General features: G+C 38.3%; 10 protein-coding genes across 12 annotated transcripts; 4 read left to right on the top strand and 6 right to left on the bottom strand.

The window, feature by feature from the left end:
- Positions 1-2,597: 2,597 nt before the first annotated feature.
- Positions 2,598-11,371, top strand: sult5a1 (sulfotransferase family 5A, member 1). The gene is made up of 6 exons (XM_044360820.1): positions 2,598-2,873; positions 3,641-3,852; positions 3,947-4,073; positions 4,197-4,294; positions 7,225-7,405; positions 10,817-11,371. The coding sequence occupies exons 1-6, from the start codon at positions 2,735-2,737 to the stop codon at positions 10,951-10,953; spliced, it is 894 nt and encodes a 297-aa protein (XP_044216755.1). The 5' UTR covers positions 2,598-2,734; the 3' UTR covers positions 10,954-11,371.
- Positions 11,372-27,133: 15,762 nt separating this feature from the next.
- Positions 27,134-30,710, bottom strand: LOC122988477 (haptoglobin-like). Its single transcript, XM_044360807.1, has 4 exons — positions 30,527-30,710; positions 30,042-30,103; positions 28,439-28,713; positions 27,134-27,961 (listed from the first exon to the last, which is right to left on the bottom strand). The coding sequence occupies exons 1-4, from the start codon at positions 30,547-30,549 to the stop codon at positions 27,410-27,412; spliced, it is 912 nt and encodes a 303-aa protein (XP_044216742.1). The 5' UTR covers positions 30,550-30,710; the 3' UTR covers positions 27,134-27,409.
- A 6,646-nt stretch (positions 30,711-37,356) lies between these two features.
- On the bottom strand, positions 37,357-41,400 carry LOC122982222 (haptoglobin-like). The gene is made up of 4 exons (XM_044351381.1): positions 41,300-41,400; positions 40,815-40,876; positions 38,794-39,068; positions 37,357-37,986 (listed from the first exon to the last, which is right to left on the bottom strand). Exons 1-4 carry the CDS (start codon positions 41,320-41,322, stop codon positions 37,498-37,500), a joined length of 849 nt encoding a protein of 282 aa, XP_044207316.1. The 5' UTR covers positions 41,323-41,400; the 3' UTR covers positions 37,357-37,497.
- An 18,441-nt stretch (positions 41,401-59,841) lies between these two features.
- Positions 59,842-62,974, top strand: LOC122988471 (trace amine-associated receptor 13c-like). Its single transcript, XM_044360794.1, has 2 exons — positions 59,842-60,131; positions 60,960-62,974. The coding sequence occupies exons 1-2, from the start codon at positions 59,849-59,851 to the stop codon at positions 61,853-61,855; spliced, it is 1,179 nt and encodes a 392-aa protein (XP_044216729.1). The 5' UTR covers positions 59,842-59,848; the 3' UTR covers positions 61,856-62,974.
- A 21,320-nt stretch (positions 62,975-84,294) lies between these two features.
- On the bottom strand, positions 84,295-98,056 carry dhodh (dihydroorotate dehydrogenase). Its single transcript, XM_044351368.1, has 9 exons — positions 97,950-98,056; positions 93,049-93,261; positions 92,746-92,945; positions 89,675-89,757; positions 88,702-88,889; positions 88,139-88,252; positions 86,734-86,887; positions 86,479-86,638; positions 84,295-86,317 (listed from the first exon to the last, which is right to left on the bottom strand). Exons 1-9 carry the CDS (start codon positions 97,965-97,967, stop codon positions 86,167-86,169), a joined length of 1,281 nt encoding a protein of 426 aa, XP_044207303.1. The 5' UTR covers positions 97,968-98,056; the 3' UTR covers positions 84,295-86,166.
- A 415-nt stretch (positions 98,057-98,471) lies between these two features.
- LOC122982210 (polycystic kidney disease protein 1-like 2) lies at positions 98,472-115,021 on the top strand. The gene is made up of 23 exons (XM_044351355.1): positions 98,472-99,467; positions 100,780-100,887; positions 101,042-101,067; positions 101,151-101,181; positions 101,282-101,343; positions 101,445-101,507; positions 101,609-101,767; positions 101,886-101,998; positions 102,132-102,255; positions 102,349-102,471; positions 103,460-103,676; positions 103,961-104,142; positions 104,232-104,462; positions 105,093-105,194; positions 105,957-106,135; positions 106,930-107,076; positions 107,195-107,397; positions 109,917-110,104; positions 110,388-110,520; positions 111,481-111,676; positions 111,795-112,014; positions 112,240-112,324; positions 113,714-115,021. Exons 1-23 carry the CDS (start codon positions 99,140-99,142, stop codon positions 113,758-113,760), a joined length of 3,267 nt encoding a protein of 1,088 aa, XP_044207290.1. The 5' UTR covers positions 98,472-99,139; the 3' UTR covers positions 113,761-115,021.
- Positions 115,022-117,931: 2,910 nt separating this feature from the next.
- Positions 117,932-124,471, bottom strand: ist1 (IST1 factor associated with ESCRT-III). 3 transcript variants are annotated; one of them, XM_044351323.1, is made up of 10 exons: positions 124,361-124,471; positions 123,669-123,768; positions 123,343-123,523; positions 122,887-122,974; positions 122,703-122,786; positions 122,511-122,621; positions 122,221-122,412; positions 121,294-121,395; positions 120,752-120,797; positions 117,932-119,947 (listed from the first exon to the last, which is right to left on the bottom strand). In XM_044351323.1, the coding sequence occupies exons 1-10, from the start codon at positions 124,460-124,462 to the stop codon at positions 119,781-119,783; spliced, it is 1,173 nt and encodes a 390-aa protein (XP_044207258.1). In that variant the 5' UTR covers positions 124,463-124,471; the 3' UTR covers positions 117,932-119,780. The 3 variants fall into 3 exon arrangements, with proteins under 3 accessions (XP_044207258.1, XP_044207268.1, XP_044207277.1); XM_044351333.1 differs by having other exon boundaries at positions 120,752-120,758; XM_044351342.1 differs by lacking the exon at positions 121,294-121,395 and having other exon boundaries at positions 120,752-120,758.
- Positions 124,472-126,193: 1,722 nt separating this feature from the next.
- mphosph10 (M-phase phosphoprotein 10 (U3 small nucleolar ribonucleoprotein)) lies at positions 126,194-131,927 on the bottom strand. Its single transcript, XM_044351283.1, has 11 exons — positions 131,780-131,927; positions 129,391-130,054; positions 129,102-129,283; positions 128,783-128,948; positions 128,260-128,401; positions 128,030-128,097; positions 127,784-127,921; positions 127,583-127,693; positions 127,015-127,122; positions 126,691-126,921; positions 126,194-126,486 (listed from the first exon to the last, which is right to left on the bottom strand). Exons 1-11 carry the CDS (start codon positions 131,866-131,868, stop codon positions 126,337-126,339), a joined length of 2,049 nt encoding a protein of 682 aa, XP_044207218.1. The 5' UTR covers positions 131,869-131,927; the 3' UTR covers positions 126,194-126,336.
- Positions 131,872-138,029, top strand: mcee (methylmalonyl CoA epimerase). Its single transcript, XM_044351309.1, has 3 exons — positions 131,872-131,993; positions 133,277-133,617; positions 135,636-138,029. Exons 1-3 carry the CDS (start codon positions 131,966-131,968, stop codon positions 135,786-135,788), a joined length of 522 nt encoding a protein of 173 aa, XP_044207244.1. The 5' UTR covers positions 131,872-131,965; the 3' UTR covers positions 135,789-138,029.
- fth1a (ferritin, heavy polypeptide 1a) lies at positions 137,862-142,347 on the bottom strand. Its single transcript, XM_044351295.1, has 5 exons — positions 142,028-142,347; positions 141,108-141,213; positions 139,869-140,015; positions 139,431-139,556; positions 137,862-138,275 (listed from the first exon to the last, which is right to left on the bottom strand). The coding sequence occupies exons 2-5, from the start codon at positions 141,207-141,209 to the stop codon at positions 138,117-138,119; spliced, it is 534 nt and encodes a 177-aa protein (XP_044207230.1). The 5' UTR covers positions 141,210-141,213; positions 142,028-142,347; the 3' UTR covers positions 137,862-138,116.
- Between the last annotated feature and the right edge of the window lie 1,832 nt (positions 142,348-144,179).

The raw sequence follows: 144,179 nt of genomic DNA, 5'->3' as shown, positions 1-144,179 counted from the left end.
TCCTAACATGCTGCACAGTCATCCCTACTAAGTGTCCCTTCTTTTCTATCTTAAGTTACTTCACATGTTCCTTTTCTTTGTCACCATGATGTTGATGTTCATGATTTCGATGAGCGAGGTTATTATTCATATTTTTCTCCTCAACCTCTCCCTCACCCATCACAACCCCATGTTTACGATAAACAACAAACCACTGGATTCTCTGGAATCCCTCATCTATCACATCTTTAGGGAAGACCTCCATATGACCTCAATTTTATCAATCAATTTTTAAGTGACAAAAAGTCATCTCAGGGCACTTTTCACATGGAGCAGGTCTAAACCATACTCTTTAATTTACAGAGACCCAACAATTCCCCCATGAGCAAGCACTTGGCAACAGCTGTAAAGAAAAACTCCCCTGTAATGGGTAGAAACCTCAAGCAGAACTCGGCTCTTGGTGGGCGGCCATCTGCCTTGACCGGTTGGGTTGAGAGAGAGAAAGAAAGAGGGGGGAGGGAGAGGGGAAGGCGGAAGGGGAGGGGGAGGAGGGAGTGGGACAGAATATCAACGATCATAACAATAACAATAACAGCAGCAATAGCAACAGCTGGTCAAGTCTGTTTGCACTATTAAAGGCTGCAAATCAATTAGTGTAATCTAGTCTTTCCTCATCTGAAGCATCTGATTCAGCTGCATTTTGCTGGAAGATGCCCTTTCTACTTGTACTTTATTGTACTTTTAAGATTTCTAGATTTCAAGATTTAGTGTAATGTATTTTCTTGTGTATTTGAATATACAGAAAACGAAATGCTGTTCCTCCCAGCCCACAGCAGTGCAACAACAGAAAGGATAAAGATATACTGTATAACTAAAAATTCCCTTTAAAAAAATGATAAAAACAGAAGAGAGAAAAGTACACGTCTCAGTTTGATGTTGACAGCTCTTGCATGTCAACCAGTGGCCAGTACTCATGGGGAAGTCATATAACACATTTTTCTGTCCAAAGAACATTAAGCAACATGATTGCTGAAACTGCTGGTTTGTGTGGGTTAGCCTAGCTTGCACTCCTTGCACGTCCTTGTTCTGTATTGTGCATGTTCTTAAACCATTACTGACATGAAGACTGAGGCAATGATTCAGCCGACTTCACCCAGAAAAGTAATGCTCACAATGACAAACAATGTAATTCTGAATGCAAGTTTCGTGAGAAATGTTGTAGACTATGGTTAAAGTTAGTTGAAGGTTGGGTTTTTTGGGACAAATATCCAGTCATACAGAACATATCTCAAATGGGCAAATTAAACACATTCCTAAACAGATAATTTCTTTAAAAGTTATCAGTAACCTACAAGTTACTAAATTCATTTCAAGTGCTGCCCAGTGTTGGGATGTTCTGTTGGGACAGATTGAAAGGTCGAAATTGTATATAATGTCATGTTTATTATGTGGCTAATTACTATAAACAAGTTCTTGTTCACCAGATTAAAGGCAGGCACATATGTCTTGATTCAGTCATGGTTATCATCTGTTCTTCACATTCAAATATTCTCTTCAGCATACTGAATTCCTACAATGAGCTCATCCAGAATATCTAATGATCTCGCACACCGCGATGCTGGATCCTGCACACTGCTGCAACGACCCTCTGGAGAGGCTTGTTCTGTCTCCACCTGCAGGAGACTGCATGGAGGTTGGAATTGGCTCATCAACAGCATTCATTATGAGTTGTGTTTCTGTCCTCTGAGGGAAATGTTTAGCTCTTCAGCAGATAAATGCTCCCCTGTGTCTAGTCTTCAGTTTATGTTGGCCAGGAGTTGTATATTCAAAACATTTCATATGAAAACATCTGCCTGCTGTGACTTGAAATAATGCTGATGAGAAAAGTGAGTCTGAACCCAAGTAGTTGTTTCAAACCCAAAACAATGAGCTGTAAACATGTTTATGGGAAGAAAATAATAGCAGCTACAACAGTTGCTCCACTTGGAGAAAATGATTATGATAATTATAATGATTACCGTAAATCTATCAGTTAATCTACTGTACACTCACACTGGGTGACTAAACTATGGAGACAGCTGATAAAGTGGCCCAAATTAGCTGGTTTTACCCTTACAGACAGGGTTAAGAACTCAGAACTGCTGACTCTCTTTCACCGAAGGAAACCAGCTAAGGCTTATGTCCAAGGAATCTTAGACACAAAACAGACAGACACTTGTATTATCAAGAAAAAGTCAGTCTTATCTATAGCAGTCAGAGTTTTAAAACTGTATAAACACTCAAGCATTTGAGGCAAAGTCAAAGTTCAAGAGCACACATTCAACAAAGATGCCTGTTCTAAGTGTGATGTTGTCTTTGTGTATTGTAACCAATCTATGTAACCATAATGTGAAACATTTTCAGTCAGTTCCTCCTATATATAATTTTGTCTGGGGCATTTCAAAATATATTGACACAATTTTAACAACTTTTCTTTTAGGTTGTCTCTCACTCTGGCTTTTTTGAAACGTGATCATCGACCAGTATTGCAAGAAACACCCACTGCCTGGTGCTCAGTTGAGGTATTTTGCATTTCCTTTTTTAGCTGATATGAAGCCTGTGTGGTCATCAGTCACAAAGAGACAGAGTAGGGAGGCAGTAAGGTACAGGCAGAGCAAAAGGAAGGTAAACACAGGAAACAAAAACGAGACAAGCAAAGCAGCTAAGAAATTTAGACAAAGACCAAGAAATACGGACATATATTTCAAGACCAGATATGGCCAGGTTGGATGTCATAGAGATGTTTCATGGTATTGATTTTCCTGGACACCTGCACACACAGGATTCTTTGCAGCTTGCTCTCAAGTTCCCTTTTCAAGACACGGATATCCTCATTGTCTCCTATCCAAAGTCGGGTAAGAAGATGAGACGATAAAATGGACACACTGCCATCATGTAAACTGCAGTGTCTTCAAGCAATTTACATGATGGCAGATAACTTTGAATGTCTAGGCTTTAAACTTTTTAAAGATCCCCTCCAGACATGTTTTAAGATGTATATAAAAAAAATTCTACTTTGAATAATAATATTTGTCTGACATGTTTTTTCCACACAAAATATGTTCAATTATCTTGTTAAAATCCTTAAAATAACATTTATTTTTTCTCCCTCATGAAAAATCCAGAATTGATGAATATGCAAATATTTTTAATTTAAGTTTAACTGCTGGACACAAGATGTCTCCTACTTCACTGTGAAGTCAATTCTCAGTTTATGTGCACTGGAGGTTTCAAGTTCCCATATAACACTTGTGTAAGTTGACGATTGATTGATACGCTGCTTTATCGTCTATTTTACTTTAAACAGGACTATAATTTACAAAATGAACATCATGCTATATTGAAGAAGACTTGAAACTAATGACTGAGACCATAAACTCATCAGGAAAATGTTTACTGAGGTAATAAATCAAGTCAGAAGTAGGGTAATTTTCCAGCTTGGTCATACTCAGATTTTTGCTGAGCACAGAACAGCTTTTTTGTGTCAAACTCTGCACAGTGAAGTTCAAACATTGAACTGAAGTAACAACAAGCAGAACACATTTTCAAGAGGAGGGGGACTTCCAGACTGTATAATTAATGAAAGTCAGGTCCCAGATGTTTCTCTCTTTTCTCTAAACAGGCACCACATGGATGCAGGAAGTAATAAGTCTAATATTGAGCAGAGGGGACCCACACTTGTCCCAAACTGTCCCAAACTGGGCTCGAGCTCCTTGGCTGGAGCAACATTATTGTGCTGCGGTACTGGGGGCCTCATCTACCACACCTCGGGTCATCACCACACACCTGCCTCATCACCTGCTGGGCCCCGCCCTCCAGGGCTCCAAAGCTAAGGTCAAATTTACATGTTTTACAACTATTTGTGCTGCAGCGTGGTTCTCAGTACAGTACAGACATTCTGACACTGTTGCTCCTCATCATCTCACAGGTCATTTACGTGAGCAGAAACCCCAAAGATGTGGCGGTGTCTTTTTACCACTTCCATAAAATGGCCAATTTCTTCCCGGACCCTGGCTCGTTTTCAGAGTTTTTAAATCAATTCCTAGAAGGCACATGTGAGTTGATGTCAGGACAATATATTTTATTATATTGTGAATTGTGTATAAATATGTTGACTTCAGCTCTGCAGCCAACAGTGTAATTTTATTAAATGTATTTGTTGCATCTATTTGTTGCAGTGAACTATGGCTCCTGGTTTGACCATGTTAAAGGCTGGACTGGTCAGTTAGCAACTATGAAAAATCTGCTTCATATACCTTACGAAGAGATGTCATTGGTAAAGGAGAATTCATCCATCATTCTTGTCACCCAGAGTGTCCATAAACTTACACAAACATACACTATAAGATGTAAGATATAAGAATATAAAGATATTCATTTATCTTGTTCCCCAATCACCAGGGCTGGGGCAGGTCTTTACAAGAAAGTGGAAATTTATGGTGTAAAAATGTTCTTTTTTTATAATTATCCTGCTTATTTTCCTGCTTTCCACCATGACATTTTGCTTACAATCTCTAACTAACCAACATATATACCTTGATGTATAAGATAGTATATGCTATCCTAAGACACGAGACACATGTACACAAGACACACACAAATACACACACTTCACATTAATTCTCTATCATACGTTCTCCACTGCAGTCCCCCCTTACCTTCCCAGCCATGTCACAAGTTCTTTTTTCAGTCTTATAGGGCATCATAAATTCATTTCCATACCTTATTGGATTGCTTTGTTTTATTATTATCTTCAGACAATGTCTTTTTTATGGTCAAATAATATCTCATCATTTTTTCAAATCTGTAAAGTAGGGGCCTCTGTTTTTTCCAATGTTTTAAAATGAGCTATTTATAATAACACATTTTAACTATTTATTTAACTATTTATTATTAACCAGGAATGCATCAGTGTATAACTGGGTGGATCAGGACAGGAAATGATTATTAGAAGAATGGCTTTTTCATATTTGAAATTATATTCAAAAAAACATTATGTTGCCTAAAATGGTAGTAGGTCGCAGGCTACTAGGCCATCTTCAAGGTTAAACAAGGACAAACCATTTATATAAATAAAATAGTCTTACAACACATCATAGTATGATTTGGATAATTTAACCTGGTTAAACGATATTAAACCTGAAGATTGCTATTCTCAAGACTCACAAAGCCATCTTCAAAATCTAACAACTACAACAAAGTACAAAAAGTTTGGATAAATGACATGGCCTCACAGCAACTATCTAATCCCACACACAGGTTCTAGTGGAAGCTATTAGCACCACTAACTGATATCATTGTAATGTTATACAGGAATGAATAATCATAACTTCAAAAGCAGATTATTTTAACCTACATTATCTCAAATCAATGACTATTTTAATGCACAACTCAGAAGGTGATTTCTGCTCCTCCACACTTAAAAGGGCCATTTTATTTGAGGACTAGACGTTACTTCCCCTTAGAGTAAACCTGCAGCTCTCGTTTACCCTGTATGAGAGAATGAGAGAATAATCACAATAATGAAAACAAAGCGCAGAGAAGCCGGATGAGAGATCAGTACACGGAGTGATGCATTATCATATTTACTAATAATTCTTTCCGATGTCTGTCTTACATTGAAACTAAAGGAAATTAGTTTGCGGAAGTCTAAACGAGTTACCCACACCGTTGGACATTTGACTGCTTGTCAGTTCAGACACTTTGACGCATTAAGAAGAAACTCCGCCCTGTCTGTCTGTCTGTCTCTCTCTCTCGCCACGGGTTGGACTGAACCAACTCAAAGGTGGTCCGAAAACGTTAGATTTGTGTATTACTTGTTTTTGTCGGTTGCTGAAAATAGAAAAATGATCATTGATATAGGTTGCTTAAATATAATCACCTGATTGCGGGAACTGTATCATGATAAGGTTATTTTTAAAAAGACAAAAAGTGGGGTAGCGTTTGCTCCACTTGCTCCATTGCGCAGGCGCTTAGCAATATGCTGTTTCCTTTCAATTTGTGCTGGCTTCTTTAAAATGGAGATCTTTATTCCATTTATCATACAACTTTTGCAGTGAGTAATATTTAGATTGTTCCTTCAGCTGCATGTTATATATTCTGCCAATTAACTGTTTTGTTTTTTTCTCTTTAAAAGAAACATCTTCAAAGGGTCTTGGCTCCAAATCAATTGAAATTTTCAATTATCCAGTTTTTTAGCTTTTAATATCTAATAATAATCTAATTCTTGATATGTCGATGTGAATTTATTCTGAAGTTCTGTAAATGATTAAACCCTATTATGCATAGTTATATCTGATAAATGTTTAATTCCCTTTGTACTCAAAGTGCCCCAGATGAACTCCACATTTTGGATTTTTATTGATGGATTATTCCAAATCTCTGTGTTTCTAGGGATACTAAATTTCACTCCTATTTTTTTTTCAGTTTCTTTCCATGATTTTAATGTGTTATTTATGACAAAGTTAGATACTTTTATATTGTTTTTTTGTAAACAGAGATGTAAATAGGTTGTGATCTTTATAAAATATCTGAGGAATAATTACAGTTCTAAATTTGGAAATTTAAGACCTCCCTCTGTTCTTACATTTTGAAGAAAAGTTCTACCCAGCCGATATGCTTTATTATTATGCCTCACAGATGTTTTATATAGATCACAACATATTTACATCTCTATTTATAAAACACAAAACAAAAATGTCTAACTTCGTTATAAATAGTACATTAAAATCATGGAACAAAATTGAAAAAAATATTAGGAGTGTAATTTAGTATCCTTAGGATCACACAGATTTGGAATAAACAATCAATAAAAATCCAACAAAATGTGGAGCCAAGTGGGGCACTTGGAGTACATGGGGAATTAAACATTTATCAGATATAACTATGCATGATAGGGTTCAATTGTCTGAAGAAAATTATAAAACAAAGTAATCCAATAAGGTCTGGAAGTACATTTATGACGCCCTGTGAGACTTAAAAAACTGCTTGTGGCATGGCTGGGAAAGGAAGGAGGGACTCTGGTAGAGAACATACGACAGAGAATTTATGTGAGGTGTGTGTGTATGTGTGTGTGTGCAGCCTAGGACGTAATTGTTACAATTACTGCAGACACTACAGTGTTACAATCCAAATTTGCATTTTATTTTCTTATTTCTTCATGTTTTTTTCAGTTATTTTATTATTATTGTCTTCTTCCTTCCCCAGGATCTTCATGGTGCCATAAAGAAGGTAAGTTCTTTCCTCCAGTGCTCCCTGGTGGAGGATGAGGTGAACAACTGTGTGAAACACTGCAGCTTCAGCAGCATGAAAGACAACAAGATGGTCAATTACACCCTCATTGAAGAAAAGATAATGGACCATAGCAAGGGCACCTTCATGAGGAAAGGTAGGGCTCTGTTTGGTCATATGCATATAAATTAATTTCCACTTTTGTTCCATTCAGTTCCCCACACACTATGTACCATACAGTGTCTTTTGACCAACATTGTAAACAATATGTACACAAATGTAGACAAAATATTAGCCAATAAGATTGGAACCTACTGTCACTCCAAAACATTTCTAACACATCTTTTTTATACGGTGGTTCCCAATATAAGGGTTGAGATGCTCCAGGGGGTGTCAAGATGAATCTGAGGGGTCACAAGAGGTTTGAAATGATGCAATAATTCTGTTACACATATTTTTCATGTTTAATACTGGATACAATTTTGGATACTTGGACACTTTCTTGTTAAATACAGGATCCGTCCAGATCTCTAAAAATCCTTCCAATAATATAAACCAAGAAAGAAATATGACTCTTTGATCGATCTGCTCACTGTTCGCGGCCACATTAAGGTCACAAGTGGGCACAATTACATTTTAAGGTGTTATGAAAGAAATATATTGGGAACCACTAATTTAATGTACAAAATCATGACTAAACGTTGAAACCACTAAATTAAGTTTTTAAAGCTTTCTGATGCCATCAGAAAGTATTGATAAATTAAAAGGTTTCTTCTCCTATAATGTCTGGAAACGCAGTCGTAAAACAGGCCTATACTTTGAATCATGATCAGTTTAGAAGCAAAATAATATTTATTTATATATAAAAATTTAAAAAAAAAAAATCCACCCCTCACACTACCACCCCCCCTCCCATGGGGGGAGGGGGGGTGGTAGTGTGTCTTCCTCAAGCTCGGGTCCTCTACCAGAGGCCTGGGAGTTTGAGGGTTCTGCGCAGTATCTTAGCTGTTCCTAGGACTGCGCTCTTCTGGACAGAGACCTCAGATGTTGTACTCGGAATCTGCTGGAGCCACTCTCCCAGTTTGTGGGTCGCAGCCCCCAGTGCTCCAATTACCACTGGCACCACTGCTGCCTTTACTCCCCACATCTTTTCTAGCTCCTCTTTCAGCCCTTGGTATTTTTCGATCTTCTCGTGTTCCTTCTTCTTGATGTTGCTGTCGCTTGAGATTGCTATGTCTATCACCACTGCCTTCTTCTGTTGTTTGTCGATCAACACGATGTCCGGTTGGTTAACCATCACCAGTTTGTCAGTCTGGATCTGGAAGTCCCACAGGATCTTAGCTCGGTCATTCTCAACCACCTTAGGAGGTGTCTTCCATCGTGACCTTGGGACCTCCAACCCATACTCAGTGCAGATGTTCCTTTACACTATGCCAGCCACTTGGTTATCACGTTCCATGTATGCTGTTCCTGCCTGCATCTTACACCCTGCTATTATGTGCTGAACTGTCTCAGGAGCATCTTTGCATAGCCTGCACCTGGGGTTCTGTCTGGTGTGGTAGATCCCCGCCTCTATTGATCTTGTATCGAGTGCCTGTTCTTGTGCTGTCATGATTAGTGCCTCTGTGCTGTCCTTCAGTCCAGCCTTTTCCAGCCACTGGTAGGATTTCTTGGTATCAGCCACTTCTTCTATCTGTCGGTGGTACATGCCGTGTAGGGGCTTGTCCCTCCATGACGGTTCCTCCTCCTCTTCATCATCGGGTTTCTGCTGCCTGAGCTCTTCACTTAGCAGTTCATCTTTGGGGGCCATCTTCCTGATGTATTCCTGGATGTTGGTTGTTTCGTCCTGGACAGTGGCTCTGACGCTCACCAGTCCTCGGCAGTCGTGTACAGTGTCAGGGTGCTGGACTTGGGATGGAACCCTCCATGCATTGTGAGGAGCTTTCTTGTCTTGATATTAGTGGCCTCTATCTCCTCCTTTGGCCAGCTTATTATACCAGCAGGGTATCTGATGACGGACAGGGCGTACGTGTTGATGGCCCGTATCTTGTTCTTCCCATTCAGCCGACTTTTCAGGACCTGCCTTACTCTGTGTAGGTATTTGGCTGTGGCTGACTTCCTTGCAGCCTCCTCAAGGTTCCCATTTGCCTGCTCATTGATCCACTAGCCTCTGAGCATTGGTGTTATGTGATGCCTCCCATATGCTCTTCCAGTATTGTTCAGTCTCAGCCCTGGATCTGTTCTCGTGTTATTACCTTGCCACTGAGAGTACACTTTGGATGGTTCGGTGGAGAACATCCTATTTATTCTCCTGGCTTCTGCTTCTCCTGTGTATCTCTTCAGGCGGGTAGCCACAGCTGTGAGCCTTTGCTTGGCAGTCTCCAGTGCCTCAGGTATAGACAGCTTGTTGTACTTCCTGGGTATCCCTTTCATCCCCACACCTTTCTGTAGCTCTGAGAGTTGACTAACTTCTCTCCGTGTTGCCTTGATCTTGGCCTCCAGCCTCCTTCTCCATGGAGGGTAATGTTCTTTGTGGCTCATGGTGTTCATCTTGTAGCCAAGCATCTCTAGGATCACTGTTGCTGTGGTGTATATCAGCTGATTGGTCTCAGTTACGGTCCTAGTAGGGATAGTATGTAGCGCTGCATTCACATCCTCTAGCAGACTTTCAGGGGGTACTTTGTCACTTAGCCTTGGTAATCGGCTACGGGGGTGCTGGGTGTCCAGCTTAGTTATGATATTCTTAGGTCAGTTGCCCTTGTGTTACGTGTACATTTACTTGCAGTAACCAAGGAAGCCACTGATAATTAAAACATGTAAGAGTAAAGTTACTATGAAAAAAGGACAGAGGCATTGCTGCAATTTCAAGCTTTTTGTTTTACTTGAAAACCATCACCAGGGTCAGGGAGAGGTGTCTGGAAATAACAGCTAACAAGTGAGTAAGCTGATTGCTCAGTTACATCAACTAGGCTGATGATGTCACAGGTCTATGCTGCTTGTAGACAACATCACCACATTTCAGCCAATGCCCTCAACATCATGTAAACAACTTAATGTCCTTCAAAGCTTTAAGGCCTCTGTTTATGGAAGTATTATATCTCAAAATAGCAAATGCTTCATTAAGAAGAAGGATGTCCCAGTATATTTACATGATGTTGAGATCACTGGGTGTTGTTAACAAGTGTTGATGTTGGGTTTGCTCCAAAACCTGTCCATCATAAATGATATATTACAAACTAATAAGCAGGCATCCATGTTTGTTTGGTTTTCAGGCACTTCAGTATTATTAAGTGGCAAGCTGGATATATCAGAGCTTTCAGAAAAATATGAGCTTCCCAGTCACAATTTACGTTGACACAATGGAAGTTGATGTGAATGTTAATTTAGTTGGAAACTCATCTATTATAACCTATTGTTTTTTGGCACCTCTACATGCTCCGGATGATGGTTTCAAATTAAAACCAAGAACTTGCAGCTGCAGCAATGCCTTTTTAAAAATGACTCATTTAGCCTTTATCTAATATCAACCTTTCTTTCCTTTACTCCCTATTCCCTTCCTCCAATACAGGTAAGGTTGGCGACTGGACAAATCATTTCACAGAGGAGCAGAATCAATATTTCGAAAGCGTCTTCAAGTCCAAGATGCAGGGCTGCACTTTAGAGTTTGTGTGGGAAGAGCGAGATAAAGAGAAGACACACGGCTAATGAACAAATCCCACTGAAGATTGGCCACAGAACTGTGAAAAGCTTTGTGTCGTCAGAAATAATTTTTCCCCCTGTGAGATGGATACCAAGTGGATGGTTTTCTCCAAGTCGTAGTTTAAAGGATATTATCTGCTTGAATCATACTAACATGCAATAAAAATTACATAAATCTGCAGAGTTACAAGGGATGACACTTTATGACAATGCATTGCTCAGTATACTTAAATTACTCTTTTTGCCGCCTTGCTTTCATTTAAACACACATATTAGGTGTTCCTAATATTTTGCCCCACTTCATATATGTTAATGGAGTGGACAAAATATTAGCAACACCATTCAGTATAATGCACCAGTACACCACCACCACCCATTTCGACCTCAATAATAAACATAAAATAGAATTATCACCTTTCTGACAATGTCAACAAAAACTGAAAATGTATAAGCTTCGTAAATGTAGAATTTATGGCAGAGCTGTTGTATTGGATTACATTAGATTGCACAGGTGTACCTAATGAAGTGGCTGGTGAGTGTGTGTCTGTGAATGTGTCCCTTGTGATGATGCATTCAATGTTTCAATGTGATAAATGTATGAATAGATCTCAGAAAAACTGAATCCTCTTATGGTTGACCATGAAGAGCCCAAATCATGTGTTTCCTTGGTACTGAACAAGTGGCACTTAAGATTGCTAATGTGCGGGACAAGCAAAGAAACTGTCAGTTATGTAACTGCCACAACAATGAGGAGAGGGGGGAAGGACAGGCCAAAGGTTTTGATATAAAGCTCTTCGTCCAAAGGGCTGTGTCATCCTTGCTCATCACTTCACAGACCCAAAGAAAGGTGTTGTTCTGCCTCCAGTTTCCATGCACTGTAGTGTTTTGATTGAATTCTGTCGAGTGTGTTCATATGTGTGTATGTGTGTGTAAGAGTGGCCATATGGTACAGAGTGTACAGAACACACTGTGCTCTGTGACTGCAAGGATGAACTGATAACTGGTGGAAAGGTGTCTGTCTAGTAAAGCTTGATATGAGCATTAATCCACAGAGACTCATAGCTGACAGTTGATTTCCCACTATGTATCCCACTATAAATATGATGTGTAGCATTGAAATGTCCCAGATTGTTCCAGATATTCAGCTATTTGTTGTCAACATTCCTATAATCTAAAATAATTTATATGTGGTTTTAGCTGGCTGAAGAAATAGATTACACTGGAAATTATCATCAAATACCATGCTTGTTTAATTTGTCTGTCAGTTGTTGTTGAAACACTTCCTAGCTTCAATCCCTTCTGAATTCCATCTGGACAACTGTTTTGTCGTAGTTAAAGGATAAGGCTGGTGATTTTCTATATTTTTCTTATTGTCAACGAATCTCATGTGCGGAGCCAAGCCAACAATGAATTGATCTACTTACAATATTTATATTTATATATATTATTGTATGTGTATCTAATGTCTGATATATGATATTCCTCTGTGCTGTAGACCTGTGTTGTTGTCCAAAAACTATTAAAAACACCTCAATGAGCCACACCGTTTAGTTTATCCTATTTCACAAATTCAGTGTTGTAAGATGTTATGTGTAACCTCCGAGATATACTTACTATATATTCTGTTCAAAGAGGCGTTAAGGAAAATGACAATGAATGATGCGTCAGTTATATTTAACAGTATCATGTGAAAGAGGAAAGAGGAATTAAAATAGAGGAAATGCCCCACCATAATATGTGACTTAATGGTTATATTCTGGAGGATGTGTTTTAGTTGACCTTTTGACAACAGTCAACTCAGTCATATCGCATCAAACAAAAAGAGCAACTACTAAACACTGACACTGTGTCAAGCAGACTAATATAAACAGCTTAACCAAAACCTTTTACATCAATACTACAGTAAAATGTTTCATTGAGGCCAAGCTGACAAATCAAGAGGTGGATTTAAGATTAGCAGTAAACATAGAACAACTACTGTACCTAAATAGCTACGAGCAGTTTTATCCTTGTGTTAAACGTTTCACCATAGTATGCCCGAGACACACTCCATCCAAACCTACCTCTGAATAATTCTCTGCAAAGACTCAATGAAAACTAACAATTAACTAATATATGATGGAAAACTTTGTTAGTTGAGCTGAATTGTAACTAAACTTTTGTGCAAATGCAAGTTAACACTCCTGCTTAGATCAGCAGGAAGCAAAGCAAAGCAAAGCCTGCAAAGTGATCTGTGGTTTCTGCACTTCACACTCTACATCCTTGACATCTACATCTTGAAAATGTTAAAAAATGTCTTATACTGTTAGAGTTCTTAGGATTGTGTTGTGCAATGCAAACAAAAATGATCCAATAGTTTGCTGATGTGATGGCGAAAGAGGTCTCGGGACTTTTTCTGCCTTTTTCGCTTGTTGCCTTTAGGCCCCTTTGCATTTTGGCTCTTGCCCTTTTTTGCCTTCTGGCCTTTTTTGACTCCTTTAAATCCTAGAGAGAGTTTTCTCCTTTTAAACTTTTGCACTCAAGTTTTGTATTTTGCTTTTTACAGTTTGTAATACTCATTTTGACTGTTGAATTGGCAAAAGATGTTAGGGTCAGGGCATTGAAGCAGCCCTTTAAAACCAGGAGAGTACCCTCAACTGACAGAGTGGGCCTCCTCCAGAGATGGCCTGTTAAAGGGTCATCTTGGAGTACTTTCAAACCTCTAGCACCTATTTGCACCCACATACTTTTGCTGTAATCTGGCTGTCAGGCATTCCTGTGTAATGTCTATGATGCACATGTGACTGTAAGCTAGTGAAGCTCACTTCAACTTTACCTGTTAGAGTGAGCGTTTAACTTTAAGGGTCAGACCACTCAAATTATCAAAGAGTTTTCTCGTTTACCCTTTGTGGTTTCCAGCCATGCAGAAACATTTGGTTTGATTTCTACAGGTTTAGATATTGTTGTCTCTGTTGTCCTCTCCACATGACTGACTTTACACTTCACACACCTGCCTTCATTTCCCTATTCAGACAATTGTTACACATAGGGTCTCCCTCTGGTGAGACGTTCCGCTGTGCGCAGCAGATCAGAGCCTCGTTACCCGCACCTCTTGGCTCGGGCCTCTGCTGTTGCCAGCAGTGGGTCTGTGCCCCTCAGGATGGCACTGATAAATTCTCGCTCCATTGTGAATAAGTCCTTTATACTGAACGATTTTTTCATCTCAAAAGGCTTGGATATTCTGTTTCTGACTGAGACTTGGCAGAGGAGCTTGGAATATACCTCCCCCCAATCGAACTGTGCCCGCCGGACTGTACTTTAATCAGCACTCCCAGGACCTCCGTCCAGGGTGGAGGACCTGCCGTGGTTTTCAGAAAACGCTTTCAAAGTCAGATGGTTAGCACTGGGGCTTTCTCCTTGTTTGAACTGCAGATGACCAAAGTTGGTTGTTTAAATCTGTTTTACTGTATTTTAATATACCGACCCCTCTGGGTTATAATATTTCTTTTATGTCTGAATTCAGTGATTTTTTGTCCTCTATCATTAGGTTGGACAGAGTTTTTATGGTTGGTGATTTTAAATTTCACGTAGATGACATTTATTGTAGCTTTGCTGCTGATTTTCTTAATGTCACTGAGTCTTTTGATTTTATTCAACATGTGTCTGATCCCACATGTATTAGGAGTCATACCCTGGACATGGTTTTTACGCTTGGTTTAAATATTGATTGTATTTGCTCTGAAGAGCTGCATGTTACTGACCATGAATGTGTTCTGTTCAACTTGTCTTTTAATTTAGATTCTCTGCCCAGTAAATGTGTAAAGTGCTTTTGTATCTTAAATCACCTCTCAGTTAAGAAGTTTTCTGCAGCTTTTGACCCAAGTGCAGTGTGTTGTCTTCTCACACTGATGTTACTCGTCTGGTGCACTCCTTTAACACACATTGCTCCACCATTTTGGATAAAGTGGATCCTAGCAAAATGAGACTTGTTCCCTCTGTCAATTCATCCCCCTGGTTAAATGAAAATATTTGTTGTTTCTGGTGTAAATATTGGAGTGTAGAGCGACTGTGGAGATCCACCAGGCTCCATGTGCACTGTCTCCATCACAAAGACCTTTTAAATGAGTTTAACAACATGGTTAAAAATGTGAGAGCTTCCTACTTTGCCAACATAATGCCTTCAATAAATGCAACCTTATAGTCCTGATTGATATAATCAACAACATCGTCACTCCTGCACCTCCTGATGTGCCTGCAGGATTGCAGAAACTTTTTCTCTTTCTTTGTGGAGAAGATTATAGATGTCAGGGCTAGCATCATCCCCTCCTCTGCCTGCTTTTATGCCAATCCAACTCTACTGTCAATTTTGGACTGCTTCTCTCCTATTTCCCTGCAAGACTTCACTTATCTGGTGGGCAGTACTTCCTCCAGCCCTGCTGATATTTTACCAACATCCATACTTAAAAATGTACTTGGGTCTATTAGTCCATGCCTGGTCTCTATTATAAATAGATCCCTGCAATCAGGCTGTGTTCCAGCCTATTTAAAACATACAGTTGTTCAGCCTCTTCTGAAAAATACTAACCTTGACCCATCCCTTCCCAAAAACTACAGGCCTATATCCAAGCTGCCTTTTATCTCAAAAGTTTTAGAAAAAGTTGTTGCCAAACAGCTGACAACTGTCTTGACTGCACACAATTCCAGGATAAATTCCAGGAAAATAGATCAATTCCAGGAGCCTTCCAGTGAAACAGCTCTTCTCAGAATTTCCAATGACATAATGATGTCTGCTGATGTGAGTGAGTGCTCTGTTTTGGAGCACCCTGGACTGGTTCTCCTCCTGTCTCTCTGATAGGAGTTTTTCTGTTGCTTGGTGCGTACATGGCTGAAGCTGCTGCTCTTTCCTGTGGTGTGCCGCAGGGTTCTGTCTTGGGTACTATACTATTTGCTCTGTATATGCTTCCCTTGAGTCATATTATTAGCAAATTTAAAGGCATCTCTTATCACTGTTACACTGATGATATTCAGATATTCGGTATGTCTCTTTTAAGCCTGATGAGACTGACAAACTATCCGTTTTGCACAATAGTCTGACTGCTATAAAGGACTGGATGGTTTCTTTGATTTAAGAATCATTGCCACACTCAGGTCTATTGTATCACAACCTGAGCTAGGAATGATTATTCACACTTTTATATCATCCTGGCTGGACCACTGCAATTCCCTTTTCACCTGCCTCAGCAAGTCGTCCCTGGACCGTCTACAAATGGTCCAGAATGCTGCTGTGAGGCTGTTGACCAGGCCCAGCAGGACGACTCACAGCTCACCCATCTTATCATCTTTACATTGGCTTCCCATCAAGTTTAGGATTCATTTTAAGGTTCCTGTTTTCACATATGGAGCCCTGCATGGTCAAGCACCTGCACTAGCTCTGACCCGCTCCATCCTTATATCACCAGTAGGTCACTCAGGTCTTCTGACCAGGGTTTACTGGTGGACCCTTGCGCTCAACAAAAACAAAAGGTGGTCGTGCCTTTGAAGTGGTGGCTCCAACATTGCTGACTCCAACACTCTATTGACGCCTTTAAAAAGCAGCTCAAGATTCATTTATTAAAACTGGCCTTCATCTCGCCTCATACCATCTAGTGTTTGTATTTTGTGTGTTTTTAAGGTATGTTGTTGCCTGTGTTTTATTGTTTATTTCTTACTATTTTATGGTTTTATTTCTTTAGCATTTTTACTCTTGTGAAGCACTTTGTGACCATGCTCTGTGAAAGGTGCTATATTAAATAAACTTTACTTACTCTCAGATTTCTGCTGTCACTCCATTAGAGTGGAGAACAATGTAAAACAATATGCAAAATGTGTGCTCTGTGGATTATCTGGAGTAAAAGGGACACTGTTTCTGGAAAGAGATGTTGCTATTGAATCATTTTAAATATCGGATTTTAATGCTGAAAGAACACAAACAACAAGCAACTGCTGTATTAAAGACTGAAATTAAATTAAATTAAAACAATACTCTCTGCACAGCTACACCAGACAGAAATGACTAAGAAAATGTGCTTTCTTGTTATTTGGGTGAACCAATTAATGACTTGTGTACTCCATTGGCTGAATGTGTTCAGTGGCTGCCTGTTGGGTAAGAAAAATACATTAACTAATCTAAAAAATCTGTTCTATTCTTTGAGAAATGGTCAACATGATGCATGAAGTACATCTGAACATCTTTTTTCAAGACAAGAAGAAATAGTGAAAAAAAAGTTGCATAACCCTTTATCTTGTGACACAGGGAGGATTCAACTATGAGCAAATTATTTGAACAGTCTAATTTAAGGAGCTCTAGTCTGTGTGTGTGTGTGTGTGTGTCTATGTGTCTACTTTTGTTTGCTTCTATTGCAGCAAAAATGTGCTACCGATGGCTTACATAAAGAGCCAGTAAGCTTATTTTGGATTTTACGATTGTATGTATTTGTGTTCTTCATGTTTGCATGCAGGAATCAGTGTGAGAGCTTGTGTATTTCCTCATGTGTTCCTGTACTGACTTGTGTTTGTACATTTGAATAGGAATGTCATTTGGGGTCCAGGTATCATTGGATAATTCATTTGTAATTCAAAAACCAAAAAACGGTAAATAGGTTATTTGTTTCAAAACAAAAAACAAAAAAATCGTTTTTGGTGTCAGAATCAAATAACGAAAGACCAATCAAACCCGGCCCGTATTTGATTTTTGCTGATTCGTTTTATCGTTATTCCTTTTTGGATTGAATATCAACATCAAGCCAATTCGTTTTTGCGTTTGATACGATAGCGGAAGCGACTTATGGGTAGGCTAATGTAGCCGCTTCTGCTACCGTACAAAACTGACAAAAATACTTGATTTCTAAACCAAAATTACATGGTCTTTTGAATTTGGTTTTCTGGATTTTCGTTGGGAAACAAAAAAGGAATAGATCACGTGCTTTTGTTTTTTGTTTTTTGTTTCAAATGAAAAAAGGAAAAAACCATGTGACTTCCGTTTTTGGTTTCAAACGCAAAAACGAATTGGCTTGATGTCCGCAGACCTGTGCAATATTCAATCCAAAAAGGAATAACGATAAAACGAATCGGCAAAAATCAAATACGGGCCGGGTTTGATTGGTTTTTCGTTATTTGATTCTGACACCAAAAACGTGTTTTTTGTTTTGAAACAAATAACAGATTTACCGTTTTTTGGTTTTTGAATTACAAATGAATTACGAATTATCCGATGATACCTGGACCATTTGGCCTAATGTGAGAGACATTCTAACTCATTCTCATGCAGCCTTAAATATTATTGTCTCTTCTCTTTTCAAAACATGTTGTGAGAGCCTGTTTCATAAATTAATCATTATTTCTGCCTGTAGATTTAGTTGGAGGCTGGCTGAAGGTGTACGTCTGAAAAGTGGATTCAGCTGCTCAAAAAGCTCCCTGGAGGACGAGGTGAATGACAGGCAGACCAAATCTCTCTGCCTTTGTCTGTGGAATGAATTAGGCTAATCTTAAAGAATGGTAAAATCATTTTAAGAAATAATTCTATTTTTAGTGATACACATTTCCCTTTTTATTTAGTAGTTTACCTCTTCATCTTCTTTCACCTTCTGTCACCAATCTGTTGATTTTCATTAAATGCATACAGAGTAATCAAGTTAACAAGGGCTCAAATGGGCCGTTGTATCAGGTGCCAGTAAAGTCCCTGCATGGTCACACACACGCTTGTAGCATTCAATCTCTTTGCGCTGCACACACACTCACACATCGCAGCCATGTGAGAAGCCACTTCACACCTCTCTATATATCAGGCTTCAGACTCTGCTGAGGGGAAAGAGGTTGAAGGGTAAAGCTGGTGTAAGTGTTAATTGCCTAGCATCACAAGGGTTCAAACAAAATCACAAAAAAAAAATATTTTGGTGTTGCTAGCCTGTTTTGGGAGGGGAAGAAACGTTCTACTTACAGATGAAATACATGTACTTAAACTGTTATGTAGCAAACTGTTGTGACTTTTTAAAATGTGTTCATATAGAACTATCCTCCATACTCATAAGAAAGTATGTAAGTAAGCTTTTATTTATATAGAACTTTTTAAAACACACAGTTACAAAGTGCTTTACAGACACATACACATGTAAATTTGAAATAGGTAGATTAATAAAATAGACAAACACGACACAGAGAGAAATCAACCAAAATGAAATAAAACAGGAAATGGGAACAAGAAGGGAGGTCTATAGAAAGGCTTGCTTTCTATTCTATGGTTTTATGTTTCATGAACATTTCCATTTCATTTCAATTTTATAACAGCAGGTGAGTAATCAGTCAGTCAGTAATAATCTTGCTTCATAGAGGAATCATAGCTACAGTTACAACACAAACCAAACAAGCAAACATTTACTCTTTTCATTTACATTTAATGTTAGTCAGGATAGAGGCACTTATCACTTACTGATCTCTATTATTCAATATTTACCAACCATGACCTTACAGGGATGTCAACATAGAGTCATAACTACAAAGTCATGTTAATGCACCAACCTTTATGTAGACTGAAATGGGACTGAAAGTGTACAAATAAAGGTTAGTTTACTCATCAAGAGCCTGTGAAAAGAGTTGTGTAATGGAAGCATTAAACAAAATGGAAACTCCACCTACTTTATTATGTCATAAAACTGAAGTTGGGAGGGGGTTGACTGAATAAGAACTGTTACATTGTTAACCAAGTTTTATTTAACAACATAAAAATCAAGACTGTGCTTGATAATTAGATTGTTGATTAAAAATGATTAAATAAGATTTTCCTGCCGAAGACCTGACATTTAATAAAGCATCATGTCCCAATTTAAAGTTTAATTAAAAGTTTATTTAAAGTTAAAGACTGATGAGGAATGGATGTTAAATTTGATCAATTTGCAGTAGTGGTTTCCAAGCAGATTTGCCAGAGTTGGAGTGCACCATTCTTTTCTGTTACCTATCAAGACAGGAAAAGAGAAAGTTACCTACACACTGCATGCCTGGACCCAGCAGACATCAGTAAGACATCAAAAATTGGGGATGTGGAGCTTGAAAAATGTGGGCAGTTACCGGGCAAGGAGGGTCTAACAAAAATACACTATTCGTTGCATGATTGGAAACCATACAGGATTCAGGCAGTTTTAAATCAGGATGTTTCAGCTTTTGCTACATTGATTTTGTCAATTTTTTAAACTGCCGCTTGAATTTCACACAGCTTTATACAAGTGAAATACTAAATCAATGGAGTACCACTTTAAGATGATTTCGAAATGCTGATTGAATGGGGAAGACCTATTGAGGAGAATTAGCCAGTGTCAGAGCAACAATGGTAAAGGCAAAATCGCCTTTAGATTTTGCTGAAACAAAATCTTTCATTGCATATTTGTGACTTCACATGACTAATCTAAAATGAAACTCCTGCACAACAGAGGGAATTCACTTGTCAGAAACTGATAACTGTCCCAAAGAAATCTTTGGTTTCATGTGTGAAAAAGCATCAGCTCTGTAGAACTGCATCAGCCCTTCTGCATTGTTGTTGGAGGAGGAGGGTTATTGTGTAGATCTACAGAGCTGATGCTGAAAGCATGCTGACCTTTTCTGTCTGGAGCAATATGGTAACATGACAACCCATATGAAGATGCTGTTAGAGAGGCTTGCGTGCATTGTAAACTACTCTTTATTACATCCATTCTTGACACCAGAACGGCGTTGACAGTGCAGAAATGATATATTGACTGCTCGCATGCTTCAAAGTTCCTCTTCGAAAAGCTTCCCTCAGGAAAAATACTGCAGAGTATCACACAGCAGAGGCAGTAGAACCCTTCTTAAACTGTATACATGAATAATTGATGCTTTTTATCTTGTCTGAATTGGTTTTATGTATTTACTAATTATCACTGAAATGATTGCTGGCACTCTCTAGGCATTTTATTTTTAATTAACTGTTTTTATTTTGTACTTTTAGTATACCTTTTAAGTATGTTGGTTGTTTTATTCCTCTTAGTTTTTAATGGCGGAGCAAAAACTAGAAAAAGAGTCAAGTCAACTCTGACCGACATTTGGAACTGTTCGTCCTCCCTGATAAGAGACTGGTAATGAGATCTGGAGAGATGAAGGGAATCGTGGCAGGCGGTTGCTGGACAAAAGAAGGTGTGACAAGCGTGGCATTTGCATGGCATTTAATCCCTGTCAGCTCCATCATCCTTCTACATTTTGTCAGAATAGGCACATAGCAGCTGCAGAGGAGGGAAAGCAGTTTGGTCCATCTCAACGAAACACAGACACAAAAAGATTACGATGTGTGAGTATCAAAGAGGAACATACTGCAACACATTTAGAGGGGAGAACAAAAAACATTCTGATGTAACTATAAGTCTTTGTGGTGATGTGTGAAGAGAAAATCTCAAGGCCTTCAATCATGTTGAAACAAATGTTCAAACAACCTGATCTTTAATTTCATCTCTTAGTGGCACCAAATTTTTCCCATTTTTTAGCACTCTTTTTTGTCTTTTTGTTGTTGTTTCAGAGGAACATATATGACCTTGAATCACTTGTATTTGTTCTGTATTTCTCAATTCTATTACAGTCTGTACCTCTGTTGTAAAACACAGGCAATTTCATGTTGCCATAGCAGCACAGCACTTCCAATTTGGAGCTGTCGAACAAGCTACATCCACACTGAGATCATTAACTTAGAGAAAGTTAAGGCTACCTCTCTTGGGTAATGCTGAGAAGGACATGCCCTTTAACAGTAGAATTCAACAGGACACAGGAAGTCGGGTAAAGTATAAGCTCGGCATTCAAGTCCAGACTTCTGAAATAATCAACACTGTATTCTGTGGATCAATTCAAAAAGCTTTGCATTCACATGGCTGTTTTGCTGCAAGTTTCATATTTGCTTCAGATAAACTAAGTGCATTATGAAGGGATCTTCTAATGGCCAGTATGAATAGGAGGAATGATTATGGCAAAAAAAAAAACCCTATTTCAATGTTCAATTGATCACCTGACTATTGTTTTAAGACAGACTTGAAAAATTGTGAATCTGTCCTTTAAGTTATTCTTTAACTGTACAGTGTAACTACTGTGTCAACTGAAGATGATGTCAAAGCAGCCAGATATAATCAGTCACTTTAAAGTTCAGTAAAGGCAAAATCAAATCACCCTCTTACAGGGAACAGTTAACATGAGGGCAACATCAGACTGAATAACTGAGTAGTAAGAAAACAATCTATTATCAGGCTAATTCAAATGGTTAAACTTTAAAGAAAATGGTTGCTAGGCAACTGACAAGGACGGACTCCTCTCTTGTTATCTTTTCAAAAACAGTTAGCGATTTTTATGTTTTATGCATTTGAACACCATGCTGAGGATCAAGAAAGAAATAGACAACAAAAATCTGCAGGCTCTTCTGTTTTATCAGCAAACTTCACAAATCAGCTATCAGAAAATTCCCATTTACAAAGTCATGTATGCAACAACATCGTACCTATCATCTAGATTCCTCTCATCAACCCAATAAACACGAACACATGTGAAGGCAGCTGCGAGAGCTGAGCTTGAACATGGTTTATAAAAAAGACAGATTAGATCAAAAAAAATGTGAATAAACACCAGGAGGATGGCGGGAACGGCACTATATTGGCACAAACAGATAAACAGATTGTTGTAGCCTATTTTTTTAAGCTCATGACTGTTTTGATGCTCAGTTCTTCTGGTTATTTCTGACTGATATCAATTTAATATATTTAATAGTCATTCATGACCAAGCAAGCATATCATTGATGAATAAAGCCTATCTATGATTAACAAAAGATCCTGAACAGAGCAAATTCTGTTTTGGCAAGCAGTGGAAAAAAGTTGATCAGGTGATACAAGTCACTGTATCTGTGGTATTATTGCCTTGTGATGTACAGTAAATATTAGGATTGGTGATGCAGCCCAGATGGCTTCAGTTTCCCAGCTACACATGGGGACTGAGTACAGAACCTGGCAGCTAAGTACACAACATGCTTCCAACAGCAGACCGGCTTATAAAATATCATTGATTTGTATTATTTCTACCTCAAAGCCCCATTCTTGTGTTTGATAATTGGATATACAGATGGTCAGAATCAGCATTGCGTCTGCCTTGATGCTGAGCTTTAATGTGATAGGAAATACACAATGACTGTAGTCTACATGTCGGGATGAATTAACTGAGAGTGCCACATTTAATTGATCTTAACAGAGTGGCTTTTTTAAAGAATATTTTTTACATAATAATGGCTAATACAAATTTAATTATTATATATATAGTCTGATTGTATAATTCAATTCAATTCAATTTTATTTATATAGTGCCAAATCACAACAAAAGTCATCTCAGGGCACTTTTCAAATAGAGCAGGTCTAGAACGTACTCTATCATCTACAGTATATCAAATATTATTTCAAATACATAATTACACAGTGCTTTACAGAACCAGGATTGAATCAGGGGTTGTATGGCACCTTTCTTCTACTTGGCCTCATCCACCATTAATCTCTCTTTGTCACTCACAGTTGTGTTTCCATCACTTCAGAGGACATTACATTGACTTGCCTTAATTTCCTGGAGACTTACCCTAACCTTAAACCAAGTCTTCACCTTAAAATTTCATGATTTACATTATGGGGACTTGCTTTTCGTCCCTAAAAGGGCAGCAAGTCCCCACAATGTGCTCTGTAAAAGTATTTTGTCCCCACAATGTGAGTAATACAAGTTCACACACACACACACACACACACACACACACACACACACACACACACACACATAACCTGGAGACTTACTCTAACATTAACCTTAAAACAAGTCTCAACCCTAAAACGAATTATGTTGTTGGGACTTGCATTTTGTCCCCATAAGGGAGGGGAGTCCCTGTTATGTGAATGTGTAAAAAGGCTGATGCCTCCACAACATGAGTAATACGCGTTCAAACAGACACAATTATAGTGTGTATTCAACAGTTTTTAAAAGTAATTCCCTGTTTGTTCTTTATCTGAACGAGACAGATGTGATCTGAAATAACCTCAAAAGCTAAAATGTTCAGTAACTGGGCAGTTTTACCACATAATTTAGATGATGAATACTCTAAACAAATTGCCAGATGGATAGTCTGCAGAGACTTTGCGTGTGTCTTGGGAATTGTGATATATATTTAAATTAAAGGGAGCTTAATTACATTTTCTTTTTTTCTCTAACTTAGTAGCTGAGCCTGAATGCAGCTTTTAAAACAAATACAGGTAACCTAGAACATACGTGTCTGTGTCCACATAAAACATGTTTACACAATATTCATCATCCGTGCTAACTCTGGTTTAAACCGCAGTAAGAGACTGTCACTGTTGACCTCAGTCAGTGCTCTGCAGGAGTGATGGAGTCAGAGAGAGTACACTCTGAGACGGGCAGAGAGTAATGGCCTCTGACAGGAATATTAATATTTTAGAAGCCATCGTGGAGAACCTCTTGCACTCTGCTGCAGAGCTGCTAAAAAGTTCTTCTTTTTCCCTTCAAAGGCTCCATTTTTGTTTAAGCTAAAAATGTCCAAAAAAGACATTTAATGATTGTACATACATTTTACAGTTTTCTTTTTTTTCCTTACAGATAAAGAGAGAGCTTGTTTTAAAATCTCTTTCATTACCACACTATCTGCGAATCGTTTAGCACTATCACAAGCAAAGCCTAGTCTGGCCTTTGCATGCTTTCTTCGCATAGTTGTGGGTTTCCTCCAACTGTCAAAAAACATATTATCAGCTGCAGTGAAGTATTTAGTTGCCCACTGGTGTAAATGTGAGTGGGTGCTTGTCTACCTGTTAATTCTGCACTAGATTATGCTGGTAATGTGTCCAGGTTTTCTCTTTCTTAAACTGAGCCTGCCAGTTAGTGCCTCCAGTCCCCAAAAAAACTCCTCATGTCACATAATTTAAGTTATATGTGATGTGGTTTAGGTCTGCCAACCATGTGTGAGGGTGCATATCAGTGGGCAAAAAGAGTAAAAAACTTCTATGAGTCAGGTTGGTTGGTGTTGCAAACTAAAGCCCTGCACATGTGAGGATATATACACTGTATGGTGATAAATTAAAGGAAAAACCAAAACAAACTGTCTCAGTAAGGTGTACCACAAACCAACAGAACAGCTTCAGTGTGATTAATACCATTCCCCGGAAAGAAATTCCCATAATTGGTGTCTTGATGATTGTCGTGGAGAGTAGGGGTGCAACTGACGACTATTTTCATTATTGATTAATCTGCTTATTGTCTCGATTTAGTCTATGAGATGTCTTCAATTATCTTGTTTTGTCTGACTAACAGTCTAAAATGTTAAGATATTCAATTTACTGTTATAAAAGGAGAAAAGGAGCAAATTGTTATATTTGAGAAGCTGGAACCATCAAATATTGGTATTTTTGCTTGAAAAATGACTGAAACAATTAATTGAGTGCCAAAATAGTTTAATTTTCTGACGATCGACTAATCGATTAATCGCCTAATTGTTGCAGCTCTAGTGGCGAGCGCTGTTGAACAAAAGTCTCTCCCAAGGTGTTTGGCTGAGTTGAGATCCGGTAACAGTGAAGGCATTTGATTCACGTAGTTTCCGTTATCATGAAACAGTTCATTTTTAATTATTTTGATTTTATTATTATTATTATGATTAATTGTATTATTAATTGTATATATTATTTTTGTGCTTTTGTCCTTTTTTTTTGTTTTTTGTCATTATGGGTGTCTGGATTTGGGAACTTATTTGAGTTATACTGTATATCGTCTGTTATTAATTGTGTGTTTTGATATGTTATCAATATACACTAATACCAGTATCACGGCATGTTATCTTGTAATGCTTAGATATAGGTGTGCCCTTGTTTTACCGCAAATACTATTGTTCTTTCTGGCAGTTTTTTTTTTTGTGCAAAATTATGGCAGTTTTACATCTGAATGACACACACATGTACAAGTTGCTGTGTATATGCTGGAAAAAGATTCTCTGCACTTTCTCACACACTCAGATTGTCACCAGAGGAGTTTTGAAGACAGATATTTGTTAAGTAATATCACAAAATTTACATCTTCATTACTTACTGTAGATGCCTTTACTGTGAAGTTAAGTGTCTCTCTCTATTTTTAAAAAAAATCTGTGGCACTTCATATAATCTATTTTATATATTCATCACATGTAACTCTATTTGGAAAGATCACGTAATTAACGATAATCACCATATGTGAGAGTCAGTATTCAGCACCATGTGAAGTCAGTAAACAGCAGCTGGCAGCAGAGGGGTGAAGGAAGAAATGCAAAAGGCTGTAATCTGATGTCCTGCAGGGAATCAAGATGTTACATTTGTGCAACAGTTAATGGGTTTAAATCAGCAGTGTTTTTCTTTAGGGAAGCTGTCTGCTGAACCTTCACAGCCATAATGAACACATTTAAGAAATCACTTATATCGACAGTGATGAAGAATATTTTCCCTTCTCTCTCATCTTTCACCTTCATGTTGTATCACCTGGACAGGCAGCTGTCATCATCCCACTTTTCTGGCGTGGAGAAAAGCATTTGTTGTTGAGACAGTTCATGATTTATGGCAGAGTGGACACATCTGCCAGACGAGAATATCTTTGAAGTCCTGCTTGTGTTGGTAGGGGGAAAAAAACAAACACCTGCGGGCAACCACAAATTCTGAATTGTGTCATTCACTTTTATTCTGTTCACAACTTTAGTTTTCACGCTGATGAATGCACATGATGAAATATCGTCTCAACCTCTGAAGCACTCAAGTTCTCTTTTCAAACTTAAAGTTGCCTTTCACTGAAAAATGTGTTTTCCTTGTTACTTCACTTGGATGTTTGAGCTTCACTGTGCAGAATGAAGTATGTGCAGACTTTGACACTAGAAGGCTGTTTTCACATTTATCCGCTGAAGGAGGAAAGAGTCTCTGTGCTCACTGAAAATCAGAGTTTAAAGGGCCGGCCTACAAGCATGATTTGTAATATCACAACTAGTTTGGACCCAATTGTGGTCCAGTATGCAACTTACACAAATAATGTGGAAACCTGAAGCCTCTAGCACACATACACTGAGAATGGACTTTTCAGTGAAGTAGGAGACATCTTGTGTCTTGAAAGCAACAATATTTGCATATTCATAGATTCTGGATTTTTTGATGAGAGAGAAGGAGGAGATGTAATTTTAAGGATTTTATAAAGCTAATTAAACTTTTTTTTGAGGGAAGACCACAGAAGCAGGGTATTCATATACATATTACAATACGTCTGGAGAGTATCTTTATGTGTTTAACAGTGAAACATTGTGTGGTTGGATTTATTTACCAGAATTTCCACATGTCATTCACAATATTTCAGTGACAAGACAACAGTGGTTACATTGCAAACATTCAAAAATAATCACTGACTTTATATATTGTTATGATTTCTCTATTGCCGTGGCTGCCATGTGAGCATCTTAGTCATAGCAGTAGCGCGCAGAGCAAATGATTCCTCTGTATCTCCCCTGATGATGCTGTGTAGCCAGGGCAAATATGAGGAAATCTTCATATAGACTCCGAAGTCGCCACTCGTGCAGGATTTATCATAAGACAGGATCCCTGCTGCGTATACATCCCCACTTTTAGGATCGCTCATAGCCAGAGCACTTCCTGAATCACCGAAACAAACATTTTCACCGTATCGAGTTGCTTTGGTGCAGAACATGTTGTCGTCCACATCTGGTTTGAGCGGGTCACCCTGATATGCTGAGTTACAGGAACTGACCACGGGGAGCACTAGGTGTTTGAGTGATGTAGCAAAGGTGAAGTAGTACCCCCAGCCCCAGCCAGCGATGGACCCCTCCTGGGCCAGTTGCTGATTTTCCTTTGGCAGGGGGATTGGGGTCACTTTGTCACTCATAACCACAGGCTCCTTCAGCTTCAGCAGAGCCAAGTCGTTGTCCCAGTCAGAATGGTTCTGGAAAGCTGGATGAAGAACAACCTGCAGGAGGGGAATTCACGAGAGAAAAGGAAGTCTGATTTAGGGTTTTGGTTTTTAATCTGGCTCTGCTTTTTAATTTAACTGTAATAGTACCACAGTAGTATCTTAAGATACTCTGTATCTTGTCGCTGTCCACTAAAAAAACATGTATCTCCAAGCTTTGTCTTTGAGTATTTTCATTTGCTACAATGCCGCAGCCATAAAACAAATCTATAAAAAGAAAATAGAAAAAAAACAAAGTGAAAAAAGAAAATCTACATGTCTGTGCATTACACTATACATATTTCCTGCTATCTATTACTGCTTATTAGACATCTGTAGAGACTGAAATCCGGCCTTCACGTAAAATTTTAATTTTTTGTATAGTTCATGAATGCATAAAATGCATTTGAATGACGACCGCTGGTACAGTAGCTCTAACATGGTTAAAGAGACAAAGTTTAATCTAACCTCCATTAAATGTTTTTCTTTGCTCACCTTCTCTACTGCAACCTCTGTGAGGGGACCAGCTTCTGGTTTTCCTAAGATCCCCAGGTACACCTTAGGAATGATGGGAGATTTTCCCTGGGTGTCCTGTCGGGTCTTCCTGACAAAAAGGTTCCTGCCAGCCGTCAAAACCCAGCGGTCAGAGATGAGAGCACCGCCTGCGTAGCCTCCGTCCAGGATGCTCTCACTCAGGTAGATCATGGCCTGCCAGGGGACACGAGGTGCCAGGGTCCCCCCAACCAGTCGCTTGGAACGGACGCTTGAGGCTGGGAAATAAACACGGACATATCTTGTTTACTTTCTTGTATTTGAAGAGATCTGCTGTTAAACGGAGCTTTGTCATCTGAATGCTATGCTTTCATGCTATGAGGGTTCCCTCCAGAAACAGCAGCTCCTGATTTACTTAACATTGAGTGAAGAGGAGGATCCATCTACTCTCTGCGCTTTGATCCGTGTGTCTTTTATGTGGCCGAGATAATCATGAAAACTGCTTCAAGTGATTTTCTCTTCGAAGTGATATCGACATCCTTACATGGATGGCTCTAATCTCTAATGTTCATGATCATTAATCTGTTGTAATTCTGCGTCCAAACAGCATTTATTTACCAGGAATGACTTTCAGTGTTGTGTTCAACAGACAATAGCTTACAAACACAATTAAATGAATGGATGACTAATTAGTCTGATGCATTACAGAAACTGTAGGAGTAGAAAATACAATCAGTTGTTGTGCTACATTGAATGTTTTCTTCATCTCATTATCTTCATCATCATCATCTTTTCACTGAAAATAACTGCCATTCCCTTATCAGCAAATTATTTTTCAACATTCGAGTCAGTTTAGTCGGATATTTCGGTGGACTCAGATCGCTCTCTTTATTGTTATTTTTTAAGGATAGATATAAAATAAGCAGGCAAATAGGCAATTTCCCTGTCAGATACTGTAGCTTTACAGCCAAATGAGGGATATCTAAAATGAACAGTAATAGCCCAACCCTCAGATCCCACAGGACAGCCCGTGTCATTTCATGCAGGAGTTATCTATCTGAACAGCAGCTGTCAAGGAGGTATTAGTGTAAAACAGAAACTTCAGAGAACTGGAGGTTGCACAGGTCGCTTGGATCCACTTGAACGTGCCCTGAAGTAAAGGACTGCTGTTTGGATCTCTAGATCAGTCATTGTGGCCTAATTTGGAGTCATATTTTGACTTTAAATATATCCTCAGAGTGTGTAGGGCATGTTTTGGTACTGCCACAATAAACTGTTATATCTCAGAGTAAGTCATGTAGACACTTATGAAGACTGATGGTTGACTGCTCACATTTTTAGCCAAGCAAGCTAGGGATGGCAATCTCTGTAATGTCGGCCACCACTTTGCTCCAGACAGAAATATCTTAACAAAGATTACATGGGTTGTCATGAAATTTTGTAAAGACATTCATGGTCCAACAGTACCAACAAATACCCTACTGTACTTATTTATCATATATTTGCAACGTTGATGTAAGAACTACTTGAAATCAAGGCACCATGTTCCTCAGCTGAGGCATGTTTGTGTTTGTGTTGGTGTGTCTCTCTGAGCATTTCATCCTACCTTCAGTGTGTGCCACGTCTGCCAGACAGGCCCATGCTGTAAAGAGTACAGCCAGAGAAAACCTTCGAAAAACAACAGAATCGCATAGTGAACAAACATTAAATGTCTCTGAACTTCTGGATCAATTGAGGTAAAAAAAGGGGGAAGGGGCAATTTCATAATTAAAAGTGTCCAATTAAACAAATTAGTTACTTCATTTCAGAATTAGCATATTTAAGCATTTGATTTACCAGCTCACAAAACATTACTGGATACTTACTGGAAAATTCAACCTAAGTAGGTTTTTAAAAGATAGAAGAAATAAGAATTTTAAAAATATGTTCAAATTCATAGATTGGAACATTTTCTGGTAGTACTACTGAGGCTCAGTTTGGGATTTTATTCTCCAAAGTACATTTTACAACTTCTGAAGAAGAAGATACTGTATATTCAGGTGAATTCAGAGAAATTCGACAACAAACCGACAAAAGAAGATTTTAAATTACCACATTTTGTTGTGAGTATTCATCTTCTGCAGTGATAGCTATGATCTCTCCTCTTGAGTGTGCTCTGTCAGTTGAGGCTGGGAGGCTTTATACCTGCTGGGAGCCGTTAACCTGGAAATTTCTGCTTGGCACAGAAATGTTGATTCATGTAATCTCAAAAGAAAAATTGCGAAATCTCGCTTTCATCAGTTGGGAGACTCTGCCACAGTCTGAATTCAGGAAAATGAACATTTATCAATGATTAAAATGTGAAGCAATACAATACAATATAGTTCTCTTGTATAGTGTGAAAAAGAGAATATAGTTCAGTTTGTCAAAATTAAGAGTAGTATTAGAGTAATGTCAAAACAAAATGCTGAATATTTAACAGACACCATAGCAACCAATCAACAAAGGACAGACTCACAATTGTTCAAGACTGTCTTAAAACAACAGGCAGGTGTCCATATGAACACAGAAAGAGGTTTTCCTCCCTGTAATCATTCTTCCTGTTCATACAGGCTATTAAAAGATCCTCATCAAATGTCCTTTTAGTGTAAATGATGGGGGCCATATTCCACAGTGTGTCCACACAGTCATTTTGTGCAAAAATACATTAAAAAGTTTATCTGAATCTTAAATGAGGCTTCAGAAGTCGGAGTTAGTCATATCAAGTGGATATCTGCCACATTTTTTTTAGCATGAAATTCTCTCTTTGTGTTTCCTCAGACAGTGTTTCCCTGTTGAGCTGCGGTGGAAGTATAGTAACAAAAAGAGGGACATTAGCACTAAAAAGACTGCAATGTTGAAAGATGTCTACTTGATTTGACTAATTTGGATGGCTGAAGCTTCATATTGGCTTCAGATAAATTATATTTTTGCACAGAAGGAGGTGTGTGGATTTTGGCCCCTGTCATTCACATTGAAAGTGTGTTATGAAAGGATCTTCAGGTCAGTATGAACAGATTATGGCAAGAAAAACCTATGTCAATGTTAAATTGGGCACCTGAATACACACTTGAAAAATTGTGAACCCGTCCTTTAAGAGTTTTTTTCTGTCTGTTATGTGGTGTAAAAAATGTTATTTTCATTCATATGAGTTGAGTATTTCTCTATTCAGCTATATCTTTTAACTTTATTTTAAGTTGTTGTTAACTATTGCAAAGTTAAACTATTTCACAAGTCAGTGTTTTTTAAAATTTTGCAAATCAAGGCACTCACTAACAGCTTGTACCGTTTGCATCATAGTTTACAAAAAGTAAACAAAATCTGACTGAGGTGAACACTTTTATCTCCTGTGGATGAAAAACTAATGATATTGCAACAGCTTGTACTGTTTAATTTGTTATCACAAAAAATAACACACATATCGCTACATTAGATTTTTCTGCAGGGGTACAACACCCTACAACATTTCATCAAATTCTTGATGAAACTTGATGTAACTAGTTAACAGTGACAGCAGTGAGGCAAATCTGTGCTTTGCTACTGCAGGGTGGAAAGTCCAGCATTACTACTGTGGATATTTACAAGCCTACAAAGATATATATTTATTTTAAGAGCTGCCATGATCTGAAGTCAAACACAGTGGTGCAATATCAACAGTTGCCTTACATAAGACATGCACAAGCTACAGTGTTGGGAATAAGGTACTAAAATCATAAAAACAATTTTTGGTGATTAAACTATTTCACTGAGTTAGTGTTCAAATCTTCAAACATATTTAGAAAGGTGGGTTTTATTTATTGTAGGCTTTCTCCACTCTCTCCATATGATGTTTATGTTATGTGTCGCAGTGGGTATGGAGTAAATGCAGCCTTTTATTTTCATGGCACCTATGGCTATATTATTAATACAGTATTTATTATATGTCTACAATATTATCTGGGAGACTGCAATGTGGACAGTTTTAGACACAGTGGAAAGAGCAGCAGGAGCCTTTTATGTTGTTTTCAAGACAATGGAATATAAAATAGAGCTGCCACTATTAGTCAATTAATTGATTATTAGATCGACAGAAAATAAATTGGCAACTATTTTGATAATCAATCAATTGTTTCAGTTTTCAAGCAAAAATGCCAAACATTTGACAGATCCAGCTTTTCAAATGTGACAATTTTCTGCTTTTCTTCATCATATGACTGTAAATTGAATATCTTAACATTTTAGACCGTTGGGCTCTGTGAAGTTATGAATGTCATTTTTTTTTTACTATTTTTAACATTTAATAGACTAAACAATTAATCAATTAATCGAGAAAATAAAACGCAGATTACATCATCATGAATAATCATTATTTGCAGCCCTAATATAGTCACTTTTTTCATCTAATGATCAAAGTGGAGATTGTATTTTAGCATTTGGCAAGAGCAGGTCAGATTAATCTGACCTTTCTCACTACAAGTTTCTAGCCACTACAGTCCAGGTAGAAAGTGAGCATGGTCAAAATTGTTCTTAGTGATCTAAATAGTCAACTCATGCCAAAATTAATAAATAAGCAAACGATCTAACAGGTGAAAATACAAAGACTACAGTCACATTAAAGGGAAGATTTATATCTTTCTAGTGAACAAATCAAACTAATTCTCATACACACACACGTAGTATACTCAGGAACACTGATGCAGAAAATGTACAAAAGCAAAAATCTTCATTTGCTGGACCATGCAGTCAGTATTTAACAAGCCTGACTAGATAGATTTCAGATTTCTCTGACTTAAAAGTTAGAGTAATTTTGCAAGAGGATTTAATGTGGGCTTTCAAGAGCCTGGAGAAATGATTTCCTGAGTTTAAGCATATAATTGGATATGAAAATCCTGAAAATCAAACACTGATTTCAAATGAAGTCATTTCATGGTGGCAGAGTTACTAAAGCTTTACAGCATTCACTGACCTGAGGCAAGTGCACTCTTAAATGGATCAAACATACTGTAGAAGGGAAGCAATTCTCTTCTCTGAAAGTCAGCACTTTAACCTCATAGTCATCGTTTCATTATTAATCCACTGTGCTGGAGTACAGAGCCAAAATAGTACTGTCCCTATTTACAGATTACACAGATTGTGTATACGTATTTTTAGAACATAGTAAGAAAATGGTTTGATATATTTCATTATTATGGCTGTAAGGGACCGAGCTGGTAGACAAAGGAGACTCAGGTGGTTTCAAAAAAGAGGGTTTTTATTTTACCCAAAAAATGCAAAAAAAAGGTACAAATGACAAAATATGTAAATAAAGTTCAGGGCCCATAAAAGAGGTCAAATAAACAGAGCTCAACTAAAGTGAACTTAACCCTGCTAACAGACCTTCCAAAATGAACACAAAGGGGAAAATATACACTGGCTGATCAGACCATAACACAAGAGGGGTAACTGACAAATGACAAACACTACCAACTAAGCAATAAACAACAGAATTCCCCCCAACACAGGTTAACTCAACTAAATCAACTAAACCAAAAATACCCAACTAAACATTCAATAAAGAGAAACAAACAATACGACTAAACTTGAAATAAACAGTTCCTCCCTATGAGGTGGCAGGACTTGGTATGACCCAATTGGCCACTTCCTGTATTTAACCATTCCATGTCCTGGTGCACATCCTTTGCCCAGACCTGGCCAGATGTCCTCCAGGAGCAGCACCCCAACACTGGTAACTCAAAAAAATGAAAATTAGAACAACTTAAACTAATGACTGTACAAGAGTTAACCAAATGTGCGCGCTACAAATAGAAACTAATGTACTGCCAAACTGTAAAATAAAATGAGTATGAAACAAAATCCAGTGTGTTGTTATTTATTTGTATGTAATGTGAAATGTAATTAAATTAGCTAACTGAGGAGAAAATGAACTACAAATGTAAAAGAGACCAAAGTGTGAGTGCCAGCTGGGATACAAACTTCAAAGCCACTGTGTGGCTGCAAGTGCGGCCGTCACAATGGCTCAATAACAGCTTTTTATAGCTCTGGAGGGAAATGTTGGTCAGTTGTGTGAGTCATCACTTTGGTCTAGACTGAACTGAACTCAGCCTCCCATGATCCTTCAGGTTTCACACTTATACCTGAACTCCACCCATAGACCCTCAGCCACAGTCACCATTTGTCATTGTGGCCTATGACTTATGACATCATATTATCAATAAAAACCATGGACACATTCAAATCGTCTCTCTGTGCTGCGCTCCTGCAAAGATGGTAGAGATACCACTGACCACAACAAAGAACAAAGGACCCTTTGTTTTTCTTACCTTACCATTTGGCCACAATTTAGTGTAAGATTGACTCAATTTGTTCAGTACTCAACTAATTACTAGCTTATAACTGCTTAATTTTATTGCAAGTCATGCAGGTGTTTTAAGAAACAAAGGCAACCAAGTCCCTCTCAACATATAACCTCTGATCTTCCTCCCCGCTACAAGCATGGACTCAGACGGAGACGGATCCCGACCAGCTGATGAGCTAAGGACAACAGGACCCCCAACTCCGTCACACCACTGGACTCACTTGACGCAGTTCAGTGAAAAGGGATGGATAAACACATATCTTATTGCTTACTAGAGCAATCCTCAAATAAGGCTGATGTCTGGGCAGAGTTAGCTATGAAATTGTGTATTATTAGATGCAAACACTTATGTTTTTGACTTATGCTTTGTAGGACTTTTACTGTGAACCATTTGTTTTCTTTTGATCCAACCTTTGAATGAGTTTTCTACTAACCATAGTGGTTTTCACTCAGATTGGACCCTGCGTGCTTCTAGGCACAAAAGGTTTCATTTTAGACTCAGGCCGATTTCAAATTTCTTCTGCCTAGCCGCCATTTCCTTTTGTCTCTTCACTTCCACACACACATGATCTCATCCCCGTCATTTGACGGTCTGGATGTAGGCCAGGTTCTTGTGATCCACCCAAACGATAAGTGGGTGTTTTGCTCTCTCCAGCCAGTGTCTACATTCCTCCAGAGCGAACTTGACTGCAAGCAGTTCCCTGTTTCAAACATCTTAGTTCTGCTCAGAGGGGGACAATCACTGGGAGAAGAAAGCACAGGGGTGGAGTTTCTGGTCAGAAGCTAAGTGCTGGGAAAGAACAGCGTCAACCCCTGTATCTGAAGCATCAACCTTCATGATGAACTGACATGAAGGGTCTGGCCGGACCAAGACAGGTGATGATGTAAAGCGTCACTTTAGCTCGATGAAGGCAGCATCTGCCTCAGGGGTCCAGGAAAGGGAGTAGCTGAAGAGGTGAGTTGGCTCAGAGGCACGGCCGCAGAGCTATAGTCTCTGATGATCCTTCTGTAAAAGTTAGCAAAGCCCAGTAACCACTGGAGTTGTTTCAGGGATGTGGGTATGGGCCAATCTGCCACTGCCTGAATCTTTCCAGGATCTGTCCTCATCTGCCCGCTGTCAATGATGTATCCCAGAAACTCAACAGACTTGACATGGAATTCACATTTTTCAGTTATGGCAAACAGTTTGCTCTCAACTAGTCTTTGGAGAACTTGCCTCACATGCTGGATGTGTTCTTCCATGTTCTGGAAGAAGATAAGGCAAGATGAAGACAGTTTTCCATTCATCTCCTTCCTTAATTCAGACCTGGTGGTAGGCGCTTCTGAGGTTGAGTTTGGAGAAGATGGTGGCTCCCTGGAGTGGTTCAAAAGCAGAATTAATCAGAGGAGAAGGATATTTGTTTTTAACTGTTATGTTATTTAGACCACAGTAGAAACTGCAGGGGCACAATGAATGGTCTTTCTTGTGGATAAAGGAAAACCCTGCACCAACAGGGGAACACAGATTTGGGTGGTCTACCCTAGTTTGCTAGTTAGTCGCTTAGTAAAGCTTTCTAATCAAATAGGGTCCATTTGACAGATTTGATAGTTTATTTCATGGCAGCAAAACATTTTAGTGCTTGAATAGAAAATAAAGTGTTATTTGAGCACAGAGCTGTCAATCAAGCCTGATCTGATTATGCCCCCACAATCCTGACAAATGGTTTGAGCAGCCAAATGACCTGTTTTTGAACTAAGTTTTCTAATAGATATGAATGTTTATTTTCACTCAGATTTTTATTGATGCTTAATGGGACACTTAACTTTGATATCATATATGCATTTTTACTATTTCAAGCCAAATTTCCAGAGGCTTTAAAACTTCAATCTCACAATCAAAAGCATTTGTTGTTGAGATAGTTCATGATTTATGGCAGAGTGGACACACCTGTCAGACGAAAATATCTTTGAAGTCCTGCTTGTGTTGGTGGGGGAAAACACCTGCATGCAACCACAAATATTGTTTTGTGTTTTCCTTGTTGTTACTTCACTTGGATGTTTAAGCTTCACTGTGCAGAATGAAGTATGTGCAGACTTTGACACTAGAAGGCTGTTTTCACATTCATCTGCTGAAGGAGGAAAGTTTCTCTATACTCACTGAAAATCAGAATTTAAAGGGCTTGCCTACGAGCATGATTTGTAATATCACAACTAGTTTGGACCCAATTGTGGTCCAGTATACAACTTACACAAATGATGTGGAAACCTGAAGCCTCCAGCACACATACACTGAGAATGGACTTTTCAGTGAAGTAGGAGACATCTTGTGTCTAGCAGTTCAACTTTTGAAAGCAACAATATTTGCATATTCATAGATTCTGGATTTTTTGATAAGAGAGAAGGACGAGATGTAATTTTAAGGATTTTATAAAGGTAATTAAACTTTTTTTTGAGGGAAGACCACAGAAGCATATACATACATACATACTACAATACTTCTGGAGATTATCTTTACGTGTTTAACAGTGAAACATTGTGTGGTTTACCTTGAAATTGGTATGTCCAAACAAACAAGATCCCAAACAAGATGTATTGCAAGTAATGGATTTATTTACCAGAATTTCCACATGTCATTCACAATATTTCAGTGACAAGACAGGAGTGGTTACATTGCAATATATTTATTTATTGTTATGATTTCTCTACTGCTGCCATGTGAACATCTTAGTCATCAGTCATCTCCCTTGATGACGCTCTGTATCCAGGGCAGATATGAGGAAATCTTCATATAGACTCCATACCTGTCCCTTGAGCAGGCCTTATCATAAGACAGGATCCCTGCTGCGTACTTATCCTGAGTGTCAGGATCGCTCATAGTCAGAGCACTGCCTGAATCACCAAAACATACATTTTCACTGTATTGACCTGGTCCAGTGCAGAACATGTTATCGTCCACATCTGGTTTGAGCGAGTCACCCTGATATTCTGATTTACAGGAACTGACCACGGGGAGCACTGCGTGTTTGAGTGATGTAGCTAAGGTGAGGTGGATCCCCCAGCCCCAGCCAGCGATGGACCCCACCTGGGCCAGTTGCTGATTTTCCTTTGGCAGGGAGATTGAGGACACTTTGTCACTCATAACCACAGGCTCCTTCAGCTTCAGCAGAGCCAAGTCGTTGTCCCAGTCAGAATGGTTCTGGAAAGCTGGATGAAGAACAACCTGCAGGAGGGGAATTCACGAGAGAAAAGTCTGATTTAGGGTTTTGGTTTTTAATCTGGCTCTGCTTTTTAATTTAACTGTAATAGTACCACAGTAAAATGTCCTCCACTAAAAAACATGTATCTCTAAGCTTTGTCTATGAGTAGACAAAGCCAAGGGTGCAACCTGGGGTCCGAGCCCCAGGTTGAGAACAACTACATTAAATGAATACTCTTTTTTTTTTTTGAGAAAATCCTCCTACCAATAAATGTCATTTATTTTTAAAATTATTTAAATCAAGACTACTTTACTCTGTTCCTAAAAGAAATTACATTTTGGTTTTCATTAGACAGTGTTGCTTCCATTTCTCATATCACACTTTTATTTAGCGAAATATTCAAAAAAGCCATGGTTTCATGTCTGTGCTGTTACATCAAACAGACAATTTGTAATAAGTGGAAAATGGAAATGAGTGTGACAAGACACATACTGTATATATGTGTATATATACTATATATTTTTTCATTTGTTATAATGCTGCAGCCATAAAAAAAATCTATAAAATGAAAATAGAAAAAAAAAACAAAGTGAAAAAAGAAAATCTACATGTCTGTGCATTACACTATACATATTTCCTGCTATCTATTACTGCTTATTAGACATCTGTAGAGACTGAAATTCTGCCTTCATGTAAAATTTTAATTTTTTTATATAGTTCATGAATGCATAAGATGCATTTGAATGACGACTGCTGGTACAGTAGCTCTAACATGGTTAAAGAGACAAAGTTTAATCTTTAACCTCCATTAAATGTTTTTCTTTGCTCACCTTCTCTACTGCAACCTCTGTGAGGGGACCAGCTTCTGATTTTTCTAAGATCCCCAGGTACACCTTAGGAATGATGGGAGATGTTCCATGGGTGTCCTGTCGGGTCTTCCTGACAAAAAGGTTCCTGCCAGCCGTCAAAACCCAGCGGTCAGAGATGAGAGCACCGCCTGCGTAGCCTCCGTCCATGAAGCTGTCACTCAGGTAGACCATGGCCTGCCAGGGGACACGAGGTGCCAGGGACCCCCCAACCAGTCGCTTGGAACGGATGCTTGAGGCTGGGAAATAAACACGGACATATCTTATTTACTTTCTTGTATTTGAAGGATTTTCTGATATTACAAGTTTTACATTACATGAATACTGTTCTCGTATAACCTAGAATGTAGGTTATAAGGATTTTAATGCCATATTTTGTTCAACAAGCTGCTTTCCTGGAGGATTGATGTCTAAAGTTCCCAAATGATTGATAAAACCATTAATTCGTTCTCAAATTCACTCTTAATCTCAATGGGACTTCCTGAATGAATAAAACTTTTTCTATTTTCCAAGATTCCTGTTTAGAGACTATATATTAAGAACACTTCACCAGTTTGAGCTGTTTATCTCTGAGTATAAAACATTGTTGACAGCAATTTTGCTCTTGTCATTTTCCCTCTGGAGGAGCTTAAACATATTTAATAAAATATGATCTCATTGACAACAGGATTATCACATTGTAGAATGTGCACTGCAGACATTAAAGCATACTGTTATCACTCACAGAGATCTACTGTTAAACGGAGCTTTGTCATCTGAATGCTATGCTTTCATGCTGTGAGGGTTCCCTCCAGAAACAGCAGCTCCTGATTTACTTAACATTGAGTGAAGAGGAGGATCCATCTACTCTCTGCGCTTTGATCCGTGTGTCTTTTATGTGGCCGAGATAATCATGAAAACCGACATCCTTACATGGATGGCTCTAATCTCTAATGTTCATGATCATTAATCTATTGTAATTCTGCATCCAAACAGCATTTATTTACCAGGAATGACTTTCAGTGTTGTGTTCAACAGACAATAGCTTACAAACACAATTAAATGAATGGATGACTAATTAGTCTGATGCATTACAGAAACTGTAGGAGTAGAAAATACAATAGGTTGTTGTGCTACATTGAATGTTTTCTTCATCTCATTATCTTCATCATCATCATCTTTTTATCGAAAATAACTGCCATTCCCTTATCAGCAAATTATTTTTCAACATTCGAGTCAGTTTAGTCGGATATTTCGGTGGACTCAGATCGCTCTCTTTATTGTTATTTTTTAAGGATAGATATAAAATAAGCAGGCAAACAGGCAATTTCCCTGTCAGATACTGTAGCTTTACAGCCAAATGAGGGATATCTAAAATGAACAGTAATAGCCCAACCCTCAGATCCCGCAGGACAGCCCGTGTCATTTCATGCAGGAGTTATCTATCTGAACAGCAGCTGTCAAGGAGGTATTAGTGTAAAACAGAAGCTTCAGAGAACTGGAGGTTGCACAGGTCGCTTGGATCCACTTGAACGTGCCCTGAAGTAAAGGACTGCTGTTTGGATCTCTAGATCAGTCATTGTGGCCCAATTTGGAGTTATATTTTGACTTTAAATATATCCTCAGAGTGTGTGTAGGGCATGTTTTGGTACTGCCACAATAAACTGTTATATCTCAGAGTAAGTCATGTAGACACTTATGAAGACTGATGGTTGACTGCTCACATTTTTAGCCAAGCTAGCTAGGGATGGCAATCTCTGTAATGTCGGCCACCACTTTGCTCCAGACAGAAATATCTTAACAAAGATTACATGGGTTGTCATGAAATTTTGTAAAGACATTCATGGTCCAATAGTACCAACAAATATCCTACTGTATTTATTTATCATATATTTGCAATGTTGATGTAAGAACTACACATTAATTTTGAAATCAAGGCACCATGTTCCTCAGCTGAGGCATGTTTGTGTTTGTGTTGGTGTGTCTCTCTGAGCGTTTCATCCTACCTTCAGTGTGTGCCACGTCTGCCAGACAGGCCCATGCTGTAAAGAGTACAGCCAGAGAAAACCTTCGAAGAACAACAGAATCGCATAGTGAACAAACATTAAATGTCTCTGTTCTTCTGGATCAATTGAGGTAAAAAAAGGGGGAAGGGGCAATTTAATAATTAAAAGTGTCAAATTAAACAAATTAGTTACTTCATTTCAGAATTAGCATATTTAAGCATTTGATTTACCAGCTCACAAAACATTACTGGATACTTACTGGAAAATTCAACCTAAGTAGGTTTTTAAAAGATAGAAGAAATAAGAATTTTAAAAATATGTTCAAATTCATAGATTGGAACCTTTTCTGGTAGTACTACTGAGGCTCAGTTTGGGATTTTATTCTCCAAAGTACATTTTACAACTTCTGAAGAAGAAGATACTGTATATTCAGGTGAATTCAGAGAAATTCGACAACAAACCGACAAAAGAAGATTTTAACTTACCACATTTTGTTGTGAGTATTCATCTTTTGCAGTGATAGCTATGAGCTCTCCTCTTGAGTGTGCTCTGTCAGTTGAGGCTGGGAGGCTTTATACCTGCTGGGAGCCGTTAACCTGGAAATTTCTGCTTGGCACAGAAATGTTGATTCATGTAATCTCAAAAGAAAAATTGCGAAATCTCGCTTTCATCAGTTGGGAGACTCTGCCACAGTCTGAATTCAGGAAAATTAACATTTATCAATGATTAAAATGTGAAGCACCTACAATATAGTTCTCTTGTACAGTGTGATAAAGAGAATATAGTTCAGTTTGTCAAAATTATAGAGTAATGTCAAAACAAAATGCTGAATATTTAACAGACACCATAGCAACCAACCAACAAAAGACAGACTCACAATTGTTCAAGACTGTCTTAAAACAACAGGCAGGTGTCCATATGAACACAGAAAGAGGTTTTCCTCCCTGTAATCATTCTTCCTGTTCATACAGGCTATTAAAAGATCCTCATCAAATGTCCTTTTAGTGTAAATGATGGGGGCCATATTCCACAGTGTGTCCACACAGTCATTTTGTGCAAAAATGCATTAAAAAGTTTATCTGAATCTTAAATGAGGCTTCAGAAGTCGGAGTTAGTCATATCAAGTGGATATCTGCCACATTTCTTTTTAGCATGAAATTCTCTCTTTGTGTTTCCTCAGACAGTGTTTCTCTGTTGAGCTGCGGTGGAAGTATAGTAACAAAAAGAGGGACATTAGCACTAAAAAGACTGCAATGTTGAAAGATGCCTACTTGATTTGACTAATTTGGATGGCTGAAGCTTCATATTGGCTTCAGATAAATTAGTTTTTGTACAGAAGGAGGTGTGTGGATTTTGGCCCCTGTCACTCACATTGAAAGTGTGTTATGAAAGGATCTTCAGGTCAGTATGAACAGATTATGGCAAGAAAAACCTATGTCAATGTTAAATTGGGCACCTGAATACACACTTGAAAAATTGTGAACCCGTCCTTTAAGAGTTTTTTTCTGTCTGTTATGTGGTGTAAAAAATGTTATTTTCATTCATATGAGTTGAGTATTTCTCTATTCAGCTATATCTTTTAATTTTATTTTAAGTTGTTGTTAACTATTGCAAAGTTAAACTATTTCACAACTCAGTGTTTTTTAAAATTTTGCAAATCAAGGCACTCACTAACAGCTTGTACCGTTTGCATCATAGTTTACAAAAAGTAAACAAAATCTGACTGAGGTGAACACTTTTATCTCCTGTGGATGAAAAACTAATGATATTGCAACAGCTTGTACTGTTTAATTTGTTATCACAAAAAATAACACACATATCGCTACATTAGATTTTTCTGCAGGGGTACAACACCCTACAACATTTCATCAAATTCTTGATGAAACTTGATGTAACTAGTTAACAGTGACAGCAGTGAGGCAAATCTGTGCTTTGCTACTGCAGGGTGGAAAGTCCAGCATTACTACTGTGGGTATTTACAAGCCCATGAAGAGATATTTAATTTAAGAGTTGCCATGATCTGAAGTCAAACACAGTGGTGCAATATCAACAGTTGCCTTACATAAGACATGCACAAGCTACAGTGTTGGGAATAAGGTACTAAAATCATAAGAACAATTTTTGGTGTTTAAACTATTTCACTGAGTTAGTGTTCAAATCTTCAAACATATTTAGAAAGGTGGTTTTTATTTATTGTAGGCTTTCTCCACTCTCTCCATATGATGTTTATGTTATGTGTCGCAGTGGGTATGGAGTAAATGCAGCCTTTTATTTTCATGGCACCTATGGCTATATTATTAATACAGCATTTATTATATGTCTACAATATTATCTGAGAGACTGCAATGTGGACAGTTTTAGACACAGTGGAAAGAGCAGCAGGAGCCTTTTATGTTGTTTTCAAGACATTGGAATATAGAATAGAGCTGCCACTATTAGTCAATTAATTGATTATTAGATTATAGATTATTTAAGCATATAATTGGATATGAAAATCCTGAAAATCCATCACTGATTTCAAATGAAGTCATTTCATGGTGGCAGAGTTACTAAAGCTTTACAGCATTCACTGACCTGAGGCAAGTGCACTCTTAAATGGATCAAACATACTGTAGAAGGGAAGCAATTCTCTTCTCTGAAAGTCAGCACTTTAACCTCATAGTCATCGTTTCATTATTAATCCACTGTGCTGGAGTACAGAGCCAAAATAATACTGTCCCTATTTACAGATTACACAGATTATGCGTATACGTATTTTTAGAACATAGAAAGAAAATGGTTTGATATATTTCATTATTATGGCTCAATAACAGCTTTTAATTGCTCTGGAGGGAAATGTTGGTCAGTTGTGTGAGTCATCACTTTGGTCTAGACTGAACTGAACTCAGCCTCCCATGATCCTTCAGGTTTCACACTTATACCTAAACTCCACCCATAGACCCTCAGCCACAGTCACCATTTGTCATTGTGGCCTATGACTTATGACATCATCTTATCAATAAAAACCATGGACACATTCAAATTGTCTCTCTGTGTTACGCTCCTGCAAAGATGGTAGAGATACCGCTGGCCACAACAAAGAACAAAGGACCCTTTGTTTTTCTTACCTTACCATTTGGCCACAATTTAGTGTAAGATTGACTCAATTTGTTCAGTACTCAACTAATTACTAGCTTATAACTGCTTAATTTTATTGCAAGTCATGCAATTGTTTTAAGAAACAAAGGCAACCAAGTCCCTCTCAACATATAACCTCTGATCTTCCTCCCCGCTGCAAGCATGGACTCAGACGGAGACGGATCCTAACCAGCTGATGAGCTAAGGACAACAGGACCCCCAACTCCGTCACACCACTGGACTCACTTGACGCAGTTCAGTGAAAAGGGATGGATAAACACATATCTTATTGCTTACTAGAGCAATCCTCAAATAAGGCTGATGTCTGGGCAGAGTTAGCTATGAAATTGTGTAGGAGGAAAGTTTCTCTATACTCACTGAAAATCTGAGTTTAAAGGGCCGGCCTACGAGCATGATTTGTAATATCACAACTAGTTTGGACCCAATTGTGGTCCAGTATGCAACTTACACAAATGATGTGGAAACCTGAAGCCTCCAGCACACATACACTGAGAATGGACTTTTCAGTGAAGTAGGAGACATCTTGTGTCTAGCAGTTCAACTTTTGAAAGCAACAATATTTGCATATTCATAGATTCTGGATTTTTTGATAAGAGAGAAGGAGGAGATGTAATTTTAAGGATTTTATAAAGGTAATTAAACTTTTTTTTCCAAGATTCCTGTTTAGAGACTATATATTAAGAACGCTTCACCAGTTTCAGCTGTTTATCTCTGAGTATAAAACATTGTTGACAGCAATTTTGCTCTTCTCATTTTCCCTCTGGAGGAGCTTAAACATATTTAATAAAATATGATCTCATTGACAAAGGGGTTGTCACATTGTAGAATGTGCACTGCAGACATTAAAGCATACTGTTATCACTCACAGAGATCTACTGTTAAACGGAGCTTTGTCATCTGAATGCTATGCTTTCATGCTGTTAGGGTTCCCTCCAGAAACAGCAGCTCCTGATTTACTTAACATTGAGTGAAGAGGAGGATCCATCTACTCTCTGTGCTTTGATCCGTGTATCTTTTTATGTGGCTGAGATAATCATGAAAACTGCTTCAAGTGATTTTCTCTTCGAAGTGATATCGACATCCTTACATGGATGGCTCTAATCTCTAATGTTCATGATCATTAATCTGTTGTAATTCTGCGTCCAAACAGCATTTATTTACCAGGAATGACTTTCAGTGTTGCGTTCAACAGACAATAGCTTACAAGCACAATTAAATGAATGGATGACTAATTAGTCTGATGCATTACAGAAACTGTAGGAGTAGAAAATACAATCAGTTGTTGTGCTACATTAAATGTTTTCTTCATCTCATTATCTTCATCATCATCATCTTTTTACTGAAAATAACTGCCATTCCCTTATCAGCAAATTATTTTTCAACATTCGAGTCAGTTTAGTCAGATATTTCGGTGGACTCAGATCGCTCTCTTTATTGTTATTTTTTAAGGATGGATATAAAATAAGCAGGCAATTTCCCTGTCAGATACTGTAGCTTTACAGCCAAATGAGGGATATCTAAAATGAACAGTAATAACCCAACCCTCAGATCCCGCAGGACAGCCCGTGTCATTTCATGCAGGAGTTATCTATCTGAACAGCAGGTGTCAAGGAGGTATTAGTGTAAAACAGAAGCTTCAGAGAACTGGAGGTTGCACAGGTCGCTTGGATCCACTTGAACGTGCCCTGAAGTAAAGGACTGCTGTTTGGATCTCTAGATCAGTCATTGTGGCCTAATTTGGAGTCATATTTTGACTTTAAATATATCCTCAGAGTGTGTGTAGGGCATGTTTTGGTACTGCCACAATAAACTGTTATATCTCAGAGTAAGTCATGTAGACACTTATGAAGACTGATGGTTGACTGCTCACATTTTTAGCCAAGCTAGCTAGGGATGGCAATCTCTGTAATGTCGGCCACCACTTTGCTCCAGACAGAAATATCTTAACAAAGATTACATGGGTTGTCATGAAATTTTGTAAAGACATTCATGGTCCAATAGTACCAACAAATATCCTACTGTATTTATTTATCATATATTTGCAATGTTGATGTAAGAACTACACATTAATTTTGAAATCAAGGCACCATGTTCCTCAGCTGAGGCATGTTTGTGTTTGTGTTGGTGTGTCTCTCTGAGCGTTTCATCCTACCTTCAGTGTGTGCCACGTCTGCCAGACAGGCCCATGCTGTAAAGAGTACAGCCAGAGAAAACCTTCGAAGAACAACAGAATCGCATAGTGAACAAACATTAAATGTCTCTGTTCTTCTGGATCAATTGAGGTAAAAAAAGGGGGAAGGGGCAATTTAATAATTAAAAGTGTCAAATTAAACAAATTAGCAATGTAATTCTTGAGAAAATCTCTCTCTCTCCCCTTGTTAGCAGTTGCAGTTAGGACATTAATTACATAATAAATTTCTGCCCGATCATATTTAGGAGAAAGATGATTCATGTGGCGATCTGGCCAAGCTGACTTCACAATACTTCCTATCATGGGAAAACTGTGCACTGCACTTTTCTTTGCTTTTAGCTAGATTGAGAATTCAAATTAGCCTGACATGGTTTGAAATCTACCGTGTTAAGCTAGCTAGCAGACTGGAGTACACCACCCAGATCTGTATTAATCACGGAGCTGACAAGTAGCTAAAAAGTTTATCATGGCAAAGCTGTTTCGATGTAAGTAAATGGAAGATGCTAAAACACTTAGCTTCTTAGGGAGGTATAGTTCAATAAAAACACAGATATGTGTGGTCGACCCTAGTCTGCTAGTTAGCCGATATGTCGAGATAACTAGCAGAGTACTGGGGTAGTTGATAAAAAAGCTAATGTTAATTGTTTCATGTAAGTGAATGGAAAATGCTAAAATGATTAATGCCATACTCTGTGAGGTATAATCAAATAAAAACACAGATTTGGGTGGTCTACCCTAGTTTGCTAGTTAGTCGCTTAGTAAAGCTTTCTAATCAAGTAGGGTCCATTTGACAGATTTGATAGTTTATTTCATGGCAGCAAAACATTTTAGTGATTGAATGGAAAATTAGGTGGTACTTCAGCTGAAAGGGAGCTGTCAATCGAGCCTGATCTGACCATGCCCCCACAATCCTGACAAATGGTTTGAGCAGCCAAATGAGCTATTTTTGAACTAGGTTTTCTAATAGTTATGAACGTTTATTTTCACTCAGATTTTTGTTGATGCTTAATGAGACACTCAACTTTGATATTATATATGCATTTTTACTATTTCAAGCCAAATGTCCAGAGGCTTTAAAACTTAAATCTCCTCTCCTTCATAGTGGCAAACCCGCCAACCACTTTGTCTTTGTCAATGTTTGTGATGTGGGGGCGAAGAGAGAGCTTGCTGCCTACTGAAAGCTTCTCCTAGGACATTTTTCAAGCAAGATGAATGACAAAGAGCTCCAGTTCTGAACTTTATTGGTGGACCAATTGATACGGGGTTTATGGAGTTTTAACCACGTTTGACTGAGGACCAAGGGGGTATGAGGGTAAGAGATGATATGGAATTGGATGGACCACAATGATTGCCAGATAGGATGAGGTGCAGGGGTTCAGTAACGTAAGTAAGTACTTGAGTGAGGAGCCTTCCATTGAGGGTGTGGGCATCAAGGGGAACATCAAGTGGCAAGGCAGAAGGTAGAGAGGCTATAGTGGATGGCAGAGTTGGGCTGAGCAGGACAGGCAGACGAAAGAGTGAGCATGGCTGGCTGAGGATAAGCTCAGGGGTTTAGTAAGCAAGTAGGAGGGGCGGGCAGGCAGGCAGGGGGACTGAAGGGTAGTGATCCTGGAAACACAAGGAAACACAGTAGGTACAGGTAATTCAGCACACAACACGAGGAATAACTCTGAATATGCTATTGCAGAGCGTCTGAGAGCAATAGACTGCCATTGTAGTTGAAATAATGATCTGGCGATGAGTGGATGGAGAACTAGAGAAGATATACTGTTGAGTTGATAAGTTGATGGAAGGCAGATGTGCAGGCTGGGCGAGTGAGGTGAGTCGCAATCAGGAGGAAGCCGGAGAGTGCCAAGGAAGGGAAGCCATGCCCACACCACATGCACACACACACACACACACACAGACAGACAGGGGAAAACAGGAGACAGAAGGGAAAAGGGAAACACATGGAAACACATGGGAAATAAGTGGAGGCATGGCTGGGGATGTGACACTTTATGCTTTATTATTCATAGCATGACTTCTGCCACAGCTTATGCCACACTGTTTGGCAGCAGGCTATGGATATGTTTAGCTGTCTGTGTTATAGCATTATAAGACCAGTCACTGAGGCTACTCCCTATGTAATCAACCAGAAGCCAGGATATCTCTTGTTGGAAAAGTGGAAGACAGACATACAATATGACCCTTACCATAACAGGAAATATGTCCAAGAGTCATTTATTTGACAGGTTGAAAAAACCCTCAAGGATTATGTTACATAATGCTGCTCAGCATGTATGTTGTTGTTCATTCCTTCTCTCGGGCCTCATCAACATGTCTTCAGTATTCATATAGAATGAAAGCTTCAATTTCCATATCAGTGTGTTTTATGTTGAATTCAGAATGTCTCTGGGAGATTTGCTATACAGATGAAGTCAAGGCAAGGGCAAATTAGTGATGTGTCCTGCAACTGTGTTCTCAAGTGTTTACAATCAAATCTGAGGGCAGGGATCTCACTTGAGAGCTGTATAGTCTCTGTTCCCTGGGGGCAACAAAGAGGATGGGATGTGACCCGTGCCAAACAAATCAAAGCCACGCACAAAGGCCAGCGGGGCAAAGCTGGACAAATGCCCAACAGACAATGGATGTGTTTTACCCCTTCTGATACTGTTTACAGGGCCATTAACAGTATGTACTTTCTATCTCTCTGGTTCTCTCATTCATTCAGTCTCTCATTTTTCCAAAATCCAAGGCAAAGAACTCAGGAACAGTACTGAGTGACTTTATAAACAAACAAGAAAAAATAGTTTTTTCCATATGTCTGCAATGAAATGTAAGTAATAACAAAGAAAACAAAACAGATACTATAATAAGCTAGAGGACAAACAGCATGTGAGTAAAGAGTTAAATGAAAATAATAGACCGTGGACTGGATGCAGTCAAACGGAGATGGAGATACAAAGCTTGAGAGATGTTCAGAGAGGCGAGGAACAAGAGGAGAGGATGAGAGGGCCAAGAGAGGCACATCAGAAGGCGAACGTGGGTGGAAAGAATGAGTGAGTAAAACGCTGCTGTGGACTTTACCTTGAAGCTCCAGGGGAAGAGCGTGTGCGTGTGATAAGGACTGCAAGCCGTGCAGAGGGTGAGGGGAGGGGGAAGCTGTGGAGAGGGGATGAGAAGTTGAGCACTCCACAGAGTGAGAGAGAGGAGAGGGAGAGGGGAGAGGCTGAATCACAGGGACAGAGAGCTGGAGTGTGTGAGAGGCTTTGTGCTGCATGTGTGTTTCTCAGGAGAATGAATGATGCCAGGACTACAGCTCCACTTCCTTCTTCACTGGAGTATTTTTAACTGGATTTTACTTCCACAAAGTCAGTGCTATAATATTGGATTGTTTTTACATTATAAACATCTGTCTGCTCAGCTGCTTCATGGTCCATAACAGTAAAAATGCTGGTAAGATTATCCAATCTAATTTTTCCTTAAATATTTTTATGTGTTTGGTAATATATGACACAAGGAGATGAAACATTTTTACATTTTATTTTATTTTCTGTGTGATGTTTTTTTTTTTTTAATTTCCAAACTTGTGTGTGATCGCTGATGGAAAATTAATTTGTGTCAGGCTACATTTGCATGTGAATAATTTGTTTGTTTAGAGCGCTAAACTGTTATTACTCTTGAAACACATTCAATTTCAGTTTGTTATTTGTGACATTTATTGAAACAGATAATTCTGTAGTTTTCTGAAATAAAAGGCTTCCAAGATTACTGCTTTAATGTTACTGGTTGTGTTAAACAAATTATTATTAATTAGGATGTTTTTGGTTGAATTTATACAAGAACAGCACGGCAGGTCATCAAAATATCTAAATTAAGTGACAGATGATGAAGACTGCTTTCCTAAGAGACATATTCAGACATACTTGGAACTTTAAAAGCAAAATATTTTATATCATATTTTAGCACTGTATGAAATGTTAAACAATTGAAAACTGGCATGTATGACTGTTATTTCATTTGCTGTCTCTTCATACACATAAACATTCATACACACATTAGCACATGCTGCATGTCCATAATTGTTTGACCCAAAGGGAACAAAGCATTAAATGCAGTTCATGGAAAATATTTATTGTTAAACTAACTTGATGTGAGATTCTTTACAAAGACCGATTCAACTGAAGGGAATCCCAAGCTCTCTGCTGAAATCTTCAAAATGAATACATTTTGTCATTGTTGAGCCACAAATCATTTAAAAGCATTTCTAAATGTGAGGATGAAACTGTCAGGTGGATTGCTGCCTGGTGTCTGATCGCTCAGGCATGTAGCAGCTGTTGACTGAGTACAGTGAGGTGGATGTGACACCCATTAGCAGTGTGTAATTTAGACTCATTGACAGAATGGAGGAAGCGTGCGCACACATACAAACACACACTAAATTCCACTGATGAAATAATCTGTCATAATCTGTCAAATTATTGTTTGCTTTAACAGCAATCTTATCTCTTGAAAACCATCTTAACTGGAATCTTATTCATTTTATTAATGCTATATTTACTTGGTGAAATAACTATCAATGGAAAAAAGAGAGAAGTGTATTTTTGTGCTTGTGTGAATGTGTTCTTCTTTGACAAACACAAGGGAAACAAACACAGACAGAATAACAGGCCAAGATGTGACGAGAAAGTCATATTTCTGCTCATGTGCTGTGGCAGTCGGCCTCAGGCGGCTCTGAGCCAGCCTGTCCATTATTATTGCACATGACCCTTCTGTGCATTGAGCGACCTGGCCTGAGAGCCCTGACCAAGCCCCCACGGTCTTCCTACATATGCCTGACCTGTCACTCAGGGACATAGCCCTGTCAAAGACAATTCATGCATGCATTACCAACAAACTAAATCTAAACGCACCTATTGCAGTACATTTGTCTCCAGAGAACAGAAAACTGTAGGCATCATTAAAGGGGCCCTGCTCATTTTATGGTTTCCTCCATTTCTGCACACGTGATCACATATAGATAATGAACACTTATTTGAACAACTCCATTATTTTTGTTCTGTTTTATGCTTCAGTTTCAAACTCCCCTTAAAACATTTAATAAATGAACATAATCTTAATTGGTTCCTTCCACAATTCCTTGCCATTACACAATCACTAAAACCCCACCAGTCTTTAGCATTTGACTGAAAAAATCCTCCATTAGTACTAAGTGGCAACTACTATGGCTTGAGGCTGAAGCCAATGCGGAAGTACCTTAAAGTGCAATGTTACTGATGGCCGCTAGATGCTGGCTTCAAAAAATCCCTGTCTCCAATTGACTCCCATTCAAAAAATGTCAACTTCTCTCTAAAAATACTATGTCAATAATTTTGTTCAATGAGTCATTATGGTCTCAATCTCTAAATTCAGACTGTCTAATAAGTGTGCTGGTCGTCATTTTGTCTGCTGTATTGGTGCTGATTGAAAGCCGTGATTGACAGTTCACTCACATCTAAAGTAACTAACATTAGCCCATTAGCGCATTTTGATACCTTTATTAGAGAGATGGGGAATTGAATGCAACAATAGTCCCCAGTTGAATCAGTTGCAGTTCATGGGAGATGCCTCAACCCCCTCTGCCACTGGAGCATCCCTCCTTGCATGTGCATTTATGATGTTCATGTGAAACAAAGTGTCTTTTCAGTTTGCTTTGTGAAGTAGTAGGCATCTCCCCCATTTCCACTAAATGGAGATTTGTCATCATCAAACTTTGCATTTGAGGGCGATGCATAACGTGTTGCAAAAAGTGTTAACAGTGCAGGGAAGTATTGCAATTTTAGACAAAAATGACCTGTTGTTACACATTACAAGAAGAAGAAAAGCTATGCTCACCTAATGTGTGGTTTCCATTTTGCTGTCAGCTTCTGATGATATATATAAAAGTCACAAGTGGTATCTATAGATTATCCTTGGTTTGGTTCACTCCAGACTGAGGGTGAATCTGAGTGGGACAAAGCCATAGTGTCAGATCCATGTACAGTAATGAGCACCATTTTTACACAGTAATCAAAAAGCCCACATGTAAGTGGCTCCTTGGATGACTGCAAACACATAATTGCAGACTTTGTTTTCAGTGTTCCTGTTCTCCGTCATCTACTGTATCAACGCATTTGAATCAACAGCAATTCTCTGTCAATTCTCTTTTAAACCCTCTCAGTGCTGAGCTAATCAACTGCACATCGAGGGCCTATTAGAACATTATCAAACCTCACAGGTTCAAGTGATCAGTGGTTAATCAACAGTCATGTGTCAGAAGAAGGAGAAAACACCAACACAAACTGATAAATATGGAACCTGCAACCAGGTGCTGTCAGTCTACTCTTTATAATCTACATCTGATCTAGCTATTGACAAAAACTGCTGAAACATCATGTAAAAACTATTGAAAATGGCTTTTTGAAATTGCAAGTTGTGGCGAAAATAGGAGCAGTTTAGGAACAGGAACAGTTTGCAAAAGCCATCACACACACACACACACACAAAATAATGAACCCTCATTCAGGCTTCTTTTGTTGTTCAAGAAATGTCAACAGATGTAGGACATGCTGAACTGTGTAGTATTTCATTTTCCCCTTTTCCAAAACACAGACAGATATCTTAATTTGTACTGGATGTGAAGATGATGGGATTTTTTAACAGTAAGGTGCGAGTGTGTGTGTCATAGGCTACTTTCAGGGACAAATTTCAGACTAAACACCACTTAATTGAGGACGGCTTGTTCAAGTGGGGACAAAAGCCATGTCCACAGTTGGTAAAATGCTGATTTTTGGGTCAGTGGTTAAGGTTAGGGTTAGGTTAGGGTTAGGCAAGCAGTTGTTATGGTTAGGGTTAGGGTAAGTCTCCAGGAAATGAATGTAAGTCTATGTTATGTCCTCAAAGGTGGCCTAGGTCAACATGTGTGTGTGTGTGTGTGTGTGTGTGTGTGTGTGTGTGTGTGTGTGTGTGTGTGTGTGTGTGTGTGTGTGTGTGTGTGTGTGTGCATGCGCTGCCTTTGCTGTCAGCTGCTTGTCTCACTACACCTGGGGTCTTGCCACAGGGAAGACTTCCGCTTGTCATCTTTACTCAAGGTAAAGGCAAAAAGCCCCATAATGAGGTTCATCCACTATCCTCCCCAAAATAAATTTTCTTTTGTTTACCACCAGTACCATCAGACAAATTAAAAGTAAAAGAATTGCTTTGTTATGACATGAAAATTAATGCCTAAAGCTGTTGAAAATACCTCACATTTTACAAGCCCATGGTGTTAAATGTGTATGATTTAAAGATTCATGTTATTTGATTTACACCGGTTGTTATGGATAACTTTCTCTAGTTAAATGATTCATAGTTAATATTATTTAGTTATAAAAAGCTGAAGCTGAGAGAATGCAAGATTCATTTATAATATTAATACTCAAAATACTCCCTTTTAAGTCTTGGTACAGAGGCTGATGGATTTTCTCACATCTGCTTTCACCAAACAGAAGGTTGATACTGGACAATCCTGCAAAACCCAGGATCACATTTTGCAACATTTTAAGCATAACAAAATGTTTAATGTAATAATTCCCACAATTCAGGTATCTGTGAGAGGCAAATACAGCATGGTTAAAGGTATACTACGGAGGATTTGTTGGTTACACACAGCAGTGTGTTGCCCCCCCGCTCAACAAGCAAGTGAGAGAGAGTGAGAGAGAGAGAGAGAGAGAGAGAGGGAGAGAGCAGCGGTGAGAAGCGAACTAGAGAGTGAAGCAAGCGGCACTGGTGAGAACAAAGCCGTGAATCAGAGAAATAAAATGTTATTTCCTGTTTCACAGCAGTTACATTCTAAAGCACAAATAAACACACCCACACCTCCACACAACCCTGCAGGAAGGTGCCGCATTGCTAGTGTGTGTATCTCAGACCTGCCCTCGGTCAAGCAGACACACAGACCTGTTGCTCTTTATACATCCATGACACAGAGACAGAAAGCAGAGTCGAGCAGAGCAGAGAGACAGAGACAGCGATGTAACCCAGTCACTACACTACGAGTCCTGACCTCACACCCTGCACGCTGTTATTGGTTGGGGGCTACACACCCACTCCCCAAAGGCTGACACCCAGAAGCATCCTGAACACAGCACAAAAAATGATCAACGTCAGACAATAGTGAAAGATGCCTATTATAATTTCTTAGAGCACAAGGTGACAATTTCAAATGTCATGTTTTGCCCGATTAACAGTCAAAAATCCAAAAGCATTCAGTTTACTGTCATGTATGACACAAAAAACTTAAAATCTTTACAATTGAGAAGCTGCTTTTTGGAATTTTTCCTAAAAAAAAAAGACTAAAACAATCATTTGATTATCAAAATAGTTGCAGAATATTTTTCTGTTGATTGGCTAATCAATTTATTGACTATTCGTTGCAGCTCTACATCCAACCACCCCAGACTGGCTCATAAAAAGGTCACACTAAGGGCCCTATTTTCCTGCCAGCACAGGGCCAGTGAGAGGGTCTCAATGGGTGCAAGTCTATTTTTTTGTATCTGTGCCAGTTTGGTAATTTCCTGGCATCAAAGAAGCGCACTTGCGCTCACATGGGAGGTGAGGCACAGCTGAGGCTGTGTTTATGCAGATTAGGCGGTGCAGTGCAATTTTGGTGCTCATTTTGGCATGAAATTGCGTTTGCTATAAAACCTGCTCAGACCACCTCTCGTGGCACATGCAGACGCAGGGCAATTTTCGCAGCCTCAGTTGGCAGAGACGCATGCACACAGATGTCTCCAAAATCACAAAACACCTTTCATTTCTGTTAGGTTTTGCCCCTTTCAGTTTGCCTGAAGTTTTTTCATATACTGCAGATTGATATGAGAATCAAAACACAATTTTTAAATTCTTAATATCATCCACATGGGCATAATCCAGTGACCCTGAGTTCAGAAATATGTTCTGTTGGATGAGTGAATTCCCACAGCAACTTGTAGAATGTTGGATCTTTTCCATGTTTATTAAACAGCTGCAGTCATCACACAGCAGCAGGAATGATACACGTGTTTCATCTACAGTCTCTGATTTGAGAGAGGGGCTTTGCATAATTTTACGCATAGATGGCACATATTTGGCATGTCCTGAATTCTGGTGCTTCACAGATGTGAACTCTTTTCTCTCTCTCACTCAGCCTCTCTCCCCTGTTTCACCTGTTGCTGCATTTAAAGGGGATGAAAGGAGCTCATGTGATCGCCCCGACGACACCTGCTGAGTCTGTATTCCTCCTACTAATATTGTATTCAGTCTCTCCTGCACACTGCTGAGCCTGGGTTGCGCCAAGGCTAATGGTCAGGAAAATTGCAGAAAATTGTTGGTCACACTCACATGGGCTATGCACCAGGAGATCTGCCCCTGCGTCTTATTTCAGGAAAATAGGACACTAAGACTTAAAATTATTACGACCACTAGAGGACTTTGTCACTTGAACATAAACACATTTGCTTACAGAGATGGGCCAGTCTCTATGGTAAAAGTTAGGCAATTAAAGCTACTTCTTTTAGGGAAAGATTGTTGACAAATTGTTGAAAAATTGTTGGCCTTGATTATTGGATGCACCAAAGTCAAAACAAATTACCTCCACATTCAGACTCTTTTCCTTGATACATAAACAACAGACAATTTTCTTGATTCCTAGGAGGGCTGGGCTGTGTGAAGCATGCTTCAGCATAATGCTTAGTAAAATATCCTGTATGGTTATCCCTGCCCGTTGGACAACAAGACACAGAGGCTTGCAGAAAGACACATAATTTCCCACGCTGTCCTCTCTGAATACTAGTATGATAACACGCCAACAGTATAGCATCGCATAGAGACCACAGACAATAGTATCAATCAGGCAATCAGTCAGTAACATAGTCTCTCTGTCTGAGCTGCATTCATACATTAGGCAGAAATACAGCCATCTGGGATTCATGCTGTGCAAGACCTTGGACTGATGAGAGTGAGCGCACTGAACGCAGAGAGACTGGGACCAGATGTGTCCTTTGGGAATGTGAGGAATCTGGTACTACAGCACTTAGAAACTACAGAAACTGTCACAGTGTGGAACCAGACAAGGAAGAGCTCAGCACAGGTGGAGGGAAGTCAGGACTAAAGAGAGCTCGAACGTAGGAGACTGACAACTTAACTTATGAGAAACCTAGAACCCGGAATGAGCAGGGAAACACAGAGATTTGGTTCTTGATTGGACTCCCAAGAACTCAGTAGTGATTTCACAGAACTTTTACAAAAAGGACAGACTTAGATGTGATTCTGTAAGACGATATCACACAAACTGAATCCAATGCTGGTATATTGAGGAAAAGGGTTTTACTAGAAGTAGAGTGACAGATATATTTGAAAATGGTTTCATGTGTATGGTACATTTCACAGTATTATAGTCTGTTTAGGGGCAACATTTGAGAGAGATAGTGAGCAAGAAAAAATTTAATTTTTTAAATGTAACATACTCAACTGTAAGACAGCTAAACCTTAAGCTTAACTTAAAACATAAATCTGTAACTTTCACCATGTTGACTGACCAGATAACAAAGAATGTACAAAACTAGATACTATAAGAAGAATGTAAATATATTTTTTATTAAAGTGATTAAATTATACTACTGTTACCATTAGTTGGCCATGTACCAACATTAGCACAACCTGCATGATTTGGATGAGCTTGAGAAAGAAATGCATTTTCATTTTCTATTGTCCATTTTGTCATGAGCTTATCCTGAAAATGTCTGCTGGACATCCCAGTCTGTTTGACATGAGAGATGAGTGTAGATTACAATACATAAGATTATATAAGGTGTTTGATATGGCTCAGTTTTTGTTGAATTCTTACCATCAATGTATGAGTTATGTGTTTGATACATGTTTTTGTGTTTGTTTTGGTTAGTAGTGTCAGGTAAAGCCTTTGGGGGTATGACATTTAAATAATAATTCTATCCATAGCAAATGCACTATTTTTAATTTTGCATCACACCACTGTAGATATTTTCAGACATGCAAAGCTGATAGACACTTATCCACACAGATTCAAAGCTATAATTGCTGCAAAAGGTGCTTCCGCTAATTACTGACTTGGAAGAGGTGAATCCTTAAAATGGTCTTTTTCTGTTGATCAACACAACAAAAAAAGCCATATTAGATACAGTATATCTTGATTCAATGATATAAAACAATGAAACATGAAAACATCTGAGGGATATGAATATAGACCTCTGGCACTTAATGTTAGATTAAAAATATGAAAGATTTCAGCTTCATGTAGCCGTTTGATTGTCATCTCTGCATATGAATATGATACAGTAACAAGGAAGGTTATGTACTTTATCTAACCCCTGTTACATATTTTTATTAGAACAGAATTTGAAAAGCTTTTCTGTACAGATAATTCCCATGAGTTTTTACCATCCATGTCTTTGTATCTCATTTGTGGAGGGAAAATTGACAATAAAGTTCAAATGAATCAAATGTATGTGAGCGAGTAATGAGGGCACACGAGCTTTACGGTCCTTTCATATGTAATTCCTCTGAGTCTTCATTAAATCCTGAACAATATGCTGGTAACAGAAAGCACACCCAAAAGTGTTTTTTTATTCCTGCTCCTCTTGAACCCTTTCATTATTGTGATGTTAATTCACCACTGATAATAGTTTAAGTTACACTGCTGTGACGTTTCGTTGACTGTCTCTGTGCCTAAAGCTAGAGTAAGAACATGGGATTTTGCTGTGGTCTGAATATGTCCATTCCTGTTACCCTTTGTTTTCTTGGATGTGTGTACCTTCCTGCTCTCCAGCCCAGTGAACAGCATAAATGATTGAAGGACTCATGTATCTGGTTGTCAGCTGAGAGAGACATTTGGTACTGAACTTAGACTTTCTGCATGGGTACTGACAGCATCGAGGTGCTTCCAACAGCGTTAGGGCACAAGAACAGCATGTAGCCTGGACACACAAGTAAAAAAAAATCACAGTCTGTGCTCTGCTTGACAATGTCGTTTAAAAGGCTACTTTACCTTTTGTTTGCACGAAAGATTGTATAATCTAAGAGAATCCAGTCTTTTGTCCAAAACATTAGTATGAACAGCAACATCAACACATTACATCACTGTCTTAAAACACTGCATATACTTTAGTGTTTTCAGTTCTTTACATGTTTTTTTCTCTCCACACCCTCTCTACATTATTGGATTATGTGCTTGACCTGATATATGACACACTGTTACTGTAAAACTGTACAATTTTCGTTATGGATTAATCGTTTTGTCTATAAAATGTCGTTTGACCATGGCAACGTCTTCGTATGCTTTGCTTTGTCTGACCAACAATACAAAATCCAAAAATATTTAATTTACTATCACATATGACACAGAAAAGCTTCATATCCTCACATTTGATAAGCTGCAACCAGCAAAGATTTGGCATTCTTTGCTTGAAAAATGACTAAAACAATTATTCAACAGTCAAAATAGTTGCAGATTAATTTTCTGTCAATCGACTCAGTGTCTGAGGAATGTCTGGGAGATAATCAATGTACAGTCATGAAATGCACATGCAACAACATTTTGATTGGCAGCTGGGTGTATGCTAGAGTTGGATTTACAAAGAAAAGATGTTCTTCATTGTGGGCTGATATTGGTGGCTTTTGAAAGTTAAAAGCCCATCATCAATGTACCAAAATCCTTTTGTTCATTATTATGCAGATGATACAGGTTAATATTTCAGATACAAGCATGAATCTTTAATAACTAGCCACATCACATGACTGACTGCTATCAAATATATTGGAAGGGACACTTTTCTGGCTGGAAAAAAAGGTTATCAAGCAAGATTTTAAAGAATGAATTCAGTTTGAAACACATTGAAGACCACAAGTTAAAGCATCAACCGTCACTGAGTCCCCTACTTCCAAAAAAGTTAGGCTAGTTAAACCATGTTCTTTTTTTCATTGGTGCAATGCAGTGATGCAGCTAGCCAATCACAGTCCAACCTGAAACAAAATCATGCTATTTTTGAAGTGAAAGTCAGTAATAGTTGAATACTTGGACTTAAGGTTTGCTTTTCACTTCAGCTCCAAATGTCTGCTTGAGTTACTGGTGATGAGGTAATCACTCAAGGTTATTTTTCTCTCTTTTCACAATGAATGTTTAAAGCTCCATTTGTTGGAAATATTTGCACAATTCAACATTTGTAAGAGTAAAACAAGGGGTTCATTACCTGGAAATTTAAAAACTGCAGAGATAATGCTCATACTTTTGTATGACATGTTAAATACGCAATTTTTTACTTGCAATGTCCTCCACTGTTTGTTTTTTTTTAATTTTAGAACTAATTAAAACATTAATGCCGGTTGGAATGATGGATATTTAAAGGTGTTGTTTTGTCCAGGGGGACTTTATGACTGCAAACTTAGTAGCTGAAATGTGTGATGGCCAGGGTGTGAACATCACTGTGTGACAAGAGTGACTTTCCTTCTGACTGTCTGAGTTTCACTTAGTTGATGCCATTGTTTTACTTCTATAGCTGAGGATTCAGGTTTGGATTGGTTAGGACAGATTATTTAACAGACATTTAACACTGTGTCTTTTCATTTGTCAACAGAATAGTTTGACAGCCCTGGATATGGTTTCGTAAGCGGCCCAACCACACATCACAAAGGGAAAACCAGTCTATCCTGGGCCATGACTGCTCTGATTCCCAACACCAGTGTTCCTGGGAGTACAGCAGTTCTGCTGGCGACTACAGACTGTCTATTCAACCTGACTGCAGCTACTCAGGCAGAGCTTGGATCAGGCCGGTCTCTGGCCCCTCTCTGTACTGTCTGTTGCTGTGGGTTTCTCAATCGCACCTTAACAGTGGTGTTCATGGTCAGCCTGGCTTTTGCCATCGTGGTTGGGAATGTGGTCACTCTCACTGTCTTTGTGCAGACGAGGCAGTCCAGAACACCACAGGGATACCTGAAAGGTAAATTTTACCACCCAGTGCATGTTGGTAGCAGCAATTTTTTAATTTCAGCTTTTCATTTGAGAAAATTATTTGAACTACCCTGCCATGTGTAAATAAAAGTTGATATGGTCCTGTATTACAAAGTGATAACCAGCAGCAGAAATTTTCTTTCCTGTGGGAATTCAGGCATAATTTTGAAAATGAGTAATAATTTACCAACACCTTCAAAAGTCTAATGAAAAGGATCTAAGAAGATCTTGGCAATTGACTGGGTTTGCACTAGTATTCTGGTTGAGTTTTATCCTGGTTTTTATTACGGCATTTACATGAAACATGAGAAACCTGGTTATTCATGCATACATTATTCTAACAGTACCCAGGTTTCTGATCGTCTGTGTGCAGTTGTGTCTTTATTTCTCACCATCTTAGCCACTATGTTTTGTACCTACAAAGAATGTTCAGAAACCTGATAAGGTGTTTACATGCAGCAGTATCCTGGTTTCTATTGAAGTACTCCAGGTATTGCATCCAAGTTTCTGAGACCAAAACATAATCAGGATACTTTAAAACCTATCCAGAACCAGGATACTAATGTGCATGTAAATGCACTCATTATGTGGTATATTGTTATCACATTTGTACCATGTTACTTGTTTTATATGTTACTTATTTTTCTTTGGTGAGTAAAAAACAGTTTTACACAGTCTTGTGTTTTACACAAAAATTGAAATGACAAGCTTCTTTTTTTTACTGTTTTAAAAATGTTCACAATACTGCACCTTTTCATTTCTGAAAGACCTAAAGGTATATCTATATGAAAACAGCCTATTTCTCTCTCCTTCACAGTGTCTCTGGCCATAGCAGACATGATGGTGGGTGTCCTTGTGGTCCCTTTCTCCGTCTACACCGAGATCTCTCTGATGGTAACCAGCACACCTCCCATTTGGTACCAAGGTAGTTCTACTTCCCCGGCCTCCACTTCCTCTCTGGGTGGACTAGTGAGCCCTTGGCAGCCCTGCATGCTGATTGGCCCCGTGTTTGCTGGATGCACCTTTGTCTCCATCAGCACCATCTTCCTCATGACAGTGGAGCGAAGTGTGGCCATACTACGGCCACTCCACAAGGACGCCTTGGTGACACGAAGACGAACTCTGCTCCTCATTCTGCTCTCCTGGGCTGCTAGCTTCCTGCTGGCACTTGCACCCCTCATCTTTAGCAGTAACTTCACTTTGGAGTACAATGAGTGCAGTCGTATGTGTAACTACACCCCATTATTGTTTGGAAGCCAGCTGCCACCTGATGCCAACATTTTGCTGTTATTTCCAGCATTTGACTTCACGCTTCTTGGTGGCACATTAGCAGTTAATATCATGTCTTTCACTAGCATCAGACGGTACTCCCGAAAACGCAAACTCCTCTCTGAGGGCAGTCTGAGTGATGGCGGGGGAGGAGGAGGGGGAGGGTGCTCCCACAGACCCTCCTTTTCAGATATCAAAGCTGCTAAGACAATTGGCATATTAACGTTTGCCTTCACAGCATCCTTCTCTCCCATTGCAGTGTTTGTGCTTGGGAGTGTGGTGGGATACACCTGGTGTAACTTTTCCTTCATTGCCTTCTGGATCCTAACAGGAAACAGTTGCTGTAACGTGATCATCTATAGTGTCAGGGACCACCGTTTTAGGAAGGGTGTGACCTTGCTCTTTCTGCGAGACCAGTCCCCTCCACATGGTGAGAAGACCTGAAAGATACGTGAATTCAAAACCCACAAGCATATGTTTTGTGGTTTTGGTCCAGTAAATTTGTCTTAAAAAGAATAGTTTGACATTTTGGGAAATGCGCTCGTTTGCTTTCTTGCAGAGAGTTACTGTAGACGACAAGATTGGTGCCACTCTCATATCATGTATGGTAAATTTGTAGCTGGAACCAGTTAGCTTAGCTTAGCAGAAAGACTGGAAACACAGGGAAATAGCAAGCTGCACTCTGTCCAAAAGTAACAAAATCCTCCTACCAGAACCTCTATAGCTCACTAATTTATTGATCTTATATCTCGTTTGTTTAATCTGTGCAAAAAAAAAAAAGAAGAAAAGTTGTGGTTGTGGCTGGGGGGGATTTACAGGAAGTTATTGGTCATGGCTGACAAATAGTCTGGCACCAAACTCCCATAAAACTGCAAATTGTTGCTTTTACACTTCAGTTTTTGTATGAATTAAACTAATAAAAAGTAATGTGTTAATTAGTGAGCTTTAGAGGTGCTTGTAGGTGGATTTTACTATCTTCAGACAGACCTTGGCTAGCTGTTTCCCTCGGTTTCCACTCATTATGCTAGGCTAGTCTAACTGTTTCCTGGCCCTTGCTCCATGTTTACCAAATCAAAATCCAACCCAGACTTTAACGTTTGACCTCCATCTACAATTGTCTCTGGACAAGCAAACCTATATCTATGCATGGCATGATAATTACATTTTTCAAGCTCGGCCAAGCACACATAGTGTGGGTCTTGAAGGAACAAACTGCAGGTTCTGTCGCTACACTACTGCCACAACAAGACACACCCTCTCCTCTGGTCTTCTTGTCTCACCTTTCTCTATCGTCAAACCTCTTTCCTGAGGCTTTACATCAGGGGCTTTTAAGGGCCTTTCAATAATTTCAGGAACTGGACCCATCTCCAGGAGCTGCACTGATACCCCCAATAACCATGCAGTTAATGTTTTCTTTTTTAATTTCAGTTTGTGTTAAGAAATCAATCTATTGCCTCCTCTTTGAAATGCTGTGCATTTCAAAGGTTTAGGTAATGGGAAAAGTCCATACCAGGGATTTGATTCTGTGTTGTTACATTCATTTTACTCAGCATCTAATTTCAATCTGCCTCAAGTATCCGAAATGCACTTTATCAGTTATAAGGTTGGTCATTTGCATTGTGCCATGTGTCAAACAATGTTAAATTGGTACAGCCTTTATTTTTAGCATTTTATAATAATGGTTATTTTTGTCAAGGCAAATGTGAATGAAAGAATTACCTGTATATTTACGAAATCATTGTAGACTAAGTGATTGGGATGACACAGAGTTTAGTATAAAAAAGCATTATAATAATAGCAGACCCTCATACTGTGCCGGCCAACCTTTTCAGGGTATAATCTATTTGTAACATAAGATGATCTCATCAGTGTGTCAGGTATAAGTCTTGTGTATTGTTCAGAATTCTGTATTGTACAAGTTGACAATATGAAATATCTATGAATGAGGTTGAAGAGCATTTTACAACATAAAATGGCTATATTTTCATTTATGATCATTGATTAATTATTCATGTATTTCTGTCATAATTGACAGACATCTGATATGGTAATAATTCAGCAACAGAATGAACAAAAAAGGGAAAATTATTAAACTCAATATAGATGATGCTTTTCTCTCCGTTACAGCTCTGAAATGTTTCCAGATTTATTACCTAAGTCTACACACTTTATTCTCATAGTTCCATTGATGTGATAGTAAAAGACAATTAAAAAACAGTTTTGTTCTCTTTACCATGAAGTGCCCATTAAAAGAATAGTTTGATATTTTGGGAAATAGGCTTATTTGCTTTATTGGCCACTAAATATGAAGTTACAACCAGGAGACGGTTAGCTTAGCTTTGCATAGACAAGACTGGAAACAAGGGGAAACAGCTAGCCAAGCTCTGACCAAAGGTAACAAAGTCCACCTACCAGCACCTCTAAACCTCACTAATTAAGATGTTATATCTCATTTGTTTCACCTGTACAAAACCAAAGTGTAGTGCAGTCACTTCTTGGAGTCTCCAGTCTTTATGCTAAGATAAGCTAACCAACTCCTGGTTGTAACTTCACACTGTACCGGACCAAATATAAGATGACCCTGATTATAAGATGACCCCCACCCCACCCCCATCCAGTGAATGAGAAAGTGTCCCACATTTTGTGTAGCTTGCCTTTCAGTCAAATACTTATATTCTCTCCTGTCATGCTCTTGAAGCAATGCTAATGATCTTCCCCAATTGTCAGCATTTTGTTTTATATCACCACATTCACTGACAGGTGATTTTTGGCAGCTTGACAGAATATTCAGTCCTCTGTCTGATTCTGCAGTAAAGACATTGGGAGACACTTGTCAAGAGTTTATTTAAAAAGTGGCAACAAAACATGTTACATGAGCTATCAGAACCTCCAGTAGGTCAAACTGGGATTCCTAAACACTTTAAGGGCTCACTAAGTCTAAGAGACTTGCTAAGAAATCAAGAAACTTGCTAGCCTGTCAACACTGAGGCCACAAACCACCCACAACTCAACACTCTTTAAGAGCTGGTGTTACTTTGATACTCTCCACTCAAAAAGAACATCTAATGTTTTGAATTCTTAAGTCATGGAAAACAATACGACCCCCACTTTTTGGTCATATTTGGATCAATACAGTATTTAACATGCTGATATGAGTGATTGATCATCTCACCTAACTCTTGGCAATAAAGTGAATAAGCCTATTTCCCAAATCTATTCCTTTAAAGGACCAGTGTGTAGGATTTAGTGGCATCTAGCTGTGAGCTCCTCCCCTCTAAGGTAACGAAAACACAACAATTCTTATTTTCAGGTGATTGTACACTAATTAAAACATACCTATGAGTATTATATTCCATTTCTGCCAATAGATCCCCCCAAATCTTACACACTGGTCCTTTAAAGCCAACTGATTGACAATCTAGTAGACATGAAGGTATCTGTTGATGTTAAGGGTGCTGTGATGTACTGCAGGTTGACCCAATAACAACATCAGGGAATTTAAATGGTCAACAGGAAGAAAACAAATCTAATATGTTAACATGTTACGTGCAAACTTTTACTGAATGAGTGAATATCTTACATGTACAAACAAATAGCCATTTTGCGTTTTGCAGCAAAACTTGTCATTATTTTTCTAGTTTTAGAAAGTTGTTACAGTCATGGAAAAGTTTGAAATCTACAGCATCTTAATCATCGTTGGTTCTGTGTAAGAAAATAAGTGACTATTATTGTGCTGATATTGAATCACTGTACAGAGTTGTATCAGTAGTGCATAATTCATCAATGGTGATTGAATCAGATTTGGTAATAATAAATGTGTTTGGGAACATTTTCATTTGTGAGTTTAATGTGGTTCAGTGTGACAGTAATGCACTCAGCTCTCTGCTGTAATATTCACAGCCTCAGCAGTTACATGAGCTACTGGAAAACCACTTAAGCATTTTACCATTTAGTATTCTAGTATTACCATCTTCATCCCACTGGCATCAAATCTGTCATGTTATGTAATGTGGGACGGGGAAAGGAGCCACAGAAACACAAGAGGGTACCTGGATCTTCGAGGAATCTGTGATAGCATGCAGGTAAGAATACAGAGTGAGGTCTGGTGTGCTGTCTCATCTCTACACTGAAATACCTAAAATAGCAAACCTAAAGCCTATAGACACAGACTGGATCTTGAAACCTAGTGACCCAAACTCTAATTTGAGTAGCGTGTGCATGTGTGTGTTTGCAGAGATGAGAGATGAGTTTGTCTTTCACAATCACGCCATTTCGAGAGTGATCTTGCAATTTGAGTAGACATTAAAGAGCGTGATGGAAGGGGCGAGAGGCTGACGGCTAATGTCAGCAGCAATGTGATAAAAGCGTACTCCACCTCCAGTCCCACCATGAAATAAATGATCTGACACTTGCCTGCACATGTGACCGAGTCCAACACTGAAAAACGTGTGATGGTCAGAGAGAAAGCAGAAAAGAGAGACAGAGAGTGAAAGAGAGAGTGGAGAGGAGTCCAGTGGCATATATGGATATATGATTTATGTGACGAATAACCTTATGTGTCACTTATACACCATATCATTAATCATTGCATATTAATCTGAACAGCCTGATTTGTATTTGCAGTACAAACTCATGAACCAAAAGATTATATGCTTACATTAACAGTCTGATGAATCTTTGTATCTAATATTACATCTGTTACTCTCCAAAGCATTTCATACATTGCCACTGTGAATTTTGCTGCAGGGAGGTGGCATCTTTCCAAGACATATCATGTTATAAACTGCCCCCATGCTCGTCGAGGGATTTGTGTTAAAGCATCAAAGTCTCTCTGTAGTTGTTTTTTATGTTGACTTTTGTTACTGTCTAGACAGAACTTGACAGGCTGAACAGCATGTTTTAAGCTGAAAAAGAAATTTATTTCAGTTGCATCAAAGATGATGGAGGATCTGCTGTTGAGTTTGTGAAGTTGCAATTTGATTGACATTAAAATTTTATTTTCTGTGTCCCTGCCATCTGACTTTATGCATCATTCATCTGCCATGCCAGGTCTTCCAAAATGTCCCTCATTAGACTCATTTTGAAGTCTTTATGCTGGCAAATTCAGAATTCACTTAAAAATCACTTCCTGCACTCTGAATAGTCAGGTTCCAACTTACATTACCACCATTATCATTACTGTCCCTGCACAGAGGGTCACTTAAGTCTTCCGAACAGGAATTGTTGGATTTACCTCTCAGGCCATGTAGAAAAGACTGTGTTGTATCAATGTGTTTAAAATTGTGGTTAATTTAATGTCATGTGTGACCACTTGTGACTGAAAACAGTAGTGGGAATGTGATCAAAAATGTAGTGTAATGTAGAAAAGATAAAACACAAATACAGTCCCTCATAAGTGAGTCGTGGACAGACTGATTTGCAAGTAAAACAAAAACCAGGGACAATGGTTATTTGCTAGTCAGAATCATTTGAATGTGTTTAAATGCCTTGGATCACGAGGTAAATGTACTGTACAGAGACCAGATGCTTTGAGGAGCATACAAATTTACAACTGAATATGGTTGAAATCCGCAGCAGCTGTGAATTTCTGGGCTCTAAACAAAACTGTTGCATAAATAAATGTCCCTCTGTTGTGGGATTTTTAGGGTAATAGCAGGGCAGCCTTGTTTTCTATATTAGATAGACTCTGTATCTCTATAATTGCACTACAACCACACAGACACACATATGCACAATAATGCCGCCAGCAAGAGACATTGTAGACGATAGGTCAGAGCACTTTGGAGCCTCAGCAAGGTTATGTATTGTTGTCTGTCCTATTTCTTTTTTTCCTCTCTCATCTCATTGTCCTAATGAATTTTTAATTGTCTCTCTAAGCTCTTAAGGCAAGAGATGTGTGTCAGAACCAATAAAGCACAGAGACCACCTGTGGCTGGTGTCTGTTTTTGGCTCAACAGAGGAAAGGGCAAAGGCAGAGATGGCTGAGAGGGGTGATAGGGAGGGCTGGATTTGGGAGCGATGCTGTGTTCCTTCCACAGGGGTAACAACAAGCCACGTCTACTTCTAGTTCACAGGAGTCAAAATAATTTGTAAAGTGATACTGAACAACTGGGGATACCCTTAATACAACCCAGTTCTGCTGTTAGAAAATTAAGATCTTTCAATTAATTAACCTCAGGTGTAAGACTCCGAGGAAAGATCAAAACCTGTTTATTAAGATTAACTGTTTTTGCTGAGAGTAAAAAAACGAGAGGCTAATGACATATGGATTAAACCAATACTCCTTCCATTTAGGATAATGAAATACGAATATGGTAAGGAGCAATAATTAGTCTATATATTTTGACTTAGAAGCAAATAGCTTTATGTGCCGAGTTGAGATCTGGTATTTCACTTCTCATTGTTGAAACATAACGGTATTCCAGTCTAAAAGTAAAAGAGTGGATTTGATAAATGTGCCATCTAAATGAAAATCACAATATTTTGTTTTCTACCGTCCCTTGTACTAGTAACCATGCCATATTCAATTTAATGAGATAAAAACATTTTTTTTTAAGTTGAAGTTGTCCATTTGCATAAAAGACATTTAGACCTGCATTAACTGATTTCAGCCCCTTGGGGGTAGCAGAAATAAGTTGCAAACACAACACTGACATGTTATCACTTTTTAAGTTGATATGGTGAACGTGTTAGCTTACAGATGCTTATGTACACATTCAGCAGGCATAGAGCAACATTACCATTCATTTCGGTTGTGTCTCAGGTCACCTGATTAACAAAAGCCCAAAATTCACTCTCCTTTTGGCTCTGTTTTTGGTCTCCACCAACTTCTCGGTAGAGTTGCAGGTTGTATAACCAAAACAATGTGCTAAAAGACGCTATAAAACTCTTCAGACCTATGTCCCTAGACAAGCAGCAATAACCACAGCTTGAAACTGAAGTCGAAAGTCCCTTAAAGTGCAATACCACTGACAATAGAGTCAATAAATTTTTCCAACAAGTCATTATGGTCTCAATCACTAAATCCAGGCCCTCTAATAAGTGTGCTGGCAGCCATTTTGGAAATTAGTGCTCCATTAATAAGATATAAAGATGAATATTAGCTTTGATGCCTGCTGTGTGAGCGTTGATTGACAACTGTGATTGACAGTTGGCTTACCTGCTGCTCTCCCCAGCTCCGGGACTTGCACTGGGGCGGATGTTACGTTATCCCAAGTGTGCACCGTTCGGTATTCCTGGTATGTTGGCCTTAGCTTCGGTCTGAGTTAGCGGGGCATGTTTCCAGACTCCTTATTTGGAAGATCCTGGCTCCAAACAGAAAAGATGGCACCGAATGGAAGCAGCAACTCTGTGCTTCAAACTGGCTCTAATGGAAACCAATGGGTGACATCATGCCTTGCTATGTCCGTCTGTGTCCGTAGAGCTGAGGACAACTACAGAGTTCGTCATTATGAGAGATCGCTTTTACATACAGGTACATACATGTGCACCATTTTCATATAGAAATACTGATTATATTTTGTACGTAAATTTGTTATTATTGTTTACAAGTATATATGTATATGTATATATTGATGATTTTTGTGTGTTACTTATCAGTGTGTTGTATGTCAGTTATATTTTTGATGTTATATATTTATAGTAGTGTCTTGTAATCCCATATGGAATGAGCCATGTGAGTTTGGTATTACAAATAACAACCTAGCTAACTAACCGTACATTCATTGTAGGGCACTGCTGTTGCCTGTCTCTATGTTTTTCCACTGAGAGGACATGTATTGACTTCCTTCTACAGTTATCACATGGATTGCTATATTGAAGTTATAATTAACCTGTTCACTCAACCACTAGAGGGATAATCAGTCCTTGACATCAGCTGATTGCCTGCCTCCTCTTAAATGTAATTTCCTTTCCAAACCTCTGCAAAATGACGTACTTCTCTGTTTGCCGCATTTCCTACTTTAAAATTTCTCACTCATAAATATTTTATATGTCAATCATTTCACTGCTGAAGTGCTTTGCCTTGAGTGCAGGGAGAATTGGTGTTGGCGTGATTAAATATTGTAACTGACTGCCCATGCAGGCTACCTCTCCCGGCTCACATAGAACGCTTCTAACTTCTAGAGGAGAAAAGCAGAAGCTCCTCTGGGAGTCCAATAACACCAGCTCCATCACCCTCCATCCAACTTGCTCAGTCCCACACCTTGCAGATATGTCAACTAGATTATTCACCCATAATCACAGTCTGGTGCCAGCGATGCCACCTGCCCAGCAGCCCAAGCCTCAGTCAAGCATAGACTGTTGGTCTGGTGTCAGGTCTACCTGGAGTCCCAGCTGACAATGTCCTCTATAAATACACCCATCTGCACATTTCATCCAAAGTATCCTCAATAAACTTTGTTCTTGTTACTGCAGCTTGTCTTGAAGCAAAGAGGCAGCTCTGCAATATTTATCAGAGGTTTTACTGTGTTTGAAGAAGGTGGTATAATGACACAAAAGTTATCACTCTTGACACAATCACCACCAGTGATTCCAGCAAGAAGCTTAAATACTTTTAAAGGTTTAAATATGTATTATTGTACATTAATCTATCTACCAAATTTGTTATTGATGAACTAAAAAAAATCAGGTAACAAAAAATAAACACTGCAATTAACTATTGAGCACCTTCTTACTAATTAGCATTTAGTTTTCTCTGTATAATCATCTTTAAATCTGCTATAAATAATATTTTTATATTAACAATGGATCAAATGACTTGCATGTGAAAGGGCTCATAGTGATGAACACAGAGAATTATCACCTGAATCTGCAAGTTCACCTCAGCTTTACGGAGCGTTTTAGTGTCTTTCAGCTCATTGTTTTGGTTTTCTGGCCAAAACTTTGTTGTTTTAGTTCACTTTCATTGCTCTCATAGCATTGTTTCAAGCCACAGCCGGCAGCAGTTTTCAGCAAAAAGCTCTAGAAACCAACTGTACGCCACTTGCTCAGCAACAAAACAACAGAGAAACAAAGTTAGCAACTAGCTGTGAGCATAGTGGAGCATTTACCAGATAAGGAGCCAGATATTTCTCTCAGGAGTTGGTGGAGACCAAAACAGAGCTAAAACAACAGTAAATATTGATTGTTCCATCAAATGAATGCTAATGTTGCTCTGTATCTTCTAGATATGTAAATGGTCAATTGTTTGCAGGTTTGTTATATTAGGTGATACAGCATATTAACTTTGTGTTTACAGCTTGTTGCGTTGCCTCTAAATGACCAAAAAATAATTAACAAAGGTTTAAACCAGATAAGGTATGTCTGAGTTTAAATTTATTTATTGCACAAATAAGGTAAATGCACAAATAATAAAGGAGTAAAAAAAATATCGTACACAAACTGGCTCATGAAGACATCTGACCAAAAAAAGGGGGGGGACCCCAATAACATCTAAATTGAAGTTTTTCAAAGGAGTATATTTATACCTGGACATTAGCACATACATATAAAAGAAAATAGAAAAAAAATAGTTGTGTTTGGCATAGAGTTCATTAGATGTTGCTTTGAATGGATACGTGTGTTGCTGGGTTAACATGTTAAGATCTGTAGTGTAAATACTGCCTGAATGATGGTTTCCCTGATGCCTTTCAGCTCACTTGTTTCACGCTGTCTTGGGCTAATGAGAGCTGAAGTCCCATATGGCTTTACTGCATGGCTGAGAGTGAGTGGGTGTTTGCTTACTTTATCAAAAGTGGGAGTTATGTAAAACCGGGAACAACTGTAGGACAATGCTAAAAATAGAAGCAAGTGTCTGAAATGTAATGTTTGCACTTTTGCCTTGCTACCTACAGAGAAGCTTACTGTGTACCAGCCACTGAAATTATATTTAGTCAAGAGCATCAATCATCTTATCAAACAAAAGCAGTGTATCCACAGCAAGAATTGTAAATGGGGCCATGCTTAGAGTGGAATGGTGTGTTGGCATATTCATCCTCTTCAGTTTTGACTGTAAAGAGATGTGACCTAAAACAATATGTAGTATATATGTGAGAACAACAAACTTTTACTTGAGTTACCTAAACCGTTAAAGGCACTGAAAATCTATTTTCTCAGTCAGCTTATGATTCCTTTCGGTCTAACAGTCTGTCTGTGTGGATGCAAGAGCATACACACAGTGACCTCTGAGGCATGAAGGATGTCAGAAAAGACATAGAACAGAACTGAAAACCCAGCCTTTCCCTACCAGCCATGAGGATAAATTGGACAGTTATGGGAGTTAATGACTGTGTTTTTCTTTTCAGATAAAGACTGCATTAACTATCCTCCCTGCTCGACAGTAATACATTCTGGGAAGCTCACATTCCTCTCTGGGTGTGTTTTTCTCTCGTCCTCTCTTCTTACTCACAATAATTGTCTAAAATAGTTAGAAAATACCTGCTAAAATGTGTAAAAATACATATTTTGTCTTGTCTAACCAATGTTAATCTGTGTTGTATTCAGAACCATTTATCCTGAAGTTGTAGCAAGGTCAAAATCTGTGACCATTTCAGTAACAACTTTCTATAACATTGCATTTGATTTATTTGATATTAACCAGTGTGTATTATTTAGCCATGGTTTGATTTCTAGGACAATGCTTTCTTAATAGATTTAATTACAGATTAGAAAATGAAGGTTTATTGATATTATTCTGTATTTTATTTGGTTAATCAGTGTTTTCTCACTGGTTTTCATGATGTGTTGATGACATTGGCATTGATGACAGAAATTAGTAAGTATCCAATTTGCGAGCGCGTAATTTTCAGATAGTCGATATGAATAAAATTATCTCCCTTTTATTTGAAGGTCAGTTTTCTCCACATACAAACACATTAATTAGTAATCAAGGTGTTCACTCAAAAGAGTGCCAAGGATCTGGCTTGGCTTCTTTTGTTTTTGCTTGATGGCTGCCCACTGCTTTTTTTCTCTGCCTTGCCAGCCGTTATGGCTCATGTTGCATTTCAGACGTTGTCTTTTTCATTTTTCCCTGAGAGCTCCAGAAAAGAAATTCTCACTAAGAAGAAAAACTGGAAGATGCCTAAAAGCCACAAGCCAAGTATCATTAGTCACTGCATGCTGTTTGCCATTTGAATATATATATTTGTAGTTAAACTTTCAAAGATTTTTCCAAGGTCTCTTTTGGTTAGTTTGGGCACCAGCATCCAAACTCTGAGGCCTGCCACTGAATGCAACAAGACTGGAACACACACCCCTGCTGTGCAGCCTCAGCTAGTCTGAGACTGTATTCACCCTCCTGGGAAGCAGTGAACCAAAGTGCGTCACTGAACCTGCTGCAGCGGCTTTCATCTGGCTGTCGACCCTGGCAACCCAAGGATCACCGAGTGCCTCGCTTTGCTCTGCACTTTCCAGGAAATTCACCTCATCATCAGCCCTTCATCACCACTGAAACAGTGGGAAAACCATCTGCCATGCCTCTGTCTCAGAGTTGATACAAAGGGCTATCCAAAGTCAAATTTTTATTGGATTTACTTAGAGATAATTGCCCCTCATTGCGCTTTTGACTCGTTTTTGATAACATTCATTCATTAATTCATTCATTGTCATGCATTCATTGTTGTATATATGTAGTTGTATATATGTAGTATAGTAGTTGCATATATGTGGTATATGCTTAGTGTTCCCATAAATCCCTATCTCTTGGTAGTTCAATAAATGTCTTGATTTATCTCTCATTGTATTCCTTTACAACAGAGATGGAGGTCCCTGTATTCAGAACTTATGACTTTCAGAGATAAGACTGATTCATTTAAATTGTCTCTTCAAAGTGAAGAGTGGTGCCCCGTATAATTTACGAGTGCTTAATATTAATTTCAAATGTGGTGTTATTCCTACATTACCATAAGTGATGGAGTCCAACATAAACACAAAATTTTTCTGTTTGTTAGAACTGTTTTGCTTATTTCACACAAGAGATTTCTGTATTTCTGTTTGAATCCTTGCTTTTCACACTGGTTTGAAGTGGGCAAGCTGTAGTTGGAAAACCCTAACCATGATGGTGAAGACCCACTGAAGGAGGTGCAATATGATACAAAGTTCATCCCCATTCATTTTCTATGGGACACGAGCAAATCGCTTCACAAGGAATTGCAAGATGCACCATCTCTTCACTTCCAGTGGGTCATTAATTTAGCAACATTTGAATCAGAAGTGATGACAGATGTGAGGTTGTTTACTTGTGTTGCTAGCCCTGTAAATCAAATCTAATCAAACCACACCCACACAGCCATGATTGATGAAGCAGACTAGCTGAGTTTCTGAATAACACTCAAAAAATAATAACTTAAGCTGTCTTGTTTTTCAAATTTTAGATATGATTGTTATTTATTTAGTCATAAATACTTAACATCATCAAGAAACACACTAAGTTATGGCTACCTTTAAGGTTTTAGTCATTGTCGGGACGTCATCTTCAATAACGTGCATGCTTACATCTGGGGAAACCCGTTTGGGCTGCAATGGGAATAATACAATTGATATTGCATTTGGTTTCATATTTTTTCTCTGTTCATTCATTTGTTCTCTTTCTTTCTTCCCATTTTGTATTGGCATTACTGCAATTTTTCTTTACTGTTTAGAAGTATTTGTCAAAGATATTGAAATAAATCTCAAATTTAAAATGTATACTTGTTGTGGAAAAAATTGAACCTCTGTCAAGATTTATTCTGATGTATTTATCCCCTGCCCTCTGTGTGTTTTGTATGTATACACACTCCCATCAGCAGTAATCAGTTTGGGCAGCGTGGTGTGTCGTTTATGGCTCTGTCTGCCTCCATCACACCTGTGACTTACCATAGCCAGAGGCTTCACCAGCTTTCATAACAACCATCTGCAGAAGGACACTGGGCTGTATACTTCAGTCACACTGCACCCCAAACACACAGCACTCAAGCGAGTTCAAGTCTGAAGATGCATTAAAGGCTTTTTCACAACCACACCACTGTAGTGTTTGTTTTTTTCCCATACACAGCAGGCCAGATGTAGTTTGCACCAAATTACACAAAATTGCACTAATTTTCTTTGGGGATTTTATCTTCTTTGGTATACAGTGGTGCTTGAAATTTGTGAATCCTTTAGAATTTGCTCTATTTCTGCTTAAATATGACCTAAAACATGATCAGATTTCCTTGAAAGTCCTGAAACTAGATAATTTATTTGTTGAGGAAAATTATCCAGTGTTACATAATTGTGCTAGGCGAAAGTATGTGAACCTCTGGGATTGTCAATTCATTTGAAGGAGAAATTAGAGCCAGGTGTTTCAATCAACGGGGTGACAATCAGATGTGAGTCTGTGAGGTCCTGTTGTATTAAAGAAGTGAAATCTGGGTCTACACTATCAGAGTCTGAGCTTCACAACACAGGTTTCTGTACTTGTGTCCTCAAGTCTCTTACACTGCTGTAAGTTTATCCTCCAAGATTACTGTTATTAAGGTCCAAAAAGAAAACTTTTGATGTTACAGAAAAAACCTGTCTCCAATGCCTGGGATGGTGTAAGAAGCATTGTCCAAATGTAAGCTCTTCATCTTGGTGCTACACAGCTCTTATGTGTCTGAAGTGCAGTGATGTATCAAACACAAAAATGGTGTGGTAACGCTGATACCCACTATGTAATTAGTACATGTACTGGTGGCCAGTGTGGTGAAAAACATTCTCATATTTAACAGGATCAGCAAACCACATGCGATGACATGTGGTCAAGTGGTCACCTCTGATAATACCAGTGCCTCCACCATAAATATTATAAGTGACATTTGCCTGAGATTGTAGCGTTGAAAGTGGTGCTTTAAGCTAAATTTGCATTTGAAGGATAACTCATTTATAATTTAACAAAGCATACAGAAGGAGAAATATTTTAAATATATATGAGCCACAAATTAACTACTGCACATGTAAGAAAAATTGGAATTTAGATATAGAAGTTAACATTGTGCTCTGGCATATTAAACTGATGGTTAAATAGATTATAAAAATACAAATAAGAGCCAACAGCTTGTGGAGCTCCAGAAGGAGATGCACTTTTGAAGCCTTTCCCCAAAGCAGCATATGTTTATATTCTTTATTCATATGAAAAGTAAAGGGGTGGAGGTAAAGGTCCAGGACATACACACACACACACACACACACACACACACACACACACATATATATATATATATATATATATATATATATATATATATATATATATATATATATATATATATATATATATAAAGCTATTCTGAAGGTTACATGTAGTATGCAAAAGGTGCTTGGCAATACTTGTCTTTATTCTTTTTATTCAATTATGTATACTAGTTTGTTTGGCACACATATGTTGCCCGCTGTTACTATAAAAACCTTAAACCCTTTAGGATACTCTTCAAAGTTGGATATTTCAGATAATATTGTCTCACAGAGTAACATTTACCCTCAAGTCAAGTCAAGTCAAGTCAAATAAAATCAGGTCAAAGCGTTTGTCATATGCACAGTTAAAACAAGTTTCCCTGTGCAGTGAAATTCTTCCTTTGCCTTCCACTCTGAATGCTGTTTATCAAAGAAACACAAGGTCTAGAAATGAAGAATATAAAAAAAAGAAAAATAAATAATAAAATGTCAGAAGAGATACAAAGAATATAAATAAAATATCCGAAGAACACTATGTACAATATACAGTAGAGTAGTACTAAGCGACAAAATGTCTGTGCATGTGTCTGTGTGTATGTGCATCTGTGTGTGTGTGTGTGTGTGTGTGTGTGTGTTTGTGTGTGGTGGAGGGAGATGGAAGGGGGGCGGGGATTGGGGCAGGGGTGAGGTGGGTTAGGTTTGGGGCAGGGGCAGTGGATTGGATCTGTTGATCAGTCTGATGGCCTGAGGATAAGACTGTCCCTCAGCCTAGAGGTCCTGCATTTCATGTTTCTGTACCTCCTGCCAGAGGGCACAGGTGTGAAAACCTGTATTGGGGGTGAGTGAAGTCTTTGATGATGCTGCAGGCTCTTCTATGGACTCTCCAGTGGTAGATGTCCTGCAGAGATGGTAGGGGCACCCTGACGATCTTCTCAGCAGTCTTTACCACACTCTGTAGTGTTTGTGGTCCATAGTGCTGTTCCCATACCACACAGCAACGCAGCTGGTCAAGACTCCCTCTATGATGTAACTGTAGAAGCTGCTGAGAATCCGCAGTGACATGCTGAATTTCCTCCATCTCCTTAGAAACTACAGCCACTGCTGTGCTTTCTTGACCAGCTACTGATGTGGACAACCAGGAATTTAAGGCTGCTGACCCTATCCTACTCATGGATTGTCAGCAGTTGATGAGGTCCTCCTCATGTCCACTATTATCTCCTTGGTCTTATCTGTGTTGAGAGAGAGGTTGTTGTTGTCACACAATATCACCAGACTTGCCACCTCTCTTCTCTACGTCGTTTCGTCACCTCCAGTGATCTGTGGTGACGTCAGCAAATTTCAGGATGGTGTTGTCCTTGTGTGAGGTGACGCAGTCGTAGGTGAATAGTGTTTACATGCTTGGGAGGTGCCAGTGTTCATCATCTCAGTGTTTAAGGTTTGATTTCCATTTCTGACAGATTGTGGTTTGCCAGTGAGGAAATTTGACAGTCACAGAGTGCGCGGTTCAGGACAAGGTTGTCCAGGGTGCAAAATGATGTGTCACATTTTACATAGGGACAGTGTTGCTCCCTTATAGTTCACAGTTCACATTTTTGAGATTCACAGTATATACAGTATTTCCACCAATTCTAACCTTCTGTGTATGTTCTATCTGAAAAACTTAATAGTAACTTCCAAATAGCATTACATCACCATCAGGATTCAGGAAGAACATTTATGCCTATTTGGTTGACCTGACCTGACAGGCTCACAGCTGTCATTCCTCCTCCAACTCCTCATGGAAAACAAACACCTCAAACAGCACCTGCAGCATTCCATGTTGCATAATCACATCTGCCTGACATCCGCCGTACTGTCCATTGATACGTTTCTTCTGTTTTTTGACATGATGAGTGAGGACCTGCCTTCATTCAAGACTGTGACATTTAAATGATAGCACAATTTTAATTTGAATAGTTTAGTATAGATACTGTAGAAAATTAGCTGCCACTAATGATGAGGAGTCTGATAATGAGGTGCATCATTTGCTCTGCCACGATGAAGCACTGTGCAGCAGCGATATACATCGTGGCATCAGCTGTTGCATCTGGATGTGCCTCTCGCCTAAAGGAGTTGACAAACTACATTCAGCACACAAAAACTGGAGGTTTAAAATGTTTCATTCACTAAAAGGGGGTAGGATTAAACAGAAGTGAAATTAAACTTGGACCAGAGGAAACAGATTTTAGTGATACTGCTTTGTTTCCACAGGATGTGCAAGTAAGTAAGTAAGTAAAACTTTATTTATATAGCACCTTTTTTTAACACAGGTTACAAAGTGCTTTACAGTGACATTGGGACACAAAGAAAATAGGACACAAAAACCATGAAAGACACATTCAAGAACACATACAGACATCTCACACATACGAACACAGCAAGCATACAGTCATCACCCAGAGCACACACTTGAATTCATGAAATGTTATGAGAAAGCCATTCTAAAAAAGTAGGTTTTTAGGTGTTTTTTGAAACAGTCAACAGATTCAGCTGATCTGATGGAAGTGGGGAGATTGTTCCAAAGTCTGGGTGCCAGGGCAACAAAAGCACAGTCGCCTTTGGTTTTTAGTTTGGCACGTGGCACGGCCAACAGGTTCTGGTTGGAAGACCTAAGTGATGCATGGTAGTATACGGGCTTAGTAGCTCGGATATATATGCAGGAGCTAAACCGTGTAAGGCCTTATAAGTGATTAAGAGAATCTTGAAATCAATCCTGAACTTCACTGGCAGCCAATGCATTGAGGCTAAAACAGGAGTGATGTCGGATCTGTGGCCAGTCCTAGTTACTAACCTAGCTGCTGCATTTTGTACAAGCTGAAGACGTGACAGGTCAGCTTAGCTAAGGCAAGTGAAAAGGGCGTTACAGTAATCGAGACAGGAAAAAAATGAAGGCATGAATGATGTGCTCTAGGTCAGAGGCTGACAGTAATGGTCTGATTTTTGCAATGTTCCTAAGATGAAAAAAGCAGGATTGAACCATTTTATTGACATGGTGTTCAAATTTCAATTTATGGTCAAATATAACGCCAAGATTCCTGGTAGGATATACAACCAAAGCGACTGATTATCTGGCCCAAGGGCAGCATATACAAAGAGAAAAGAATTGGACCAAGTATTGACCCCTGGGGCACCCCGTATAGCAGCGGAGTGGATGAGGACACATAGTTACCCCTAGAGACAGAAAAACTTCTATTCGACAAATATGACATAAACCATTCTAGAGATTTCCCTGAGATACCAACACATGTATTTAGTCAATTAATGAGGATGGAGTGATCAATGGTGTCAAAGGCAGCACTCAAGTCAAGTAGGCATGTGTTTGCTAACATGTTAGCTATAAGAAGCTGTTTTATAAAATGCAGCTTTTCACCACAAATGGCCAGGCCTTCCTATTAAATAAAGCTTATTTACACCATTTACCATTCAAGACACACATATCCTAATGCCCCAATCTCCTTGAAATGAATTGACAGACGCATGTTTTCAGTTTATGCCTCATAAATGTGGTTTATCAAACAGATGTGTTGCTTTACTTTCTATTCTACACATTAAAAAATCCTTAGAGCTACACATTTCTTTCCTGCAGGACAAGACAGGCAGATATGTGGTACAAACCTGCTGCACCTCTGCAGGGAGGGATCATGACACCCCTGGAGGCGCAGGCAGGAAAGGTCAGACAGGAGGTGGCTACAGGATTGAAAAACAGCACAGAGCAAGACTCTATCCCCAGGTCCCTCTGTACTGCTGCCTCTGTCATCTGTGACCAGTCCAGGAAAAACTTGAGCTACTTTTCCACTTCATCTCAGATCTGATTTACACTTAACCTCATAGTCTGTTTTTGTATGTATGACTTATATACTGTATCTGTACAAATATTACAAACACTCTCCCGTTTCTATTGCCACTTGGAACAACAGAATATTTCATTCTGTCCCCTTTTCACTGGTGGATTTAATTGAAAGATTAGTTGGAGATTATGAGACACTGGTGGTTTATTGCTTGACATGTAACCTCTGCTAAACTTAGTTCTTTATACTAAAATGTATATAATATGCTACAATAGGTTAATGATGACTTGATGTCTTATTTTAAATGTATTCACAAACTATTGGTCTACATTAGCCACAAACCTCATCTAATAGCTTGCTAATTTACATTAGCCTATTAGCTTTGGGTAACTGTCACTTATTTATTCACGACAATGAACAAACATGTCTATGTAAAGCAACAGTATAACTTTTGTGTTCATGTCACAGTCTGTACTTCCTTTTAGTGGCATGAGTAATGTATCACATACAGTAAAATTACCAAATAGGACTCAAAAAATATTATCATGAAGGTTATTGTGAGCTAATGTGGAAGGGTTTGCTCTTTAAAGGGGTGCAGTTCTTTGCATTCTCTATAGCTTTTTACAGGTAAAACCACGGTCTGATATGGCACTATAAAGTTACACATGCAGTAGAAGAAAAGTGACAGATTAGTCTTGACACTTCAATCTTCAGTCCCAACACGTAAGAAGTGCCTTCTGCAGCAATTCTAATTGGGAATCTAAGCGGATGCATCTGAATCCCTTGAGCACATATATTGTAGATTTGGGGGTTTTCTCTGCCTTACAGATTTGGTTTAGCTCAGTCAAGTTGGCTGGGAGTCGACTGTGAACAGCTATTTTCGGGTCTTTCCGCTGGTTTTCGATGAGATTTAAGTCTTGGCATGGGACTCTGGAGGGCTTTCATGCTCTTGCTCTGAAGTTATTCCAGCGTTGTTATCTCTTCTGTGTTTGCAGTCATGGTCCCGTTTGAATGGTGTATCGATTTGAACACTCTGATGCAGGTTTCCCTTCTACAATTTGCCTGTATTTCATTTCTTCACTGTTGTGTCGATCTTCCTCCAGAGCAGGATGCTGCCATCGACACGCTTCACAGGAGAAACGCCACTTCACCAAACGCCTACTCACTATAATATGCCTTTTTTGTCAGAGGTGGCTTCCTTCTTTCCAGATGTAAAGGTTTTTGTACTCTTATGTTTTATTCATATCTAAATTATGAAATTTGCTGAACTTCCAACACCTACAGACTGCAAACAAAACAGTGTTGGATTTGGGATGATGTAACTCAGTTCAGCTTGTTAAGATTTTTTTTTTTTCTAAAGTATGTGTATACTCATTGAAAAAAGTTAATTCTCAAATCAGTCCATTACACCACAAACTGTGTAAAAATGTACATATATCTTTTATTTGTTTTAAGAGTGACAAGAAAACATGTAAGACTTGTTACATCGAAGTGTTTACAATTTTACATGTTGGTCTCATGTCTTAATAAATACCTGAGTCTCTCTGGCATTAACATCACAATGGTAGTCTTTCTAGGTCGGATTTAATTACATTTCAGTTAACATGACACAAGTGGGACTTGAATGCTGTCAGATTAGCATAAAAACCACATCAGTACAAGGTTAAATACACACACACCCACTTAATTCAAATCATGTTCCGCCTTCTAACATTACTGTAATAAATTAATAACTTAATCATCATCTTTTATGTATAAAGAAAATTAAATCAGTTTCATAAATATTGTTAATCAGCCAGTTTTTAGTTGTTGATGAGACTCTTCTCATGTCAGAACAGCCTATAAAAATATTTTTTCCCCCTTGCAGTGTGAAGAAGCGGAATATATCAGTAGGGAGTAGGATTTGCTATTAAATAAATTATGTAACTTATGGGAAAGGTATTGAGGAATTAATTAGAGAGAAGCAGGGTGAGCATCTCTTGTGTTCATGATGGTCATTACTTCATGCTACAACTGCAAAATACGTTTTAAAGTCCATCAATGGTGCAGACTGTGAGAAAACTAAGAGCACTCATCCTCCTTCATATCATGAGGCTATCTTTCAACTCTCTGCTATTCTGCAGCTTCCTCTCATATACTTGCAGATGTGGAGAGTACAATTTCGGCTTTTAGCAGAACATTTACATAAGACACCCCTGACTGAATGATAAAAAGCTTTAAAAGATGAATAAATCAGCAATGTTACATATTCCATGTGTGAAAAGCGTTCAAGGTAGCAGTCACAAGGATAAAATACAAAAAGGTCAAACCATAAGAATTGAGATTAAGGTTTAATAAGAATAGATTTATTAAGTGCATTCACAGGGATTGTCAGGTGTTCTTGTTATCATGTATTAAAAACTATTAAAAGTGGTTTTTAAACAGTTTTATTGACTTTGAGGGAGAGTTTTAAATGATGTTCTTGAAGTTGACTATTGACCCAGAAACCATCCTTGCTTTACCTTGTGACATTCAGGGTTGATTGGTTTTGAGACCGTTGACCCTGAAGACATTAGATCTTTTAGTCATCATGCATCCCCCTCAAGCCTATAAAACCTCCCAATGGAGTTTCTTTGATTTAAACAATGGTTCATTAGTTTTTACCATCTCATGATCCAGAAAAAGCGCACAAATATCACACTAGAAACTTATGTTTGTAAATGTCATCTATATATAGTACAGAACAAAGGCAACTCCATCAAGAGTCTAAATGTCAAAACAAATATTTGGGTTCACCAAACCAGAACAGTGGTTAGGAGAAAAAGCAACAGGGGGTGTTGTGGTTCCCTTGTGGTTATGCTGCTTACCATATGACGTCCCAGCCTGTGTTTCCTATCTGTCTATGCTGAAAAAACACCAAGTATACAGAGAACTATATAGAGTGTAGAGATGAAACATGAATTGATCAATTGACAGAAGATTAATCAATGACAATTTTCATAATCAATCGTTTAAAGGATAGGGTCAGAATTTTAAAAAATCCTAAAACAATAGTCAGGAGCTCAAATAAACATTGAAACATGTTTTTTCTTGCTGTAATCATTCTTCTTGTTCATACTGACCATTAGTAGATCCCTTCATAATGTACTCACAATGTAAGTGATGGGGGACAAAACCCACAGTCCTCCTTCTGTGCAAAAAAGTTAACTTAAAACTAATATGAGGTTTCAGCTTCCAAATTAGTCAAATCAAGTAGATATAGATATAGATATAAAAAAAAGCTCAATAATTCTTATATTGTAAGAGCATTTGAAGGGGTTATTCTAATGGTCAGTATGAACAGAAGCAATGATGACAACAAGCAAAACTTCTTTCAGTGTTCATATGAGCACCTGACTATTGTTATAAGACAGACTTGGAAAAAAAAATTGTGAATCTGTCCTTTAAGTCATTAAGTGCAAATGCCGACCATTCACTTTTTCCAGATTTGATATCAATTTAAATTGAATATCTTTGAGTTCTGAACTGTTGAAGAGGTGTAATTATACGCACATCATATAGCTCAAGGCATTTTAAAAGGCAGTAAAAAATAAAAACTGTTGGTCAAACAAAACATGCATTTTGAAGACATGACCATAGGCTCGAGAACTTGCTATTGGGGATTTTTTACTTTTTTTTTTTAAATCAATTTTTTTTTCCCAAGATTTTTTTTTTAGCCATTTTTTCCTTTAATGGACAGCCGAAGCTAAATGGCAGACAGGAAATAAAGGGAGCATTCGCAGTAACCATCGGCTACCAGAGCGCTCCTAGTTAATCAATAATCTATCTGACCCTTGTCCATTTCCTTTTCCTTACCTAGTCTTCTGGGTCAGTTTTGTTTTGGGTACATGTTTTGCATACAGGCCTTACAAAGGCAGAATGTGTGTTTTATGTTCATTTGCTGCTATTTGTTCCTTCTGTTTGTTTCTCTCCTTCTGCAGTCGAGCAAAGTCTAATTCCCTCCTCTTCACTGACTGAATATGTATTAACCAAGACATCTGCTCTCCACAGATTACTTTTATTAGTGCACTGGTTAGACACACTGAGTGAAAAAACAACACTTAAGCTGTAAAAATATTCATAATACTATATGTAATAGTTAATATTTGGGTAATGCTCATTCAAGATGATATATATGTATATATATATATATATATATATATATATATATATATATATTTTTTTTTTTTTTTTTTTTTTTTTCCCTGTTAGCTTTCAGATTGAATCACAGCAAGCACAAAAAGCATCTCAGGGACAGATATGTGCTGCCTCCTAGCTATGATCAATGTTATATGAGGAAACTGCACGTCCAAGTAGCAATCAGTTCATAAGTTTTGTCTGTCTGTGAGCCAGGCTTTGCCTTTCCTCCCCCTGTGACACCACATATGGAATACCAGTCTGGACTTGGCCTCAGGAGAGGGAGAAGGAGGCGCTCAGCAGTTCACAGCTGATCCTCACAGTACCGCTGCCTTCACTGGCTATGTCTAATGACCACCGTCTATTCTGGGATTAGCAGGCGGCGTTATGATAGGCTAGGGGGGCATCTCGACGTGTCAATGAGTGAGAAAAATCGAAGAATAACAATAAAAGTGGCAGCCTGCACCAATGTGAGGCTATGATACCACAATACCCACAGCTAATAAAAGAGGAGAGTGGGAGTTCAACTGAGGGGAAGAGGACTTGAAGGGCTTTCTATATTGCTGCTGGGAACACAGCAAAGTCATCTAGTTCTTTCAAGCCCTGAAATCTTTTAAATGATCTGAACTCTGCTGCGGCTGCTGCCTCAGATGATTAGGAAGGATCAATTAACTACACTCTGTTTAAGCAGAAGAAATTTCTCCTCAGAGGGACTGTGGAAAATGATTTTTGTAATTGTTAAAATAAAACTAGCAGTTCTTCCTACTGAGTAATGTTGTTTGTTCTTTTATTATTTGTACCTTAAAGCATTTTATCCAGTCTGTGTGAATCACTCGCCCTCACACAGGCCATTCTTCACATGCACACAAAAACAAAACTGTTTGCTGAAATGTGGAGACAATATACTGTACAAGTACATTTGTATTCAATACAAGCACATTATTCCAATCCTCCAATATCTCATTACTGCATCTCACAAACTGTGAGGTTTTATAACTGTAATACAATGAGAAAAATAGCAAAGAGAAACTCATCTAACAAGGTACATATTTCTCTCATAATTGCTACAAGGTCTTCTGATGCAGGAATGTGGATGAGTCCAAACAAACAGCCAAGCTGATCTGACGAATGCGAAATGGAGTGACGCACTTGTTATAAAATTCTTTTTTGATCATGATTTTCAATAAAATTCACAGGATCATCTACACCGCAAAACTCAGGGATTACACACAGTTTTTGCAATGGCCAAATTCAAAGGAATTTCTCCTTTGGGGACCATGAAAGTGTTAACTATTTAATACTTATCTGCTTTTTGAAATTTGGTAATGTATATGCAGAAACTTTAGTCTAACTTTGGCAATAGAGAAAGGGTCAATCATCCTCTGGAGACCATAAACCGTTACTACACATTTGATGCCACATCATTCTTGGTCAAACCATTTAAGGTGGTTTCACTTCAATGTCATTAAAAAATAAATACTTTATTTAAATTTGTCATATAAGGACTCCCATTATCCAGAATTCTTTAAAAAGCACCACAATTTTATTTTTGCGATATCAGCAAATGGCAAATGGCTCTCTCATATTCACCACTCTGTATGTGGTCGCTTTAGAGCAAAAGGTACCAAGCAGCTTAGTATTTTTCAGCCCAGCTATTTCTGAACAAAGAGTTCCCGGAATGCTGTTTCTATTCTGAAATAATAAACTTCTCCGAGCGGGAAAGTGAATAAAACCAAGGCCAGAATATTATTTGGGAAACAAAGAAAAGCAGTTAGAAGGAAGGTGTGTGCGTTATAATTTAGGCTGATAACACTCCATATCTTTACGTTAACATCCTACTGGTGCTTTCAACAAAAGACTCTTACATTACCTTGAACGTTTCAGAGCTATAGGGCATGCTTTAATAGCACACAGAAAAATAAATACGTTGATCCTTTGACTGGCTTACATATGACATGCAGTACCACCTTGAAAATGGCTATACTGCTTAATTATTCGGTTATGACATTTTCAGACGGGCAAAGAATGATACACTAAGATTTAGGCATGTTTCAACTTCTGTATTACACAGTTCCTAAAACAATAATGTTGCTGCTTTATCCATACAACACCATACAGTACAGTAGATTATTTTCTTTATATACAACAAAACAGTTTGTATATAGTACCTGTCAAAAGTCTGGACACAACTTCCCATTCACTTCAATGAGAAAGTGTGTCCAAACTTTTGACTGGTACTGTATTATGTATTGGTAATTTGTAAAAACTGGTTTGTGAGGCCAGTGTCTGAAGAGTTTAAGCACTTTGGTGTCAGGATGCACTTGACAAACACTAACTACTGTTACACTGTAACAAATGAAGAACTTCTGAAATAAAGTTACACACAGAACATGAATCCAAGACTGATTATCGTGTACTTCACCATAATTTTCAAGTAAAGGTAGCTGAGATTTGGTGCTTTCAACTTCCCATTCACCAACTCATTTTTATCAGCGTCTGCGCTCCTCACCACCAATATTGAAAATATGGTTTTGATCTATCGGTTAAGACCTCATCTCGTCAAAGACGGACGGATTATCACGAACACAGCTTTTATCATAATTCTGGACAGGTTGAGGATCATGTTGTCTAGCTGGAGGAGATGGCAGCTACAGGTGCTGTTAAGCCCTGAGTATCTGTGTTCACCATCTCTTTCAGGAAGCTCCGCTTGTGAGTCGACGCATCTGGTCCCCTGTGATCTGCTCCAACCGCCTCAGATACGCTGCTGAAACCTTGCTCTCTGTGAAAAAAGGGATGGTAGTAATTGAAAAATATTTCTGTGAGAATTAGAGGACAATTCATTTTTCCACAGTTAAAAAGGAAATTATAAAAACGTAAAAAATGTTTTAACAAATACGTCATAGCCAACCATAACCATTTCCCATTCATAGTAATACTCACTTCAGAAGTTGTTCCAGTTCCCGCTTTATCTTTGTCACTACGGGCGGACCCTGGTAGGTCAAAGCTGTGTAAAGCTGAACCAGTGATGCACCAGCACGGATTTTCTCCATAGCATCCTGTCCACTGGCTACACCGCCGATCCCAACAATCGTTACTTTACCTTTAAAAATCATAAAGATACATTTTTTTTAATCTATTGTATTGATTCTCAGGTGATCAGAAATGGACTTAAAATGTTGCTGAGTAAATAAGTACCTTTGGTGAGGTTGTACATCTCTCTTACTGTGCTGGTGGAGAGGTCTTTTAGAGGCTGCCCACTTAGCCCACCAACCTCAGACTTATGTGGATCTTGTAGCGTCTCTGGTCTGGACACAGTGGTGTTTGACACCATCAAACCATCTACTCCCAGCTGCAGAACATGCACAGACAAGGGGAAAGGAAGTGGTGACATACAGTATGTGCCTCCTTCTGATGTATATAAGTGACTATGAGTAAAAGCCATCTGACTTTCATGGACCTCTAATGTGAAGTGTACTGTAACAAAGAGAGAGACTGAGTGCTGTTAAAATATTTTCTTTTTTCCTTAACCTTAATGTCTTTTCCATTAAGGTTTGTCTCCTGCTCGCTCCAATGATCACAAAAACATAGCTGTGTATTTTCTAAAATCAGCCCACTGAAGCAGTAAGGAGGTGATCAGAACAGAGAGGAGGAGACGGACTGAATGTTTTAAATGGTTGATTTTTTCCTTAAACAGCATTTTGATGAGGCTGAAAATTAGTCAATCATAATAGCAAGCACCGTAGTAAAAAGAGTAAGCTGACTGAGGCGGAACTGAGGAGCTGCATAAAGGGCCAGTATGAGATAAATAAGGAGTTTTTTTCAACTATAAATCATGCAAAGACAATCCGGATATAAATAAGGACCTGGAAATGAGCACTTTGTCCTCTTTAAAATGCTGACGTAGATCATATAATGACAAAGAGAAGAATAGGAATGAATAGGAACCTGCAAGGGCATTTAAACAAATCATAATATCCAAACTAGTTGCACTACAGTCAACAGTACAGAGCTGGTGGAGAGGCTGAAACAATAAACACCTTTGTGTGTTGGCCAATCATCCACTCTCATCAAACACTAGAAATTTATTCACTGCACTCGCTTTCCAGACATAAAGCGAGTGTGAACACAAATCTCTTGTCTTTGATCATAAAAATGAACGTTTTAATTGATGATACTGTTTTTGTGGAGTTGCACTGATTTGGTCAGCAACCTGACTGTCATTCAAGCAAGAAGGAGACAGCAGCTTTGCAAAGGGTGTACGTGTTTTGCATGAAACCATGTGACATGGATGGCAAGGTGGCTCAAGTTGTCATTTCTGAGCAGGAAGGATCTGGGCTTGCTTTCTGACCCTTAATGAGTTCTTTTTTTTTTTTTTTTTACTGTGTAGTTTTTTTGTTTTTGTGTGGTTTTTGATTCAGTTCTTGTGAAGGGATAAACCCATTACAGAACATACAGGAATGAAAAAATAGTGATATCAGAGGGAATAAAATAAATCTAAGGAACAGGAATTAGATAACAATAAAATTAAATTGAGTACAAGATGAAAAAAATCAAATCAAAAGGCACAATTAGGAAAAGACTGTAAGAAACAACTTCCAACCTCGATGACAACATCAGCAATGTCTTGTTTGTCCTGGTCTGTGAGGTCAGGAGCGATCTTTACCAGGACCGGAGGTTTGCGTTCTCCCTGCAGGGCATCGCGCTCCTTCAACACCTGAACAGATCATATGAGAATGTGAGCTATATAGGTGGCGGAGAGAGACACAACCGTTAAAGAACATAAATAGGATGTAAAGGTACCTATACAGCATTTAAGATGTAGAATCTTAGGAATGGAAAGGATTAAAATTTAGCTTATGAGCTGATGGGAGATGGACTCAAAGACAAAAATATGTAATGATTTAATTTAAACTGATATATGTGGCCCTAGCTGTTCAAAAAATGGAAAAGTGAATTATGTGTGCACTGATGATTCAGAGGAAGACTGTCAGCCAGTTGGGCCTGCCTGAGATTTAAATAATTTAAATTCAAGTTCAATTATTTTTCAGGATCACAGGCTGTTCAATGAAGCCAAACAATGAATTTTCATTGTGTTTAAATTTTTCTCACTGGTTGGGGAACCCTCCCGGCAAGTTAATCTAATGGATATTTGGACGGTCATACCGTATGCAGGAGCTGGCGGAGCTCAGCCTTTCCCTGTAGATCCCGGAGACCTGGCGTATTAGGACTGCTGACGTTGACCACCAGGTAGTCAGCCAGCGGGCCCAGTACTTTCACTCCCTCCAAGTAATCCGCCCCTGCATCCTGGGACAGCTTGTTCTTCCCCAGGTTGATGCCCAGGGGAAGGCCAGCTATAAACACAGACATGAGCACGTATGCAAGCAACACACACACACACACACACACACACACACACACACACACACACACACACACACACACACACACACACACACACACACACACACATAAATACAAATAGGAAAGTTCAGACAAACACAAGCTGCATCATCAGACTCGTGACTCAACTGGGGCAGAGGCTGCTGATGTGGTAAATGAGCTGTAAGCAGGTATGGATCAGACGTGAAACAAGGACAGGTCAAGATCATTATAAAATAATAGAATAGAACAGAAAAGAATATTTTTACATAATAACATACACAATTAAGTAATCGGCTTCCCCATAACAAAGTAATTAACCTGTTGTCAGAATAGTGACTGCTAATGCCCAATGTGAATATTTTCTGTATATTGATGTTTTTTGTGATTTATATGCCACTAATGCCGTACCCCACTATCTGCAGGTGCACGTACACGCACACACACCTCCATGATATCTAACTACAACAAGGACCACAATGGAAATAAGTTCTATTTTTACTTCTTTGTGTTATCCTTGATGCTCTTTTAATTGTACATGGTGTTGCAACCATGTAATCTGTCCTTTTGTGAATTGTCAAACAAATAAACTAAACAAAAATCCTAAAACCAGAATATAATAAATGTGCACACAACAGATTTATATCACACTTCCTGTTGTAATGAAACAGAAATTTTAATATAATTTCGAGCTGATTTACTGATTATTTTTTGTACTGGAAGTTACAGTTACAGAACATTGTGAATGCCTGCTGACCTTTACTGTGCTCTTGTTGTGCTGCTTCCCTGGCCTTCAGCCTCTGCTGTGCTTCTACCAAACCGCAGCTGTTGAATCCATATCTGGACAAGCACGCACACACACACACACACACACACACACACACACACACACACACACACACACACACACACACACACACACACACACACAATAAGTTTAACAAGTTTTACAACTTATTTAAAGATCAACTTATGAAAAATACAACTCTAACAACACACTAATAAAAGAACGTACTATAAAATGGATCATTTCTTATGGGGCAGCTTCTTCTAATATATTTTTCTTTAATTGCCTCATCTTCATTTTTTCCAAGGGTCTGTTATAACTATGACTCAATTCTCATGTTACAATTATGTCATTTTAATGAGACATTTCTTGTAAAAACATACAAAAGGAGGAATAGTCTTTGCACATCTATAAACTGACAGGTATGCAGGAGAAAAAGCAATAGTACAAAACAAAAAATAGATCGCCGCACACTGTCAGCACTAATGGTATCAGACATTTCATGTGAAATGCCTGATGAAGGACGCATGACCGTAACGCAGCTATTTAATAAATCTATCATAAGTGTTGGCACTGGCGGTGTGCAGTAGTCTAATGAGATACAGTGGGATATTTTTTTCACTAAGAGAGCTTTGTTTTAATTAAACACTCTATATACTGCATATATACTGTAAATAATGTTAGAGTTGATCAAATTAAATCTATTTGTTTTGTCCATAGATGTACAAGCAGACTCTCATTTGTTGGTATATCTGCATGATGCTGTGTGTAAATCATATATTACAATTATTCAGACTCTTTGCATTATACATGTTTTCTCTAGTACTGCATCTTAATTATACAGATACAGCCCTGTCTCAAGAGTATATTGTAGAAATACTGTGCTGCTCTACAAAGAAATTACACTATATGGAAATTTAACACTGGGCAACCTTCATATAAATATATCAAGAGAATATGAATTAATTCTAATCTATTTCTTTTCAAAACCAGTGGCAAAACTTCTCTGTTGAATATAGATGTGCATGCATTAATTTAACTCAGTATAACAGAGAGAGAAGAGAGATTTATTTCCTTCATTTAGCTCATTTAAATCTGAGTAAAATGAATCAAAGGAAATGAGATAAACGTATGAACTCAATGCAAATCTCAAACCCACAGTAGGCGGCATAATCTCTTTGAACATACTGAGCAACGTGAAAAAGAAGATTATGACATTACCATCTCTTGCTCTTGTTTTTCGTCTTAAGGATTTCAACATGAACTAAAACTAATGTGATTCCTTTACTGTTAGATAAATTCAAAAAAACCTCTGTGAGGTGTTACATAAAAGACAGCTTCAGTCACAGAACATCATGTGAAGAATATGAAAAAATGTCATTAATTGCTACTCTAAAGCCAGTGGCTCACTAGTATATTCATCATCTATATGATCCACCGGGCTCTAGTTCAATTAAAATTTTTAATTTTTTATGAAATAGTTTGTCAACATAAATGTAACAAAATATGAATGAAAAATATATCAAGCCTAATATAAAGTATTAAAACTGTATTAAAACACATTGAAAGAAATAAGTTGAATTTTTTTTTCCTATTTTCATGTCAAAACACTGCAATACCTTACAAATCAACAGCACCACAAACTAGAGCTGCAACAATTATTCGATTGACAGAAAATTCATCTGCAACTATTTTGATAATTGATTAATTGTTTTTGTCATTTTTAAAGCTGAAGTGCAGGACTTTTGTCTCCCCCTTCTGGCAGTGGAAGTAAAGGGGGGCGTTCAGCTGTGACTGCATGAGTACAAAGATGTTACTAGGACGAGGTGAGGACATTTCTCTTCTTTTAATAACTTTAAACGTAAAGTCAGACTTTGCTGTCGGCTTCCTGACTCATTTTAAAAAAGACGAGAGAAAAAGAGAGAGAGCAGCTGTGGTCGAGTGAGCTAGAGAGTGAATGAAGAGAGGGAGCGGTGGTAGCGAGACAGCTGGTGAATCAGATCAATAAAACATATTCTGATTGTTTCACAGCAGTTACGTTCTAGAGCACAAACACGCCCACACACCTCTGCTCAACCCTGCAGGAGTGCACGGCAAAGCCTGATTTGGTCTGTATACAGCCTTACACAGATGTGTAGCACGCTCTCATTCACACCCTGAATGACAGGCACACAGAGAGGGCTGGTAAAAACAGATATAATTTAACGACCCACCGGAATTTGTCCCAGTATGCCAGATGGCCAGTACATACTGGCTGGAACCTACTGTTGCGGCTGTGAAACAGTGGATAAATTGTTTTGAGCGTCACACAAACCCACATGAAATGACTCGTTTCACATCAGAATTTGATCCATTCAGTCCAATAACATGTGGAAAGTCTAGAAGAGCCGCACGATTAATGGCCAAACGGCCAGCGCAGGAATGTTGCCCCTGACATGAGATTTAAAAACTCCTTACTGTGAAATACAGAGAGATTTAGGCTTAATCAGCATTGTGTTAACTTGTTTGGCGAGGGCTTGAATATAATTTATAATTTATATTTAGAAGTTCCGCACCGCAGGTTTAAGCAGAGATGCGAAACATTTGCTGTTGCAAAGATTTGCTACTTTTCTCTGTTTTACATGATTGTACACTGAATATCTTTGAGTTGACTGTTAGTCAGACAAAACAAGACATTTGAAGATGTCACCTTGGGCTGCGGGAAATTATGTCTGTTACCGGACATTTTATAGAGTGAACGAATAATCGAGAAAGTAATCAGCAGATTAATTGATAGTGAAAAGTATTGATAGTTGCAGCCCTATCACAAACTACAATCTCCAACATGAGCATAAGGAAGAATTGATACCTCTCTAAAATAGTTTCAAAAAATGTAACATTTTAACCTTGATTAAGGTTCTTTGGGTGCATCTTGATATCTGAAAAACCTCTGATATTATTTTAACAATACTGCCCTTCCCTACATGTTACTGTCCATTCAGTTGATCATTATCTGTTCTTTTCTGTTTGAGTGACATTAGCGTAGCGTATTCAAAACCAACCTGTTAATAACTGCATGATCTGGAATGAGTCGAAACACGCGTGGTTTGGGATTCCCCTCCTGCGGCTTGGGAGTGATCGTCCCAACTTCAACAAAGCCAAAACCCACTTTGTACAAGCCGTCTACGGCCTCTCCGTGCTTATCGAAGCCTGCAGCAATCCCAATAGGGTTTTTGAACTTTAACCCCAGAGCATTCACTTCCTGTAAATACACAAAACAACCATAACACAGTCTTACAGTGTCTCAGATCACTCTGATGTCAGTGTAAAACGACACTGAGGAGACAGTATGGAGACATGCTTACCAATGACGCTGGGTCCTGGTAGCGGTTCAGAGGAACCAAACCCAGACCTATCATCTTCACCGCCAACACATGCGCTGTCTCTGCCCCCACGATCCTCTGCAGCAGGGGCATCAGTTGGTTGGCATAGAAACGCTCATCTCCAACGACAGTGAGGTAGGAGGCAAACAGAAGGCTACCTGAGCTGATAACCTTCACTGCTTCTTTTAACTGCTTCTGTTGATAAACCAGAAAAAAAAACCCACATAAAACTGCATCTTTAAAGGACTGACATCATGCATTCGTTACTGTAAACAGACTGGTTATAGTTCACTAAAAGCATTTAGAAGGATTACAGTGATCTAATTTCATTTCCCTTGAGTTTGTTTACTGTATTTTCTCAATAATCAGGTTAATAAATAAAATAATGTGTTGCAGTATATAGGAAAATAGCTCATGGTCATCACAGGATACCAAAAGAAAAATGTTCCTTTTTCATGTTTTGCCTTGTCATAGCAGGAAAGGCACAGGTTTAATTATTAACATTAATAATGGCGGTCTTCCATCTAAATAGGCCGTTTCCAGGGTCCCGATAATGACGTGTTATCTGAATGAGTGGAAGTGCTACAGGGAGAACATTGTAACTGAGTCATCATTAAGAAGACTGTGGTTGTGTTTCAAGTTAACAAGGTCACAGACTTTATCACTGTCACTTGTCCTGTTACTTGAAGGGTTAACTGAAGACAGTTGTCAGGCTCAGAAACAACATGTTACTGTCATTTTCACCAATCTAGATGTATTAATTTGGTTGTTTTTACACCAGTTATTGATTCAATGCAGTTAAAGGCCATGCTGTGCTGGTGATTTATGCTAGCTGAGTAATTGAACCTCTTTGCAGAGCCTAATGATGTGTTAGAAGGTCAGGTTATTCCTTTTTTTTTTGAATGCATGACGGTCAGTGATCTCAGAAAACTCTAAGCTTGGGTCCACCTAACTCTGACTTTAGAATGAGGTCTAAATCATTCATAACTAGAAAATGCAATTTCTGTAGAAATTGCGTGTGATTGCTGAAACCTGATTTAGATTGCATTACTGGACGCTGAACACTATTGAAAAATCTACTAAGATTAAAATCAACAACAGGCAGAATTGAACCTACACCCTCATGTTTGTAAGACAGACATGCTATGCACTGAGCTAACATGTCACACAGCAATACCAGGCCAGATTCTGGTGTTTAGTCTGTCAATTGCATGAAATTTATCAGTAGCAGTCTCATTAAGCAGATTGGCATCACCTGGACTCCTTCATCCTTCAACTCTACTGATTTCTGCCCTAAGCTGGGCTCGAACTCACAACCTTTGGATCTAAAAGGAGGAGAAGTGACATGAGCTTAAACCACTGGACTACTCAACAAGCATATCTATCCACATTTTAGGTAATAATGTTAAAGTAAGCTAGAGTGGAATTGAATTATGGTAGAGGATAAAGATGTGAAGCAACTTTGTGCATGGGGGCAATATTATGAGGAGCACTGCAGTGAGCGGGTATCAAACACACAACCTTGTCATCTAAGGTGAAGCTGATCAGGAGAACAGTGTTCTAAACCACTGAGCCAACAGACATTCACAAAAATGAGAGGAAAAAAAACTTCCTTTTGATGATGAAAATGTATTTGTCTCAAACTAGAGCTTGAAGCCCAGAAATTTGTATCTTTATTAGTAAAGCAAGACTAGTTTAACATGAGAATGAATGATATGTGTAAAAAGTGTTTGAAGGAAGAGAGAATCTGTAAGTTTGAGAAACCAGAGTGAGAGGAGACACACATCATGCAGACTGTATTGCAGTCAATGAGAACAGGACAGGGACTCTCTATCAATTAAAGTTCAGATCTCAAAAACTATAAGTCTTATGTGAAATGTATTTACATTTTGAGAGAGAGGAGGCTTGTGGCAACATACTGAGGCAAGATATGTGCTTGAGGAGTTAAAACTGTGGAAGTGATAGCTGTTTAGAATTTTTTTCAGGTCTAAAATTACCTGTGCTCTCCACTGTGTCTGATCACATGACACACTGGTGAGACCTGGTAAAGTCTGCAAAACTCCTGTACATTTGGGCTTAAATTGCTGAAAAACTACAAAAGATATCACTAAACAATCTGATAACTTTGAAAGTTCATAGTTTTGTGAACATTTTACAGTTTGAATGGTGTCTGTACGATAAGGGACTTCCAAGCAGTTGAGTCTCAAAGTGAGAAAGGTTCCAACTCAGTTGGACGGTTCGTCCCATAGACTGCCATTATAAATTTTAATTTTTTAAAAAATTATATAAAATCGCTGAAACATGTTGCATTTCAGAAAAATACAAGCACACATCTGCTGAATGAGCTGCACAGATTGATGTTTGAATGGTTTTTATAGCACAAAGTATGCAGCAGTTGAAACGCGGCAAAAAACGTACGGAAGACGGAAAAATACTGCTTTCAGCAATCACACAATAATTGTAGACACCTGCATGGGTGGCCCATGATTGGACAGGAACTGTGATATTGATCAGAAGGTATTTAAAAAACAATGCCAAATTTATGGGACTCTAAAAATCACATTTCTTGATGAATCAATTAATCTACAGTGGGCATTGAGCATTTGAAGTTTTTGTGTGAATTTCTCCGGCTTTATAGGACATGTTTAAATCAGATCTGTACAGTAGGATAATGATTAAATATTAAATTTAGGGATGTTTTTGATGTTAAAACAATACCTTTCATTTACTATTCCCTACTGACCTGATTCTAAATTACAAAGTATTAAGAAGTCCCATTGACAAGCCTACATACAAAAAGCAATGTGATTATATGTACAGTAGATGATGTAATTACTACAACTAAGAACTAATGCAGATAAAAGGGTTGTAATACAGCAAAACAGTGTTGCCTGTTATTTGAGACGTATTTTTGAGATGTAGTTTTGAGACGTACCGTCTATGAAATGTTAAAATAGTAAAAAAATTGTATTCACAATTTCTCAGTACCACGATGATGTCTTCAATTTGCTTATTTTTTTCTAACTAAGAGTCCAAAACCTAAAAGATCCTCTCCAGGCATGTTTTAAAATGAATATAAAATACTGTACTTTGAATAATAATTAGTGTTTAATATGTTCTTTCACAAAAAAGTTAAATTATCTCATTAAAATCCTTAAAATTACATCTGCTTCTTCTCTTTCATTACAAATTCGAGAAACTATGAGTATGAAGTTTCAAATGGACTTTCAGATATTTAATTTACTGTCAAATATGACAAATATTAATATAAAATTATCACATTTGACAAGCTGGAACCGGAAGATTATTGCCATTATAGTTTGGAGAATGACTGAAACGATTAAACGATTATCAAAATAGTTACAGATTAATGTTCTGTCAGCCAATTTATCATTGCAGATGTAATCTTAATTCTATTCAAACGTCAACAATTTGAATGCAATGAGTTACATACAAAGGACATGTCAAACAAACCAGACCAAAAGTCTTAGGCCCTGTTTACACCTGGTATTAACATACGTCTTGGTGATCCGATCACAAGTGGACAGCTTTAAGTAGGTAGCTTGTTTTGAATGAAAAGTTTGCTGTTCGTGTATGTGATGTATACTGAAAAAAAATCACTTCCATCTTCTTTACTGTCTTAACAGTATCAGCTGGCAGTTTGATATGCGATGAGTTAACTTTACATATTAACTACCTTAATGAGTTATGAGTCACTAGCTAACAGTGCTGGAAGAAGTACTCAGATCCTTTACTTAAGTAAAAGTACCAATACAGCGATGTTAAAATACTCCATTACAAGTAAAGATCCTGCATGAAAAATCCTACTTAGGTAAAAGTACATAAGTATTTGAAGCAAAATGTAGTTAAAGTATTGCAGTAAAAGTAGTAGTTTGGTCCTTCTGACTGATATATTATTATATATGACATCATTAGATGATAAAACTGAAGCGTCAGTGTGTAAGCAGCATGTTACTGTTGTAGCTGCTGGAGGTGGAGCTAGTTTGAACAGTTAGTTTAGTCCAGTGGTTCCCAACCTAGGGGTCGGACCCCTCCAAAGGTTCACCAGATAAATTTGAGGGGTAGTGAGATGACTAATGGGAGAAGAAAGAAGAAAAAAACTCAATTCTGATACACAAATCTGTTTTGACTTTTTGGACTTTTTCTCTAATCTTTGATTTTTGGTGAAATATTGGATCACATGAACAACTCAGACATCTGAAATGTGACCCCCTCTACACACTGCTTTTTGTACAATGTCAAAAGCCAAAAAGGTTGGAAACCACTGGTGGCATCTTTAACAATGTGTTATATTTTAAAAGATTGTTATATTATACATTGTGTCAAATCTTCATCTGAAAAGTAACTAAAGCTGTCAAATAAATGTAGTGGAGTAGAAAGTACAATATTACCCTCTGAGATGTAGTGGAGTAGAAGGTATAATATTTCCCTCTGAAATGTAGTGGAGTAGAAAGTACAATATTTCCCTCTGAAATGTAGTGGAGTGAAGTAAAAGTAGCATCAAATGGTAGTACCTAAAATCTGTACTCAAGTAAGTTACTTGAGTAAATGTACTTGGTTACTTTCCACCACTGGATATTTGATGGGTTACCGTTAACTTACATATTAGCTATTGAGCTGTTTGTAGAAGATAATTCAGCTAGTGACTCTCTAATATAATAACACCATATAGTGACAAAAGATCATTGTTTTACATCTAAAGCAAACAGCTAGAACACTACAGCATGCGTTTCTGTTTCTGATGCAAAAACAGAAACTTCCAGTGTTTCCTGGTTCAACGTTACTGTTAAACACAACTCCGTGGCGACATTTCACATCATGACACACAAATGCGAGGAGAAAAGATTGTCTCTTTAGTTTACCTTCAGAAGTCCCGCCATTGACGCGGTTCTGTCATTGCATTAAAGGACACTGAAAGCGTTTGCTAACATGTTACATGTTACACAAACTCACGCGGTTATAGCTTCCTGTATGTACTCTCGCGATATTTCCGTCATGTGTGGGGTGGATCATGCTGTGGATGCAGGAGGAGATGCAAAAAGGGACGTTGATGGTCATTCAGCTCAGTCCACAGGCAAAGTGAAAGTACTGAAATGGATAATTAAATTCACTGAATTTGAGAAAACAATATTTATTTTTGATAAAGCATAATTAGAGTACATACACAGTTATCTACAGTATGTTTAACAGCCTACAAAAAGCTGAAATCTGCCCTTGTAAGTAAAGGATGAAAGGTGCATCCAGTGGTGAAAAGTAACTAATTTACTCAAGTACAATTTTAAGGTTCTTGTACTTTACTTGAATATTTTTATTTTATGCTAATTGATACTTCTACTCCACTACATTTGAGGGAAATATTGAACTTTTTACTCCACTACATTTATTTGACAACTTTAGTTACTTTTCAGATCACAATTTTACATAAAATAACATAATGTTGAGCTTATAAATTATGCTGCATTGTTGAAGATTAAATCAGTGGTTCCCGAACTTTTTGGCTTATGGCCCTTTACAAAAAATCAGTGTGTTTTTGTGTCTCTTTGTCACGTTGCAGATGTCTATGAGTTGTTTGCAGTTCCACCAAAGAGACATTTCCCCTCACATGGTTTCAAATAAGCAGCTGTTTGAGGCCCAAAGAAGTAAAACCCTCCAATATTTCACGTAAATGCAAAGATTAAGGAAAAGTTCTGAAAAATTAATCCAAATTTATGTAGCAGAACTTCATTTTTTCTCCTTTCCTACCCAATCTATCATCTCAAATCCTCTCAGATTTATACCAGATTTTTGTTAGATTTTTTAAAAAGTATTTTTACATTGTAGTATTGAGACTTAAGTAAAGGATCTTTACTCTGATCTTTGGTGACACCAAGTAACTCCTTCACTTTGCATCTTGTTTGAGTGTCTGCAGTGATTTTCCTAAACAGATGCAGAGTTTTTTCTGGAGAAAGCTCTCTAATTTCCATATGACAGATTGAAGCGACCTTGCTCAGTTGCTGTTTCTGCCACAGTTTCTGCAGCACTATGTTCTTTAGCTCTGAACATTATAATAACTATGGAACTGTTACTCCGAACTTCTGTCTTTTTGTGGATTGTTGTTGGGTTTCTATCGTTATCTGAGACGTCTGAATCCTGTTCAGACAATGACGACCTCTCGCTGTGTGAATTTGTTATCGGAAATGTCTGTTTTGAGTTAGTTCGGGGGAGTAAAACCTGGTCCCAAGCCAGGAGCAGCTGTGAAAAGCGAGGAGGAGAGCTACTAAGGGTGATTAACAGCCCCATCAAAATTTACCTGAAGAACATCACCAGAGAGAGAAACATCAGCAACTTCACCTGGTGGCTGGGGGAAGGGGTTCGAGAAAAGTACCAGGAACCCATTATGGGTGAGTGAAACATGTCAACATTTTATTGCTTGTGCATTTTTTCCCCATTTTTAAAGCTTATTGTATTTTTGTCTTATCATCTTTGAGCAATGTTTGAGGCCTCCTGTTACAGGTGTCATAGAGAGGTGGGCAGTTAGACTAAAGTGATGTCAAGTAAATTTAATTTCACAAAATCACAAATTAGCCTCAGAAGGCTTTATGATATGAACAGAAGGCAACCTTTACTTTTAAATCCTCAGTGTTGATGAGGGAAAACTCCACACAGAATCCCTTTAAATGGGAATAAATAGCAAGTAGAGAGAGAATCCAGAAATAACAACAGAGAAATTACAATATAGGGAAACAGAACAACATTATGTGAATAAAGTGCAAGTATATGATTAAGTAAAGTCTCTCATGCACTAAATAAGGCTGAGTGTCATGCAAAATCTTTGAATAAAGGTACATGAGTTTCATTACTGATAAAAAAACAAACAATAATAGATATATATTTTTATACTATCCTTTGTTGCTCAATATAAACATGTTTACTTACTGAATAACAATAATAACAATTTTTTGAAACGCGTCAGTATTCAATTCTGTTTTTACTCAGCAGCACATGAAGTTTGCCAAAAAAAAAAAATTAACAAAACTACAACACAGTGATGATGAAATGTCTTTCGTCCTTTAAATGTAAATGAGATGCTGATTTGTTGTTGGTTCATGAATAACAAATGTTGTTTATCACACACCATGAAAGCATTGTTACCCCATAATGAAATCACAAAGCAAGTGAAACTAAATATTTAATTTGTGGTGTGTCTGTTTTTTTTACTGTTGGATGGCACTTTTGATGATAGCAAATGTGACAAATTTGAAAACTGTGACTTAATATAGTACAGCCCACTCGATGTGATTTGATCTTGTCAGTGTTGAGTCAGAATTGACGTCACTCCAGTGTTCACAGTTCTGTATGAGTTATATGTAATATCCACTTTCTAAATAGCCTACACTAGTTATCTTGTGATATATGTGTACTGTACTAAAATTTTCTAGAGCTAAATACAATCAATCAATTAATCTATTAGTTCAACAGAAAATTAATTAATCATTAAAATGATTTATAAAACAAAAATGCCAAACATTTCAGCTTTTCAAATGTTTTTTTATTTAAATATCATTGGATGATTCTGGACCAAATGATTCATTGATTAATCTTAAAAATAATAATATACATATTAATCGATGATGACACAATTGTAGCTTAAAATGCAGTAATGTCCTAAAAAGGAAGCCTTCCTAATGATTTGTCTGCGTGTGTTTATGGCAGATAATGGTGGCGTTTCCAGTGACGACTGCACATACGTGAAGCTGAATCCTCTTCAGCTCATCACTACATCTGACTGCAACCAGAAACGTGGCTCCCTCTGCACCCACAGTAGGCAGCTCATCACAACTTTAACCCCTTCCATCCCTTCCTCCTTTCCTTCCTTTCCTCATCCTTCTCTTCTCTTGCATTTATAACAACTGTGTGAAGTTAATTGTAACATTCAGTAGGATGCTTTTTTAAAAGTGTCACTCTTGTTTTAAAGATTTGTGGCCTTCATCCAACACAAAGGTAAGAAATGCATCTTTCAGTCAGTAACAAGCTATATAAACATCCAGACTCAATTTTCATGTTTGTTCATGTTTTCCTTTCAGAATTTAGTGTCCAGTCACGCAACCAGATCTCGTAAGTGAGATCACACATAATGTGTCACATCAACAACAGCAGCGCAAGTGAAGAACCAAACGGTAATGCTGTCTATCTTTATTTCTCAAATGGATTTCAGGGCTCAAAAGGAGCGTAAACACCATGGCTTTGCACGTCACAGACATTAACAAACTTCTCCTGGTGAGAGATGCATCAACAATATTTGATTCACAAATTGCAAAAATCATTTAATGGTGGTAACTAGCCTTTCAAAGTATAAAAATGCTGTTTTTCTGAGACAGGAAGCAGATAAAGAACTCCTGCGAATGGAAACAGAAGCAGGGGAGCCGACAAATGACAACAGGGTGGGTACATTGGAAAGCCCGTGGATATTACATCACTCACCTCTTTTATGTTGAAAGTTTATCATGGCAAATTAAATTCTGTCTGCTTATCTCTCTCACAGGACAAATTCATTCAGTATTTGTTGGAAGCTACTAAAAAACTGACGCCGACATTTGCGTTGCAAAACAGTGACACTGTCAGTCACATCATCAACTGTGGCTCTGGCATCCTCCTTCTCTCAATGAAAAAATGTGATATCCTGACAAACCCAAACCCTAAGGTTAGTTCAATAAAATGTGTGCCTGTATTTCAGCTTTAAGAAATCATACATATTACCGACATCACATCACTATAATGGCTGTTAAAATAAGGCGATGTTGCATTTTCTTCCCCTTCAGTCTTTATTTGAGCAGGTCTTTGAGATCTTTCGGATGGTTTCTCTGCTGCTGGGTTCGGCAACCAATCAGAGAATTGTTATTAAACACTCAACAGGCTATATCTATCAGGGCAGGTTAGTATTTTCTTTCAGAATATTGCCTGACATTTCTTCAAATAACTTTGCATCTTTCATTCCCTTTATAACCTTATAATATAGCAGAAAATGTATGTAAAAACTGAATATTTTCACATTTATTTCCTCTCAGTTATACACCTGCTGACCTCAGCAATGCAGTGCTGGGTTCAGAAAAAGATGGTGAGTTCATCAGACTCCCCTCATATGAAGCACTCAAGCCTCAGCTTGGACGTTACAGCACAATCATCACTCAGGTCTGTGTGTGTCACAATCATGTGTATGTCTAAGTTTTTGTGTCTTTGTTGTCACCAACAGCCTTTTTACATTTGAGTTTTTCTCCTTCTAAGATGGCCACGTTCTCAGGGAATCCCCATCTGTCTGATGACAACATCTCAGGAACTGTTTGCAGCCTTTTACTCAGTGATGGAGTCTCAGACATCAGGTTGGAAAACCTGACAGAGATGATAGAGGTACAGCGGTGATGAGACATACTGCTCATGAACGTGCACACCAGGTTTTGTAGCATTAGAGCGATAACATTAAAAACATGTGACCTCATGTTTTTCAGTATTGGTGGCAAACAGAGGGAAAGTGTAGGTGGCATTTGTAAGGGACAAAATCATTGTGCGTTATTATCAAATAATTCAACGCTAGAGTGTGATGCTCCTCAATGGCATGTGAAAAGCAACAGCTAGTGACACCGTGTTTATCAGAGCACTTAGTTCATTATGAGCTCCCTAGATAAACAGTGGAGTGAGTAGTGACAAGGACCACAAAACACAAGAATTGGCTGTTCCAAAATGATGAGAAAGGGTGATAAATATATTACTAAGAGAAGAAGAACAACAACAACACGGAGAAAAAGAAGAACAATTTTTCATTTTTTTTTTTAATGCATACAAATATGCACAGTTCACATGGAGCAAAGTAGAGGAGAACTAACACACATAAGAGGAAGGTTACTCCAAAAAACAACTGAAGCATTGTTCCAGTTTCTTTGGAGCAACCTTACTTTTCTAAATGTAATCATGATCTACTAGAAAAAATAAGAGAAAAGGCTAATTAAATCGTCCATTTGCCTTCTTTTCCACACTTTTGAAAGCAATGTTTTTGCTGTTTTTAAACAACCTTAAATCATAAAAAATTAAACAAGTATTCAAATGTTGATCTTTACATCCAAATATTTCAGCCGTTTTTTTTTTGAGCCATAACATGAAAATTGTATTAAGGTATTATTTATAGTACAGAATCTACATAGCTCCCACAATCTGTTTTCTTTCTGGATCTTTTTCAATCTTCCAACTTCATCATCTAGAGGAGAAATACCTCTTCTTAATCTGCAATGCAAAATCTTTGGCATGACGTAACATATGATTCGGGGCTATGTATCTGCTAAATTAACATACAGTATATATTTTAATAGTAATAATAGTAACTTGCTTTCTCCGGTTTCTCCAGATCTTCATGCCTCATCCAAATGCGTCACTGATAAATAGTACCGTTGTCTTGGAGAAAAACACAAAAGCGCTGACCACAATCAATGTCTCGGACCCTAACGTGACCATCTTCTTCAGCGCGGAGCCCAGTGAAAATGTGTCATTGGTTGTTATGTTGTCGCAAGGGTCACCTCCTAATTCTACCTATGTTAGAAACACAACCATCCTGAGCCAAACAGGTATTGATCTATTACTGCATACCCTAACCTGTCCTCATCAATTTTATTGATTATATCTTATGAATCCAGTGTAACCCTCTGTAGCACCATCCCGATCCAGGTAGGCACTAAGAGCAACATGATGTATCCTTAAAACAAGTACAGACACACTCAATTTGAATGGTTTGCCTTACATGTACCTATGTGCCCCCTTGTGTATTAATTACTCAAAAAGACAATGTATTTATTTTTTTATTTAAATTGGTTATTAGAATAGCAATTATGTTGGCTGCTTTTTGCAACAGGAGGCTACCGTTGGATGATAACCCCAGAGATGTTGCAGCAGACTCCTGGGGTCTGGTATGTCGACACTAGACTCTTCAATTCCACATGGGAGCCAGGCCTGACACTGACGACCACATCTTTTATGAGCAAGTGCTTGTACTGGCACAAAGGGAGGCAGACATGGAGCACTGATGGCTGTCAGGTGAATTTCCACCGGGACAAAGCCAATCTTGTACTGTACCGTAATTTCTTCGAATAACACCAGTACTTTCGTATATGATTTTGTCTCAGGTGGGTGAGAAAAGTACTCCAGAGCAAACACAATGTCTGTGTAACCACCTCACTCTCTTTGGGAGTTCCCTCTTTGTGATGCCGAACTACGTGGACATAAGTCGCACAGCAGAGTTGTTTGCGACAGTGTCTCGCAATTATGTGGTGCTGGCGCTGCTGTGTGCTTTCTTCGGCCTCTACCTGGTCACTCTGCTGTGGGCCTGCTATGCCGACCGCAGGTCACGCTCCAAGGTGAGTCACTACAGAAGTAATAAAGAGGTCTTTAATATTATGTGAGGTTTACATCCAGAATGCAATGAAACTATCAAGTCATCAAGTCATATTTTTAAAAACCATAGACACTACACCTGCTATTTTTTAACCCTTACATGTTGTTCAGGGTCAGATTTGACCACTTTTTTCTTTTAGCCTGAAATTTGATGAATTCTCCTAATGTGACCCAGAATATGCAAACATGGAAATATTTCAACTTTTCAAAAACATTTTTTGTGCAGCTGATGCACATAATTTGATACAAATCTTGCATTTTTCACATATGATATAGTTCACCGTTCTCCAGTTTTACGTGACATCGGACCATCATATAGTGTGATTGTAAATGTTTTTTCTCCATAAACAAAAAGTGTAAAACCTGCTCTCTGAAAGCTTCATTAAGGATTAATCACACATTTATAAATGACTGATGAGGTATTCGTGGATAATTTGTGGTTTAGAAATGAGAAAAAACAGTATGTGAAGGCTAAATGGTGTATATTGAATTTAGAAACTAACCTCTTCATGTTCATTCCAATGCACAAATAAAGCCATTTCTGCCAACACATTCATATTTATGCACCACAATGTTTTATGTTGAACTATCAGAGGAAGATGACTCTGCTGGAGGACAACCATCCAGGTGCTCAGTACAACTACCTGATCAGTGTCCAAACTGGCCATCGTAAGAATGCCGGGACTAGTGCCAATGTAAGAGTCTTCTTTCATTGATACACTGATGATTGTTCGGTTATGACAGTGAAATGAAATAACACATAAAAAACCTTTTATTGAAGGTATTGTGTGTCTTGGCTTGCATGTTTCAGTATATTAACTACAAATTGTGTATACTTTGAATTAATACTTAAGGTATTGTTGATCATTGCATTTGTCCTACCTTCCAAGCAGCCAGTGGTTACAGTATAAAAATCTACTTTTAGATACTTGGCACTTGCTTTAGTTGTAGAACATTTTGATGTCAACATATCTAATGATCTTAACATCATTGCTTCCCGTCATCGAGTTGAAAGCAGGGATTGTTTTAAAATCTTTGCTCATGTGAAGCCCTAAAAAATTTAAAAATTAATTTTTGAATTTTACTGCATTCAGACAGACACATTTGATTGTTTCTTTACTTAAAATTGTTGCTTTTCAGCCACCAACTCACAAGTCTTGGGTATTAGAACTCCCATCCAACACTTGAATGCATCAGCCTTAAAGAATATTAAAATTAATATGCTTTCCTCAACTGTGTTATCACACAATGATCATGTAACTTTGACAACATAAAATAGAAAAATGTTTACAGAGATGGATTACCCGTGATCATGCAAGGTAAGATTCTGAAATTAACTCAAACCAGCTCAGAAAGTATGAAAAACACAGATTAATCCAGAATACTAAATATATTGTAGACATGTCTGAGTCCATGATGCTGATATGTGAACCCAGTGCTGTTGTGCTCTCCTGTAGGTCACAGTGAAGCTGATTGGCTCTGAGGGAGAGAGCGACACACACAACCTCACAGACCCTGAAAAGCCTGTGTTTGAGAGAGGAGCTGTCGATATGTTCCTGTTGGCCACACCCTTCCCACTGGGTGAAGTGCGAAACCTCAGGCTGCAGCACGACAACTCCGGAGGTCATCCCTCATGGTACTAGAGTCAAGTACTCAACATATGTAACACTATGCCACATCACGGCACAGTGTTTCCCATAAAAATAAAAAAAGTAGTTCATGGAAGCTATTTGAAGATTTATTATTAAACTAATATAATTGAAGCTGACTTGATACAGCTTTGTGTCATGTTTTAGGTTGTTGAAGTGAGATATTTACACTGGTGGTGTGGTGTTTTATGCTTAAATTAATTCAGCTCCACACTGAACATGTGGATAATTGGTGGATGTCAGTGTAAATCTGTAAACATGGTTGTTAGAGATGTGTGCAGGTAGCATTTATTGCCTCTCTGCCAGACTGCTTGCTGGCTTCTTCACAGTCACACTTCAAAATGTCAGGCCCGCCTCATAGTTTAGCACTACCTTGTTATCACTTCTCATTAAATAACACTTTGAGCATACTTTACAGGTCCATACACACATACTTTGATGGAGAGTAGAGCGGTCATAAAGAATCACACACACAAAATGCTTTAAGCAAAATTCAGAGCTTCCAGTAAGACACTAGTTTGATGCTATCTCTACTTGTGATATAATTTATATATCATGGTTCGTTACACAACACTTACACATTCTTAGTATCGCCTTTGGCCACAGGCAAGAAATCTCTGCGTAAAATCGGTGATTAGAAACTTCGAAGAAAAATACACAAAGTTCATAATGTGTTTAATTGGTGCTCCCAAAAAATCTGTTGATATTGTCGAACATTTTCATTTTCCACATGGAAGTATCCATACGGTAAATGTAAATTATGAATTTCTCTTGTATAAAGGTATATAAACAAGGTGACCATACAGGACCTCCAAACAAGACACGTTTTTCACTTCCTCTGTCAATGCTGGCTGAGCGCTGACCGCGGAGACGGCATGACCAAGAAAACTTTCAATGCTGCAAAGAACAACGAGATTGCCAGCTTCAGGTCAGAAGTGGACCATTTTACACAGATTGAAATATACTATCTCCGCTCTGAAAAATGTTCATAGGAAAGTCACGTGTAGTGGTTAGTGTCATTATGGGTTTTTGCCTCTTTCTGTCAGGAATATTTTCCAGAGCAGAACATCGACTGGCTTCAGGGATGAACACATCTGGGTGTCCATAGTGGATCCCCCCTCAAGGAGTCCGTTCACACGTGCCCAGAGAGTCTCTTGCTGCATGAGCCTGCTCCTCTGTACCATGGCCATCAATATCGCCTTTTGGAACATTCCCACAGATGAGAACTCGCCAGTACTCTTCTCCTTTGGTGAATTAATGTTTTTTATATTATTTTGGCTGTTTCTTAGCTTTCTGACCTGAAGCGTAACATTTAATTAAAGAGGGAAAACTATGCCTTATATTAATTTCATCAATGTTGTTGTTGGTTATAGGTCATATGATAAGTATGTAGCCTACAGAAAACACAAACTGACTGGTGAACAATCCTTTTGTAGGGAAAAACAAACAAATATCTTAATTGTGATATAATGAGAGGTTTTCAGTGACTCTGTTATTGGAGTCTAAAAGTTTAGGATGAAAGGTCAAATAGTTGGAGCCGATATGTGAGCTGAGGTGAAAGGTATAATTTGAGTTAATTGGCTGTCTTGTCTCTTGGCATGTTGTTTTATCTCCAATACTTCTGCCTCCACATGTACAACTGAAACATTTGGAACTAGAAGAGTACAGATCTCCATCAGGTGTATATAGTCAAGATGGCGGTGAGGATAACAAAAACGTGGATTTATTAATCTCGTATCGTGACTTATTTTAGTGGATCATAACATATCAGGAATGTAATTAATCAGCAGATGCTTTGTTTCAAGATGAGACCAAACTTTTCTATGGATATCAGTTTTTGAGTCACGACCGATGCCAAAATGTGGCCTGCAACAGACTAGGTAAGCCTTGTTTGTAGCCTAGCCAACTGCCAGAAATGCCTTTTGCTTTGTTGTAACACATATCGACTGCTGAAAAGACGGAAGTCTAAGCTTTACGGCAGGCTCATAAGGTATCTTTTCGACATTTATTTGAATTCACAACACAACCAGCTCTCAAGGTACCGTGGTAACAACACATGATTGGATTAACACGCGGACACACGACCAAACGCATGTTCAGCTATGGAGGTCTCAGCATAGCCTGGCAGCAATGAATGAATAGAATATGTTGGATGGAAGAGTTGAGCCACCTTTACAAGGCTTTGCTTGGGTGTTGAAAAGCCATACTAGTCCCATCACTAATTTTTGCACTTTTGCAACATTGTTCTTACAGCATATGTATGAATATGTGTGGGTGTATGTAATCAGCAACTCTCCAGCGTCAGCAGTATGTGTATCTGTGTTGATAAGAAGCATCTCATTCAGCTGGGTTTTATCTCACAAACTCACCCATTCACATTCAGCAGATTCTCCACAAGAGGGAGTTGTTCATTCATTCTCAGACCAGATCTGCACATGATAAACCACCTATAGGAAAGAAAAGTAATATATGTTTACATACAGGCAAAAAAGTAAGAGTTGCAGTAAGTTCAAAACGCTAACACAGGCATGAGTGTTACAGCTGTACTATTCTTTACGTGTGGGTGTGTTTGAGATTTGTTTGACGTGTTAGCTACAATAAAGAAATTGCAAATAAGTCGCACTAAAATAGGAATACAATTCAGGGTGTGTCTGAAAAATACAAAATGTAACTTTTAAAGATATTGTGAATTAATTATTTTCTTTTTACATTTTTTAAAGATTATTTTTAGAGTATTTTTTGCTTTTATTCAACTGCTGAAAGTGGAGAGAGACAGGAAATGGGTATTGCAAGTTACCAAAGCTGTTTCCTAAATTTCAACAATAAATGAACACTGTCTTTCTATAAACACATATAACCTTGAAGGATCTTAAAGGACGGGTTCACAAATTTTTAAGTCTGTCTTAAAACAACAGTCAAGTACACAAATGAACATTGAAATATGTTTTTCTTGCCATAATCGTTCCTCCTGTTCATACTGTCCATTAGAAGATCCCTTCATAATGCAATTACAAGTGATGGAGGACAAAATCCACAGCCCTACTTCTGTACAAAAATGCATTTAAACATTTATCTGAAGCTATAAATTATAATATTATATTATTATATTAATTATAATATAATATATAATATTTATATATTATAAATATCTTTCAACATTACATTCTTTTTAGTGCCAAAGTCCCTTTTTTTGTTACTATAATTTCACCGCAGCTCAACAAGGAAACACAAAGAGGAAATTTGATACTAAAGAGACTATAATGTGGCAGATATCCATTGATATGACTAACTCAGACTGCTGAAGCCTCATATAAGCTTCAGATCAACTTTTAAATACATTTTTGCACAAAATAACTGTGTGGACACACTGTGGATTTTGGTCCCCAACACTTGAGCACTTTTAATAGCCAGTATGAACAGGAGAAATGATTACAGCGAGGAAAACCTCTTTCAGTGTTCATTTGGGCACCTGACTGTTGTTTTAAGACAGACTCGAAAAAATGTGAACTTATCCTTTAAATTACGTTTATTACTTTTTTCAGTTATCAGCACATGGCTTATTGCACTTAATGCACAAACTGCAACTATATAAAAACAATCTGTAGCTGTAAAGCTCCTTTCCTGCAGGTGGTGCAGGTGAGTAATTGCCTTTCTTGCGTCTACAGTGTAGATGATGTTCACTGCTATGTCTTCAACTGCAGCTCTAAACTAACACTGCTGTTGTTTTTGTATCACCAACACTGTGTCCTTGTTTTCATATCTATCCAGGTTCATTGAAAATCACCTGGCAGGACGTCATGGTGGGGGTCGAGAGTGGTCTTCTCATGTTCCCAATCAACATCCTCATCATCACCATCTTCCGAAGCATCAGACCCCGCATCATTTCAAAATCACAAAAAGCCGACTCTGAGGATAACTTGAGACCCCAAGCAGTTACCATACCAACCATTCTAAAGGTGTGTTTTGTATTATCTGATCTCAATGAGTGTGAGAGTGTGATTAGCACTTTTTTGTGTGACTCCTTTTGTGCAATGCTCTGATGAATACGTGCCTCATCACTGACCTTATGAGTGCACAAATACATTTTTGAGTTCAGATTATGTTGTGTTGTGTCTGTGTGGCTCTGACTCCTGCTGATTACTAACTGTGTTACGTGTACTCCTACCTTTTTTGTGTGTATTTGTTCAAGTAGTATACAGTACACTTAGCATTTGCTATTTGTTGTAAATCCTACCATAGGATACAGAGGAGGTGATTTCTTTGGTGAGCAGAAGTCAGAGGAACAAGATGTCAGAGACACACAGGCTGGAGTCCACCACTGACCTCTACACTGCCTTGGACAGAGTGCATGAATTCATCCAGCTTATGCAAGGTCGTTTTGATCAATGTTAAGAGCATTATGTAACCCAGTAAAACACTTCCATAGCCTATGAGAAGGCCACTGCATTCAGCCAGAGAATCAGTCCTCCTTTTGAAATAAAAAAATGGTTTTACAGCAGGTTTTCTATTTTAAAGTCAAGATAAGAAAATTACATACAACCAAAATGAATTTGCATGGGCTGGTTATATTGTTTTTGTCAACAACTCCCATGAAAAGACCAAAAACAACTAAGTGTTTGTCCATCTCTCAGTACTTTCCAACTTTCCCAGCCTGTCTGTTGCTCTCATCCCCAAACCCATATATAGATCTGTAAAAATAGATTGCAAATATACACATTACTAATTTTGTAAAACAGCTGGGCACTGTATTTTTGGCAAACGTTACTCAAACAAATAATGCATTTGTTGGGGACTTCTTTCAGCTGCACATCTGGTGCACCAGTCAGGACAGCAGGACAATTTATGTGAGATCCTAAAATAAACTTAAGTGCCTGTGTTCATCTTAATCAAGCAACATGTCACCTAGTGAAATGATTGACTCACTGGTGTGTTTTTAATAATTTTTGGACAACAGTGGAGGCCTATGGCACAGAGGAATAATCAATATGAGGCATTCAATACACAGGAAATACATTTAGTAGGATCAGTTCATTGTTGATTTATATCGTCATGAAATTTGTTGACAATAAGGAAAATATATGATATAGGGATGCAACTAATGATTATTTTCATTATCGATTGGTCGATATATCGATATGTGGACCATATTCTCGATTTGTCCAACAGTCCAAAACACAAATTTATTAAATTTACTATAATATAAGGTCAAGTAGACACAGCGGTTTCACACATTTAATAACCTGGAACCAGTGAATTTTTGGTATTTTTGCTTGAAAAAAGACTGAAATGATTAATTGATTATAAAATAGTTGTATATGTGTTTCTGTCAAAGGTGAGACTGAGAGTGACCCCCACTGGGTGTACTGCAGCAAGTTCCTCCTAGCTGGTCTCTGTCACCTCCTGATGTGTCTGGAGAAATTGGATGGAAGGAGCCTCCCGAGTCCACAGGAGTACCAGCAGGCCCTCAACATCACCAACCTGCTGGTTCGCAAGGCTGAGATGGTCTTCAGCTGCCACTTGGCCTACTGGTCAGCACAAATAATCTGCACAGGGGGGAAATATCACTAGTTTCATTTAACCAGAATATCTCATGTGTCGTCCTCTGTCCTTCTTTTCCTCTCATTCCTCGCTTCTCTCTTGGCCCAGCCCACCCCCCGTGAAGAAGAAGAAGAAGAGGTCAGCGGGCTGCTGGCTGCCCTGGTGGTGTGTGTTCCTGGGCTGGTTCCTGTTGCTGTCCATCAGTGGGGTGTCCACTTTCTTCACCTTGTTGTATGGCTTTCAGTACGGCAAAGAAAAGTCCATCAAGTGGGTCATATCTCTGGGCCTCTCCCTCTTCCAGAGCATCTTTATACTGCAGCCTCTCAAGGTGGGTCAAGATGGAAAAAACCTCTACTGTATCAACATATTCTTCCTAAAAAAAAACATTTAATTTAGTGATCAGTCTGAAAACTGTGCTGTTTGTAGAATAAAATCATTTGCTTCCAGCAGAATCATACGATCAGCTTAAAATATTTTTGTTTCAGCTTTTATATTTCTGTGTATCATTATAATCATTTCTCAAACATATTCCATGGTTTGCTTTTGTTAAAAGGTGATAGGGGTTGCTGTCTTTTTCGCCCTTCTGCTGAAACCCGTAGCTGTGGAGGAGACTGAGGAAATTGAGCAAGTGCTATTAGGTAAGAAGGTAGAAAACTATTATGAAGCCCATTTGTTGCCGCACAGGTCCGCTGTACATATAACCAGTATAGTATCTTTTTATCACTATTGTTTTAATATATTTTCATCATCCCTAAAGCTGCTAAAATTGACATTTTCATATCTTTTCATGAGCAATGGAATCAAATGACGGTGTATGTGAAACGTGCCCTATAGGGACAAACCAACAGATAATTATAACCTGACTCTGCAGTTCCCTTCAGCTCTACACAGTGTTTTAGTGTCTTTCAGCTCATTTTTTGGTTTCCCAGCTCTCAACTTTACTGTTTTGGTTTGCTCTCATCAGTGTTGTTTCATCTGTAGCAGGCACTGTTTTCATTAAAAACAAAAAGCTCTAAAAACCCTTGCCCCCTCCACCTGGATAAATTGGCCATGTTGTGCCTCCACACAGGCATTTTGTCTTTTACTATGGTGTCTTTTTTTTACTGTGATGTCATTTACTTTTATCTATTTATTGTCTTGTCTGTTAGTATGGTTATGACCTGAACAAAATGAATTTCCCTTGTGGACAATAAAGAACATCTAATCTAATCTAATCTAACTCACAGTACATTACCTATCCAGAACCAAACAGCAGATACACAAAGTTCGCGATGAAGAGGTGAACATAGTGGTGCATTTAGCAGGTAAAGAGACCGATATTTTTCTCAAGAGTTGGTGGAAACCAAAACAGAGCTTAAGGAAGAGGGACTGCCAGAAATACAAATTAATGCTAATGTTGTTCCGTATCTGCTGGAGGAGTAAATACACATCTGTTCACCACAACTTAAAAGCAGATAATATGTCAGTGTTGTGCTTACAGCTTGTTTCCTCTGCCCCGAAAAATGGTTTAAAAAAATCAGTTAGTGCAGGTTATAAAGGTATTTTGTGAATTTAAAACATACCTCAATAGTAAGAGGTATAATTGACTGGATTCAATACTTTTTTCAATTTTCAATTCAATCCTCCAAAAAACTGTAATAATACCTTGTGAAATTCTAGAAACCATCAAAAACATTGAAGTAGAAAGACAAATCTTTTAGTATAAACCTGAAATGTTTGAAGCAAGACTGAAAAAAAAATCGGCCTTTAAATTTCTTTTATCACAGTCCAAACTAATTTATAATTCATAACGTAGACAGAGGTATCCATTCTGTTTTATTTCAGCTTGACTGCAGAGAGCTCTTATGTAATCATGCGTGCGAAACAGTAAAAATATTTGCCTTAAAAACTACAAACTTGTGACCTTTTTAGTTTTTCTCTTCCTCCCAAGTGACTTCTTATTCCTGATCGTATCGGTGCATCCTGCCTTTAGTTAAGGAGCGGTAAAGAACCATGAGTCTTACTGCGCTGTCTTCTCCATTTAACAGAGCAACAAGACAAGTGTAGACGCTACTCTGGCAGGGACACTCTGTGAGGAAGCTGCATTTAGCGGGATGAGCTGTCTACTCCGATGGGCACAGCTGCGATCCACAGCACCCTTGTTTCTTAGACACTCTTTTGCAATTATTGGAAGTTTGACTTTCTGAATATAGAATTACACAACACATTCTGGTGTTTTATGTGTACAGATTTTTTTTTACTTTCTCAAATCATTTATTATACATGACCATGTCTGTGTATATAAAAGAACTGTCTGGTTATTTATTTTAGCCGGGAATAGATTGTTCTTTTTATGCAAACATACTAAATTGGTAGAATCCATTACAGCTACTAGAGGCAAGTTAGTGTGTTTAGCTGTCAAACACAAGTTCTGTCATGAGTTCTTTGAGTTAGGAAAAAATGTCCTCAATCCAATAAAGTAAACATAATCCCACCAGTAATGGAATAGGTGAACTTCTGTCCTTTTGCTGAATGTCAGTATAGATATACTATATACAAAGTCTGTAAAATCTGCAAAGAATGTGCATATTTATTTATTTCTTCATTTAATTTGTCCATAATGTTTGACCTAAGTTAATATTGGCTTTAGTGGAGCATTTTAGTGTTCTATTATTACTCTAAATGCTATTTCATGGGCTCTAACACTGCAACAAAAGGAGGGAATAATGAATTCTTGTTGTTTAAGCATGAAAATAATAAAAAACTTTACGATATTTATTATTGGCACAAATTATTTGGTATTTAGTCTAAAAATACTGACATGGTAAGCCCTCAAAGACCAAACCCATGGGTGTCGACATAACTAGTCTTGACAGCATATGAAGGCCAAACATCGATTAAGCATGAACACAAACTTTCACTTTTTGAAGAGCAGGAGGTGCTTTTATGTAATTGCACATATGGTGGATGATTATTAATTGATCACTTTTTTTCATTTCACCTCCATCACTGTAATATGCTGAATGTGCATGTCTTCTCATCATACATGTCTCTTTCTATGTGATTCAGTTTGTCCTCCCTTTGAATGATTTATGCTGCAGACTTAACTACATTCAAGTTTGTGCTTCTGGTTTGAGAATACAAGTAAGTCTGCAGACACTCGTCTGTTTTAGACCTTCTGTGCTTTATTTAATCATAAGTAGATTATTTATTTATTGTTCTCATTTATTGATACTGTATGTATTGTATGTGTGTACTTGAATAAACTGATCTCTGTTAAAATCTTAATGTATTCATCTGTCAGTGACTTTTGACTGAAAGAGCTGCAGACAGACCGTGGCTGAAAAGTCTTAAAACCTGATTACTAAAAGCATATATCAAGATATATATATATATATATCTTGATATATATATATATATATATATATATATATATATATATATATATATAAAATAAAAATTTTAAAAATATAGTATATTTACATTTCCACAATTTGATGGCAATCAACACACAATGACTGCAGTAAATCCTACACATTGGTCCTTTAACTGTTAATTTTATATAGTTATATAATATTGTACAGAAAACATAGTGCAATTTTGTACAAATTATAAGAAAAACTGAAAAAAGTGTGAAGTCGGTTTAATTGGTAGGTGCTGATTCATTATATTTGAGTTAATACGCAGTTCTTAATTTGCAAAAAATCTTAATAAATTTTAACAAACAGAATGTACTTTGTTTTCAGTATGTAGTTTGTGTGGCAAACAATATGTTAGCATATTAGGTTGTTTCTTAAAAATGCTATAAACAATCTGGTAACACTTAACACCCTAACTTTCCTACCATGAGTGGGCTCTTATCATCTAAGCCAACCTAACCCTTTTTTACATTTCTTATAATTTGTACTACACTGCACCACCCTTTCTGTAAAATTTACTGTTTAAATACCTGCAAATTACATTTAAAAATTCCTGAAAATTAGTATAAAATGAAAGCACCTGCAAAATAAAGTGTTACCAATAGAAAGTGACAGGCTTTATCCCAAAGCATTTGTTTGTCTCTTGCAGAACACTGAACAAGGTTAAAACCGCTGCCAACAGGTTGTTGACCTTCACTGTGTAACTGTTCTGTTTTCACAGAGATAAACAGTGACCCAGAAAACTCTGACACATATGGAGTCATATCATGATATCAACTCCCATTGGCAATATATTGTATTATTTCAGTACACATTATGTGTCTGTGCCTCACAGTCACTGTTACTATATTATCACAAAACACAGATAAAGCTTACCACAGCACCGTTGTGTTTATACTGGAAGACTTTTGGGTATTGAATATCCTGAGGTCCAGGATGTCTGTATTTTAAATCAGTCTTTGCTCAAGTATTTTTATACTAATCCAAATAGATAAGTTTGTATATTTGTGAATGTAGATATTTTATTCTATGTTCAGTCAATTTTACATTTGTCCCGGTGGGGCAGATATGAGTAATATAGTCTAGTGTTGTTGTCAGTGAGTCTTCTTTGAGCATATTGCAAATGTAAAAAACTACTATCTTATAATCAACATAATGACATATAATTAATAGTCATTCATGAACAGTTTTAGTAATGAGACTTCCAGTGAATCACCTGGATTGGTGAGACAGCCTTTCACATCCCAGACACAGAAAACCAGTACAACCATCACGTAGCTTCTGCTCACTGGTGCAATACGGCAACAATAAAACTAGTTGGTGATTATTTCCTTTGGAGAATGTGTCCTTCGGTAGAATAAACTTTCAAGGTGCTCAAGAGAGACTTTTTTAGATGCTCTAGCTTTGGCTTTTACCAACAGCTCCCACCTCAGACTGTATCAGCAGCCGTCATTTTCTTCACAACACTCCCACAGTGTAGTTTGACCCACATTGATGCCATAGTAATTGACTGATTCACTCTTTTACAGAGTGAAAGGAGGAGATGACGTTGTTCCAAAGTAATAATGAATGGTTGGTCAGTAACTTTTTCAATGCCAGTGATGTTTATAGGGACATGAATCTGATTCTACTTGATGTTTCACCTCTCATCCAAAGGGGCTTCTTCAGTTCTGACTGGCGTAGAGTCCCAGGTATATAACCTCTGTGGTGTCATTATCAAGGTCATTGATACCACTTGGTTCGTTAGTGCTCCTGACTGTCGTAACAACAATTGTTGGAGTCACGTGGCTCAACACAAGGAGGGCCAACTCATGTAACGACAGTTGTTAGAGATGTTGGAGTAACCTGAGGTAACTGTTGATGGAGTTGTCACATGAGGCCGAATGTGAATGGTTAAGTCTCCTGGGAAGCAGTAAATGGACAGCATTTTAGGTGAAAGATAAGTGGTGTCATTGACCTCCTCCTCTGTTGAGGGATGATTTCTCTCCTTTGATGAAGATGGCCTTCTTCATTCCTCTTTCAAACCATCTGTCCTCCCTATCCAAAATATGTACGTTGTTGTCCTAGAAAGAGTGTTCCTTATCTTTCAGGTGCAGGTAAACTGCTGAGTCTTGACCTGAGGAGTTGGCCCTCCTCGTGTTGAGCCATGTGACTCCAACGACTGTCGTTACAACAGTCAGGAGCACTAACAAACCAAGTGGTATCAATGACCTTGATAACGACACCACAGAGGTTATATACCTGGGACTCCACGCCAGTCAGAACTGAAGAAACCCCTTTGGATGAGAGGCGAAACATCAAGTATCTACAACCAAGTCCAGTTGCCCTCGATTCAGCCCTCCTAGGATAACCAAGACCTGGATAACTGAGAATCTTCACAGACAATTTTAATACTGATTTAAAGACTTAATAACACCAAGCAACTCCACAATGCCACCACCTCTCATACTAGTCTTTATTATCTAAGACTGTCATTATTAAAAGTCCCCATCGAGCACATTTTACATTACACAATGAGCTCTACAAACTCAATTGACTACAAAGCTTTCTAACCTGTCAAGCTATTACTGATTATCTCCAAAAGACTGCAAGTTATTGTGCCAAATTCTAACAGCTGCCACTCTGTAAAACTCACCTAGCTGCACTTAGTTGTGCCCAATCAAAGATAATTATGCCTGATCTTCATACAATTGAGATGTAAACAGGTAACACAGGATTGTCAATACAATACTGTAAGGATTTAAGAATGTGGACCTGAGGACCCCTACTGGTTACCATTAGACATGGCAGTGTTGCATAGCAGGAAAAAGAATCATGAGCAATAGGTGCAAATGCTGTTAAGACCAGTTTCCAGTTCCAAGTAGCTTTTATTAAATTGTTATTTTAGTATACAGTGGGAAAAAAAAACTCCTATGTTTTTTGCAACAAGACACCATTTTGTGTCTCAAGTGTTAGCATGAAACAACAGTCCAACATAGAAAAAACAGTGAGTAGATCACAGTTCTGTAGTGTTAATCATCTCTCTACTTTCTCCAACACGTGTAAAACCCATTAATAAAACGTGTCTATCACCTTGCCGGAAAGCTTTTAGACTTGCTTTCCACAAACTGCTGAGTCATTTTAATTCAAGGCCTCCATCCATTAGCCATGCAAGCAGAGCTGGGTGTGGTTAATCACGTCAGCACAACAAAACTCTTTCACTTTCTCTCAAGGAAATTGAAACATCAACCTCTATTGCCAACATTTTTTTTATCCAATGAAGAAAATTAAACTCAAAAGTACTTTTTAAAAAGGACTGTTTACGGATACAGCAAATAAAGCAACGCATCTCTAATCAAGTGAGACAAAATGCAGGTAACATGTATCCAGTCTTGATGGATAACAAATGCATAATGCATGATCCTAGTACAGACTGGCAAGGCCTCTGATGAGAGATGTTAACTAAGGCAAATGCAGTGGTGCACACACAGTAGAAGACACATGCACACGCGATCACAGATAACCTATAACCTCTGAGGTCAATATTTACATCAAATCAGGTTGTTGTGCGGTTATGTTAGGACTGCTGTTTGTCTGCAAACATTTTGCTTGTCAATTAAGTTCTTCAATACTAAAGAAAAGTGCAGGTATTTTGGTAAAACCGACATTCAAAAGGGCAAACAACCTTTATTTGGAGATACTGTATATAAAACAGACTTCTCAAATATTGAACACCTCCCTAAACTCATTTCCTGTACAATTAAATCATTTGTGTAAATAGGTCTAGCTATATCACTGTAAATGTATAATATTACAGATTTCCATACATTTTACATCTGTGCCCCACCACCCCTGTAACAGATGTACAGAACAGCTTTGACATGTGTCACCGTGAGCTTTTCCAGAACAGCCCCACACACGGTATTTCTACTATATATAGACCTTAAAGTTTGAGAGGCTGATTGATTAAGGAGTGTTTCAAAACGCCCTGTCCACAGTGATAACATGACTGCGCAAGACACTGATAATATGGCTTCTATCTGTCCGGAAACCTTTATGAAATCAATTGTTGGGTACTGACGCTTCGCTTCGGAGAAACAATCTGGAAAATTTGTTGGCATGAATGCCAAACTGGGGCGGGCAGTCGGACTGGTTTGACTGGTCTGAGACAGGACTGAGTGACACAGTGTCGACACAACATGTGCAAAGTAGAATCAAGGCATGTACTGTAGATATTAGTCAGACCCCAAAACCCTGAAAATAAAGCAACACTAAAAAATCTAAGATTGATTATTACAACAGTATGTCACGCAGACAAATGGGAAAAGTTAAAAGTCCTTCAATGAGTGAACAGGGGTCACCACCCACATGATTGTATGTAATAATGTATATGATATGCAGTACAGTATATAGAGAAATTAAAACATGTGGTACAAACTGGTACTGCCTTACCAAAAGAAAGTAGATTTCTGTTATTTGAAAAGGTTGAGTGAGCAACCACACCGTCAGTAATATGGTCATATTTATCTACATGAGGTAAGAATAGATGTATTTTTTAATATCTGTGTAAAATAACGTCACGGTAGAAAGGGGGAAAACTATCCAAATATGATTCAGAACCTTGACCATTTTGTATTTCCTGTTCTGAGCTGCGGAGGTGACGACCCAGGCCTGTGTGTGTGTCTATATGTGTGTGTATAGACCAGGGGTGTAACGATTAGGTCTTCTTCTTCAGCTCCTCAAAGCGCCGCGTTAGATCGTCAAAGTCGATGTCATCCGAGGTGGTAGTGTTCCCGCCAAAGGAGGATGTGGGGAGTGTATCGGGAACAGAGGGGAGCTCTGGGAGTGCGTTGTTGTCATAATGCTGAGACGAGGGGCCGGGACCTGGAGAGTGATACGTGGCATTAATTACGATACATAAACACACAACTACAATATATATGTGGCAGTTTGTGCACAGTAGCAGTCAAACATTTGGACCCTTTCTCATTCAAATGAAGGGACAGTGTGTCCAAACTTTTGACTGGTGGCAAGAATAATAACGGTGGTAAGTTTCCCACAGGGAGCAGGGAATAAATACTTTGACAAAATCACAAAATTGTAACAATTGAATATTTCAACAGGACATGGATGAATGTTTTTCTATTGTCTATGTAGCAAATGTCTGATATATAGTAACTTTTCTTTTTCCTCTGTGCCTTCGGCCTACATTGTTGTCCAAAACCTATTAAAAACATATCAATGATTTACACTGTTGAGCTGGGTGACATGTTCTTTCAATATTATGTTTACTAGTTACTAGTTATTACTAGTTTAGTTTGAGTTGATCTCACATACATCATCCTGCTGCTGTGAAATACTCACTAGTGCACCAAAGTATTCACAGCTGAAAATACTGTGCAAACGCAAAAACAGATGCACAATTTACTCCTGTTTCAGTGATGTTTGGTAAAAGCTGTTTTAGGAAATGATTTGGCCTTTAAAAAAAAAGTATATATCTGTGGCACATTTTGAAAGACTTATGTCTTCAGAAGAAACAAATGGGTTTGGGGCTGAGAGCCACAGACAGGGTATGGAAGCCGAAAAATGTTGAGAGGCAGACTAACATGTTGTTGATTTTGGTCTTTTCATTGAATTTAACAAAAATATTGATCCTTTTAACTGTTGGTGATTGTTGGCAGTACTCACCTACGGCCTGGGAAGGAACAGAAGGTTTGTCAGTTAAGTCATCAATCTGAAACACAAAGAAAGTGTGTTAGGGATCGTGTCATCTTTATATTGAAATAAAATATGTTAGTATTGACAAAGAAATAACAAATGCGTTGAATGATGCAGACGTAAAAACAGACAGTAAGAAGGGAACACCACTGGGAATCTTTAAGAAACCATCACCTTTAGTATGTGTGACAATATTTTTAGGGCTCCGCTAGACTGATTTCTCTCTATAACACCCTCTGCACTCTGTTTTAGTAATTATAATCCCACTCAGAGCAATTAATCAAGACACAGTTAGTAGTTACAATGATAGCACTTCATGCTACCTATATTCTCACTCACAAAGCAGAATTTAGGTCTACTCTGAGAAATAGTGTAGAGGTTAGTGTAGAGGGTAGACAAAACTGCAAGCAAGCTGAATGAACTGCTCTTCCCTGAGTGGTGCCCTGCCCTGTCCGTCTGTCCATCTGTAGGGACGGGAAGGGGACAAGGATGGGAGGGGTTCAGTCACTTACAGACTCGTATGTGGGGGGAGAAGTAGGCAGCTGAGGGGGCTGCCCTCCTCCCATGGGGTGCTGGAAGTTGTTGTAGGTTCCAACGGAGGGATTAAACGGTTCCTGGAGGAACAAAACAGTCAGGTACAAGCCTGAGCCCATCATTTCTGAGCCATTCAACGTAAAAATGACATGGTACAATTGTTTTCAGACTAAAATCACAACAATTAATGAATAAGATGATCACTGGCATAAAACTGACTTTCTCACATCGCCACAGGGTCATATCGTCACAGTAACTGTTGTCATGGCGAAAATCAGCTATAACCAGGAATTTCTTAAATCTATCTTTTGTTTTAAAATGAGCCAAAATTATTAATTTACTTCAGAATAAGAAGAAGAGTATTTTGTTAAAGAGTAACAGTGACAAATTAACCACAGAGGATAACCCACAGACTGTGCTGCTTTGGAAAAGGTTTCAGTAGAAAACGTACCCACAGTGATGTCTGCAGATTATTATGGGTTACTTGGACATTGTTTATGGAAAGCCATGTTGCTGTTTAGTTTTTCAAAGGGGATTTTTTGAATGCTTCTTAGCACCACAAACAAAATTCCATTCACCTATATTATACTAGGGTGGTGGCAGGATAAATAATGTGCATTTACCTGCTTGACTAGGTACACAAGGGCTTAGTGACAAAATGTGGATTTACAGGATATCTGCAGCATTTAAATATCTTGATTTGTAATGTTTTTAATTCATTGAATTAGCCAAAGATTTTATCTGGTTTTCCTATTTAGTTTCCAGAAAATGTATTACATGATGATATGTAATGATATCATGATAGAAAATTACATACAGTATAATGTGAGTGAAAATTTCTATCAGGATGTTCATAACTCACATCATAACCAGAATGAAGCGGGTCTTTAAAAGAAATATCTTACGGCTCCTTTGGGAGGTGGATAGTTGAAAGCTGATGGCATAGGCATGCCCATGGGCATTGGCATGGGCATGGGCATAGGCATGGGCATAGCAGCAGCAGGAGCAGTGAAACCTCCACCTCCTCCTCCTCCACCGGACTTCTTGTCAGTGTCAACGTCAATCAGGTCTGCCTCCTCTCCAGGACACACCTCAGGCTGTCCGTGGGGGAAAGTGGCGGATGAGAGGGTGAATAAACACAATGCATGACTTCATCTTTAATACTGAGTGATTATTAGACTCTTTTGATGCTCACCCGGACCATGGCATCAGGTTCGTATGGCACATTGTAGTTCTTGGCTATCTCTATCAGGTAGCGCTCCACCAAGATCTTGGGAGGGGCCTCCACACTCAGTTTGTGCATCAGCTACAAAGATATCAGATATTTGATTAGGTTCAAGCATTCTTCAACACAGTTAAGCGCAGTCAGTGGGAAAAAAATGCCTACCCTGTCGTTGACTGTCCCAATCTGGTTTGTCCTGCACAGCTTGCCATACTCCTTGCTATATTTTGCACATAGCTGTTCAGATACCTGAAATAAGCATTTAAGAGATAAGGTTGTCAAGACTTAATTGGAATAAAAGGAGATAACAGTTCAGTTATATTTGGTGTTATATTTAAACAGTACTTACAATTTTCAGTTCAGACACCTCTGACTGGAGGCGAGGGGCTGCCCAGATAAGGGTGGACACTGCCTCCTGTAAGCCTGGATCCAGTTCCCTAAGTAAAGCAACAGAAGAGGGGTTAACAAGGATGACCCATGTTTGCGCCACATTTCCCATTATCAATAATTCCTGCATAGTAATAATACATTTAATATGTACTGCACTTTTCATTCGCAGTGAATCTCAAAGTGCTACAGTGTTAAAAACATGCAACACACAACATAAAGCAAATAACAAGACTTAAGAACAGGCAGGTTTTTAAGCCTGTTTTAAAAAAGTCTAGGCTCTGTGCTGCCTTCAGATGGTTAGGAAGGCTGCTCCACAAGCGTGGTGCAGCAGAGCAGAAGGCTCGACCCCCCATGGTATGGAGTACAATTAATAAAAGTGGTATTTTTGGTGCACCTGGTCAGCTAAGTTACTCACTTCATAGACTGAATGAGGCCAAAGCGAGCCAGCAGCAGGTCACAGTAAAGCTCCAGGATCTCCATGGCTTCCACCAGATAGTCCTCTCTGATAATGTGCTCCACGCGGATCCGTGCCCGCTCATCCTTTCCTGATGACAGGTAATCAGCGATCTCCTTCCTGGCCTTTTGAGCAAGCTCAGCTTCATTTTAATTAACAGGTGGGAGAGGGAAAAGGGAAAGCGTCGTTATAAGGAGGACAGACTCAAATCCCTTTATAGTGACTCCACGGGACAGCTATGAAATCAACAGTGGGAGACTTTTTCATTTATTTAGCTCAGGACTCACTTTTCTTTTTCTCAAGGAGTTTGAGTCGGTTGATGACCAGCCGGAGATTGACTCTGAGCCTCTCTGCCTTGAAGCCTCCTCCCAGCATGATGTTAAGAGTCTGTGTGGACAGGAAATCAATGAGAGGACCAGCATCCACACGGAAGCTTACAGCCTAGAAACCTTCACCCTCACCCTCCCACCTCTGCTCCAGTGAGTCATTTTAATCATGTGAGCATGATCCACCAAACCCACCGTAACAGAGTCTCTCCAAACCATAACAACACGTAAACACACCCACAGTGAGTTAAACATTCAGCTTACTAAGAAAAACTCAACAGTTCAAAATAGTTAGCTTGAGCCTGACTCGACGCCCAACAAGGCTATCTCAGCCATGCTGTTATAAACATCACCTAAATCTATTGTAATGTTATCTCTCGTTTGTTTCACCATTCATTTACTAAACCATACTACAGCAGGCACGTTTAAACCTCAAAATCCGTGTCTGTGCTGCCAACACTGGCTGTTATCTAGCCTTTGCTTTGTTAGCAGTCTTCTGTTGACGCCGGCTAGGCTAACTAGCTCTTGCTCAACGCCAAGCAAAACATCAAAACAAACTCATCCAAAATACTCGAGTAGTTTGACGAGCGGGAATGACTTCAAAAACGAATAATAGTTCAACCGATCGACAGCCAAGTGACAGAGTGACTTACCTGTAAATAGTAATCAAGAGTACACACCAACTTATTTGGGTTTCTGTCTGTCTGCTGTTTCGTCGCCTGGTTCACTTCCGCGTTGATCTCTAGTGACGTCATGGGACTTTCCTTCGGGGGGGCGGGGCTTTTCGCACTTTCTGTCAAACAGGAATCAAACCCATACACTGTATAAAAATAGGTCAAAACACAGGTATGATCTCAGTGTAATTACACAAGTAATGTCATCTGGTACATTTTTTATATATTGGCAGCGAACTAGCGCCATTTTATGAGACTTTACCCTTTTACTGCACTATAGTTCATAGATAAACATTCTACTTTCCTCTGCATATAGCTAAGTTTACTTTCTACTACTTTTTTAGTTTACTAGTCACTACTGGTGACATGCAAAACACGAGGCAAGTTAGTAAAATTTAATGCATAAATTAGCGGAGGTTGAAGTAAACAGGTACATAAAATACTGTAATTAAGTCACAATTTGGAGACATTTCCACAACATTTCAAAGGGAAATTTTTACTCCACTACATTTATTTGACAGCCATAGTTAAAATATTTGAAACTCAATAACAGTACTGGAAGAAGTACCCAGATCCTTTATTTAAGTAAAAGTCCCAATACAGTAATGTCAAAATACTCCATTACAAGTAAAATTCATGCATGAAAAATCCTGCTTAAGTAAAAGTACATAAGTATTAGGAACAAAATGTACTTGATTATTAATACTGAAGTATCAGTGTGTAAGCAGCATGTTACTGTTGTAGCTGCTGGAGGTGGAGCTAGTTTGAACTTCTTTATATCAAGTTAGTTTAGTCCAGTTCCTAACCAAGAGGTTGGGCCCCTCCAAAGGGTCAGTAGATAAATCTGAGGGGTCGTGAGATGACTAGTGGCGCTGTTAACAACAAATGTGACTCCGACTATACACTGCTTCGTGTAAGACGTCAAAAGTCAAAAAGGTTGGAAACCACTGGTTTCATCTTTAACACCGTGTTGTATTTTAAAAGCTTGTTATATTATCCATTGTGTCAAATCTTCATTTGAAAAGTAACTAAAGCTGTCAAATAAATGTAGTGGAGTAGAAAGTAGAATATTTCCCTCTGAAATGTAGTGGAGTGGAAATATAAAGTAGCATCAAATGGAAATACTCAAGTTAAGTACAAGTACCTCAAAATTATACTTCAGTAAGTAAATGCACTTAGTTATATTGCACCACTGCTCAATAATAGCCTCTAAAATGATGTTACAGATTAGACTACTCAACAGTATATAGCAGGCTTAGGATCAGCTCCACCTCCACCTGTATTAATAATACTTTAAAATGTGAAAGTGATCTCTGCATAATGATTACTTACTTTTGATACTTTAAGTATTTCACTACTACTTCTGTACTTTGGCTAAGTTTTGTTGTATTGTCTGACTAAAGCCACCTATGGCATTTCAGAGAAGCATTTCTATATCTCTGGTGTTCAATGGCTAACAAATATAACTGATAAAAAGGCCTGTTGTTATTGAGCAGCCTGATATTAGCACTGACACTATGCTATACTCTTACAGTGAGATGAGTTTGTGATGAGCTGAACTGCAAGTTTTCTCTAATTATGTGCCCATAGATTACAAATATGTACATGTATATAATGCTTTGTTTGCAATGTGTGTATATATATTTCTTTTATAATTTTCTCATGAGAAAACAAGACAATACTGGTGTTATGACTTACTGTGGTTGTGTACATTCATCTCCAGACAAAAGAAAATGCTCTGAAATGTTTATGTAAATGAACATTTATTATTACAGTTGAAAATGCTTGATTATTGCCAAACAAACACAAACACATTTTGGAACTTGATTTATTTGAATGGAAATGGAAACATTTTACAAGGACTTTCAAATCTAATATATTGCAGCTCTCTCATAAAAAAGAATCTGTACAATAAAACGCCGATCTTCCACAACAAAACATCACAGTTATTATAATTATAACTTGAGTTTGCTGACAGAAACCTCTTTGTGTTTCTTCTTCTTTGAAGTCTGGTCCTTTGCGGTTTTGATCTGACTTTTGACCTGGTCCTGCAGCTGAGAGAAGAAGGCTTGAGAAGACCGCAGAGCCTTGTCCTTTCCCTCGTCCTGAAACAGAGGAACACCGGGTTAGTTGAGTCATGTTTATTTTGGCAGCCAGGTGTGTGATGTGCCTTGGTAGCGGAGCAGAAGCAGAGACTGAGCAATTGGTTTTTTAACTTGCCCAGTTTGTGATGGCAATATGCATCTAAAACATCAGCGGATCCAACTGATCTGAACAATGTGAGGAAGAACATGATAGAAAACACCTACCTTGAGTATCGTGGCTTTGCCTCCTTTTGTGAGTTTCTTCAGGTTTTCTGTGACTTCAGCCTTTGATGGCTTTTTGTTCTCTCCAGCTTTACTGGCCTCTTTAAGTTTCTGTCTCTTTTCTTTCTCCTTGATCTTGAGGCTCTTCACCTTCTTCTTGTGTCGTCTCTCGCGCTTCTTATCTGTTGACGTCTTCTCAGAATCGCCCAGTATATCGCCTGCTTTGTTCTTCTCCTTTGGTTAGAGAGTGAGAGTATTATTAGACACAACATGTTCCTAAATATAACAAGATCAAAATAAAAGGGTTGAATATGACAGATGACTAACCTTGACTTCTTCTGGAGCAAGCAGTGTAGCATCACTGGCACTGACTGGAGCCACCTCCTCCATTGTGATGGAAGGCAAGTTAGACACCACCTTCACTTCAGGCACAGGCTGGGGACAAAAAGGCAATATATGAGTGCGTCTTTTCAATTACTGCACCGGCTTGCCAACTGTTTGCCAAGGCCCCCCTTTTCATAAAATATTTTTTTAAGGAGATGTGTCACCATTTCAAATAATTTTCCAAAATGTGCCATTTATAGATTTTTTGATAGATGATGCCATGTTTTAAGCTTTTAAATACACATCCATCCAACACAAAAAGTTCTTATGATAGATAAGCCTTTGATTTATAGTGACATCTTAGACAACAACTTCTTCGTCTTTCAGAGTTGTACAAAAGATCAGTCGTTTTAAATATTTTTTTCTAATCCTCAGTCTTACTATTTTAAGGTTACTGAATTATGTATGCCAAATTCAATGACATAATAGAACATTCGCTATATAGAACTGTGCCTCTGTTACTGCCTAATAAAATTTTTCCTTTTTGTCAATGCTGTCAGGCAAAACTTACCGGCTTAGGTGTGAAGTGGAAGTTGGAGAGAGCATCCAACTTTAGGAAGAGTGTATCCATTAGCTTTTGAATTTCAACATGGGCTGGGTTCTCCTCCTCCTCTGTCTTTTGCTGAAATAATAATAAAATGATACAAGAAATTGGATACAACGCATGTTCATATGTGTTCGACTAACTGCGAAAACAAGATAAGAGTCAAACCTGGTTCTGCTTGAGGTACTCTTGCTCATAGATTTCTGCTAGACTCTGCTTGCTCTTCTCATGGTCCAACGTTAGCCTTTTCTTGTACTCAAACACCTCCTCTTTGGGTTTCTCCTTGCGGACCACATCGTCAAACGCCTTAGAAACACAAGTCAAAAGGTACTGGGTTATAACCGGGCAACAAAATCGCACCTTATGTTATTTTAGACAGTATAAAACTAAAGTTATTGTTACGCGTATACTAACCTGGTCTTTAATTCTCTGTTTGATGATGTCTTCAAGCTGGAGTGTGGTTTCCTCTGTGATAGCAGGGGCTAAAAGAGCACAGAGAAGGAAATTCTCAACATTTATAACTGTAACTTTGCTTAATTAGCATAACATAAACACTCTTATGAATATGAGTACACTGTATATCCAAAATAACGTTCACTAATTTTCCAACGTACAGATACGACAAACACAGAAGGGTTACCCACCCATCCTAGACGTCTGCTCAAACGCCACATCTTCTTCCAGCATGCTGTTCTCTGGACGAGTTTGCGCTGTCACTTCTCCAGACAGCTGCCAGGACTTCTCGCCTAGAGCAGCTTTCTCCAGCTCCTCGATCTTCTGTGACATCTGCAACGACAATAGGAAATAATCAGTATAAATTGCAGGTTTACATTAATCAAGCAGTTGGCTAAAATGCCTGGTCAGATTCTTAGCGGTCTTCTTATTGATTGATAAGATATTTCCTGAATTAAGTAAATATTTTTGGCAATTAAAATGAAATTAAACACTGAAGCATCAGAGAAGTTTGCCTTATTTTATAACAGAAGTGGTGGTTTTGTAGAGAAACATTTTCATATATGTAACGTATCTTAAACGGTATTGTTTTGGTATTACGACTGAAAAAAAAAGAAACAATGTCCAGCCATACATGCAACACTGCTGGATTGCATTGCATTTATTGTCTACACTAAATATAAATCATATCAAACAAGCAACAAATTCGCTCACCTTTTCTTGCCGTTTCTCAAAAGATGACATTGATTCGGATTTTGCTGCGCTTGGGGTTTTTCCTCCAAAAATATCCTCCATGTCCTCCCCCTCACTGTCCTCGTCCCCAGAGAGGTTAAAGGTCACTTTTTTAAGAGACGCTCTGGACTGGCTCATGTCTTCATCCCTGAAAAAAGGTAATAACAAAATATTCTGGGATTGATTTAATATTGAACTCATGCTTCTCCTTCATCACCCAGCCCTGTTTCATTAACACAAACAAATCATCAAATAGTAATAATAATAATTATGCGTGTTACTGAATTTTAATCACACTTACTCATCGTCACCCTCCTCTTCACCATCGTGATCATCTTCTTCGTCATCAATTTCTTCTTCGCCATCTTCCTGGCTCTCATCCATGCCGTCATCGTCACCATCTGACTGGTCGTCTGCTTTGGCTGCTTCACCCTCCACAGCGTCAAAGTAGTCCTTGTACTTGAAATTCCTGGAGCTCTTTGCCTATCAATATAAACCATAATCAATATATTTCCTGTATTTTTGTATCATCAGGTTCAAAATTAAGTGTAATATGAAAGAAAATGAAATATAAGTGATTCAATACATACAGTGCTTTTCTTTTGCTTTTTGGTAGAAATCATTTCTAAGTCAAGATCATCATCCTCATCAGACGGCAGGTCCTGGAAATAGTCTATGTCATTTTTGCCCTCCTTCCCCTCTCTCTTGTCCATATCATCAAGAAATGACTCCATCTCTGACAGCTTGAAGAACTTATCATCAACTTCGGAAGGAACCACCTTCATTTTAGAGCCCTTCCCTCCAATCCCTTTCCTCTGTTTCTCCCGCTTCTCCAGGGCATCCACATCAAAATCTAAATCAGAGTCCTCATCTGAGTAATCCTCTGCTCCACCCTCAGACATTTTCTTGGACTGCCTGGGTGATTCCTCTTCTTCTTCCTCCTCCTCCTCGTCCTCGTCAACATTTTGATCATCACTCTCTCCTGCTTCCTCATCATCCTCCTCCATCTCTTCTTCCTCCTCCAATACTGTTAGCGTCTCATCTGACAAAGCCTCGTCAATGGCATTTTTAAAGTGTTTCAGTACAGCAGTGTTCTGCAGCTCCAGCTCCTGCCAGATCTGCTCTTCATCGAAATGTTCCACCACCAGCTGCGACAGTGGGCTGCCTTTATAATCTGCAGGCTCCTGAGCCTTGTGGAGGTCATACAGGGTCTTAGTGAGAGAGGTGAAGTCTGTTGCCACTCCATCTTGAAGGCTGCAAAAGTGGAAACACAAAACCAATACAGTGAGTGTAGTTTATGAATAGCAAGAGGTGTTTGATTGTATTTTGCCAACAGACAAGCACCAAACAGATAGTGTGCAGGTCTGTGGTGTGTTTATTCTTCAGTTCTAGGGGTGGTACAAGTACTCAAGTGCAATTTAAAGTAATACATTCACCTGTGAAAAACTGCCATTACACTGGTACCAAGAATCACTGTTAGCAACAGGCAGTGCTATTATATAATATGCATTTTGTACAACAATTTCTTTTAGACATATTTTCAAGGTTTTTACTCCAATGGTTTGTCCACATCACCTGAAATAAAGACCTCTGCTAATATTATAAAGGTTGATACACGTATATAAGAAATAAAACAACAACAGTCATAAAAATGGAGCAGAGAAGTTACACAGCTAATGCAATATATCTAATGAGTGTATTTGTTGTTCAGGCTAGCACTGACTAACCACATCAAAAATAAGACAACATGTATCTGGGTGGCTTTGCACCAACTGTTAATACAGAATGAGGAGATCTGAGGTAGGACCCAGGTTCAACATCTTGTAAATATAATTTTATTTATGTTTTTAAATTTTGTTCCTTTTGGTTACATTAACACTCTGGTGTATTATAGGAGTTGACTGGTAGCATATAAGGTATCACAACCACATCATCAATATCAGTAGAAAAACTATGGTTTGGTAGTATTGTACTGCTAGTTAAAGGACAAGGTCACAATTTTTAAGTCTGTGTTAAAACAATGGTGAGGTGCCCACATGTACATTGAAAGAGGTTTTCCTCACTGTAATCATTCCTCCTCTTCATACTGGATCCTACTATTAAAAGATCCCCTTCAAATGTGCTTTCATTGTAAGCGATGGGGGGCAAAATCCACAGTGTGTCCATACAATCATTTTATGCAAAAATGCATTTAAAAGTTTATCTGAAGCTTATATGAGGCTTCAGCAGTCTGAGTTAGTCATAATAAGTGGATATCTGCCACATTTACAGTCTTTTTAGCATCAAATTCCCTCTTTGTGTTTCCCTGTTGAGTTGTGGTGGAAGTATAGTAACAAAATGAGGAACTTTGGCAATAAAAAGAGTGTTATGTTGAAAGATATTTACTTGATTTGACTCATTTGGATGGCTGAAGCTTTACATTAGCTTAAGATTAAATTTTAAATACATAGTGGACTTTGGCCCCCATCACTTACATTGAGTAGAAGGTGGTCTCTAGAGTACAGTATAAAGGGATCTTCTAATGGTCCGTATGAACAGGAGGAATGATTACATCAAGAAAAACATATTTCAATGTTCATGCGGGCACCTGACTATTGTCTAAGACAGACTTGAAAAATTGTGAACCCATCCTTTAACGTGTTATCTCTTCCCCTACTCTTCATACAACTACGTGGAGCCAGAAGGGCCAGCTTTGAAGTCAGGTTTTGTTGTGTCCCCTCCATTCAAACGTGTCTTTAAACACGTAATTTGTCTAAAAAATAGTTACAGCAAACCTGGGATTTCGAAAATAATACATAGCCGCCCCAAACCTCATTATTATATCACTATAGTACCCAGAACAGTTACTGTGACAGCGGTGCTAACTCTTTGCACACAGTTAGCTGAAGCTAACATTTAATTAAATGAACGTTTTCTCTTCAAACACGCGACGCTGCGTCGCGTTTCTCAACGACACAGCACAACACAGGTAGCACTTGCCTCAGAAAGGTCTCTGGATGCGCTGTGTTGATATTTACTGTCTTTAAACACTCCTCCAGCATGCTGCACATATCTCCGCCAGCAGCCATCGTTACCCTCACATGTGTGCTGGCTCCCGTGTCGCAGGTAAACAGGCTCTCCGAGAAACTCTTCCGCCGCTCTTTAGTTCCGGGGCATTAACCAAACATGGCGTCCGTCGTGTTGAAGGTTGCAGGTTAGTTTGTGTAAAAAAAATTATGTAACTACAAAACGTCTGCTTTTCAGTCTTATATTTTATAATAAATGTCAGGATGGTCATTCTCTGATTTATTGTATAATCTCAAAAAGGTTTGCAGCGTTAATATAGGCAAATACTTTCTTAGTTAAACCTGATGCAGCGTGTTTGTCTTGTTGCTGAACTTGCCGTGTTATTGTGCATTTGGTGCACTGTGTTTTAAAGTTACTGGATTTCTTTTGTCTGAAGGAATTAAAAGGTTAATAGTGAATTCATTTCATTTGTTGCTGCTTTAATTGATGTTTAGTGTGAAGTGAGTCCAGTCTTGTAGTCCTTACTTTTCCCAACGACCAGATGTTTTTATCAGATTAAACCCCCTGAGACAATATTACAGACATTTCTTAAATGTCACTGAGCCACCTGACTATCCGTTAATCTAACTCATGTTGTTTAGATTACAACGTTTCCAAATAGGTAAATTATGTGAAATGTGTGTATAATGATGCTCAAGGCATCAATAATATTTCCATTTGATGCAGTGATGTAGCCATAAAAACACGTCTCGGATTCACTCAGTGGAAACATCATGAAGCTTCTGACCCAGTGACTCAAAGTCAATACTGAATTGTATTACTACACTGGACAAATAAGACACACTTATATTTATTGGATTTTAGTGCTTCTTCTATTTTATATGGATATTTTAATGGAAAATTCATTTTCTTTTTTCAATAGCTTCCATGTCATGTGACCTAGTGACTCCAAATCAATACCGAATTGTATTCACAAGATGATACAGAGTATATATGATACAACTGTCACAAAGTGGAAAAGAATATTTTTCCTTATTATTTTTCAGGTGACCAAATGAACATTTAAACAGGGTTTCCTTATTGTATTCATTCCTCCTGTTCATACTGACCATTAGAAGATCCTTTCCTAATGTGTGAAGTGATGGGGGACAAATCCGCTGTCGTCTTTCAGTGCAAAAATGTATTCAAAAATTTATCTTAAGCTAATATGAAGCTTCAGTAATCCATATTTGTCAAACAAGGTAGATATCTTTCAAAGTTACTGCCTAACTCTGCCAAATTCTCAGTTTTTGTTATTATACTTCCACCGCAGGTCAAAAGGGAAACAAAAAGAGGGAATTTTAATCTAAAAAGAAAATAACTATGGAAAATATCCATAGTATATGTATAGGGGTTCATTAAGATACTCCAGCTCAGGGCTAATATTCCAACCTAATAATTACAAATAATCTCACTATATTCTGGTTTCAGTGTCAGGTCTTTCCAGATGTGCTCGTCTCACATGCCTGAGAGCACATTCAACCACAGCAGCCCTCCGTCAGGGAGTCCCTGGGTCCGTTTGGAAGCTGGGGAAGCTCAACCACATCGCCATTGCTGTCCCCGACATGGAGAAGGCCACATCTCTGTATCGGGACGTACTGGGGGCCACAGTTAGCGACAAGGTGCCCCTGCCTGAGCATGGCGTCTACACTGTGTTTGTGGAGCTGGGCAACACTAAGCTGGAGCTGCTGCATCCTCTGGGGGAGAAGAGCCCGATCGCTGGCTTCTTACAGAAGAACAAGTCTGGAGGGATGCACCACATCTGTATTGAGGTGAGAAGCTCTTACAGCATTCAGCTAAATACACTAATGACCACTTTATTAGGTACAGAGAGCCACTACTGAGTAGGATCCACTTTTACTCTCAGATCAGCTTGAATAGCAGTTTCTCACAGCAGATATTTGACCTGTCATAGCAAGAAACAAACAGGTATAACTAATAACATTAACGATGGCCTGTTCTGTTCACATAAGCCATGTAGAGCTGCAATGATTAATCAGTAGTTGATTGAAAGAAAATTAATCAGCAACTATTTTGATAATCGATTAATCGTTTAAGTAATTTATCAAGCAAAAATGGCAAACATTTGCTTCTAAAACTGGAGAATTTGCTTTTCTTTTTTTTTATTAGAACAACATATATTGAATATCTTTGGGTTTTGGACTGTCGGTCTGACAAAACAAGCAACAATTTGATGTCATGTTGTGTTTTCTGATGTTTTCTAGATCATATTAATCAAGAAAATAATCGTCAGATTAATTGATCATGAAAAAGCCAGGACTGTGACAATATTATTAGTTACGCCTGTGTTTGACAAGAGAGCACTGACAAGTGTATTTCCCAACTCTAAAATACTCCAGAATACATTCGGTCACAACTAGAGCTGAAATGATTAATCGATTAATTGATTAGTCGATCGACAGAAAATTAATCAGCAACTACTTTGAGAATTGAACAATGGTTTTAATAATTTTTTTTAAGCAAAAATGCCCAATATTTTGTAATGTTTTCTTTTGTCAGACATGATGGTAATCTGATTTTCTTTGGGTTTCGGACTGTTGGTCAAACAAAACAAGACATATGAAGACATTTTACAGACAAATCAATTAATCGAGAAAAGAATCAGCAGATTGACCGATAATGGAAGTAATTGTTGAATCCCTAGTTGACAACTGTTTAATATTCAAAAATCTGAACTGGAACTGGATGAGACAGTTTAGTCTGTTGTGCAGTTGTGTGCATGTTTTGACATTTATAGTTGCATATTTTAAATCTTAGCTGAACCCCTCAGCTATCTCTGTCATGCTTTATTTACCGCATTGATGACCTGTAGGCTGTGGGAAATAAGTAGGGGAGCAGAGGGTGCTGCATCACCCCCTGCTGGATGGTAGAGGACCTGCATGTTCACAACTATAAACCCTCTGAGACCTATGGGGCCGTATAAGAGGCTGTAGTGGGCTCAGTTTTAAAGCTAGAGTGAATATACTGGTATCATATGAAACTAGATATCTGTCATGCTACATGCTGTATTCATGTGCAATGATGTTAGTCCCCACAGTAGCCATTTCATTGTAGTGAGACCATTTTTTGAAACTTGACCTCACTGTATAGATAGATAGCTTTATTTACTCAAGGTAAATCAAATAATATAAAATAAAATGACCTATTGTGACATCTAGGATAATCACAGCCTCATGAAACGTAAGAACCACAAACTATGCGGTAACTATGAGGATGTGTGGCTTTCCTTGGTACATTGACAATAAGGGGGTTTCTGAGCAATTTCCAGAGCAGAAGTGCTCCCCATCCAATTGCAGAAAAATGTCATTCTTACAGAAATCTCCAAATGTCAAGTTTTTGATGATTTTTGACCATTTTTATCAATTTTCAAGTGGTCAAAAATGGTTAAATTTTGCACCAAATCTGTGTAATAATTGGGCATGGCCATCATATATTTCCTGCATAATGTTCTAAGGCCTTATACACTCTAAAGTTTCAAAATTTCAATAGGCACCTAACCAAAACACAATGTTTTTTAGAGATTTATGACTAGGAAAACTTGACACATAGTGCTGAACTGCATCTCAAATTAATCTTCAGACTCCCAGCTTTCAGATGATGTATACTTCTTCTATGTGGCATATACTGTTGACCTACTATCTCCCCCTAAAGATCCCCTTCTTCTTAAAACACATTTTTCATGTATTTCATCATCATCATCATCATTTTGTGTATTAGACTAACAGAAGTTGAACATGAGTAATGTGCAAAATCTGCTGCTTGGTTGCAGGTAGACGACATCAACGCTGCAATAGTAGACCTTAAAGCAAGGAACATCAGAACTCTGTCCGCAGAGCCCCGGATAGGTGCTCATGGGAAACCAGTGATGTTTCTTCATCCTAAAGACTGTGATGGTGTGCTGGTGGAGCTCGAAGAAGCGTGAACACTGCAGTCTGACAGAGATTGTTGGAGCTGTTCATTCACATTTATATATATTCCACAACCAGTTTAATAATAACCATGATACATTTTTGATTTTGTTAATATTGTTACTTAGATTTTGATCTTTTCATCTCAGAAATGTGCCTCAAACTTCTAGTTCTGTAGTGTTTCCTGCCTTGTCATTAATAAATTATGATGTGGTGTGTTCTGACAGTTTCCATAAAGTATGATCACAAAATAATGAGATCTATGCATTTGTTTTTGAGCAAGGAGACTAGTTTGACACTGTTGTACAATTCATCTAGAACAGGATGACTGTGTATGGTATGCTGTAGGAAAAAAAAAAATCTTTATATCTTCAATGAAACAGCTCATGCACATGAAGTATCAACATCAATTTGCAGTATTTAGCTTATTGTGACTCCCACAAACAGTTAAAGAAATTGTGAAAAACTATGGTGTCCTTTAGCAAATAGCATAAATTTAGTTAAGAGTATGTTAAGGAGTGAAATATACTGACGAGGGCTCAAGGGCGTTTGTGGCTCAGTAGGTAGAGCAGGTCATCCATTAATTGCACTAGAGCGGCAATGATTAATTGATTGAGATGTCAACTATTAAATTAATAGGCATCTATTTTTGTTTGCAGTCATTTTTTGAGAAAAAAATTATCTCATTCCAGCTTTTTAAATTTGAATATTTTCTGATTTCTTTGGTCATTTATGACAATGAACTCAATATCTTTGGGTTGCGGACAAAACGAGACATTTGAGGACATCATCTTGGCCTTTGGCAAACAGTGATCGACATGTTTCACCATTTTCTGACATTTTATAGACCAATCAACTAATTGATAAATCGAGAAAATAATCAGCAGATTAATCGATAATGAAAGTAATTGTTAGTCGCAGCCCTAAATCACAGGGTCAGTGGTTCAATCACTTGTCCGCATGTCAAGGTGTCCTTGAGCAAGACACTGATCCCCAACTTGCTCCCAAAAGTTAGGCCTGTGCCTCACATGGTAGCTTCCTGTCATTAGTGTGTGAGAGTGTAAGTAAATGTGTGCATCAGTGGCAAAATGTAAAGTGATTTCAATAAAAGCATAGAAATGCAGTCCATTACATCCATGACTTAAAGTCTACCAAAATACAGTAAAGCTGGCCAAAGACATGTTTGTACATGTGAACAGTGCTGAACTTCCAGACACATTTACTTAACAAGTGATATACACAGAACACATCCAAAACATTTTGTTTTTCCTTTATTACAGTTGAGTGTTGAGTTGTTTGTTAAATTCATATAATTGATAACTTATTTTGACATTTTTATAATAAGTTGCATTATTGCTGTTGCCTGATCGCCACCAGAGGGGGTTTGTGATACTAGTACCAGCAGTCTGAGTGAAGAAAACAGCAGTTCGATTACAAAACGAGGGGAATTCATAATGACATGAGATTACTCTAAAAAACATTTCACTGAAACTTCCCGCTTAGTGTTGATGTTGAGCTGGAACTACCCTGTGTATTTAGTTTCTTTTAAAACCTCTAAATGTCAAATCCAAAATTTCATCACAAACTATCACATTAAAAAACAGTCTTTGGTAAGATTGAAGGTCATGGCAGCCAATAAAATACTAATTCTATCATTTCACAAGCTGCTTATTTAGGAGTGTTGGTTTTCTAGAGACCCTAGCAGTCAGTTATTATGTGCGTTACATTCAGATTACCGTTTTTGGAGTCACCATTAACTATTATTTGTGTGAAATCTTCCTATACTCGTTTCTCCATTTGTTTGACTGAAATGGTCACATGAGGAAATAAGACACTGCCTACAGTTCAGACTTTCACCCTCCTCACCACCCATTTACCAAAATTAGGTTGATTGACATTTGAATGAAGGTTTCATCCGACTGTCGACTTCTGCTTTCTCTGAAAATGAAAGTGAGCACTTATATTATCTGTTTTTGTCAGCGGATGAGTTTTGCTGCTTTTCAGATACAGAGCTTGATCTAGACCACTCAAATGATTTCCACTGTTTTGAACATGGAGACAACATAAAAAAAGAAAATTAGACAGAATCAGAATCCAGAGGGTTTGCTTTATTTGGTTTGCTTAACAGCTTCTGGCATAAAACAGCAAATACATAGTGATGACATGGTCACAGCTGATAGCAGAAGGAGGAATCGCATAACGACATGAGTAATATAAGAGGTTTAAATGACTAGCCAGGAGCATGCAGATGGCTTCTTGTTTTGAAAAAACGTGGAAGCGAGACACAAATATACATATATAGAATGCATTTCTCATGTGATATGGAGGGATTATCTATGGATTTAGCTGCTTTCTTTGCCCAGAGTATGTTTGTCAAACAGGTACTCGGCCATGCCATTCTGAGGGGCACCCATGCGGCGCAGGTTGGTCACCCAGTCTGCCAATTCTTTGATGGACTTGACCTGCTCGTCCAGGTAGTGTGTCTCGATGAAATCACACAACTGAAAAAAAAACAACAACAAAAGAAACAAGAGTATTAAATCAATTGAGAACTAAAACATATAATCACAACCAATTTAACTGGAAAAACCTAAATGATGCTCTTTCTCTTTTACCAGCTAAAATATGTTGAAATTAACATGATGCAAAGGTTACGAGTTGAATTGACGAAGCCAGAAACTTGTGATGATTTTATCCTGATGGTATCAAATAATGTTGTTGTTCAACTATTTACTGAGTTTAAAAATCAAAAGATGCTGCTTTTGACAGCAGCCAAGAAAATTATTATTGTAATAGTTGTGATGGTTAAGTATCAAACAGTGGGCGTCCTCTTTCCATCATCTTTTAGTGTTAGAAATGTCGACTGCATCTATAAATAGTCTGAAAGACGAGGCAAGAGCTGCTGATATAATTAAATCATACATTTAAGTTGATTTTATTGAATTCTGTATGTAAAATGTATTTGCGAGATTGACTACTACAGTCAGGGTATAGATTGTCAACTGTCATGTTTATATGAATTTCAATGCAGCAGGCGGGCAGGGCTGGACTGTGTGGGTGGAAGAATTGTGTTCCGTCTGTCTTGTTTATAATTTTCTTTCCTTTTCATTTTTTGTTTTTTTCTGTCTTTTCTTCTGCAATTATCTGTCAATCAGTTGTATGTAATATAAATTTGTCCTGTTCTGTGTGAACAGTGTAAAATGAATAAAAAACTAATAAAAAGTTGGTCACAAAAAATAATTAAAAAATAATAATTCAGCAAGTTTTAGCACTGTCAGACTTGCTGGATGTAAATTAAACTTGTGCTGAATATTGATAAAAATAAAGTTGTGTCAGATTTCTGCTGCACTGCACATTTGTCCTAAAATACCTCGGCTGTGCAACAGAGGTGTCATTATATCCCACATCAAAGTCTGGCTGACATTTCTTTCTTTCTTGCAAAAATAAAAAGGAAACCTGCTAAATTTGCAGGAAATAGCTGTGAACCACAAATCTGTTACCTCTGAAGTGCAGGTGTACAACCAATGTGCATGTCTGAGGTGTTTATTCTCAGATCTGAGTATTTTTTTTAAGAGTATTTTTCTAAAATGTGACATGTGTAAAAGTGTTTAGGCTGCTTGGCTGTGTGATTTTCAAGCCACGTTTTAAACACTCACATGTGGGTCATTGTGATCAGAGCAGAGCTTGTGCAGGTCCAGCAGTGACTGGTTGACGCTCTTCTCAAGCTGCAGGGCGCATTCAAGGGCCTCGACACCGCTGCCCCACTCATCCCTCTCTGGCTTCTGCAACACAAGCAGGTCAGGAAAAACAGTAAGATACTTATTAATGAGAGGTAGGAGGCCAATGACCAGACCCAGACAGAAACCTCCCTGGTTATTTCAAACTGGGTTTAACGTTTTACTAGAGCTGGGGAGGCTGTGTTTGCTCGTCGGAGAAAGATAAGTTGCACAGCACGCTCCCACCCTCTGTATCTCTTTTACCTCATGTTACCCTCCCAACACAGCCCCTAAGATAAGAGGGACGACATCTCACACCCAGTGCTTACGTTAAAAACACAAATTTGAACACCCTTTAGGCGAAATATGAGCTCATACCCTGATATCTTGAAGGAAGATCCTGCCTCCCCTCTGGTTCTGCAGTTTCATAAGCTTCTCAGCGTGCTCACGCTCCTCATGTGACTGACTACGGAAGAACTTGGCAAAGTTGTTCAATGCCTGGTCATCCCGGTCGAAGTAGTATGACTGTGAGTGAAGAAAAAGAAGAATAATTTTAGTTATCCGTTTGCTTCAGGTGAAGCAGAAAATGCTGAAATGTGGAAATGCGAGTTGCTGAGATTACACACAGCTAAAAACAGCCATGTATATTAAAATTAATGTGCTGAAATTCAGTGATAAAATTATAGCAGCTTTCATCCAATATAGTGAAACCAGAGTGACAATTATTTGATTATTAAGGATTTGAAGCCACTTTTCTGTTCTACAATAACTCTGAAGTACTGTGTTGCTTCCATGAAAGAGGTCACAATACTTAAAGCACAATAAAAGCAAAATGTTACTGAACTGCAAAGAAAAACAGTAAGAGGGTTAGAGGCATGGCTAAAAAAATAACAATACATTGTTTTTAAAATATAAACCTGGCGAATCTTTTCTAAAAATTAACAGAAACTAAAGATAGAATGACTGAAGAATAAAATTTAACATATATAAAAGGTAGAGAAACTCTTATATAAAAACACATGGCTCTGTGTGGGATCAATAGGTGAAAACTCTGTTTTAAGATGTTAAGGCCAGACGATGTACTCTGACCCTTCTCTGTAAATACCCTAATCTCCAAAGGAACTTCAACCTTTGTTTTATAACTCAGCCGCAAAAAATACCCTTCACCTCAGTTAACACCCTCCCCCACCCCACACACACACAGATATCAAACTGAGACTGACAAGTTAATGCTGTTTAATGAAATGGCTGCTCTGCAGGTGGCTTCGTCCAAATCTTCCTCGTGCTTTCTTATCCACCTAGAAAGATGTTGGCACGCTGGCCACACTTGGAGGGTGTGTGAGGAGACACACACACACACACACACACACACACACAGCCTAACTACGCACTTGCACTTACAGTTACATATGCACCATACAGTCTAGTTAAAGGAATCAAACACTTCCTAAGACCAACTGTTACCAGCATAATAAGTTAACACAGTTCCCCTTAAACTAACCACTTCTCCCTGTAATATCACTAGCTGTCTCATACCGGGGCTTCAGTTTATTTTTCCTCACTCAGCTGCCTTTCTACTGTCTGACCGCTCCCCTTTAGACACTGGTAAACTCTCACCATTGACAGGTAGACGTATGAGGCGTACAGCTCCAGGTTGATCTGCCTGTTGATTGCAGCCTCGCAGTCCTGGTGGAAGTTCTGTCTCACTTGGGAACTCATGGTTCTGAAACACACAAATACAACCGAGGCGATTAATTCATTTGTTAATTCATTAGTAAAAAACAAAAAATTGATCAGCATCTTGATAATCTGTTAATCATTTGAGTATCAAGAAACACTGTGACATATTCTGTTGCTGAAGTTTCTCAAATGTGAGGTTTTGTTTGGTTTCCGACTGTTGGTCAGACAAAACACGATTGTGATGGTCAGTTTTTTTTGATCTCTTACAACCTACGCAAATAATCAGAATAGTAATACATAAGCTAGACTAATCAGAAATCGAAATTATGGCTAGTTGTAGCGATAATAACTATAGTGGTGCTGTTTTTTTTCTGTCTGAGAAATCACTGAGTCATTTTGGCATCAAAAGTATAGACCAGCTAGTTTGGCAAGGCTAAATTTGTTGTGCAAGACAAAATCTTGTCACGGGAGGGAACAGCGAACAAAAAAATCATATAAGATTTACAGCTGGTTTCTTCTCTAACGTTTAAGTAACGTTCCAGTTACGTCAAAATCGCATAAAAGTACGAAATAGGGATTTCGTACTTTTATTGGGCATGGAGTGTTGAAATAAACACGGTACGGTATTGGTAAATAAAAGACTGTTTTTGGCAGCTCCAATGTTGTTGTTTTTTATGTCTGGCGCTGAAGAGACTGCGCAGTGGTTGGAACTGGAGCCAACTGCGCCAAGGCCACATTGTCGGAGGCGGCACCGAGATAAACAGGGTACCATGATGAACACGGACAAACATTAACGTTTTCGTCAGCGACAAGCAAATGTGCGGGTGGCTGTGTACATGTGAAAGATGTGTTCTTACCTAATCTGAGTGGCAGGTCTTCTTGTGAGGAGGTCGAAAAGATGTTCCGAGTGACTCGCGCTGTTAGCAAAACAGTTAGCTTACAAGCTAATTTGTTTTTAGGAAAACTTAGCTAGCGTCTTGCTTTTTTTTAGGTAATTAAAAAATGATTTGTTGATGGTCAGAGTGATCGAAATAATTATATTCCCGTCCTGTGGTGTTCGAAGACAGTAGAGAGGTTGCCGTTCAAGCACTGTTGAAGCAGGTAACCTTCACTGTCCGCTAACGAGAGAATCAACTGCGTATTCCGGCCCGAGCGTCGACAGATAATGGTGTGGCGCGGCATGATGTCACTGTACGTAAGGGGGCGGGACATCAAAGCCGCACCCCTCAAGTAGCCCTGCTTGTTTCAATATTCAGACAGTTTTTGTCGTTGTCAGATCTTTGTTTTCCCGACATTTTCTGTTGTCATGTGACTCCGAGGAGGAAATGTGAAATTGTTGGGATTTTTCTAAGAGGAAGAAAAAAACCAACGAGCTGATTCAGGTTTCCATATTGGTGGTCTTACTGGTGCTTTGTTTAAAGCCAGTGTGACCAGTATAAGCCTTAATACCCAGCATGCATGTCATTCTCAGATTGTTTCATTTGAATACTTTTAGAGGTTTAAGAAATGGCATTAAAAGCAAAGATTAGAAGAAAAACAAATATCAACACAGATATTTTGTCCACTTTTATTATCCTGTTTGGTAAAGGATTTGGCTAGCATTTTTATATATATAATTTATTATTGTCAGCAAATCTCGTGCAGAAACAAACCAACAATGAACTCATCCTACTTACAAGCATTGTTTGTGTGTCCAAAGTCTGATATATATATATACACAATTCAATACTTTTGCTATATATATATATATACATATATGCACAGAGGAATATATATATTCCTCTGTGCTGTAGACCTCCCTTGTTGTCCAAAAACTATTAAAAAGACATCACTGAGCCACACTGCTGCACTGGGTGACATGCTCCTTTGTCCCTGAACAGTGTGATCATGGTAGCTTGATTAGAAACAGCTACAAAGAGTAAAAACAGTGATAAGATTGTAATTCTCAAGAGAGAGGTTTCTTCTACAGCATACTTGTTGTGTTACATATCACAACCTCTTGACTTTTTACTACATTATACATTTCTCAAAGCACTTAACTATAAAGTCATTATATTAAGTACAATCTAATCACTATTATCACTCTGTGGAGCTGTTTCTAAATAAGCTACCATAGACACTCTCTTCACAGGCGAAGGAACGTGTCACCCAGTGCAGCGGTGTGACTCAGCAATATGTTTTTAATAGTTTTTGGACAACAACGGAGGTTTTGGGCACAGAAAAATACAGTATATCAGGCTTTGGATACACACAATACTTGTAAGTAGGATGAATTCATTGTTGGTTTGGCTCTGCGCATGAGATTTGTTGAAATAAAATTACCAGCCTTATCTTTTAAAATATCATTACTTCTTAATTTACCATGAAAACCACTCCTGAATTTACACCTGAATTTACACCTGAATTAAAAATTTAAGGTCTTTTAAGGTATAAATTAAGGTGTGAGTTTTATGACTTTTGGTCCATTTTAACATTAAACATTAAAATCCCATAAACTGTGCAAATAATCCATTAAAAATACTTTAATTTAATCATTATGGCAGGTAAATTAATGGAATTTTAAGGTAAAAAATGAAGGGATTTGGTTTCATAGACCACTATGGAAATAAAGTTATATTAACTTATGCTATGTTTTTATCCTGTGTCGTACTTCAATTTTATGCATAATTGTTAGTGTTTCATACTATCTACTTTATTTAATTTGATAATTTTGTCTTCACATATCCATGTTGGATTGAATCTGTGTTTTTAGGTTTTGTTATTATTTTTTCTTTTTTTGGAAGATCTGGAAAAGTGTGTCAAGTGTACTGTCTTTCATATGAGCTGACATACTCCAACATAAAGCACCTTTTCCAGGTGAAGTTTGCCACACATTTAAAATGACTAAGAGTGAAAGCTTCTCTTTGCCCTTCTATCTGCTACTGTCCCTACACTGTCTTGCTCATAAAGATAATTTTTCTGAACAGTGAACCATAAATCATTTGCAGTGTTATCATTATTGTGTAACAC

Source organism: Thunnus albacares, chromosome 1, assembly GCF_914725855.1.
Source record: "Thunnus albacares chromosome 1, fThuAlb1.1, whole genome shotgun sequence".
Taxonomy (NCBI): domain Eukaryota; kingdom Metazoa; phylum Chordata; class Actinopteri; order Scombriformes; family Scombridae; genus Thunnus; species Thunnus albacares.
The sequence above is the reverse complement of the archived record's forward strand: the minus strand, read 5'-3'. Positions and strand labels throughout refer to the sequence as shown.

Excerpts from the sequence above, each read along its gene's own strand:
- sult5a1 (XM_044360820.1), top strand. The coding sequence starts at position 2,735 with ATGGCCAGGTTGGATGTCATAGAGATGTTTCATGGTATTGATTTTCCT. Across the intron at positions 2,874-3,640 it reads TGTCTCCTATCCAAAGTCGG|GCACCACATGGATGCAGGAA; the intron begins GTAAGAAGATGA and ends TTCTCTAAACAG. Across the intron at positions 3,853-3,946 it reads TCCAGGGCTCCAAAGCTAAG|GTCATTTACGTGAGCAGAAA; the intron begins GTCAAATTTACA and ends ATCATCTCACAG.
- LOC122988477 (XM_044360807.1), bottom strand. The coding sequence starts at position 30,549 with ATGAATACTCACAACAAAATGTG. Across the intron at positions 30,104-30,526 it reads AATACTCACAACAAAATGTG|GTTTTCTCTGGCTGTACTCT; the intron begins GTAATTTAAAAT and ends TGTTTTTCGAAG. Across the intron at positions 27,962-28,438 it reads CAGAGGTTGCAGTAGAGAAG|GTTGTTCTTCATCCAGCTTT; the intron begins GTGAGCAAAGAA and ends CCCCTCCTGCAG.
- LOC122982222 (XM_044351381.1), bottom strand. The coding sequence starts at position 41,322 with ATGAATACTCACAACAAAATGTG. Across the intron at positions 39,069-40,814 it reads AGACGTGGCACACACTGAAG|CCTCAAGCATCCGTTCCAAG; the intron begins GTAGGATGAAAC and ends TTTATTTCCCAG. Across the intron at positions 37,987-38,793 it reads CAGAGGTTGCAGTAGAGAAG|GTTGTTCTTCATCCAGCTTT; the intron begins GTGAGCAAAGAA and ends CCCCTCCTGCAG.
- LOC122988471 (XM_044360794.1), top strand. The coding sequence starts at position 59,849 with ATGACTGCTCTGATTCCCAACACCAGTGTTCCTGGGAGTACAGCAGTT. Across the intron at positions 60,132-60,959 it reads ACCACAGGGATACCTGAAAG|TGTCTCTGGCCATAGCAGAC; the intron begins GTAAATTTTACC and ends TCTCCTTCACAG.
- dhodh (XM_044351368.1), bottom strand. Across the intron at positions 92,946-93,048 it reads ACCAGGACCCAGCGTCATTG|GAAGTGAATGCTCTGGGGTT; the intron begins GTAAGCATGTCT and ends GTGTATTTACAG. Across the intron at positions 88,253-88,701 it reads TCCGCCAGCTCCTGCATACG|GTGTTGAAGGAGCGCGATGC; the intron begins GTATGACCGTCC and ends TGATCTGTTCAG.
- LOC122982210 (XM_044351355.1), top strand. The coding sequence starts at position 99,140 with ATGGAACTGTTACTCCGAACTTCTGTCTTTTTGTGGATTGTTGTTGGG. Across the intron at positions 107,398-109,916 it reads GCCAGTACTCTTCTCCTTTG|GTTCATTGAAAATCACCTGG; the intron begins GTGAATTAATGT and ends ATATCTATCCAG. Across the intron at positions 112,015-112,239 it reads TTATACTGCAGCCTCTCAAG|GTGATAGGGGTTGCTGTCTT; the intron begins GTGGGTCAAGAT and ends TTTTGTTAAAAG.
- ist1 (XM_044351323.1), bottom strand. The coding sequence starts at position 124,462 with ATGACGTCACTAGAGATCAACGCGGAAGTGAACCAGGCGACGAAACAG. Across the intron at positions 122,975-123,342 it reads GGCCTCATTCAGTCTATGAA|GGAACTGGATCCAGGCTTAC; the intron begins GTGAGTAACTTA and ends TGCTTTACTTAG. Across the intron at positions 120,798-121,293 it reads CTCCCCCCACATACGAGTCT|ATTGATGACTTAACTGACAA; the intron begins GTAAGTGACTGA and ends TTTGTGTTTCAG.
- mphosph10 (XM_044351283.1), bottom strand. The coding sequence starts at position 131,868 with ATGGCTGCTGGCGGAGATATGTGCAGCATGCTGGAGGAGTGTTTAAAG. Across the intron at positions 128,402-128,782 it reads TTGAGAAACGGCAAGAAAAG|ATGTCACAGAAGATCGAGGA; the intron begins GTGAGCGAATTT and ends TTGTCGTTGCAG. Across the intron at positions 127,922-128,029 it reads AACAGAGAATTAAAGACCAG|GCGTTTGACGATGTGGTCCG; the intron begins GTTAGTATACGC and ends TGTGTTTCTAAG.
- mcee (XM_044351309.1), top strand. The coding sequence starts at position 131,966 with ATGGCGTCCGTCGTGTTGAAGGTTGCAG. Across the intron at positions 131,994-133,276 it reads CGTCGTGTTGAAGGTTGCAG|TGTCAGGTCTTTCCAGATGT; the intron begins GTTAGTTTGTGT and ends TTCTGGTTTCAG. Across the intron at positions 133,618-135,635 it reads TGCACCACATCTGTATTGAG|GTAGACGACATCAACGCTGC; the intron begins GTGAGAAGCTCT and ends GCTTGGTTGCAG.
- fth1a (XM_044351295.1), bottom strand. The coding sequence starts at position 141,209 with ATGAGTTCCCAAGTGAGACAGAACTTCCACCAGGACTGCGAGGCTGCA. Across the intron at positions 139,557-139,868 it reads TCTTCCTTCAAGATATCAGG|AAGCCAGAGAGGGATGAGTG; the intron begins GTATGAGCTCAT and ends CTTGTGTTGCAG. Across the intron at positions 138,276-139,430 it reads CTGATCACAATGACCCACAT|TTGTGTGATTTCATCGAGAC; the intron begins GTGAGTGTTTAA and ends TTTTTTTTTCAG.